The sequence below is a fragment of the Phaseolus vulgaris genome, chromosome 6, assembly GCF_000499845.2.
Source record: "Phaseolus vulgaris cultivar G19833 chromosome 6, P. vulgaris v2.0, whole genome shotgun sequence".
Classification (NCBI taxonomy): Eukaryota; Viridiplantae; Streptophyta; class Magnoliopsida; order Fabales; family Fabaceae; genus Phaseolus; species Phaseolus vulgaris.
The window spans coordinates 18,582,384-18,713,536 of NC_023754.2; the positions used below are offsets into that span (position 1 = coordinate 18,582,384).

A 131,153-nucleotide genomic window follows, 5' to 3' on the forward strand; every position below is an offset into this window, starting at 1 on the left:
CGAAATGGAGCGAAACTGAGAAGAGATCAAGAGATAGGAGAACGCAACAGATAGAACCAGAGGACCAAGAAATTGTTCCCTAGGTTCGTTTTTGCATAAATCATGACCTAGAAACAAACAAATTCAGTTCATTTCGCTGAAACGCCTTTAAACTCGCAATTTTACACGAGCCAAATTGAACGATTCTACACTGAACTTGGTTTGCGATTTTGATAACCATGACCAGCCTTGGTTTTGTTTTAAATTACTGAGAATTGTACTGAATAAAGCTCTTTAATCATCAATCGATGCACTGGTTGTTGTTTACTTAACAGTTCATATAAACTTGGTGTAGTATCTCTTTTTGGGAATCAGGTTCATGTAGCTGAAACCTCTTTGAATTTTCCAAGTAAGCATTTGTGTCACTGTGTCAATGAGAGGCAGCATTGGAATAAGGATCTCAAATCATACTATTTCAAATGCCTCCAGAAGAACGGTAGTTGCATTCTCTACATCTTCTGGCTTTGGAGATGGCGGACGTGGCCGTGGTCGTGGAGGCTCCCTCCCTGGTTCAGGGCCGTTCAATTTCAATGAAAGAGCTCCTGGTAAGCTTAATTCCAGTGAGCCTAAATCCGACACGGCAGAATCACCCATTCCTCCTGGTTCTGCTCATGGCCATGGCCGTGGCAAGCCAATGCCTCCGTCGGGTGTTCCTTTTCCATCATTTTTGTCTTCCATAAATCAGCCACCTGCTGGTCGTGGCCGAGCTACTACGGTACCTCAACCTCAAAATGATTTTCATTCACCTGCTGGTCGTGGCCGAGCTACTGTACCTGAACCTCTAAATGCTTTTGAGCCAAATGATTTGGGGCCACCAGGACCCAAAAAGCCCATTTTCTTCAGAAGAAAGGACAGTGTTTCTCCAACAGTGACAGATGGTTTTCCTATTGATGTTGAGCATGTTAACAAACTTCCAGGCACCATCCCAGGGGTGTTGTCTGGACTTGGACGGGGGAAGCCCATGAAACAGCCAGAGCCGGAAACGCGAGTTACAGAAGAGAATAGGCATCTTCGCCCTCCTCGAGCTCCTGGTGCAGCTGCATCTGACACTTTGCCTGAGAGACAACCAATGCCAAGACGGGATGATGCCGTGAGGAATGCACGAAATTTTTTGTCGCAAGGTGAGGATGATGGAAGTGGCACTGGAAGAGGAAGAGGGTTTAGAGGGAGAGGTGGGCTTGGCCGAGGCAGGGGCAGAGGCAGAGGCCGAGGCATAGGAAGAGGAGGGTTCAGAGGGAGGGATATAAATGAAAGACTTGGTCGATTCATGGATGCAGATGATTCAGATGTTGCAGGGCTATATGTAGGAGATGATGCAGATGGTGAGAGATTGGCCAAAAAGTTTGGGCCAGAGATAATGAATCAGTTAACCGAAGGATTTGAGGAGGTGGCTGGTAGAGTTTTGCCATCGCCATTAGAGGATGAGTATTTGGACGCATTAGACATCAATTATGCGGTAGGTGGTTTCTACTGACATTTTTATTTATTTGATGAGAAATAATTAAAGGTAGGGAAAATATAATTTTGTAGTTTAGCTACATTAAGGGAAATCTCCAGTTTTAATTGAATTGCTATGAGGAAACTCATTATAATCATCCGATTCTCTAGATCGATCTAAAGACAACATTTCCCTCGGGGAAGTTTTTTAATTGTTTAGTACCCATATTTCCATGTTTAATTGTTTGTATTTTTATCGGCTTCTTTATTAAGTATTGCAGATTGAATTTGAGCCAGAATATTTGGTGGAGTTTGATAATCCAGATATTGATGAGAAGGAACCAATTCCACTTCGGGATGCACTTGAGAAAATGAAACCATTTTTGATGGCATATGAGGGGATCCAAAGTCAGGAAGAGTGGGAGGTATATTTTGTTGTTAATCTAATCCACTATCCATGACATAAGATTGTTACCCGAACATTAATTGCAAATGTTTCAGGTCACAAGTTTTAATACTGATTTTTTTTTTTAATTTTTAATTCATCATTATCTTCTTCGCCAATAATTTTATGGCTTGGTTGCGAATATTTTTGTCATGTCAAACCTGTGTAACAAGTACTGTATCAGTTACTATGTTATGCATAGTTGTCTATTTTATAGCTGCTTAAAGGGTTTATTGTTCTGTACTATATCCATGTGCTGGGATATTTTTTTTCTAACTTTGTATCCTACTAGGAAATCATGGAAGAGACAATGGCCCGAGTTCCATTGTTGAAAAAGATTGTTGATCACTACAGCGGACCAGATAGGGTAACTGCAAAGAAGCAACAGGAAGAATTAGAGAGAGTTGCTAAAACTCTTCCTGAAAGTGCACCATCTTCCGTGAAACAATTTACTAACCGTGCTGTTGTCTCTCTTCAGGTTTGGAACTCTAAATTTTGATATTGGGTTGGGCATAAATGTGTTTTACTTGGCTAGTTGTTTTCCTCTGATGTTGATGATCTTATTATAAGTATCTCTGCCAATGATGTTCTACCTGCTCATGTAATTCAGTGGTAAACGAACCCCTTTCTTCAGTATAGTTATCTTGTAATTTGATATCAGCAGAGAAACTATTTCTCAACAGTTGCATAATCAATTGAAATTCCAACAAATATTTGCCATTTTGTCTTGGAATCCCGAATCTAAATTTTAGCTGATAAAATAAACCCAAAATGTATAGAGAGAATAGAATATGTATTTGATTTTGTACCAAGGCTGAACAGTTGCTATTGACAAGGCATAGATAGGAAAATCAATTCTCTGCCTAAAACTTAATATTTGTTTAAATCTATTAAGAGATGTTGTCAAGGAATGCATGAAGATTGTTAGGTATTGGAGTTGGCTTTGGTTGAATGTGAGAGTTATTACTGTATGATTAGAAATCTAGGAGGTTCCCAAACTTTAGTTCCCCTTATTAATGTGAATTTGTGGCTTTGTACATTAAACAATTGATTCAGAACCTTGCTATTTCATGATTATACGAAGTTTGCAGCTTTTTTGGCAATCAATTGATTCTGGCTGCTGGAGTTGCACTAATCTTAATCGTGAAAGGAGAGTATATTTAATGTCCAAATCTTGATGTGTTGAGGATTTTGTTTTCCTGAGCCTGACATTAATTTACTTGTCTTGAGATTGATTTATAATCCCTTCTTTTCTCTTTTATCCTTTCATGAATTCATATATATATATATATATATATATATATATATATATATATATATATATATATATATATAAATGCCTTGGCCACTTCTGATTGCAGATTCTCTATATAAAAAATTACAAGCATATAAATGTGTGCTAACGATTTCCTTCACATAAGAGATTGATTATGACTGAAAAGTTAGTTAGGACTTTGGAGTTTGCTATGAATTATTTTGAGAATTCCCTGGGCTAATTCTTTTCAGTGCTCTAAAAGTTCATCTAGTTTTATTTTTATTTTTGCTTTCAGTGGACATGTTTGTAACTTTTTTATTGTGTTATTTGTGTGGCTGAGTTTTCTTTGGTGTCGCTACTGCAGTCATCTCTTTGGGAAGGAATAAACTACTTACTAACTTAATGTCAATTAAGTAAAAATGTACAGCAAAGGAAAGTATTAACTAAAATGATTGAATTTAATGGTTGGTTACGGTTACAGCTTAGCTGGTTATATCTTCAATTTAAAAGTTGTTTTCTTATATTGAAACGAGAACTACAATGGAATGCGGAAGGTTAAAGAACCTGTTTATTTTTTGGTGCTTTATTTGCAGAGTATACGATATAATTCTTTCTTACACTTAATGCTCAAAAATTATAAATTATATGCATGTGGTTATCGTATTGCATAAACAGTCCAGTAGCACACAAACACACACACACACTTATATATAGCATCTTCTATTAAATTCTTTTGCGTTTGTATTGCCTTTTATTTCAATGAAATATGAGAAATGCTGGTTACAAAACTACTTGAAGGAATATTCTGCACATTATTTATGCTTGGTCTGAAATATGATGCAGAGCAACCCAGGCTGGGGATTTGACAAGAAATGCCATTTCATGGATAAGCTGGTTGGGGAGGTGTCTCAGCATTACAAGTAACTTTGCCTTTCAAGCTTAAACATGGTGGGTTTTGTGGTATACTATATTCATTTTAATGTGGACATTTCAAATTTTGTTAACTCAACTTTGATTAAGAAACTGCCATAACTCTTTTAATAATATGAATTATAGTTAGTGATGTTGCTAGCAATTGTTACATTTCTCTTATACTTTGTAATACATGAATTATCATTTTAATTAGTAAAACAGAAGAAGCACAATGCTTTCTTGGCCCAATCCAACCCTCAACCTTCAACATATTCTTCAACACATTCTTATCTTTTGTTATATTTTCTGTAAATATTAGTAGATTCTAGATAGTATTAGCTGTATATTGTAGCAATATTTCTTTATATATTCTTTTATTTGTTTTGTCCTTACTGTTGCTTATTCAATAGGATCTCATCTTGTATATATATTGCCCACATTGGGATAATCAATACAAGGAATATTTCATCATTCAATCATGTTTTTACACACTTGTCCCTTTCTCTTTTAATTAGACTCTCAAATAGTGATAAAATGTGGCATCATAATATTGTTGATTGGGAAATTAGTGATTATAATTTAATAATTTCACAATTAGTTCTATGTATTTATGACATTTTCAGAATTTTAATTGTTTTATGAATTAATGATTTATAAGTGTGTTTTGCACATCTATAATATATATATTACACACATGGAGAATTGTTTTTTCATTTTATGTAAATATGGATTAGTTAACAAATAAAAAAATAGTTATATGATTATTACTTAGAAATATTTATATTTATGTTTTAATTTCATCATTCAAATAAGATTTAATGATTTATGTATATTTTTTATTTTTTTCGAAGTATTTAGGGACGTTTGAATTATTTCCTAGATAGAAATCCAGTAAGAAATAAAAGTATTTAAAAAAAGGATTGTACAAGTTAAAAAAAAATATTGTTTTTTTAGTATACTAGAATTTATTTTCTTTTATGGAGTTATTTTCAAACAATTTGTCTAATCTTATACGTATAAATATATGCTTAAAAATTTATATTATTCAAGTCATTATTGATTTAAATTTGAATTAGATTAAAATTGATAAATATTAACTTCAAACATTGAATAACATAAATAAACTTATCTGTTGTTTATAATTTATTATTTTGTGGTTATAAGCTTCATAATTCAATCATGATATTTTATTATAGACCATTGCAATTAGAATTTTGATTTGATTAAAACACTATTTAACTATAAATTTTATATTTATATACAGAAATTAAAGCTATTACTAATGAAACGAGAAATATAATTATAAACAACTTTGACTGAAAAAATAAATTTTATATTGATGCGTGACATGATTTATATATAAATTCGAAGTTATGTTAATAATAACAATAAAAGTAAAATTGTTTAAACATGATTTATAGGGAATTTATTTATAAAAAAAAGTTGCCAAATTTGAATGGTAAAATAGTAATGATGGTCGATTACTAATTGATATACTGACTTAGTTAATTTACTATTTGCACCACTCACTGCTAATTATTTGCAGTTGTATTGTTCCTGACAATCTGCATTGTTATTTAGACCTATATATGTTTATAATATATTTTTTTATAAATTTGTTTTTTTTTATTGTTACAATATATTTCAAAGGTATTTCTACTTTTAATATTTGATTAACTTTAAAATCTTCTAATATGTTTTTTTATAGATAAACGATTTTAATTATACTTTTTCAAATTCAATTTATATATTTTACATTATCTAATTTAATCTTATACTAAATCTTACTATATTTATATTCAAATTTAAAATAATATAAAAATAGTTAAAATTCACTATGTAATATGAAACATATTTAAAAACAATCAAAAAAAACAATATATTATATAAAAATACTAATACATTGAAGTATAATTAGAATAGCCAAATAAATATTAACGATAATATAATAGTTAAGATAAAATTATATATAAAAGTGTTAAAACTGATGAAGAAATGTCGTGTCAGGTATCATTTTTTAAATTTATAAGTATATAAATTATTTTTTACGACTAAAAAATAAATTGGTATATCTATCAATTTTATAGCTATTAATTTTATTTATAAAGTGTGAATCAATCCTAACTCGTTCTTATAATAAGTCTTATTTTATTAATTCATTAAGTAAGTGGGTTATAAAAACTTAATTCTAAAAATTTATGTTACAAGTTAAAATTACGAACAAAGTGAATTCACTTCATTATAGGACAAAAAAATCTAATTAACTTTATTTAGTTTTAAAGTTTTTTTAAAATATTTTTAATTACAAATTGATTCTTAATTAATTTGTATTATTTATAACTTAATTGTAAGGTTGTAGAAACACTTAATCTATTTATGTCCAACTCAATTTAACCTAACTTGAATTTTACTCAACTAGTCGTGATCTTGCATGATTTAGGTCTAATTCAATTAAATTTTTTCTTAACTTAGACCTAACCTGATTTGGGTTTGACACGACACGATTTTAATACCAATCAGGGTCAACTCTTTCTAGCCTTGTTCTGACTTAAACTCCATTTGATCTGACTCATCCTAATCCAGACTAGACTAGACTTAGCTTAATATTGGCTCGCTCGGGTTCAAGTTGGGCTCGACCTGCTTAGTCTCATCTTAACCTATGCCAAACCTAACCCCACTATAACTTAACTTGAGTTCAACTTTACATGGTCTTATCCTGACTAGTTTGACATGATTTTGACTCAACCTAACTTAACTTTAACTATATCCAACCTTGGACATACTAACCTAGACCTAACTCAAATTGTCAATGGCCCATCTTAACTTAACCTAAGTTGAGTTTGGTTTGTCTGAGCGTAACCTAACTTAGCTAAACCTAAGTCTGACCCGACTTAACACAATATTAACTCAACTCAATCTGACTTGGACTCAACTTAACTCGACTTGACTTTGATTTAGCTCGACTTGACTTGACTGCTGAATTTAAAATGTTTATAGTTTGACCTAACATGACTTAAGTCTAATCTAACATTGATTATGTTGACTATAATTTTAATATGAACTGAATACATATTTTCATATACATAATTTTTTTTTTAAATAAATACTTTTTTCATGTTTTTTAAAATAATTTTGTTTACTTTAAGAAATGACTTATGGTTAACCTTATCCATAAAAAATTTGTGAATACTTTGACATTGTAAATGTTTTCTTATCTGAGTTTTTTAATTTTATGAACATTTTTTTTATTCTAACCCATGTGAGTCAGGACCAAACTATGTAGACTAAACAAAATTAATATGTCTACAACAAATTAGACGTTGAAATTCACAAAATAATTATTATATCAGTATTCATTAAAACAAACAAATGATAGCTTTTTTTCTTAAACTATGACCTATCAAAATAATAATCCATACTAATAAATAAAGAGAATACCAATTCTTATAACTTCGGTATACATATTTTGTTTTATAAACTTGACAACAAATTAAACATTAATCTATTTATATGTTAAAATAGGGAGGTGTAACTTTCACATTCCAAAAAAACCATCCATTTAACCATTAATGTTTTAATTATATTTTTTAAGGTATATATGTTATTATTATTAAAGTAAATTGTAAAGTGGTTGTTTACTTTTTAAAGGTGTTAAACTATAACTTAAAAATAAATCATATATATTAGTAAATAAAGAGGTTAAAAATTCTATTAACCATTACACATTGTAATTTTTTATTATTTTAATAACTATTTTTATATATACTAATATAATCAATAATTATTTTTGACATGGCACAACTTTATTTTAATTATTTTGATAACTATTTATATTATCTTACATATAGATTAGATATATGTTACAAAGTGGACTTTAAGTCTAACTCAACCTCATAAAACCAGCTCATGGGGTTGAGATTTGCACCTATTTAGATTATGATAGAATCGAAATGACTCTGATGGACTTTAAGCCTAATTTAACCCCATAAAGTTTTTTTATTTTTTTATTTACATATAATTATATTAAATTTAAATAAACGATATTATTATTTATAGACTTATATTAATAATATAAATTTATACCTATTTTTACTTAGTCAAGTAATTGAAACAGTAATTACATCCTTCCCTAACCTTCTGAGTTTTTTCAGAAGCTTTTTTTTATTAGACCGATAAATGGTACTTGTTTGCGAAAAAAAATATGGTTAACAATTATTTATTTTTAAGTAGCTTTTATATTTGGTCATGTTAAAATTATTATTTTTTCTATTGCATCTGATTTTACGAGTTGTCTCTAGAAGAAAAAAAAAACAGAAAACTACTTGCTTTCAAACATGTTAAAATGCCATAATAAATTATTAGTTTATTAAAAACATTTTATTAAGTTTAAACAATACGATCATTTTCAGTTTATTCGAAATTAATTTGATTCTTATTTTAATTTCAGACTGAAGTGAAACGAAACATGTAATTTTTGGAGATAATATTATGATATGACGAAGAAGGTGAAGATGGTAGTGAAGAAGTAGTTGAAGAATTTGAACAGCGATACCAACGTTCCTCTTTGAAATTTCCGCCTTCAAAAACTATATGAAAGCTCTGATTCACCATTCTCATTCTCATTCTCATTCCCTCTTCCTTCGCCACACTTCTTCTTCTTCTTCGCTCTCTGCAATGTCTTCCTCTCTCTTTCTTCCATCCGCTCCCTTCCTCACCCCTTCCTCTAATGGAAGACCCACCCTACCTCTCCCTCGATCTAGGGTTTCCATGAGCGTCTCCACCGGATCTCAGCCTTCCGTTCACCAAACGCTGTTCGCCGATTACAAACCCTCCAATTCATTCCTCTTCCCCGGTCAGGTACACTTTCTCAAAACTCAGTCGTTTCCAATTCCCAATTATGCTAAAAAGTACACATACACAACCGTTGGATGTAATGTTTCTGCGGTTTCAGGGTGCTCAAGCTGTTGGAATGGGGAAGGAAGCCCAGAACGTGCCTGCTGCTGCGCTTTTGTTCAGCAAGGCGAATGACATATTGGGGTACTTACAAGTTTAACTCATAAATTATACTCGTTTTTATTTTGCTTTTGGGATTCATTTGGTGTGCTTTCTGCATTCAGGTTTGATCTTCTTGATATATGCATCAATGGGCCAAAAGAAAAGCTAGATTCAACTGTTATTAGCCAGGTATGGACTTCAATCTCTTTGTTAAACTGTTATGTTTGCAGAGTGTAAACTGGCTATCTAGGCTGTGTTTGGATTGACGGAACAGAGGGAAGTAGAGTTGAATGATTTTAGTTTCCATTGTTTAGATTGCTTATTAGTATATATATGGAATCGTTTTGATTGGAACCTGGTGAAATGGAATGTATTTTTCATATCATTCATTCCAATCCCTCAATTTGGGAGACAGAGGATGAAACGATTATTAATTTCCGTATGTATTGACTTCGTTGTTACTTCACGAACAATTAAATTTTCCTCTGTTCTAGTATAGAGTATCCAGATTCCAGACAATGGTATAGTAATTGTCTTCCATTCCCCTGCCCCCTCTCATGGTCAATAACGGATATTAAAAATAGTTCAATAATGTTGTAGTGAATTTTCATTTAACTCAATAAAATTTAATTTATATTGTGTACTAATTATTTATTAGTTAAGATACTCTGCCTTCAGTTAGGAGAGAATCTTTGGACTGCTATTTCTTAAAAATAAAATAAAAACATATGTTTTATGTGTGTAAATGACATATTAAAACAGTGTGCTGGAAATTTCATCCTGTTTGTGAATTGTTCAATGATTAATCTAATAAGTATATATATTTTAAAATCTGAAGATGATTCCAACATATTAGGACTTTGGTGAGTACACTTATATGCTAAATAACTGGTCTAGGTAATTTCAGTTGAATGTTGGAAATTGAAGGGAAAATATTTCCGGTGGATCACTTCAGAATCATGTTCAAAATTTTCAGTAAATTTGTCCCGTAGCTATATGTTTCAGAGTGGCACTAAGTCAGTCTTGAAGTCCTTGATTGCGGGAGTCAAATCCCACCTGGGCCACTTTACTTGTTCTTGGGCATCCAGTTCCCTCCTCACCTTGGTTTTATGATCTCCTTCTCTGTAATCAAGATTATTTTTCAAGTAAACAACTGTATTGGCTATAAGTTTCTTTTCTGTTTACGATACCAATCCAGCATATCAATTCATAATTCTGTTCCTGATAAAATTTCTATTTTTAGTAAAGATTGCCATAGATGCCATGTTTACCATCTGATTCTATGTTTCAGCCTGCAATTTATGTCACAAGTCTTGCTGCTGTGGAGCTACTTCGTGCACGTGAAGGTGGTCAGCAGATTATTGACTCGGTGGATGTAACATGTGGTTTAAGCCTGGGAGAATACACTGCTCTGGCATTTGCTGGGTCTTTCAGGTGAGTTACGGAAAGTAATTACTATTTATCAAGAAATCTTCACAAAATAAAAGCATTACGAGTAGTTGTAGCATGTGTGTCTGTTCACTTTTGGGCATGAAACTTGTGTGTTTTGAAGAAAACTTTACTTTGAGGCTGGCAGTGGAAATAAAGAAACCAATTGGATGGTGAGTGTTAGTGGCCCAACCATGTGTTTTCTGAATGTGAATAATTGACTCGAGGTTTTCTGTTTGCTTCAAATGTCATCAGTATTTTGCAATGAAATTATTGTCTGTAGCCAATGGGAAAAGTATCCACCTATAAGCTTCTTCGTCAGTTTGCAGCCTATGAGGAAATGAATATTATTAACCCCTGTAGTTTTGAACATGAGTCGTGTGACTAAAATGTCCTTTGAGTGGTTTTATTTAAGGTTCAACTTTGTCAAAATTGACATGCTATTGACCCCATATATTTAATTTAATGTTTAAGCTTTGAAGATGGACTTAAATTGGTCAAACTGAGGGGTGAGGCCATGCAGGTAAGCAATATCTGGTAGCTGGTCTAGCTTCTTATTTCTCTTCGACTTGTCTGCATTATAATTTGTATATCTTGGGCAAAACTTCTGTTCTTTTTCCAGGATGCCGCTGATGCTGCTAAAGGTGCTATGGTTAGTGTGATAGGACTGGACTCGGAGAAGGTCCAGCAATTGTGTGATGCAGCCAATCAGGAAGTTTCTGAAGCTGAGAAGGTTCAGATTGCCAATTACCTGTGTCCAGTAAGGTTCTTGAGAGTCTACCTATTTACAGCTTAGGCAAAAGTCCATTTCTAGATTTGTTAACCATTAGTTGTTTTGGTAGGGAAACTATGCTGTCTCTGGAGGACTAAAAGGAATAGAAGTGGTGGAATCCAAAGCAAAGTCTTTCAAGGCTCGGATGATAGTATGACTTTGCGCCTAATCTTTTTCTTTCCAGTGCCGCCTTTCCTCAAAGAAATAATGCCTTGGTACCTTTCTGGCAGGTTCGCCTAGCTGTTGCTGGTGCTTTTCACACTAGTTTTATGGAACCAGCTTTGTCAAGATTGGAAGCAGCATTGGCAACAACAGAAATCAGAACCCCAAGAATACCAGTCATCTCCAATGTGAATGCGCAGCCGCATACAGATCCTGTCACAATAAAGAAGACATTGGCACGTCAGGTACCAGTGATACTTTTTTCTGTCCAACATGAAGCCATGAATGGGAAATAATTGCATCTGTAATGCAATTGGCAGGTTACGTCACCTGTTCAGTGGGAAACAACAGTGAAGACCCTTCTAGCCAAGGGTCTGAAGAAAAGCTATGAACTGGGACCCGGAAAGGTACTATGATACTAGTACGCTAACAACAATGTGAATCTGCTTGTTGGCATTGGAAGTTCTATAGATCTGAGTATTGTTAATTGTTTTACGGAACTCATTTCAGGTTATTACTGGAATTGTCAAAAGATTGGACAAAGGCGCGGACATTGAAAATATTGGTGCTTAAGAAGGCAATAGGACCTTGCTCCTTCTGCTTCCAATGAACAAAAGTAATATAACATTTTTTACAATAGAAAATGTGCGTGAGCTGAATCAAGAGATTGATTGCATGGATCATGGAACTCTTAGCAGGAGCAGCTACAGTCACATTTGAAGTTTTGAAGTTAAATTATAATTCACGAATTGACATTATTATGAACGAGTCAGAAAAAAGTGATTGTACTCGGCTTTAGAAACATTCATTTCTTGTAATATCATAAAACGTATCTCGGAGTTAATTAAGCTTTATGTTTCTGTGTGCCAGATATAGCTTTAAGCCTATTAGAAGAAACTATAGTTATATTATATTACAATTGTTATTGCTGGTATATTGTGTAAGACTTATGGAGAACAATATAACGAAACCTATGCTTCATGCATACACCATAATTTGGAAGATGTTTGGAAAAGTTTAAGAGTTAATCCTAACTACAGAATACTATTGAACATAAAATTTGTTAAGATCAAAATTTCGAACATAATTTATTATTTCGAATGCAATTATGCTAAATCTTCATTCAAAACACATTTAGGATGTGTTAACAAGAACAATGAGGAACAAAAACAAAATGAAGACAAATTCTCAACAATGAAATGAAAATGGCGCGAATCTGAGTATCTAATTTTATTTTAAGTGTTCGGCGATCGTCTCAATCTGCGAAGCTGATCAATCCAGCGATCATCGGGATCTCGAGCTGCCCAATCCGGAACCACTCCGGCGAAGGACACTCCGCGCATCGCCTCCATCACTCTCGTCGCGTTCTCCTCCGTGAGCGGTGCGTTGCGGCGGTTCTCGTCTTCCATCACTGCACTATCGACCTCCTCTGTTCTCCTCTCCTCCTCTTCCTCCTCTTCGTCGCTGCTGCTCTTCTCTACGACGTCGTTCAGATCCAGAGACGAGATCCCATTCTCCGTCACGCCGTGCACGAAGAATCCGTTCGGCAACTGCCTAAATTCACCGCCGTCGGAGCTCTCGTCCTCGTCCATGGCAGAGATCGGCTGGTAGTATTCCGGCGCGTCATCGGAATTAACGTCCGAGTCGCTTTCGTTTCCATTTTCTACGAATTCATGAAAGCGGTTGAATTATTTTCCTGAGAAAATAAAAAGAAAACAATGGCGGAGATCGATTATTTACCTTCGACAAAATCAATGGCGCCACCGTTCATTTATGCGGCTCGAAAGTAAAGAGGGTGAAGATAGAGAACGAAGCAGTGAAAAGAACGTGAAGAAAGAAAGAAGTAATGAAATTTAGAAAATTCCAAAAATAATATTTTTTATTTTGGAAAATAGATAAAAAAACTTAAAACCTTTGCACCAGCCGGGAATCGAACCCGGGTCTGTACCGTGGCAGGGTACTATTCTACCACTAGACCACTGGTGCTTATTGATATGTTCATTTTTAATAAGAAATATATAGGTATATCATTCTTCTTGGCAAAATGAAAATGACGATAAACTTCGATTTTCATAGTAGTGTGTGAAGGAGAGAGAGTGTTGAGGAAGCGGGAAACAATGGCAATTCCCATGTTGAGGGCTGCAATGATTTCTCATTCTCAATCTCAACCACTCATTCATTCCCTATCTGCTATTGATGAAACTGCTAAGAGGAGAAAAAGAGTGGTGCTCTCCTCCTCTTCTTCTTCTCCTTCAGAACTTAACCCTTTAATTCGGTGAGCTACTCTTCATTTTTTGATTCTTGATTCTTTTTTTAACCTTTATTAATCATATTGTTTTTCTGGATTTCTTTTGTTGAGATTGTAGGTCAGAAGTATCATTTTGTGTCGGGACTTGCCTCATTCCACATCCAAAAAAGGTTGTAGCAAAAAGCTATCCAACTGAACTAAAACCCTTGCATATCAAGCCATTTTCATGCTTTGTTACTTATGAATAATGATAACATCATTGTAGACACACACAACACATGTTTTCTTTGTTAACCAAGTACTGGTCTTTGTTGCTAAAGGTTAGCACAGGTGGGGAAGATGCTTTCTTTGTTAGCAACTATAATGGGGGAGTTATTGCTGTTGCTGATGGGGTCTCTGGGTATGCTACTTTCTTACTATCTGATTCTAGCACAGTGGAACACTCGAAAACCAAAAAGAAAGAATCACCAGAATATAAAAGCTTTAATTTTGATAATTAGTTGTTAGTATAAATGGTGTTGTGTTTCTTCTCCTTTTTGTGAAATGGAAAAACCTGTCTTAAATGGTACTTTTATGTTATGTGTCGCAGTTGGGCTGAAGAGGACGTTGATCCTTCTTTGTTCCCTCGTGAATTGCTTGCTAATGCTTCCAATTTTGTTGAAGACGAGGAGGTAGCATAGCGTTAACACACTTTCTGATGAGGAATCTGCTAAATTAGAATTATTTTGGTTCTAAGTACATTCAATTGTGAATTTAATGCTTTTGTTACCATTTTCAGTAGCATATAAATAACAATATGCTTCTGTGCATGTAATGCTGTTTTCTAACAACGCAACACATGTTGAATATTTATGGATTTAGCAGGTGAACTATGATCCTCAAATTCTTATAAGGAAAGCACATGCTGTTACTTCCTCCACAGGCTCGGCAACCGTGTAAGTTTATCCTATTTTATTTGGATTGCCAATTTGGAGAAAAATAATCAAACATTGTTTTTAATGTTAGATGTTTCTTCCATTAATTGCCTCATCTGTACTTTTGTCTAAGAAGCATCGTTGCTATGCTGGAGAAGAATGGGACTCTGAGGATTGCTAATGTTGGGGATTGTGGATTAAGACTCATCCGTAATGGTAATATCACGTGCTATATTTCATCTGATCATAATATTTTCTAAAAGATGTAATGCAATTTGCTCAATCAATTCTGGACCTGTCTTTCTCCAGGGCACTTAATTCCTTCTATAATGTTGAGAACCTGATTTTCCTTATGTGCTTTTTTCAGGCCACGTAGTTTTTTCCACTTCTCCCCAAGAGCACTACTTTGACTGTCCATTCCAACTAAGCTCTGAGAGGGTTGGCCAAACATACCTTGATGCAGCGGTACCATTTAACAATAATTGCTAGTACTATTGTTTAACCTTCTTTTCCCCTTCCACTCTATTTGTTTTGACTCTTCAAACTATGCAAGATTTTAACATTTTTTCGTATGACAAATTGCTCAGTCCATGACATACCTTTGCTTCTTTCTGATCCTGAACTTTCCCCTGTGAAGGGAGAGAGGTGTAAATCATCATCTAAACTGTCTTAACTAACTCCCCTTGTAGAAAAAAACTAACTCCCCCTTTCCCACATAGTCTAACAGGGAGTAGGGTAGAAGAAGCAAGACTATTAACTGAGTCCCTTTTTGTTTTGGCATCGAAAAATCAATTCTTGTTCTTTCTGATAAAAAAAATTGTCATTTAAATTTATGGCTGAGACTAATTTAGACACGCATTGCAATTATGTTAAACAATTCAAAACAAGTTCTATCAAAATCAGTTCTAGTCAACTACAAAATAAACAAGTCTTAAATAGTTAATACAAGTACAAGTACCTCCTAGAATAATCCTGTACTAAAGAACTATATTTCTATTGTTATGATTGTGTATTGAGCTCACATGTCAGTCAAACTGTTGGTTTTGGGGGCAGAGAGACTACAGTCCACACGTGAGTATTCTGTCCAAGATTTTTGCTTTAAGTATTTTAAAAATCATTGTTTGGCCTGGGTGAAGGGCAATATATGTATCACCATTACTGAGTCAACTTAATACATCACTTTCCAAAGGGGATAGTTTCATTTTCCAGTTGAGATAAACTTGGTTCTTCTGTTATATTTTTCTTTTACTAACCTCTGCAGGAAAACAGGTATGCAATGTAAAGTTGATGGAAGGAGACATAATTGTCATGGGATCCGATGGTCTTTTTGACAATGTTTTTGATCATGAAATTGTTCAAACAATTGTTAGATACAAAGATGTTGCAGAGACTGGTATAAATTCTTAATTAGCCAGCTTGAGGAATTTTGATGATCATGTGAGTTTCAATAATTTGAAATTTATTTTGTTGCTAGCAAAGTCATTAGCTAACTTGGCAAGCAGTCATGCATTGGATTCAAATTTTGATTCTCCCTATTCGTTGGAAGCCAGGTCTAGGGTAAGAAAAGATTATAATTAGATTTTCCTTTGCTTAACAATAAATAGTTTTTTTTTTTATAGAAAATGATGCGTTCCTTATAATTTTCTATCATTTGATTCATTTTGGAAATGATTTCTTGTTAAGGAAATCAGTTTCTCATTCTTGAAAAGAGTTGCAACCACTAACCAGGATAATAGTAGACAATATTTGCAGTAACTATCTATTTTTCTTGTGTTTTGTTAACAATTTTCCAGGGTTTTAAGCCCCCCTTATGGAAGAAGATTCTTGGAAAGAAGCTTACTGGTATGTCATAAAATATTCTAAAACATCCTTTTTTTTCCCTTACAGGTAGCTGACTTACCCCACTTTTTTTTTCCTAACAGGTGGAAAGCTTGACGATATTACTGTAATAGTTGGACAGGTTGTGAGTTCATGAGATTTGCTAGTTATGGATATCAAAGAAGACAAGTTTCATTGAATAATTTTTTTCATAAACACTTAAAAAAGAAAGAATAAGAAAATAAGGTAAAAGAAGTTTATCTCTTGAGATCATTAAATTCTGGTGATGCTCTTTATGATTAATACATGGAAGTTAGATGTTCTACTTTGCCATGAAGGACTCTGTGCCTCATGCATGGAGAAAGGCTGTGTGAGATATTCATTGAAAAATAGCTTTTATGAAGTGTTATGTCCAACAATGGTCTTTGATACAGTGGAGAAGCATGATTGTGTTGTGAATGATAGAAAATCAATCAGTAACAGAAAGCAGAAACCACTAAGCTTAAGATAATGCGTTATAAGAAAAACCTGAGGAGCTTATACCCCTCCTACCATAATTTGGGATGAATGATGCCATGTTTTTCTGTCAAAAGAATAATCATATGATTTCTCATATATAAACTCAGACACACATGAATATATCAAATTACATACTAAATATTATGCCATTCGATATTATAATCTTTTAAAATACATAGTTAGATTACAAGTTCATATCAGAGAATATGTAACTCAGATTTTTTATTGATTTAAAATTTGATGTAGTTTTTATATAGATAAAAAGTAAAGTAATAGATACTTTTATATAATATACTAAAATAAAAGTTATTTTATTATTACTGTTCAATTCTAATATTTTAATCTCAACCTATGCCATTCGATATTATAATCTTTTAAAATACATAGTTAGATTACAAGTTCATATCAGAGAATATGTAACTCACAGATTTTTTATTAATTTAAAATTTGATGTAGTTTTTATATAGATAAAAAGTAAAGTAATAGATACTTTTATATAATATACTAAAATAAAAGTTATTTTATTATTACTGTTCAATTCTAATATTTTAATCTCAACCTACACATAAAGACCCTTGTGAGTTTTCTTTTTCACTTACAAACATAACGTATGTATGCTTAACATATAGGTCAGTAAGGATGACAAATGGATTGACATGTTTAATGGATTATTCAATGAAAACTTGCATATTAATATGAGCAAATTCTTCTTATACCTCCTTATCTATTTTATATATTTTTTAATTTCAACGATACCCTTTTGAATATTGTGAAAAGTGTGGTGTCTTTTATATTTTCAAATGGTGGTGATCATTATAATGGTTGGTGGTAAACATTGTTGGTTGATATAAGTTTTGTTATGTTTTTAGTAGTGGTGATTGTATTTTTTAATTTTTTATTTTTTTTGGAAGCCACATAACCTAAAAAAAAAATCTGTAATATACAAAAATGAAATACAAAACTAAGAAAAATTAACGTTGAATATAACAAAATCACCACATGGAATTGTTTTCTCAAACGTTAAAGTTGGAAGAGAGGTATAAGGGTGTGAACTGAGATTATTTTAAAAAAAATGGTGTTATGTCTTACTTGGGTTATTTATTTATTTTTTAAAAAGTTAAAACTAATTTTTTCAGAGCATGATAAAAATATGGAGGTGGAAGGAAAATTTCTCTTTACTGGTTTTGTTCAGTCCATGAAACTTTGCATTTGGGATCTAGCAAGTTAGTTGCATAAACTTTAAAAAAATAACAAAATATTTTTAAATATTTTATAAAAATAAGGATTTACTATAATATAACAGTTTAAACAAATTAAAAAACTAATAGTTTTTTTTTTTTATAAAAGTTTTCATGTTAGGCATCACAATGCAACTTGACATCTGCCATCACATGAAAAAAGTATTATTAAAAAAAAGAAAAAGAAAGAAAATACAAAAATATGGGGGGACTAGACCAAAACCCACATGTTAACAAAAACGATACATAGGTAAACTATACCTATTCATAAAGAATTCTAAGAACAGACTGGATGGAAGTCTATTATACCAATGAAATGATTCTCTATGAATGAACCCTAAATTAGCCAACTTATCAGCACATGCATTCCCCTCCCGAAAAATATGAGTAACCCTAAACCTGATTGTCCCACAGTAATTAAGACAAGAATTCCATCGATTACGAAGCATCCACGGAACATTAGTCCTAGCAGTAAACGCAGCACAAACCAAGACCGAATCACATTCAAGCCAAACATTAGTAAGTCCCATCTTTTGAGCTTCCTCCATAGCATGTATAACTTCATAAAACTCAGCAACCAAAGCAGTCTGAACTTCAAGAAACCCTGAAAAAGCACCAATAAGATATAAATTTTAACATACACTTATATGTTAAAAAAACTAAAGCATTAATTTATAGTCTTTCCATGATTTTGTAATAATAATATGACGACTTGATTTTTTCGAATCTATTTAAGTTTTCTTGTAATTTATAAGAAGGTAATTTTCTATCGATGAATTTATTTAAATTACAAGAAAAACTCAATAGTTTTACATTCCGTAGGTAGACAAAATAATTTATTGTTAAGCATTCTTCTCAATTATTTGTAGAGTGCAGAGCGCATTACCAACATCGTCTTGAGTTTAAAAATAACTATATAAAGAAATTGTCTTGATTAAATATACATTTTGAATGATAATGTAGGATGAAAATGATATGGAATTGAATTCATACATTTGGAATAATGTATTGAATGATGTTTGTTGTGTATTAAGTATTGATGCATATGTGGTAACAGAAATCTCTAAGCTTCACTGATGATCTAAGTCACATACACCAAGATATCAGGTGGTGAGAAGTCGACGAGGGAGTTCATGCACACCGTGACATATGTGATGCACGACTTGAGTTGTATTGAACTTATCTTGATCATTTTTCTTGGATTCGCTGGTAATCTTTGGATCATATGTTAATCTCTGATAGAATTTACTTAATACAGGTCTTTTGAAGGGCGTCAACTGTTATTATGTTTATTGAATATCTCGAATGTGTAGATCCATGTGTTTGTTTTATGTTGAGAGTTGAAGAAGATTGAATATTATTGTGTATATTATAAAATTTTATTTTCACTAGCTTACCCTTGTTTTTCTTGTTGTGTTGTGAACTGCGATGATTGTACTGTGTACACGAACAGATGATCATACAAGTATTGGAGGTTCTGGAAGACTTTAAGGTGTTATTTTGAACCTTATATGATAAATATTTGTATTTCTATAAGTCCTAATAATATATTATGAATGTTTTGAAAAACTCTAAACTTATATAGAAATATGTAGAAACTGTATTGTAATAATTAGATAAATGTATTTTTGGGATATTACTTTTAAGGTTGAAAAAATATATTAAATGTAAATTTAAAATAAGTACACAAACTAAACATTAAAATTGTTACATATTTGAATGAGCTGCCTAAAAGTCAAAGGGAATAACTAGAGGAAATTAAATGTACACTTTAATTAAGTACACAATCTTCAAAATTATTACCTATATATACTATTTTTGGTGGATTTTTATTTATGTACTAGTGAGGACATATTTATTTTTATCTCTATATTTAAGCATCTATCAGTGTATTGATTGATTTAACTATTTAGAATCAAGGTCAAATAATAAATAACGCTAATAAACTATTTAAATTATTTTAAGATATTTAGAATATCAAAATATTATAAGTAGGTATCATAACTTGGGTAAATTCCCCATCTAGCACCATTTAGATTTTTATTTCTCTAACTAGCATCCTTTTGTTTTTATTTCCCTATCTAGCATCCTTTTGTTTTTATTTCCCTATCTAACACCTTTTTATTCTTTATTTCCCTATCTAGCACCATTTCAAAAATAAATAAATAAATAATAATTTATTTATTTTTTGATAATTTTAATTTTGAATGTATTAAAATGTTTAAAATAGTTAGAAATATAATTAATAAATAAAGAAATGAGTTTTTATAAAATAAAATAAAAAAAATTAAAATGTTTAGTTTAAAATTATTTTTTTAAGAATGAAGAAAATAAAAAAATTAAACCTACAACAACATAAGAGTTGAATCTATAAATATAAATTACTATTTATTTTTATTATTATTGATGATGTAATCATGTTAATTTCAACTAAAAAATACATGACATAATTACAAAAAAAAACAAAGTCAATTAGTATTAATTAATAGTGGATACACAAGTAATATTGAAGTATCTATCCTAAATGCAAAATCCTAAAAAAAAAACTAATGCAAATGTTACACTTAGGGCATGTTTGCATCTGAGTGAATAGGATTGAAAAGCAAATAAAATATGTGTTTGTATCTGGTGAGGAAAGAAAAGCAATTGGTTGCGGGAGAGCAGACAAAAAATCTTCGATGTGCAGCGAAGAAAAACAATAAAACCAACAAAAAGTTTAAATAACATTACTAAAAAGTCAAAATTACCCTTAACTTTATATATATAAAATAACATTATATATATATATATATATTACAACAATAATAATAAATATAAAAATAAATTACAAGTTTAATACTAATTAAAATAAATCTATTAAATAATAATAAAAAATTAATTTTAATTTTGATTTGTGAAAATATTTTTTTAAGAAAAGGGTAAATTTGTAAACTTACATTTTATACAATTTAAAAAAAATAAAAATCTCCTTACAACCATCTTATCACACACAAACTTCAATAAACTTTCCTCACAAATCCACGCTAATATACCCTAATCCAAACAACCTCACTTTCTTTACACTTTCCTCTCAAATCACTCTAAATCCACTCCCTCAAATCCTCTCCCCAATCCAAACACACCCTTAATGCTTAAAAATGAGAAGCAAAAAATGAAAAAAAAGTCTAGAAAATAAAAACAGCAACAATAAAAAAAAAGAATGGTAGAAAAAAAAAATAATAACTAAAAACATAAAACATATAAAATAAAGGCAAAACAAATTAAGATAAAGATAAAAGATATAAAAGTAAATCCAAATAAGATAAATATAAGAAATATAAGGCGATACTAAATAAGTATATGTTGATCATAAAAATGAAAATAAATGAAAGATGATAATTCATTTAATATTTTCTTCAATGGTACATTAAAAATAGTTTGTGCGAAATAAAACATAATTAATGACGAGAAGTGCACAATCCAGTAATTTTGAGACTTATTCTTTATGTGTGTCTTGGTATTTGACAATATGAACATTTTTTTTTTCGATCATGTTGTTCTTTTATGTCCATATCAGTCCTTATTTAACTTTATTTTTTTATAATTATGTCCTGTATTTTTTACTTGAAATTAACATAATTACATCATCAATAATAATAAAAATAAATACCAATTTATGTTTATATATTCAACTTTTATGTTGTTGTAGAGTTTAATTTTTTATTTTATTCATTCTTAAAAAATAATTTTTAAACTAAACATTTTAAATTTATTACTTTTTTATTTTTATTTTGTAAAAACACATTTCTTTATTCATTAATTATATTTCTAACTATTTTAAACATTAAAAATATTTATTTTTTAATGCATTCAAAATTAAAATTATCAAAAAAAAATTATTTTATTATTTTATAATTTATTTTTGAAATGATGCTAGATAGGGAAATAAAAAATAAAAGGGTGCTAGATAGGGAAATAAAAACAAAAGAGTGCTAGATAGGGAAATAAAAACAAATGGGTGCTAGTTAGGAAAATAAAAATGTAAATGGTGCTAGATAGGAAATTTACCCATGATAACTTATTTCACTTTTAAGTATTTTTTTTTTTATAGCCTCGTCCTTCTTCTAACTTATACTTAACACAATTTCCCTGTGTTCTATTTTTTTAATTAATTTTTCTTTTATTCTACAACTTTTAATGGACAACTTTAAAATTTTCTATCTTAAATTTCAATTTATTAAAAAAATTGAAATAAATTTTGATTGAGTAGAATTTAGTTTTATTCATTCCACAGATTTTATTAATTATTTATTTTATCCCAATTGAAATAAATACTAGGAAACGATAAGCCTGTCACATCTTGCTTATATACCATACAAGTGGTTTCAAATGGTAGGGTACAACCTGCGTCCCCACTTTTTTTTTTCTCTTACCAAATATTTTTTAAAACAATGCTGATATTTTAAAATTCCAAAAATTAAATATATTCATTTAATAACTTAATAAATGAATACTTTAATTATATTTATTTTAGTTTTAATTAAAAAAATTATTATATTATTATAAAGTGTTGTTAAACGAATGTTTATACTGTTAAGAGTGTGCAACAATTTTTTCATTTTTGTATGTTAAAATACCATAAAACACCAGCACAAACTTTTATGTCGTTAAATATTTTAATTTTAATTTTCATTCCATAAGAAAATTTCCCTTTAAATATTAAAGTCAATTTCCATTTCATGACAAAAAAAATCTCATGATTTAAAATTATATGACGGACTAATTTTCACGAAAACATACTATTTTTTTAATAAATAAATAGTTTAATTATGTTTTAAATTTTAATATCGGTCTCTCTTTAACTTATTTGTGATTTCTGTCTCCCGAAACTATTATCACAATTTCGGTCAAATTATCAATTATATATGTTTCCCTCTTTTTTTAGAAAGAAAAAACATGTATTTTTTATTTAATTAAATTTTTGTTACGAGAGTTTAATTAAAAATAAATAAAAAGATAAAGTTTATGAAAGATATATAATCGGACCAAAATTACAATTTTTTTAAAAATCCGAATAGCCCCGAAATCGTGAAAAAGAAAATAAATGATTACAGATAAAAAGTTTGAAAAATGTATACCTTTCTCGGCCTTTTGGCTAAGATCAAGTGAAGTTTGAAAAATATAATTTATGTCACCCAAAGAAAAACTACAATTGAAGTCTCTGACTTTATAATATTTTAAAAATGATAATAAAGATTAAGAGTATAATAGGAAATTTTATTTGTTTGATAGATATGTGTATTGATGTGAGATATTTTTGGAGAGTTAATGTGGTGACCAATTGTGAGGTTCAGCTCCTCATATCAAACAAATTGCTTTGCGCACCTACCAATATAGTGCTCTCAATAATGCATTTCATCAACCTTTTTCTATTTAAACTATTTTAAATATTATTCATTAATATTAAATAATAACTAAAATCTTATTTAATTATCATTAATTAATAATAATAATAATACATCGGATACAAAACATTATTTTCTCATTCTCTCCATTCTTGATATTTTAGTTTCTTATTTTTTTCATAGTTCATATTTCCTTAATTTTAACAATTTTTTTTTATGTACTCCCATACCTAATCATATTTTATTGTGCTTAGGTTGTGTATATTACAATTTTTTAATTTTTGGCATACATGAATGTTAAACGGGTTTAGCATGTCCAGGATGTAGATTTTTTGCACTCACAACTTAATTTATATAAAATTAAAATATTTATTATAATTTAAATCTCTTATGTTTTTACTATTTATTTCTGTTGGATTTATTGTAACTTAAGTAAATAACTATTCCTTAAATAGAGTTGTGAATACTATTCTAATATAATTTATATTAACGAAAAATATTTAATGGGTATGAGTATAAATACTTATCCTATTTTGAATTAGATATGAGGATGATGGATATGTTTATCTGGTCTATATTCTTGTTGTTACATTTTTATAAAAAAATATTTAATAAATATTTAAACGAATATATATATATATATATATATATATATATATTAAAAAATAAAATATTTTTTTTGTATATGTCGATATTAAAAATGAGAATAATATAGTTTTTTACTTTGCAAACATGTATAACCAAAATTATCTTTATCATCGTCCATTGTTATGCATATTTACAAAATGTGATGCAATATTATTAATGAAAAAAAAAACAACACACTTTTGTATTTAGATTTTTTTTTTCATTTTCTATTTAAATGCTAGTTAGATTTAAATTTGACTGGTTTGTAAAAATGTGAGTTTATTTAAAATGCAAACTTAGTTGATATAAAATAAGGGTATTTTAAACTAAATATATCATTTTTCACTAATATTAATTGTTTCTTAAACACAATAACTTTAAATATTAAGAGTTTAAAAATAGTGGAAGAATAAAATTCGAATTGAGAGTGATAATGTTGTTTTCATGTGCGTTGGATGAATTACTAATGAATTTCTATGTAAAATGTTGTCAAACTAGTTTATACGATCTTAATCTATAAAGTGTTCATTAAAGTTATTCACGAAGCATAATATATGGTTTCTTTCTACAAAAGTTTCATAAATAAACTCGTGTTAATACGTTTAGATACCTCTCATTACATATTAACAATTGTTTATTTACGAATCAAAGTTCAAAAATAATTTATATATAAAATTACATATTAACAATTGTTTATTTACGAATCAAGTTCAAAAATAATTTATATATAAAATTGTACCTGTGTGGATATCGGGTCTGAGTAACTTTGATTCACTTGATACACAATTCGCTGTCGTGATGGGAATCTCCTAGTTCTTCAAATTTCTTTTCCTCTCGCGCGCGTTTCGCTGGTTGGTGGGGGTACCTGCGATCGCACCCCGACGCTCAAGTTAGTGCTAGTGATTAGTTTATTCTTTCAGGATATTAAAAACGTACATTTTTCCCCTTTAGAAGTCTTATTTATAGGTTGACTTGGGTCTCTCCCTACGTGGACTAGATACTTGGTTCACTAAGACGTGTATAGTGGTTACTAGGCAGTGGTTACTAGGTCGTGTGTAGTGGCTTTCCGATGCCACATGAGTGTCTTTCGTAAACTGTCCTTGACCTATTCAACATCAGTTGTAACTGCTTTCTTGCAACGTATTTATTATCTTATATTATTAATTCATGTCTTCGGTCATCCGGGGTCCTACTGGTACAAAAACAATTTATATTTTTTTTTCTCTGAATCTACTAAATTATTTTATAGAGATAAAATTATAATAGAAATTAATCTTAAGGATGTATTCTCAACGGATTTGAGATGAAATAACAATTAAATATGCCATAATTTCTCTATATTTATTTAATATATTTTCAAAAGGTTATTTCCATGAAACTAGCTATAGCTAAGTACCTAAGCATGCTGGGCAGCAAAAATGATATGGTGTTTTTTAATTATAAGAGAAGAAGATGAGGAAGAAAGATTCGAACATATAATTCAAGATTCAGATGAAGAAAAAAAGGTAGATTGATTCTGACTAAAGGAAAAGTAATAGTGCAATGAACTTACATAGCAAAAGAAACAACCTATGAAACCGCAAAGGAGGTCTTGAGGAGACAAATAACATACTTTTGTTTGGACAAACATTACTACAAACACATACACTCTTTTCTTATTTTCTGGACATCATTTTTTCCCCCTTTAAGATTGTGTCTAGTTGTTTCAGGAATATAAAAGTGAAAAGATAAAAATGTATAGAGAAAATATGATGTTTTCTTCACTTTTGATCGATAATAAGCAGATCATTAATTATGTCACCCAAATATTATTTTTAATAATAACCAACTTACATAACTTTTATGCTACAAAATTTAAATGTATATTCACATGATATCGTTTAATTAAGTTTGATAGTAAGAAATTTTTAATAGTGTTTATTACCAAAAATAACTTTTTATTTGTATACTATATAGTAAAAAAAAATAGTAGATGTCTAGTTTTAGAAAATTAACTTAGCTCATTTGCAATGCAAAGGTAATATAATGTGGTTTTATCTTACTTGCTTAAAGGCTCCATCGTGTTGTATTGTTTTATAACTTTTGAGTTGACGAAATTGAAGTTACATTCCCCAAATTATATGTTTAATATATAACATCATATGATCGATGCTAGTAATGTCCACTATTAAAAGTCAAAGTAAATGTTTTACCGTTTATTAATGAAAAGTCCATTTCTTATCCAATATATTAACCAATATAAAATATATGCACGAGTTAATGTTAAATATTTATCATTGATCTCTTCTAAACGCTAAGACTAAATTTTCTTATAATAACTTGAATTAAAATAGTATATCAAATGAGTTGTGAAGAAATTATATCAATTAGTTGGAACAATTAGAAAGTAAACAATTATAGAAGAATAGAAGGAGAATTGCTTTGGCTAAAACAAATAAGAATTAATGTTTGATTGTAATTTGCTTTCTTTTTTAATGTTAATTGGAGGTGTTGTTCTGGCTTTTTAAGTCTTAGCACCCATACATATCATTTTGTCATACTATAATGGTGTTTTTAACCTATTTGACGAGGGTTCAAATCCAAATCTATAAATCAAGTGGGTCAACATTTAATATTTTAAAAGTATGTTTTCCTATTTGATAAAAAAAACTTTAAACTAAAGTATTTTTATTTTATTTTGATTATGATATCACCAACTCAATTTCAGTGACAAATAAATATATTGAATTCAAAATTACTAAAAATATCGCCAATTCAGTTTTAGTCAAAATATTTTTATTATGAATTACAATTAATTATCCCATATAAGAGATACAGAATACATGTGAGTAAAGATATAAAGTTACATTTTATTTTTCAGTAGAACAATTACTAAAAGAAAAGAATGATTGTGACTTGCATTAATTATTACACCTCTACAAATTAGAGAGGATTGGAGAGTGACTTCTCAAATCAAATCCTTCTCTTTCGTTTCAATGTAATCAACTTATTCACATAGGTTGATTTGTGCAATAATTGTTTTATTTTATTAAATATGAAAAAAAATCATGAAGACAAATGATAATTCAATATGATTAATGAAATCAAAAGTAAAAATTTGTATTCAACAAATATTATTTAGTCATTCACACCATGTTTTTTAAATAATCTATAATGTAAATACTACTTTTCTTACTAATGTCTGACTGGAATGTGACTCTGTTTTGGTTTGTGTTGCGTTTACTACTAAGACAAATGTTCATTGGATGTTTCGTAATCGATGAAATACTTATCTTAATTACTATGGAAAAATCATGTTTAGGGTTACTCATATTTTTCGTGAAGGGAATGCGTGTGCTGATAAATTGGCTAATTTATTATTTATTCATAGAGAATACTTTCGTTGGTATAATAGGCTTTTCATCTAGTCTGTTCTTATAATTCTTTATTAATAGGTATAGTTTACCTATGTATCGTTTTTGTTAACATATGAATTTTGCTCAAGTCCTCCCATATTTTTGTATTTTTTTTAATAATATTATTTTTTATGTGATGACAAACGATTGTTGTTACTTAAGGTGTCAGCCTAACTGAAATGTCAAGTAACATAATAATGCCTAACCTGAAAGCTTTTTATAAAAAAAATAAAAATACTGCTTTTCTTGTTGATTCATCAAACTATCTCAATAAAAAGTCACAATTAATTCACAGTATGCGAGAGAGTGGATTATTTTTAATAGTTCACTATTTTTAATGGCTCTCTAATCTAATTTAATAATAACTATATTTTGTATTATTGATTCGTTTACTAATTCTGTTAAGATAATAGTTAACAGCATCTTGTCATTAATTATTTAAAAATGGAAAGCATGAGTAAGTTGTCATTACATTAGTGGTGAGAGGATTAAATCTCATTATTCCTGTGGGGTTTACATTAAGACTCTAATGCTTAAAAAGTAATGAGCATGACTTAATAATCTTGATTAATAATATCTTAGCACAATCATATATTATTTCAGTCGTAACTTGCATGATGAATGGAGACATATATATAGATTTCTTTAAGATTCTGCTTCCAATCCCCTCAAACCTTAGTGGTACAACAAAATACGTTTATAACAAGTTTGTTTGTTTGTTTTATAACTGATAAAGATAATCACAATTCATTATACAAGTGATTACAAATTTTATTTTATGTAAATTTTATTTTATATTAATTTTATACAATTAACTTTGGTTTAAATTTTATTTTTAATAATAAAATATAATAATTAACAATTTAAAAAATACCTAAAAATTATTAATAAAATTAAAAGATAAATATTCATATTCTTCATTAGCTATTAATAGGAAAAGAGAAATATATTTATATAACCTAAGACACAACAACAACTCGATGTGATATATCGTATAAGTCTCGTCCTCTCACTTTAAGAAATTAAAATATAAACAAAATAATATATAATTATTTTTTTTATCATGCTAAGGCCCTTTATAAATTCTTCAGTCAAATTTTTTTTTTTTCGTTTAGGTCATCAACAAAAAGTTCATAAATTATTTTTATGACACTAAAAAAGTAATTATGATTTACTTATAAAAAAAACCACCTTTATCTGTATATTGTTTTCTTATGTATTAATTCTATCTAAAAAGTTAATTATTTTAATGATCTTTTTCAGCAAACTTGTTTAACAAAATCTATCCTAACTATAATTGATTATCACAATCATTAATTACATATAATTTTTCGAAATAATCTAATTTTTTGGATAATCATGCATGTTCTAAGCTATGCATTTTCCATTCTTTATTTTCATACGGTGACTGATGGATGTGCAAAGAAAGTTATCATGGAGACAGAAACTTCATCACAAGAAGAATCTAACAGAAAAATTCTTACTTGATAGACAGATATTCTTCTTTAAGCATCATTGTGTTTTGAAGAACCAAATAGACCTGTAATCTCTTCTTTACTTCTAGCTCTTCTTAGAAGAACCTAACCACATATTATACATTTTTTTTTCATGTTTAATCAGATCAAAAAGTTAATTGATTATATGTAGAACCTTACAATTTTTTTCCACAGTTTTACTAATGATTTGTGTTAACTAGTTATCTTTTATATGTTTAGGATACAACACATGTACTATGCTTCTAGATGTCGAGACCTAGATTTCGGTATTTTGGCTTCTTGAAGATATTTAAAAAAAAATCTAAATCTAAATAAAATCTAAATAAATAAATTTATATTTATATAAATTTTTTACTTTAATAATAAAATATTTAAATAATATTTTAATTATATCACTTTTATTCTAAAATTATTTTTAAGTCTTAAAACAAAAGTTATAACAAATATAATTTAGAACAATTAAAATCAACTTTTATCATGAAAAAAATAGTTATATAACCATCTAAAGACCAATATCATATTCCTTTCACCCTTCTCTTATGTCCAATATTAGAAGAAGTCCCACATTGGATTATTTATTTTTGTAAAACTTTTTTTATATAAAGAAGAAAGCATTGATTATTAAGTAAAAGTGAGAAGTATTATTAATAATAATAATATTGTTATTATTATTTTAAAAAATAATGCAATTATGAAAATCTCAAAAACAATTGTCATTGAATTACTCATAATTAAAATACTATTGTTCCTAGCTGATAAAAAAAATACTATTCTTCCTCCAGGTAAATTTTAAACAGGAAAAATTAATTTTGGTCATATTTAAGTTTGAATATAGGATTTTTTTTGTCAGTCAAATTTTCTTATTTCTAATTATAATTTAATTGTATATTTTCTTTTTAATTTTTTAAAAATAACACAATTTTAATATATTTTATTAAATTATTAATAAACTGTTTTATTAAATATTACAGATGATAAAAATGACTACACATAGTTCAAATACAAACAATACAACATCTCTCAACAGATCACAGACAAAAGTATTTTATTTTACTAGTTACTAGTTTTTAAGCAAATTATATTAAATTTCTTTTAACAATACAATGATATATACTACACTAAATTTATGATAAATAAAAACTTCTCCAAACTTATTATAGGCATAATTAGAACAAGATTATTTTTTTTAAAGTAGATTTTTGAGAAGAAAAAAAAAATATATTCAAATTTTGAAAGTTCATTGCATGCGTTACAGCATCTCGTGAACCCTTTGCCAATAGTTTTGTTAGCATGCATGCCTAAAAATACCCCAATGAACCGAAACCAGAAATCACGAGCAGCCAATGAGTGACACTAACCTAACTTTTATCATGGATCAGTAATTTCATCTTTCTGCAACTATGTGAGAGAGAATCTTCAACAAGTTGAACATTTTCACCCAAAAAGAACAAAATATATAATATATATTACCGTTGGAGGTGTAAAAATCCATTATTCTTCTATAAAAATTATATTTTATTTGTGTGGTTACAAATGAGACCACTTATTCGTAATTCTTTGGTGGATGATCAGAAAGATATGTCGATGATTCCTATGAACTTGTTTGATATATAAAAAAATGATTTTTATTTTACTTATTATATTTTGATTGTATTAATTAAAAATACCTCGATTTTGTTAAAAACAATTAATATGCAGGTGTTCGAATTTATGGTCATATTACTGTGGTGATATACTGTAGATGGTTATGCTAGAATTTAACAGTTGGAGTATTCTTTTAAGTGCTTTTTTTTTTAATTTTATTTATTCTTTGTTAAAAAAATTTACAAGTATCCGAATTTGCAACAAATTAAAAAAAAACTACTCTAAAATTAAAAGATGCAACATTCTCTTATTAATTTTATCACTTCTTTTCTTCCATAGTAATGACGCAAGTTAATGAAAAGTTTTGATATATTTATTTTAAGCACACTACTTATTATGGGTTAAAGATTATTAGAACTACTGTAATTATACAAGTCTTACAATTTATTTAATATATATATATATATTAATTATACTTACATCTTAATAACTTTTGATGAATTATAAAAACATTTTAAAATAAATATATGTTACAAATTTATTATCACCATTCCTAAAAAAATATTTAAAAGATGTAAAGTATTGTCAGTAGGGAAGGAAGGAGGTGATACGGTGGACCATGGCTTACCCTAATGGTTTTAAGTATATTTTAAATCATTATAAAAATTATTTCCCCCATAAATACATATACAAAATACTTTATTTATGTGAGTTATTTATTTTCTTATACACTATTTTTTTATTCAGTATAATTATGTGATTTTATATATAAAGGTATAACTTTAAACTTATAAAAACATCAATAATTTTTAAAAAAATGTTTAAATCCAGAATTTTGTGCTAGTTATCTAAACACTTATAAATCAGCTAACTTTAATTAACATAGACAAGGGTTCAATAAAACATTTTTAATAATAAATATTAGTTCTTAATTTTTCTAAATAAGAATTGCCACTTATAACCTATCGCTTTCTCTTATCCTTTTATGAAAAAACAAAAACAAAAACATCAATAAATATAATGATGATGTAGCTTTTTCAAAACATTCTCCTTCAAAAAACAAAAGTCAAATGCGACATAAAAGACTTTCTAATATTCCTTTTATACCTTGATAATTTTATATTCCACTCCACTTCACCACTTCTCATTTCTTTCTCTGTAGTTCCATGTTTTTTTATTAGAAAAATACGTAGTCGGCAACGTACAAGGTTAGGAATACGTAGCACTGATTAAAAAATAGTTTATGTGATAACCTTTTTCAACAAAAGATGTTAAAAAAAGAAAAGTTGTTTGGGCACTGGTTCAGCTACAAAACCCTGTGGCACCATTAACCATGGCATGCTCAATTCACCAGTCTAATTTTGCTGCTACTTTCGCATAGTTGGTGCAAAAGTAAGAACCCTTTCACCTTTTTCCAAAATCTTCACATTTCAATTGCCACGTTCCTTCCCTCTCTCCTATAAATTGCCCTCTCCACCCTCCATTCTACCTCCTCAAACATCAACACCTTCCATCTCACCCTTTCTCAAAAAAATTCTCACTCTTTGATCTGAGAAAATTTGTGTAGCTGAGAGAGAGTACAGAAGAATCTGTAAAGCTCAGGAGGGATAGCGCCATGATTCTCACATCATAGTGTTCTTTGGCGCTATCTATCCTGAGTTTCACGGCTTCTTCTTACTGTATAAAAAATCATCAAAGATGCATGTTGCAAGAGTCACTGAAAACTATACTCTAAATGCTTCTTTCTTTCTTCCTCACTCTCTTTCTGAATGTTACTTGACTTGTAGGCTGTGATCACAGCGGTTCAGAAGTCAAGATCTTGAAAGATATGATGACGATTGGGAGTGTACGAATTTACATTCACTACCTGGTTTTTTCTTATGTGTTTTCACTCAACTTTTCTTTTTTTCTTTTATATCTCAGCTCTATAGCTTCATGCATGCTATTTTTTTTTTACTTTCCCTACTTAATTTCCTTTCTTTGTTTTTGATCTATTTATGTCAAAACAAATGGTTTGTACTTTTTAGTTCTTTCTTTCAACTTATTGCGTTTGTTGTTTGTTGGAGTTTTGGCTTTGTATTTTTCATCGCCTGAACTTTACCACTTCAAAAGCTTGCCTCGTTTTCTCTTGCTGTGAAAGAACTCAGTTGCAGAAACGAATTTGCTAATTATCTGCACTAAATTCTAATAATTTGTATGCATCTTAGAGCCAGGTGGAAGTTCTTCAAGGAGAGTTTATTGCATGGTTTTAAATTGCCATCAGGAGTAGAAGTTGCAATTTTTGAGATTTTAACAATTTTGTTTTTTTTTCTGATGCAGTTCTTGCCATATCAATGTTACCGATTCACTTCAATGCTTATAATTTGTTGTCAGATGTGCTTTTTTTCCAGGAAGATGAAGGGTTTCTGCTATATGAACATCAGAATTTGCATATTGGCCTGGAGATCTAACAACTGATACAATTTTTTTTTTTTTTGAGAAATTGTATGCTACCCTTGAAAATTTAAGGGATTTTGAATTGATATTGAGAATTTTTTATTTTTTTTATCTCTCCCTCTCTCCTTTGCTGCTGTGCCAGAACTTATTTAATTCTTCATTTGTATCAAAATCCTTCAAATCCTTCCATTTCTTTGAGTATTACGTTTTAAATTGTTATTTTACTCACAATTTTGTAACTTCTCTTGATACTGTATAAAAAAAACTTGCAGACAAAATACCATCACAACATTCAAAATACTTGGGTGTTGTAGGCAAAATTACAATTGCAGATAATACTCTAAAATCTTGAATATTATTATAGCAACCATTTTTATTTATTTTTCCTCATTCTATATTTCATTTCACAGTACTACTACATAGTAGTAGTAGTAATTAATAAAATATATATATTTATATTGGATGGCATTAATGGTTTCAGGCCTGGTTCACTGATCTAGAATTTGTAGGCTTTTCTTCAGAAGGACCTATTCTGCTACAAAGTTCGTAACGCATATTTTGAAGGCAGTTACTGTCTGAACCTTGACCTGTTGACTGATAAGTATTATACACAAAAAGATACGAGTTGTTCTGAACAGCAGAGAAGAAGGGCCTGAATTATTGCTTTTGAATTATATTTTATATATTTTTTCTGTGAAAAGGGTTATTGAAGAGTAATGAGTTAGTTCGATTTTTAATGGCGAGTTCTGAGGGTAGCAGTCTTTCTCTTTCTGGCCTAAAGCAAAACCCTAGTGTTTTTTTTTTTACCTTGGAACTAGAAAGCTATGTGTCTAGGGTTTCCATGAAATTCAACTGCAACTTCTGCACAAACTTTTGCATCAATTATAAATTACACTGTTGATGTTGACTTGTTTTGCAACTTGGTTCAGGTCCCCGGTCTCATCACTCTCTTTTCTACTACCATAATTAACATTTTCATAATCTTCATCATTAAATTTCCATTAAAAGTAAACTTCCAAGAACAACAACCAGTCACCCTTCAATTTTCTACGTGGTTCCATGTAATTGGTGGCAACAAACTTGGCAGAAAAGTGCTGTCACTCTAACTTCAGATAATTTTTTATTAGTGGGTTACTTAAGGAAAAATATATATTTCTCATTTGTAGGAGAAAAAAAGGAAAAAAATATTTTTATTTTCTGAAAGTTAACCTATTTTTGTAAGTGTTCAAAACTCTTTAAAAACAGTTGAATAATGGAATTCAACCGGAATGGAATTGCTCAGAACTTACAAATAATTTTAAATATCTCAATAAAACATTCTACTAATTACTTGTTTAAAGCAAATAAGACTATTCCTCGTGAAAGTTACACATAAGAAACAACAAAGAGGAAACAAAAATTGTTCATGTATCATATATGATGCAAGAAGAAAAGAATTAAAGAGAAAAAAAAAATACAAACATCAATAGAGTATTTTACTGTGCAAGTATCTAAACATGAGAATTGTAATATGTAAGAATATATTTTTTATTTTAAGATTTATAAAAAAAATTGATAATTGAGTTTTTTTTTTCCATATAATATATATATTCCCTGTTACTGCATGCAATGGAAATGATCTGGTTGGCCATTATGCGATTGGATGTAATAAAATATTGAAGTGTTGTTTGGAATTTGAGAGGTTTGATTGAACTTTAGGGTACAGGAAGTGTCTTGTTATATGGGGACAAAACAACAAAACTTTCATATAATAGATCTCCAAACTTTGATTGTTTCAATTGCGTGTGCCTTTTCCAATATTACATTTCTCTCTTCAAACTTCTTTATATATCACATCTTTTCTCTTAAACCATAACTTTTTCATGTAAAAAAATGGATTAGATTTAAGTTTACTTTGATACAATAAGATAGACTTTTCAATCTTGCGGTTACCCTAATTCTTTGTTTAAATTAGAGAATGGAAAATGGAAGAATGAAAAAGTAAAAATATAAAAAATGAAAAAGTGTTTGAATTACAATATACGAAATAACATATGATTCATTATATTAAAAACATAATTAACATAAATATTAATATAATATTTATTATGTAACCGATTATATATATATATATTGTATTTTTAATAATTATTTGTATACTTTTTAAATTATTTTTATCTATTTTTAAGTTTAACTTTTCATTGTAAAAAAACAAACATATTGTAAAAATGGAATAAACAGAAAAATTATTAAATACAAACCAATTTTATATACTAAAAATAATTAGTTTTATAGTGACTAATTTAGAGACCATTTTATGGACTAAATAAATTTTTAATTTCTAAATTAGTTTCTATTATTATTAAATGGTTTTTAAATTGGTATCTAATTAACAATTAAGGTTTTTGTTACCAAATTTAGAATCTAAATAATTGATAGTTAAAATATTGATAGCTAATTAGATTCTAATTTAAAAACTATTTTTTTTAATTTTTAAAATAATTTTTAATTTAGTTACTATTACAACTAATTATTTTGATATCTAATAATTAGTGAAATACTACAGACAAAATTCTATCCCGATAATGAAAGTATTCTCCCTATGTTATATTATACTAGCAGAGATACTAACATTAATAATAAGATATTTACAATTGGTTGAAACCTATATAATTATTTTAAAAAACTAAAATGTAACCAATATTTATCTCAAAGACTGACGACTGCAATCTAAGGTATTCAAAATTATGTTAAACGAATTCAGAAAATTCAGTTTATGTATATTAAATATATCTTCAATTTTTAGCCACTATAATTTTACTCTAAAAAATAAATAAAAACAATTATTTAGAGTTATATTTAATACAACTTAAAGAGAATGTCAAATGTTTTTCACCATAAGACTTCTCACCTAATATTTATTGTTATGGCTTGTATTGTCTCATAATATTATTTTCATGAAACATGTGTAATAATATGTTATTAAAAATTTTAAAATGTAAAATATAAGGCTATAGGAAGAAAATAGGGGTGTAGAAAAAAAAATTATACATTCTAAAGTTATGCGAGTTATGCGGGCCAACCCGCCCCGGCCCGCACGGGCTACGGGTTATGCGGGGTGGGCCAGCGGAAGCAACCCGCCCCGTGTTTTTTTAGCGGACTGCGGACCGGCCCGCACAACCCGTCCTGCTTTGCCACCCCTAATATTATATTATTTATTCATCCATGAGCTGACAATCTTAACATGAAAAAGTGTGTTGAAGATCTCACGTATAATAAATATAAAAAATTTAATAATATATAAATAAATATAGACGTATTTCTATTAATTTAGTACAAATATAAATAATTTAATTAAAAAATAACCCAGAGTGAACAATTTGTTGACATTTGAAGTCGAGGTTGTTTTTCAGAACTTTGAAAGTGATTTCGCAAAAAATTGATGAATTGATTGTGAGGTGTGTGTGATTTGGTAGTGTGCATCTAAGAAGATAGGTGAGAGTGTTGGAGATGAATTGGTTTGGAAAAAGATAGCATATAGGTGTGTCATTGAATTGAAGATGAAAGTGTCTTTTTGTAAGAACAACTAACTTATTAATTTGCATTGAAGAATGAGAGTGGGAGGGAGTGGCAGACCAAAATCATTGTGCTTCCTCAAAATTACTTATTTTCCACCATCAATGCCTCAAACTTTTAACCCTAATTAATAATATCATTCACCTTCTATTTTATTTCATTCCAACAATTCAAATTTCACTTCTATTTAACCTATCAAAACACACCATTTTAACTTTAATTACTTTCGACATCCACAAAGACCCATAGTTTAAGATTCTTTTTCAACCTTTTACTTCAATCAAAAATAAGACTTATACTTTAATTAATATTTTATATTTTCAAGAGAAAACTACATATATTGTTTTATCTTATAATTCAATATTTTAAATTTTATATTATTATCTTAACCGAACTCTTGTAATATACAAATCTTAACTTTACGACATACCATACGTTAAATCATATAAATTATAATAAAAAATTCAATATTTATTAATGGGTCTCAAAATTCAAGAAAAGTAAATAGTAATAGGAATAATATAATTTATTTACAGTTTGGAAAAACTAATAAATATAAGCTTACATATATAAAGAAAAAACATATACAATTTACTTATTTCTTTTAGTAAAAAATTGTATTCAAAATGTTAAACAGTACTTATTATGCCATTTTTTAGATAAATATTTATTTTAGAATATTTATATGTAAATCTAAAATCTTATAAAATTAAATCAATTTACGCACTTAATTAATTTTTACAGACTTTTTCTTATTTAAGTTTTCCAAAAAGGGAGTACACAATAAATTGATTTAACTTATATTTTACGCAACATATATGTATATCTGAGATTAAAAGAAAATATTTATTTTGAAAACCAACAATAAAAATTGTTTTGTTTAATTTTTTTTATAAAAATAGATATCTACTTTCGAAAAATAAAAATAAATTTCTACTTTCGAAAAGTTAAATAACTTTTTGAGACATATTTAAGAAACATGTTTTTTTTCTTTTTAAAAAAAAGTATTTGAAATAAACACATGTGTCCTGTTCTATGAAATTATTATTGTGATAATAAGCTGGAAAAAGAAATCCACAGTTTTAACTTAATTTTATAAAATTAATTTATAAAATAAAATTTATATTAACGGTTAACTTGTGTATTAGATTATATATTTATGGGTGATTTGATGGTAACTGATAGCGGACGACTGATAAATTCAATGAAACTCGTTATGATGTATTTTGAAAGATTTTGATCCCATATTAAAAAATAAACTTTAAACATAACTTAATCTTATAAAATTAGTTTATAAAATAAGGTTTGTATCTATTTATATACTGTAAAATGTGTTAATCAACACAAGATTTTTTTTATTATTATAAATTTTGTTTAACAAAACTAAATTCTATAGTATTTGTATGCAACACTTAAAAACCTATTTAACATATATGAAAATGCAACAGAAATATTTAATAAATAATTTATTTTACATAGAAAAGACTTGTTAATGCACACTTATTTGATATTCTTGGTTATTCTTGATAAGAATGTATAGTCACATGTCAAAATCATTTTCCATATATTATGATTACAGATGGAATATTGTGCACAAAAAAGTGAAATAAGGATAACATTTTTCATACGTGTGTTATAAATTTATTATGATTAGGAAAATGGGCTCCACCGAGCTGGGTTTTAATTAATTCTGTACCCTCACACTTGGCGGCTAAAGTTGAGCTGCACCATATTCAATTCCTCTAATGCTTTCCTGAAAATTCATTCTTCTTGGGCCTACTCTTCATTGCAATTAATGGGCCCTACAACTGTCCTCCAATTTATATTTTGGGCCCTCATGTTTCTACCCTCTATTCTTCCTCTTACATTTTATTCCCACAATATTTTCTTTTAATAAAATGCCAAGCATTATGAAATCAAGTTATCTTATATGAAATCAAGTTCTCATTTCTGGTTTTATCCATCATTTTTGGCATTTTTAAATATCATAAAAAATATAAATAATTCAAAATATGGGATAAGGCTAAGATTCATATAAGAGAAATGCAAACATTTAAAAAAAAAATCTAACTATCTCCACCAAAGGTTTGATAAGAAAAATAATGAAATTTGATTTTTATTATGAAAATATTTAACCAATGTACATTTCAAAATATCATTCAAGGTTTTTCCACCATGCACGGGTTCAACAATCAAAATAGGCTTGTTTGACTTTTAACAAATATTATTCTTTTTTTATTTAGGCATAATTTATTGATATTTAATCATAATTTAGAAGTTTTCAAATTGATCAAAAACCAAAAAATCAACAAACTGAAAGATGGATAGATCTACATGAGGTACAATCTTCCATTGAGTGTAGCCTTGCATACTCAGTGTAAGGACTTCAGTTTTAAAAGTATAAAGGATTTAGGATAAGCGAAGAATGGATATTTTATTATTTTATGTATTAAAATAAAATATTTCATTCTTCATTCCTATAAGACATCATATTTTTAAAACTATTTTCTTTGAATTTTTTCTAAAATTTTGAGGAAGTGTTTCATATATTATGAAAAAAAATTAGGTTAGAGACTATGGATCAACTAAAAGTGTTGGAAATGAGAATATATTATTATAATTATTATTATCATTTATACACTTATTTTTTTATTTATAAAGGTATGCAAACAAAAAGATATTGGAATTATGTATAGGGTTGATACAAACCTCTAATGGTAATTAATATGGTTGTATTATTCTTTGTTGTAATTGACACTAGTACAAAATATGAAAACAACGACCCTTTATTTAGTGCGGCTTTGCGCTTAAACGCATTTGTAAAAAACGCGGTGACATTTTTGAAATTAAATTGATTTACAAATGCGGTCTTACCCTAGAACCGCATTTGTAAATCAATTTTACCCTAAAAATTGAAGCGCGTCACTAGTTTTCACTTTCACTTTCGTCTTCTCCGCTCTTCGTTTCAACGTTCTCAGTTTCAGTTCTCTCTACATTGTAAGTTTCAGTTCTCTCCGCTCTTCGTTTCACTCATTTGTTTTCGTTTTCGTTTTTGCATCATCATTATTCACTTCCTTGGCATTGTCATTTTCGTTTCCTAACTCGTTTGTGGCATATAGGTTACTGTTCTATTGGTGTTCGCTGGTTTTTCTACTCCGCCACCGCCACAGCTTCCGCCACCGCCTTCGCCTTTGTCTTGTGCCTCTGCCATTCCGATCACCATCAACCTAAAGGTTGGTGTTGTATTTAATATTTTGAATTTTTATTTTTTTGTATTATAATATATATTTAATTAATAACTAATACAACTTGGAATTTATAATTAATAACTAATAATTTATATATTTGTGTGTATTTTGAATTTTTGTATTATATAATTTCTATTTTCTTAAATTTATATTATATATTTAGTTAGTTGTTAATTACATTTTAATAAAAGTTTTATGTTATGTTAGTTATTGTTACTTTAAGAATAGAAATATTGTGTTTGGATTGAGTTCGGGGGTGTTCGACCCTCGACAAATGTGTGAGATTGAATAGAATACTAATTATTAGAAAATCCTAACTATATTCCAGAATATATAATGGATCGAAGTTGGATTAATGCTGTTCGTATAAGTGATGAGTACGAAAGGGGAGTAGAGGAATTTATACAATTTGCGCAGCGTAACGCGATTATTAGTGGTCATGATGGAGCAAAGATCAGGTGTCCGTGCGTTAACTGTTTGAATGGAAGGATACTGGATGTGAATATCATGAGGGAACACCTGCTATGTGATGGGTTTCTTCGATCTTATACAACTTGGACATGGCATGGCGAATTATTAAATTTACCACGTGTTTCCGTAACTGAAGAATATGTGGGTTCTACCATGGATGAAGCAGTACACGATGATGGAGATGATGATCGATTGGAGGACATGATTCGTGATGTGGGAGCTGGGTGTTTTGCAAAAGCGCATGAATATGAAAGTATGTCAAAAGATGCAGAGACTCCTTTGTATCCTGGATCAACTAACTTCACACGGTTGACGACGGTGTTAAGATTGATGAATTTGAAGGCAATAAACGGATGGACTGATAAAAGCTTCACGGAATTGCTCCAGCTGTTGAAGGATATGCTTCCAGAGGGAAATAGTCTACCTAATCGTAATTACGAGGCCAAAAAGATTCTTTGTCCAATGGGTATGGAGTATAAAAAGATACATGCATGTCCTAATGATTGTATATTATACCGGAAAGATTTTGAATTGTTGAAAAGTTGTCCGAGGTGTGGGTTATCACATTATAAGTTGAAACAAAAAGATGATGATTCTATTGATGACATGGAAAAGCATGGACCCCCAATGAAGGTTATGTGGTATCTTCCCATCATTCCAAGGATGAAGCGTTTGTTTGCAAACCCAGACGATGCTAAGAATCTTAGATGGCATGCAGATGAGAGGAAATGCGATGGCATGTACCGACATCCAGCTGATTCTATTCAATGGAAGAAATTTGATGATGACTTTCCATAATTTGGTAAAGAATCAAGAAATATCCGACTTGGTTTAGCCACAGACGGAATGAATCCGTTTGGTAATATGAGTACAAATCACAGTTCATGGCCTGTATTACTAGTTATTTACAACTTACCTCCTGGATTGTGCATGAAGCGAAAATACATGATGTTGTCTATGATGATATCCGGTCCGAAACAACCAGGGAATGATATTGATGTTTATCTAAGTCCCTTAATTGAAGATTTGAAGTTAATGTGGGACCAAGGTGTCGAAGTATTTGACGGATTTGCTAATGAAACTTTCAAGCTTCATGCCATGTTATTTTGCACCATCAATGACTTTCTGACATATGGTAACTTATCAGGTTATAGTGTTAAGGGTCACAAAGCGTGTCCAATATGCGAAGAAGACACTGCTTCTCAACAATTGAAACATGGAAGGAAAACAGTATATCTTCGGCATCAGAGGTTTCTTAGAAGTCATCATCCTTACCGGAGGTTGAAAAAAGCCTTTAATGGACACCAAGAGGGTAGTGGTCCACCAACTCCATTAACCGGTGTTGAGGTTTACGAAAAGGTAAATAACATAGACCACACCTTCGGTAAGTCCAAAAAAAAGTCATCTGTGACAAATATTTGGAAGAAGAAATCAATCTTCTTTGATCTTCCGTACTGGTCGAGGTTAGAAGTCAGACATTGTATAGATGTAATGCATGTTGAGAAGAATGTGTGTGATAGCTTAATTGGTACACTTCTTAACATTAACGGGAAGACGAAGGATGGTCTAAATGCTCGTTTAGATTTGATTGAGATGAACATACGCGACGAGTTGGCACCCATAGAAATGGGTAAGCGTACATATTTGCCCCCAGCTTGTTACACAATGTCAAAAGATGAAAAAAATTAGTTTTTGTCAATGTCTAAAGGGTGTGAAAGTGCCACAAGGACATTCCTCAAATGTGAAGAGCCTAGTGTCAATGCAAGATTTGAAGTTAATTGGGTTGAAGTCTCATAATTGTCACATCTTGATGCAACAGTTGTTGCCGGTAGCTATCCGTGGGATCTTACCAAAAAATGTTAGACATACCATAACCCGTTTGTGCTCATTCTTCTCTTCCATCTGTTGTAAAGTCATTGATCCCTCAAAACTAGATGAACTTCAAAATGAAATTGTTGCTATCTTGTGTGAATTGGAGATGTTTTTTCCTCCGTCTTTTTTTGACATCATGGTTCATCTAGTGGTGCATATGGTAAGAGAGGTTAGATTGTGTGGACCAGTGTACTTAAGATGGATGTATCCTGTTGAGCGGTATATGAAAATTTTGAAAGGTTATGTGAAAAATCATTATCGTCCAGAGGCTTCAATGATTGAAAGGTACATAGCCGAAGAAAGTATTGAATTTTGTTCAAAGTACATGACAAAAGCAAATCCAATAGGTGTTCCAGCTAATTCATGACACCACAGGCGTTCTACAACTAAATGTTTACGTGGTGTGAATATTGTAAGCAAATCTTGATCAGAAGTCTTGCAAGCACATTTGTACATATTGAATAACACAGATGAAGTTGTACCTTACATAGAAGCTCATAAAGCCATTGTGAAGGCAAACAACCCAAGACAAGCAGAGAAATGGGTCTTGATGGAACATAATAGAACTTTCATGCCTTGGTTTAAAGATGAGGTGTTCAAGGATTCAACGGCATTAGAGACCTTGACTTGGTTGGCTGCTGGATTGAAGTTTGATGTCATCCCATGTACAACGTACGAAGTGAATAATTGTATATTTTACACGAAGTCCATGGATGAAAAGAGTACAATTCAAAATTCTGGTGTTACTCTTGAAGCCGAGTCAATGCAGTTTTCGACTTCGAAAGATACAAATCCAGTACTTGGATCAATGGCATACTATGAGTTTATAGAAGAGATATGGGAGATTGACTACACTAAGTTTTCCGTTCCAGTTTTCAAGTGTAAATGGGTTGACAATAAAAGTGGGGTTAAAATTGATGAATCAGGATTCACACTAGTGGACTTTCGAAAGATAGGGTATCGAGATGAGCCATTTATAATGGTTCAACAAGCATCTCACGATATCTTGGTTGAAGCAATTGGACGACCTGAACACTCTGGTCGTGTTCGTGCCGCTGGACAAGGGGTCGGAATTAAACTTTATTTTGGAGTTTCAGAACGACAGCCATCCTCCTCCTCCAAGAAGGAAACTCAAATGAAGAGTAAGTTACGTGAAGAAATAATGGAGGAGATGAGAAAGGAGACTGATTTGATGTGGCTGGAGATGAAAAAGGAGAATGATCGAATGCGACAAGAGTTTCTATCGCAACAAGTTTGTGCTGAGCCGATTGAACCCCTTGTTAGTCCCACTCCCAAGAGCATAAAGGGGAGTTGTGCGGCTCCTCCAACATCAGGGGATGATATCAATGGGCAGACAGAGGATTGTGAGCTACTGGTAGTGGGCGGCAAACTTCCTCGGGTGGTGGCACTTGGAAAAGAGTATAAAAACGCCACCACCTTACATAACGTTCCTCTCTCCCCTGATGTGGCGAAGGTAACAGTTGAAAAAGTACGATTTCCCGATGCTCGTGTTCCACTACCTTCAGATGAGGTAACCACTGTGGCCGATGCATTTCAGACATTCGTTGCCTGGCCCAGAGAGCTCATTCGATCTATGCCCGAACCTCATGTAATAATTTCGTTTCATTATATTATTTTTTATTTATATTTATATATTACATATAATTTAATACAAATGTTGTTTATCTTGTAGAAACCTTTTCAGCCACCAAGTCCGGAAAAGAAGCGTGAGGTTCCAGTTGACGATCCTATAGCTTCCCTACGTCTTATTGCTAGTCAGATTGCCAATGATCCTTTTCCAGTTCCGTGGGATAATACATTTTTTCAAATAAACACTGAACTGCCACTGATGATTTACAACACAGATTTATCAGAATTTATATATGGGAAATAGGAGCTCAATATAAGTATAATTCAATTTTTTATGATGTAAGTATCTTTACCTATTATTCAATTTACTTTATGTTAAATTATTATTGATTATGCTTTAACTAAAAACTTGTAGGTTTTTGCATAGAGTCTGTATCGCTGTGGGGAAGGAAAATATATATGGATTCTTAGATCCTGCATATACTAATCCCGTTGGACCAAACTCAACTGAGACTCAAGCATACATCACTAACATCCTAGAAAAAGAGGGAAAACAAATTTATTTATGCCCTTATATTAATGAGTAAGTTTAATTATATGTCATCAATTATTATTATTTCATGTTTTAAATATTTACTAACTCTTTTCATTGATCATATAGGCATCATTGGCAGTTACTTGTCATATCAATGGTTGATAAGACTGCTGTGTGGTTCTGTTCCCTACACAAGAAGATGCCCACAAAATTTAAGGATATCATTGATACGTAAGTATAGTATAAACTTAACTTTGTATGTTATTAATTAACCATCTGCTAACGAGGTTTTTTGTATTAACCAGTTCATGGCGTGGATATAACATCCTAAAAGGTCGATCTAGTTCAAATAATTTGAACTACATAAGAGTAAATGTTTGTAATTTTTTTCTTTCTCTATTATCATTGTTTATCAATATACTAACATATTACTTTTTATTGAATTATAGTGTAATAAACAACCAGGAAGCTATGAGTGTGGCTATTACATTATGCAATGGATGATTACCATTATAAGACTAGGTGTTAAAACTGGTTGGAAAGAGGTACTATATATGTTAAATCATTTTTATAATTCTTGAACATATATATATCTAAAAACTAATTTATGTCAACTTTGCAATGCAGTTATTCACAGAAGAAACACCAATGAATGAGGAAGGCATTTCATATGTTAGAGATTCTTGGTCCACATATTTCATTAATTTTTATAACTCTAGCATAGGTAAACAATAGTGGTTTTATTATACGTAATTTGATCACTTGTAAATGTACATTTTGATGATTTCAATTGATTACTATATTTCTGTATTTGTCTGGCTGGGTTTGATCATTATGCAGGTTATTAAAATATATGATTTCTGCACAAAACAAAGTGAACTTTTAAAAAAAAATCACTATTTACAAATGCGGTCATTTACCAAGACCGCATTTGTAAATAGTGATTTATGAATGCGGTTTTTACCAAGACCGCATTCATAAATCCTAAACCCCAAACCCACTCCCTAATTCAGAACAATATACAAATGCGGTTATTTTAGGTAACCGCATTTGTAAATGTTATTTATGAATGCGGTCTTATGACCGCATTTGTAAATGCCAGATTTACGAATGCGTGCTGATCAAATGCGGTTCTATGACCGCATTTGTAAATTTAAAATAGCCGCATTTGTTTTACATATCTGCACTAGTGTGAATTATGCATGTGAATGTTTTTAATCACTAAAAATGACAGATATGTTATAAATAAACCTTTTGAGTTGTGTGGTTGAAAATAATAGTGTATATATATGTAAACCTTTGAGTTGTGTGGTTTGAAAAGTCTTATTTCAATTATTGTATTTGGTTGTTTGATAAGGAGAAAGACAAATGCAATTTAAATTGCATGAAATTTCTCTTTCATTTGAGAGTTTGGTCACTCAAAATGTAACAAATGCTCAAACAACAATGTTTCTTTACTTAAAATGCAATGTGATGTTTTAAGAGAGAAAAGAGACTATTTCTTTTTCTCTTAAACAATATTTCCTTATATGTGAAATCATGTTTTGTGTTTGATCGGTCACCTTGTTTGTTGATGATACTTTATTATTCTAAAAAAAAAAAGTATGGCATCAATGTTAGTCTAATTTATTATTGGTAAAAAAGTTGATTATAAAAAAAATAAATAGAGAATACTAAAAAAACAGACATTTCCAATATAAATAAACAAACTCAACCGTTGAAATTCCAGTTTTGCACAAATCGCTTCTCGTCAAAAGGATATGGTTAAAAGATAACGAGAACTTTCAAACCAATTTTAATTTTGATGAAGTTAGTTTGTGGAAGATTAATCAAATGATACATGAGTAAAACTAAGAATTTTAAGGATGCATTGTATTATTAATAAATTTATTTGAAGTTTTATTTATATAAATTAAAATTGATCTAATATATAACTACTAGAAAATCATAAAATAGAAATCAATTTGAGAGATAAAAAATAATTAATTGTTATATTGACTAAATTAGATACTATTTTAGAAACTAAAAAAATTATTGGTATCTAAATTAGTTTAGATTATTGATAAATAGTTCCTGGTATCTAAATTAGTTATCAATGTTTTAACTACCAATTATTTAGATTATAAAGTTGATAGCTAAAACTTTTATAGTTAATTAGATACCAACTAAAAAAATTATTTATCAATAACAAAAACTAATTTAGATACCAAAATTTTTTTTTAGTTTCTAAAATAGTATCTAATTTAGTCCATATAAATTTTCATTTAATGATTTTCTTATAGTATATATATATATATATTAAAATATAATAAAATATGAACAATTTGATGATTTTTTTATGTTTTTAAATATTAATAAAATTTATTTGTTAGGATGATATGAAATTATAATATAATTAATTGTTGAAGAAAACATATAATACACTATAGTAATAAAGTGATTGATAATAATTATACAAAATAATTGAATAGAAACTAATAGAAACTAATTTTAGTGACCAAAATAATTAATTACTATTTAATTAAATTAGAGACTATTTTATAAACTAAAAAAACTATTGATATCTAAAGTAGTTTTTATTATTAATAAAAATTTATAAAATGATTTTTAAATTGATATCTAACTAATTAGTTATCAAAGTTTTAATTACTCGTTACTTTATATTCTAAATTAGTCTCTATTAGTCTTTTAAAGACTAATTTAAAATCTAAAATATTAGTTGCTAAAACTTAAGTAGCTAATTTAGATACAAATTTAAAAATCATTTTATCAATTCTTATTAATAATAAAAATCACTTTAGATAAGAATGATATTTTAATCTCTAAATTAGTTAATATAACTAATTATTTTTAGTCTCTAAATTTGATTACTATTTAATGATTTTTTTGTAGTAAATATAATAGTTAATATTGATAATATTCTGGATCCACTTAAAATGATAAAACAATAGCATATACAAAGTCACATGCAATAATATTAAAAATGAGTATGACATATAAATAACAATTCTTATAAGCAAAGAATCTTAATAACTAAATAAAAAAAATGAATTCGAGTACATGTGTAATTGTTATGTACAAAATAAATTTTAAAAAGTGAGGAAATTTAAATATATGAACCATTAAAAAGTGACATATTTATAAGAACCATTAAAAAGATAAGCAATCATCTTCGTCGTCAATTTTAAAATAACTATATTTAATATATATCTTAAAAAATCGATACTTATATTTAAGTACATATATTTAAAAAGTATTAGAATAATATAATTTAAAAAAAATTGAGTTGTACAAGTTTAAAATCTAATATAATTTATAATTAGTGCAATTTATAGTGATGTAATTAATGTATGAATATGAATGTGAAATTTTGCACGTGCAATGTTTGCCTCACAAAATGAAGAATAAGAAGGAAGAGTTTTGCAATAGAATGAAAAGGAAACACTAGATCTCCTACTTTAATGTATATCCACTATCGTTTGAGGGATCCTTCTTTAAACTGTTTCTCTTCAGTTTTCCATCTTGATTTTTCATGGTTTTCACAGAAAGGTTCAGGCATGACAAGGCTATACCCATCACACAGTTTGGTACAAGCATCGAATGGATGGCATCAACACTTCAATCATTCTAGGATCATGCAAGAACAATTTATTAATGTTACCACAAAGGGAAACTCCACAATTTCTTTCCCCATTGTCTGTCATAACTTAAATTCTCAGTCTTCGGGCATCTTTTATGGTGACAATCCTTTATCTCACTCCTTCTCAGTCGTAATTTTCAATCTCGCATTCATCAACCTCATCACTCATTTTATCGGAGTTCTTCTTAAGCCCCTTAGACAACCTTTTATCATATCTCAAATGCTAGTAAGCTTCCTTTTGTTACATTTATCAGATTCTTATCATTCTATAAACAACATCTCCAACCTACTCAAAATATAAGTGATTATTAATATTATATATCAGGTTGTATTGTATGTGGCATTGTGATGATTATCTAATCGAAAGTTGTTAATTTTTTCATGTATATTTGTAAGGGTGGTATCATTCTTGGACCTTCCTTTCTGGGGCACAGTATATGGTACCAACGTCACATGACAACCGACACAGCCCAATTCATAATGAACAATCTTGGTATGATGGGATTCATGTTCTTTATATTCATATATGGTGTGAAGGCAGATCTAGATATTCTGAAAAGAATAGGGAAATTGCACATATCTGCTGCAGTGGTTGGCCTTATAATTCCCGCAGGGGTAGTGTTTGCTGTGGCACTAAGGATGAGAAAGAACATGGACGAAGATTTGGCAAAGGTAAGTTCACTTGCAGCAGTAGCGGGGTACTTTGGGTTCTCAACATTCCCTGTTCTCTACCACATCCTCCAAGAGTTTAACCTTCTAAATACACAAGTGGGGCGAATATCATTGTCCATAGCAATGATTGGTGACATGATTGGTTGTGTTTTTATCTTATTGTTTGAGGCAGCATCTCAAGAAGTAAAGATAATAAAAAGCGTTTGGTATTTTACTTCTCTTGTGCTGATCATAGCGTTCCTTTCACTTTGTGTTAGACCTGCTATGATATGGATCAACAAGAATACTCCTGAAGGGCAGCTACAAGAATCCATTATAGTTGCCATTCTTCTAGGGACTTATGTTATGGGATTCTTAACTGACTTCTTTGGCATAGCCATTGTTAATGGAACATTGTTTTTAGGCTTGGCAATTCCAGATGGGCCTCAGGTGGGAGCAGCACTTGAAAAGAAGACCGCAACAATTATCTCTGATATTCTTCTACCATTCTCATTCATTTTGGTGGGATCAAATACTGATATTTATGCCATGACTGCTTCTGGTTGGTCCACTTTTTCACCATTGTTTATAATGATTATTATTGGATACTTCCTTAAATTCTTCACCACATGGGTTACTTTACATCTCTTCCGAGTGCCATTCAGGGATGGACTAATCCTTAGCCTCATTCTGAGCTTAAGAGGCCAGGTTGAACTTATATTGTTTGTGCATTGGACACACAAAAGTGTAAGCTCAACCTTTAATATTCACATTTTCTTATTTAAGTCTAATTTAGAATTTCGTTCAGGATACCATCAACACATTTCTTGTAACTTAATATGTTTAAAATTAGAAAATTTAAGTGAAAGTTTCTTATATATAAGAAATAAGATTTATAAGGAATAAGTTTGGTTTATAATAAATTTCAAAAGAGAATATATAGTATGTTTAAAAACATGTAGAGAAATATTAATAAGACACTCATTATAACATAAAATATTCGTTGGTAATGATTATTGACAGATTTATTATGTCTGTTGCCTTATACTTATTGACGGATTCTACTATTTATAGATAAGAGAACTAAGCTTTTGTATTGGTTCGAATTCCAGCAAATTATTAGCATATGCTTCTATTTTACTAACAAAATATTGGTGTCTACTCCTCTAGTTTACCGACAGGATTTTCCGACAAACTTATAACTGATGAATAAGTTTTGGGTTTTCCTTATCTGTCGATAATTTCTGTTGATAATGTCTGCTTATCGATGAATAAATTTCCATAAAAAATATCTGTGTGTAATTATGATATTTGTTCTATTAAGTTTTATTTTTAATACATTCTATATATATTGAAATTTACTGAAAATTAGAAATTTTAATAGTATTAATTCTTCATTAGTGATTTTTTTTTCTTATTTTATAGTTTAAAAGAATCTTTAACCAATAGTAAAATGTGTGCTTAGATAATGTGTTGGCAGGTGGAATGTTTTGTTTTTATTTGAATGACATAAATACACATCCAGTGTAAATAATTGATGCAATTGTTGTGGTTACAGATCATAAAGGTGCCAAGCTTCTCAATTTTGGTTCTTATGACATTATTATTGACATCAGCTTTCTGTCCTTTGATCTCTATATTATATGATCCAACAAAGCCATACATGGTGAACCAAAGGAGGAACATTCAAAACCACCCTCCAGACACAGAGCTTAGAATAATGTTATGCATTTTTGATACTGACGTCATACATGGTCTCATACATCTACTTGATATCTCCAATCCAACACAAGACTTCCCATTTTCAGTGTCAGTTCATAAACTCACTGAGCTTCTAGGTCGAGCCAACCCTATTTTCATAGACCATAAAAAGCAAAAAGTGCCTCCCAGTTATCAATGGGATAACACCATACACGTGCTTGAACGTCATCAAGAACTTAAAGGAGCCTTCATGAAGCTTCATTTCTTCACAACTGTGACCCCAAAGAACGCGATGTTCGGAGATATATGCGAGCTTGCCATAGAACAAGAAGCTTCTTTAATCATCTTACCTTTCAACCTTGATGTCGTCCATAACCATGCAGTTAAAACAGTGAATTCACAATTGTTGAAGAATTCACCTTGCTCAGTTGCAATTTTCGTTGACAAGGGTTTTCTTAACACCCACAACACCCTAGGAAGTTTTCGTCAAACTAAACATCGATTTGCCGTATTTTTCCTAGGGGGTGGAGATTCCAGAGAGGCTCTTGTTTATGCAGATAGGATGCTTGCTCACCATGAGGTGTCTCTCACTGTTATAAGGTTTCTCTCTCACAACTTTATAGGGTACAATGAAAGCGAGAAGAAGCTGGATGATGGAATTGTGACCTGGTTCTGGGTTAAGAATGAGATTAATCAGAGAATGGTGTATCGAGAAGTGATGGTTAAAAATGGAGAAGAAACAATCGGAGCAATTCAAGCTATGAATGATGGTGCTTTTGATCTTTTCATAGTGGGAAGGAAACAAGGGATAAACCCTATTCTTCTCACTGGATTATCAGAATGGACTGAAAGTGAAGAGTTGGGACTCATAGGAGACTATGTTTCATCCCCAGATTTTTTTGGCTCAGCTTCTGTTTTAGTTGTTCAACAACAAATCTTAAGAGGCTAAAATTAGGATTCACCACTAATAGATAGTCAAATTAATCAAATTATGCGTGAATAGCATTTAGATGAAGACAAAATCCTAGTTTTCTTTAGAAAAAAGAAGAAGATAATTTTTTATTTTTTTTTATCGGCAAAGAAGATGATAATAATGTAGCAAGTTTTGTATAGCTAACTTTCCATCTCTTGCTTCATCATCATATCACACAGGTAAGTAAAAAAACTCATTCTTTTTATCTAGTTAGGGGTTAATGTTTTCTCTCTTCGATTTCACATTCAAAATTGAAAAAACACTTAAACATAGAAGGGAAATTACTAGAATGTCAAACTGGGTCAGATTAGTTGGAGCTGCTAATCAGTCTGAGACTCATTTAATAAGGTGACTTAATATTTTCATAAGGAAAAAAACCCCTTTCATATCATAATTTTATTAGTCAAACCATCATTATAGTGAAAGTGTAAAATGCTCGAAACCAGGAAAATTAAAACGTAATCCCTAGACTTAATGTAACTTTAGTCCTCGAACATAATTTAATATGATTTCTTAAGACGATTTTTTTAAATTGTTGTGAAGGGATTAATACTTTTAAGGAATATTACCAAAACGTCATATACTTTTTGGGATAATGATATTTATATCTTGACGGTCAAAATAATTTCAGTAAAGAAGCAAATTCACTCTTTCTCGATCGTCACACCGTGTCAAACTTAATTAATTAGCATCACTCAAATTCAAAACAATCTTATCAGCAAAATAAACGTTTAGTGACGTATTCAATATCTCACTAATTTCAACATTTACTCGTGAAATGTTTATCTTCTACTTATTGAATTAATCGAATTAACTATAAGGACTCCAATTTAAGAAGATAACCGAATTCTCTTCGAAAACAATTCTTTTGACAAAACCTAAATTTTAAAAAGACCAACAATAAAACATAATCTGTTACATAGAATTTAGAATTTAAGAACGAAACTTTATTAATAGAAATCTCTAAATTCATTACGAAATCACAGGGGAATTAACCACAAGGAGTACATAAGCAAAACGAAAGGATTACAATGAAAAGAATAAAAAAAAACCTTGACGCTTTATTTTCGAACGCTGTCAAGCTCTAACACTTCATTATTTCTCCATCTTTTTAGGTTTTTCTGCTTCAAAGATCTTGAGAATATATTTTGGTTCACATTAGATTTTGTTTGTTTTTAAGAAGATTTGCTTCCAATTTTGTTTATGAGATAATTGTAGAATTTATTATCTTATTCTTATTACATAGTATAGTGCTTCTAGAAGCAAAAACTGTATTATGTTGACTAATGAATATATTATGATCAAATTTCACATTGTATTGACCATTTTTTCTATGCTTTTATAGTGATCAAATCACATTGTCATTTGAAAAATCTAGGAATAATTTGAATCACAACTTCAGGAAGAAACAACTCATTCAATTTAATGATGTCCAATTCAGATTATTCAACTCACATAGTCTGTTGAGATCCACCAATGACTATAATGGTTAATAGATAACGAGAACTTTCACACCAATTTTAATTTTGATGAAGTCAGTTTGTGTAAGATTAATCAAATGATACATGAGTGAAATTAAGAATTTTACCCATATATAATGAAATAAAAGTAAAACAAGCAATATCTAATTACAAATAACATATACTACTTTCTCATATGTGTATCTCAAAAGAAATATCCCTCTTCATAGGGATTTAATATATACATCAAAAGTTTTAACAACAAAACTGTTGAAGATGGTTGCTGCCCCTTTCAAGACATATGTTTGATGAAGACTTTTATGTACAATTTATGTATATTTCCTTTTGCTTTAAGAATGTCTTAGGTAGAGTTTAGAGGTTGTTTAAGAGTAGGCTTTTTGCTGAGTAACTCACCTCCTAACCACTAACCATGTGATAAGAGCAAGCACAAATTTCTTAAACTGTTTTTCACATGTTTTACAAAAAAACACGTTTACTGCATAAAAATAAATCTGTTCTTTTCTAAATAAACAAATTCTTTTTTTAAACTGATACCTTGGCTAAGTCTTGTGAAAATTAGATTTTGTGCATCAAGCATTTTGACTAAGTCTTCTACCTTTCAAAACGACTGTGTTTTAAATAGTTAATCTTTTTCTGTTTTCGTTTTGAAAAATAAATCTGTTCATCTGTAAATGAATAGATTCTTTTTGACTCTGGTGCCATGTCTAGCTTAAACGGTTTTCAGTTTTGTCCCTGCACCAGAATGACTGACTAAGTCTCCTCACATAACAAATTCTCTAACTGCTTTTTGAAAATAAATCTGTTCATTTTATTTTCAATATGTTCATTTTATAGCAGCTTTAACTATTTTTCAAAAATATGTTATAAGTTGGTTTTCTATAAAATGAAAACTTGTTTATGAGTTTAAACATCGATCATACAATTGTGAAAACAAGTTTTGCATCAGAGAATTGAGGATTTACAAAGAATTAACATCTGTTCTTAAAATATTTCAAAAATCACAAAGTGCTTGTTCTTGTTTGGTTCCAAAAGCTTGGTGAGAGGTGCTGCTACTGTTCTAGCAATCTGTTCTACTGGTTTAAGGCAGATTTCTGCATCCTCAATCAGGTGTAGTCGTTTCACATTTCTTTTCTTGTAAAAGTTTGGTTGTACACTCTTCTTGATAGGGTTTCTTGAAGTGTGTGTGTGCTGAAATAGGGTTTTTTCAGCAAGTGTACCTAAGTTCTTGTAGGGTTCAAGAACAGTGAGATTTGTGTTTGTTTGAATTGTGATTTAGTGAATTTCACCTTGGTTTAGGTGAAGACTGGATGTAGCTTAGTTGAGTGAACCAGTATAATTGCCTTGTGTTCATTCTCCCTTAATCTCTACACTTAAATTTCTGCATAACTGTTAAACTATCAAAAAATAAATTTGTTCAATCAATAATAAATCTGTTCTTTCTGGGCTCGGTTCATACTGTTCTTAATTTCTGGAAAACTGTTTGATTTTAAGAAGAACATAAATAACCGGTTAAAAAGCCACTGAAACAGATTGATTGTGATAGGTTACTCAAGTAACTGTCAAGCTATCAATTGAATCTTAATCACTTGCTTAAAATTGAAGCTTGTTGTTCTGTGATTTACTGTTTTTCTTCCTAATATCAGTGTGTATCTGGAAAATCAATATGCATAATCTTGTGATTAACTTGGCCGTATAAACGTTTTTCAAACACAAACAGTGCCAAAATAAATCTGTTCAATTTCAAATAAATCGATTTATTTTCTGTACTCTGTGAAAAATACTGGTTCTGCGAGAAACTTTTAAAAGATCAATTCACCCCCTCTTGAACTTTGACACTATTAAACCCAATAAAAACAAAGCATTCAAATAAAACTATCTCATTCTCCAGCTGCTCACTAAGGAGCTCCTCATTCTCCAGCTGCTCACTAAGGAGCTCTATTACCTGCAATCTCATATGCTCCCGTGTAAAACACGATCATCACAGATAAAGAAACAAACACAAACAAATAATAGGGTAAGCTATCTATATAAAAAGTTTTGATATAATTTAAATTTCAAATTAATAAGCATAATTCATCAATTCTCATATGATTTCTCAAAGTGTCTATTACATTCATAAAATTCATCTTTCAAATGTCAAACTTTTACTGACTCACAACACATAGACACTTAACTCTACTTCCGGAAGACTCGTGTATTGAAATTAGCATCCAGAGACCTGCACCTGTCATACTACTGTTGTGAAACCCACACAGCCATGCACATAATTATCTCAATATCTCGTCATCTCATCATCTTCATATGACAGGGTAAATCCATTTGATATGCTCTGATCAGTTCTTTCAAACCTCAGACTCAGCCAAATGGACCTCCTTCGACTCTCACCAACTGAATAACTTCATCTATGTGATTCCATTATATCAGTAGAGTCAGGATCGTCTCATTCACAGGACACTCACAAATCAATACACCCTAATAACAATCTCAACATGATATTTCCTTTCCTGAAAATACTACATCTTGATCACACTTTAACCTCATTACATACATCATTTAACATATCAATGCACCACTCAATCACTTCATATTTAAACTTTCTAAACAATCCAAATATATCTCAAACTTTACTTAAACACATAATTATTTCCAAATATATGCTCTTTAAATCAATCATCATCTGAAATCACACAACCACTTCTCATCAAACATCTCACTTAAGTAATTCAACAAAATATTCAAAAAGAACAGTTCAACTCATTTATATTATCATTCAAACACATTCAATTCTCAATCACAAACACTTTCAACAAATTATTCACCTTAAAATCAATATAAAAGATTCAAAATCTCATCAAACATCTCACTTAAGTAATTCAACAAAATATTCAAAAAGAACAGTTCAACTCATTTATATTATCATTCAAACACATTCAATTCTCAATCACAAACACTTTCAACAAATTATTCACCTTAAAATCAATATAAAAGATTCAAAATCAACCATTCCAGTCAATATTTACTTTACTCTTTAAAAGAGACAATCCTGCAAGCAAAAACAATTGGAATTGGTGACCACGTCACCTCCACATCCAGAATCTTCTAACCTAGGGTTTTATTGGAAATAATAAGACTAGCTTCCCTTACCTGAACTTTAGTTGATGCTCACTAAGAGCTCCAGACACAGAGCTTAGAATAATGTTATGCATTTTTGATACTGACGTCATACATGGTCTCATACATCTACTTGATATCTCCAATCCAACACAAGACTTCCCATTTTCAGTGTCAGTTCATAAACTCACTGAGCTTCTAGGTCGAGCCAACCCTATTTTCATAGACCATAAAAAGCAAAAAGTGCCTCCCAGTTATCAATGGGATAACACCATACACGTGCTTGAACGTCATCAAGAACTTAAAGGAGCCTTCATGAAGCTTCATTTCTTCACAACTGTGACCCCAAAGAACGCGATGTTCGGAGATATATGCGAGCTTGCCATAGAACAAGAAGCTTCTTTAATCATCTTACCTTTCAACCTTGATGTCGTCCATAACCATGCAGTTAAAACAGTGAATTCACTAGTGTTGAGGAATTCACCTTGCTCAGTTGCAATTTTCGTTGACAGGGGTTTTCTTAACATCAACACCACCATAGGAAGTTTTCCTCAAACTAAACATCGATTTGCCGTATTTTTTCTAGGGGGTGGAGATTCCAGAGAGGCTCTTGTTTATGCAGATAGGATGCTTGCTCACCATGAGGTGTCTCTCACTGTTATAAGGTTTCTCTCTCACAACTTTATAGGGTACAATGAAATCGAGAAGAAGCTTGATGATGGAATTGTGACCTGGTTCTGGGTTAAGAATGAGATTAATCAGAGAATGGTGTATAGAGAAGTGATGGTAAAAAATGGAGAAGAAACAATCGCAGCAATTCAAGCTATGAATGATGGTGCTTTTGATCTTTTGATAGTGGGAAGGAAACAAGGGATAAACCCTATTCTTCTCACTGGATTATCAGAATGGACTGAAAGTGAAGAGTTGGGACTCATAGGAGATTATGTTTCATCTGCAGATTTTTTTGGCTCAGCTTCTGTTTTAGTTATTCAACAACAAATCTTAAGAGGCTAAAATTAGGATTCACCACTAATAGATAGTCAAATTAACCAAATTATGTGTGAATATCAAGAAGGAATAGCATTTAGATGAAGACAAAATCCTAGTTTTCTTTAGAAAAAAAGAAGAAGAAGATAATAATGTAGCAGGTTTTGTAGAGCTAACTTTCCATCTCTTACTTCATTATCATATCACATAGGTAAGTAAAAAAACTCATTCTTTTTATCTAGTTATGGGTTAATGTTCTCTCTCTCCGATTTCATATTCAAAATTGAAAAAACACTTAAACATAGAAGGGAAATTACTAGAATGTCAAACTGGGTCAGATTAGTTGGAGCTGCTAATCAGTCTTAGACTAATTTAGTAAGGTAACTTAATATTTTCATAACGAAAAAAACCCCTTTCATATCATAATTTTATTAGGGAAAACATTAAAGTGTAAAATGCTCGAAACGAGGAAGATTAAATCACTGCACCAAAAAAAACAAAATTAATAGTGATGCTAGTGCCTTTATTATTAAAAAAATAATTAAATAAAACGTGAGTTATATAAACATAAATTATAAAAATTGCGTGGATCAAATTTTCACAACTGAAACTATAAATAATAAATAATAATAAAAATTTAAAATTTTGTAGTTTAAGCTCACACAAACATAATATATATATATATATTTAAATTAAATTTAAATATGTAATAAAATTATGAAGGTTAAATTCATGTTTGTTTAAAAATTGTGTGGCTAATCCGTTGACTAAGCCCACACTTCTTTGAATAAACAATATAAAATATAATTTTGTGTGGCCAACATGTAGGTTAAGTCCACGTTTGCTTAAAAATTATGTGGCCAATATGTAGGCTAAACTCATGCATCTTTAAATAAACAATATAAAATATAATTTTGTGTGAAGAACATGTAGGATAGGCCTAAGCAAAAAACACACCACTTGTGTCCCATGCACCCGCCACTATTTTTATGTCGAGCGTATTAACTTACAAATTTTAATGATAACTACACTTTTGCATCCATTTATTATAGCTAGCGTCCCTTTTTGACCCATCCTAATAAGCATGTTTTTCGTAGTGAAACGTAAGTCCCTATACTTAATGTAACTTTAGTCCTTCAAATTTAATATGATTTCTTAACACTTTGATTTCTTAATTTTGAGTTTGTTGTGAAGGGATTAATACTTTCAAGGACTATTACCAAAACGTCATATACCTTTTGGGATAATGATATTTATAGCTTAACAATCAAATTAAAATAATTTTAGTGAAAACTGTCTAAAATAGTATTAGACCATCTAACACCAAAAGATATGATAATATAGATTGTGTTAAGACAATCTCAAGTTTATAAAACATTAAAAGAAGCAAATTGACTCTTAATATTTTCATTCTTTCAATCCTCACATGGTGTTAAACTTAATTAATTAGCATCCCTCAAATTCGAAACAATCTTATCAGCAAAATAAACATTTGATGACGTATTCAGTATCTCACTACTCGCACAATGCCACTCCTGCTTCGTAGCGAACAGCTTAGGGTTTCTGTTGGCACAAGGTTTCGGCTTCGACTTAGAGTCTTCGTTCGTGATGGCACAAGGTTCACTCACTCAATGCCAGCTCAATGACGACCACTCAATGCCAACTCAATAACAAGGTAAGTTCGTGACGAAGCTAAATCTTAATTATCACAATTTAAAAACTTAATTATCACAATTTAAAAACTTAATTAATCACAATTTAAAAACTTAATTATCACAATTTAAAAACTTAATTAATCACAATTTAATCATCACAATTTAAAAACTTAATTATCATAATTTAAAAACTAAGCCTATATGTTATTTAATCACTTTAAAAATGTTATCTAAAATATTAGTTAAACACCACATTTTAAAAAATGTTGCCTAAAATAGTATTTAACATGTCTACAATTTTAAAAGCATTCTTTGAAGTACTCACAATCTGGTCCACATTTTATAAAATGTTGCTTAAAATAAATAGGCAACACTTTTTCTAAATACTTTGAGATAAAGGTAAATAAATCTTACTAAGTGGGCAACAATAAAAAAGTGTTGCTTATACTCACTTTAGGCAACACTTTTCTACCCGTTGATATGTCAGCGTTGCCTAAAGTAAAAAATGGTGTAGTGTCGTAAAATGTTTATATTCTACTTCTTGAATTAATCGAATTAACTAAAAACTCCAATTAAAGAAAATAACTGAATTCTCTTAAAAGAACAATTCTTATGCAAAACCCAAATTTAAAAAAGACCAACAATAAAACATAATCTGTTACATAGAGACAATGCGTAATGATATTTGGGTTCACCCCGGGCGTATCAGTAATTATCCAAGCAAATAAGTCAGCTTTATCAATCAAAGTTTGACTTACCAAAATGTTGTCGTCCAATTTCAAACACGTTCTAATATGCATCTTATGTTCATCATCTCGAAGGGGTACGGGACAAAGATCTTTGTCGAGCACCATGCGGGCTTCATCAAGGCGAGGGCTTCATCAAGGCTTATAAGAGGTATTTATGTTAACCAATAAATACCTGATTTTTATAGTTTTACTGAGACACCCTTCTTCTCTGAACGTAGTGTATAGGTCAATGAAACCTCTCTCGTATCTACTCTTTCTCCCGAGAATCCAACAACTTATTCATCATAAGGTTGAATTTCTGTTTTTGGAATTCTCATTTTCCTGAAGGTCTTCCAATAAAGTATGTTCATCGAGTTGCCCTCGTCCACTAGAACCTTAGTAATTGCAAATTTATCTATTTCCATGGTAATCACCATGTGATCGTCTTGTGCTAAATCTATTACAGTGAAGTCGTTGTCGATAAAAGTGATTGGGGGCAATTTCGGTCAGTTTCGGGTGGAGGTGGAATGGGCTGATTGGATAGCCCGAAGATGCTTCTTTGTAGCTGAGCTAGAACATCCCCCTCCCGCAAAATCTTCAACTATTGTATTGACTTTTCGTCTGGAAATGCCGAATGATATCGACTTGATTATAGTATTGATAACCTCTTAGACCTTACGTTTGATCCGATTATTCCTCTCAAAACTTTCACTTCATGGCCGAGTCCTTCTTACTGGGCTTTCGCTTCGTCTCTATCTCATTGAACACTGGTTGTTATCACGTCGACGTGAATCCCCTCGTCCTGGTCGATCGTAGTGTTCTCTCTGTCCTCTAGGTGGGTATCGATCCCTTTGTGGAGATTGGTATGAGCTAGTGTCAGTCTTGATGAACTTATAGAAGTGACCAACTTGAATAAGTTCTTTAATTTTGTCTTTCAATGATTGACAGTCTTCGGTCGTGTGACCATAATTGCGATGATATTGGCAGTGTTTAGATGTATCTGCGTTCCTTAGAGTTTGTGATTGCTTCAAGGTCGGGATTAACCCGGCTTGCAATACCTCGTCCAAAAACTCTTCCCTTCGGGATAGTTAGCGGTGTGTAACTAAAAAATCGGGGACCCCGATTTTCTCTGAAACGGTCAGACCGACCTAACACAAGTCAATTGCCCTTGTCTTTTTCTTTTTCTTTTCCCTTATCGGTATTTTCATATTGACGACTCCTATGATAGTCAATGTGTTCTTCTATCTACATAAACTTGGTTGCACAGTTTCTTAATTCATCCATGTTTTTAGACAGTCTCTTGATTAAGCTTTCAGTGAATCAGTCCAGTCGGATTGTCGAGACAAGATGATGCATGGCTATCTCTGGCATCAAATTTATGATACCCATGCAAACTTTGTTGAATCTGTCCATAAATGCTCGCAAGGATTCTTTTTTTTTTGTTTTTTCACATTAAGGAGAGACATGAATGAGGTCAGATGTGGTCGGCTTGTTGCATATTGTGTGACGAACTTTGTTGTCAGAACTTTAAAGTTGCCCACGAAATTAGGAGGGAGTTCGGTGAACCAACTGAGCGGTTCCTTCTGGAGGGAGGTAGGGAAGACCTTACACCATACTGCTTTGTTGGTTGGGTAAAGAGTCATCTGCATCTTGAAGACATTTAGGTGCTCATCCAGATTGGTGGAACCATCGTATAATTTGATAGTTAATCCTTTCCACTTGGGAGAGAGTAGTGTGTCTATTATCCCATCTGTGAATGGATGTCTTCTCGGGTCCTTCCTCGTCGTTAGGGAGATGAGTATTTCTCGAACTTTGGTGAGTCTGATGGGTCTTAGGGGTTGGTGGTGGTGCTCAGGATTGTTCTTCTCGTTCACGCTCATCAAGCCGTTGTTGTAAATTTTTATTTTGCTCCTTCAAAAGGGACATTTCCTCCTCATGTCGATGTCGATCCTCTTAATTCCACAACTGGTCCGCGGTGCCTTTTTGTCGTAACTTCTCCATTTGCGCCTGGAGGGCTTGGATCATAGCTATCTGCTCATCCGCCATGCGGTCGTTGTTAGCATTATTCCTTGTTCACACCATTGTTGCTGGTTGTGACTTGTTGCTGAAAAATGAATACTACCTCGGCCCCACGGTGGGCGCCAATTGTACTTATATAGGCTGAGAGACTCAAATAGTACTTGTGACTGGATGTACAATTACTGACGTATTGGTGATCTCCTGATTTCTTCAAATCTTCTTCTACAAATGTTTATGCTCGGTCGGTCAAGAGTTACCTACAAAAGGTACTCCGACGCTCAAATAACTGCTCTGATTTAAGATTGCATTCTAGTAAAATGGTAAAAACGTACCTTACTCTTTCACAAAGGGCTCTATTTATAGCATTGACTTAACCCCGATGGGCCGAACATCAGTTATTAACTGATATGTATGGTGGTTCCTTGATACCAAGAACATGCATCTTTCTGTTATTCAGTTATTTATGCATATTTCATGATGCACATTATAATAACTCATTCAACACTACTTGTAACTGTTGCTATTTACTGTATTTCCTATGTTCTTTGACTTGGGTGATCAATCAAAGAGTCTGAGAATGACTCGTCTGGTATCGACCAATACAAATATGTCATCCCAAAATATGTATTTTTTTAAACCATTTTTTATCACTCAGAATAATACATATTACACCAATTGGACCTCCCAACCGATGTAATATGTCATCCTGAAATATGTATTTTTTTCAAATAATTTTTTTGGCTCAAAATCAATATATATTACACTAGTTGGAATTAATAACCAATCTAATATGTATCAAATATTTACAAAAATATCATCATATTTTTATTTACATCGATTCTCAATTAACCGACCTAATATGTCATTGTAGAATACGTTATTTACACTCGTGTAACACGAAATTTTGTGATAATTCCAAATTTTATTCTAAGATTTAATATTTTATAGAACAACAAGTTTAGGAAAATGTGGAATCTTTTAAGAAAAGACGATTCCTCACATAACTCTTTACCCAAAACAAATATACATTACAGTAATAAAGTGATTGATAACAATATAATTAATATTGGTAATATTCTCTTACTGAATTCACTTAAAATGATAAAAAAATAGCATATACAAAATGAAATAATATTACAAATAAGAATTACATATAAATAAGAAATCTTATAAATACAAATCTTAATAATTAAATAAAAAAAATGAATCCATACATATATAATTGTTACGTACAAAGTAGATTTTAAAAACTGAGGAAATTTATATCTATGAACAAAGAAGTAGATTTTTTAAGAAAATGTTTTTTATTAAAAATATAAGTAATCATCTTCGTCATCAATTTTAATATAACTATATTTAACAAGTTTAAAATATAACATAATTTATAATTAGTGCAATTTATATGCAATTAATCTATGAGAAAAATGCGTGATTTTAGAATATGTAGTGCAGAGATACAATACAATTGATTTTGACAAATCAAATTTTATTTTACATTTGTTTGTTTGATAAAAATAAAATAGAGGATGTTGGTATGAGAATCATTTGACACCAAATAGAAATTTTGCGTGTGCAATGTTTGCCTCACAAAATGAAGAAAAAGGATTAAGGGTTTTGCAATAAATGAAAACGGAACACTAGTTCTCCTACTTTAACGTTTATCCGCTATCTATCATTGATCCATTTTCATCTGTTTCTCTTCAGTTTTCCTTCGTGATTTTTCATGGCTTTCAGAAAGGTTCATGCGTGAGAAGGCTATACCCCAGACACCATTTGGTACAATCATCAAATGGATGGCACCAACACTTCAATCCTTATAGGATCATGGAACAAAACTATGTTAATCTTGCTACAGAGGGAAATTCTACAATTCCTTTCCCCATTGCGTGTCATTCATTATACCATTCTCACACTATGGGCATCTTTTATGGTGACAATCCTTTATATCACTCCTTCTCACTCGTAATTTTCAATCTCGCAATCATCAACATCATCACTCATTTTATCGGAGTTCTTCTTAAGCCCCTCAGACAACCCTTTATCGTATCTCAAATACTAGTAAGCTTCCTTTTGTTACATTTATCACATTCTTATCATTCAATAAAGAACATCTCAAACCTACTCAAAATATAAGTTATTGTTAATATTAATATATCAGATTGTATTGTATGTGGCATTGTGATGATTATCTAATCCAAAGTTGTTAAATTTTTCATGTATATTTGTAAGGGTGGTATCATCGTTGGACCTTCCCTTCTGGGGCGCAGTATATGGTACCGACGTCACATGACAAGCGACACAGCCCAATTCCTAATGAACAATCTTGGAGTAATGGGATTCATGTTCTTTCTATTCATATATGGTGTGAAGGCAGATCCTGGTATTCTGAGAAAGATAGGGAAATTGCACATATCTACTGCATTGGTTGGCATTCTAATGCCCATGGGGAGTGTGTGTGTTGTGGCAATAAGCATGAGAAAGAACATGGACCAAGATTTGGCAAAGGTTTCTTCACTTGGAATAGTATCGGCGTACTTGGGGATCACAGCATTCCCTGTTCTCTACCAAATCCTTAAAGAGTTTAACCTTCTAAATTCAGATCTGGGGCGAGTAGCACTCTCCATAGCAATGATTGGTGACATGGTTGGTTTGGCTTTAATCTTATTGTTTGAGGCAGCATCTCAAGGAGAAGTACATATAATATATGCCGTTTGGTATATGATTTGTCTTGTGTTGATGATAGCGTTCCTTAAATTTTGTGTTAGACCTGCAATGATATGGATCAACAACAATACTCCTGAAGGGCAGCCAGTACAAGAATCCTTTGTAGTTGCCATTCTTCTAGGGACTTTTTTTATGGGATTCTTAACTGACTTCTTTGGCATAGCCATTGCCAATGGATCATTGTTTTTAGGCTTGGCAATTCCAGATGGGCCTCAGGTGGGAGCAACACTTGAAAAGAAGACATCAACAATTCTGACTGATATTCTTCTACCATTCTCATTCATTTTGGTGGGATCATATACTGATATTTATGCCATGACTGCTTCTGGTTGGTCCTCCTTATCACCATTGATTTCCATGGTTCTTATTGGCCACTTCTTTAAATTCTTCTGCACTTGGATTACTTTACATCTCTCGCGAATGTCATTCAGGGATGGACTAACCCTTAGCCTCATTATGAGCTTAAGAGGCCAAGTTGAACTTATATTGTTTGTTCATTGGATTGACAAAAGTGTAAGCTCCACCTTTAGTTTCATATTTTTTATTTTCTTACTTTAAAGTTATAAAAAATCTTTAATAAATAGTAAAATGTCTGATAAAAGAATTCCTTAGATAATGTGTTGGCAGAGTGCATTACAGTAGAATCTTATCTTTTTATTTGAATTAGATAAAACTATAGACATCTAGTGTAAATAATTGATCCAATTGTTGTGGTTACAGGTGATAAAGGTGCCAGGGTTCTCAATGTTGGTTATTATGACAATGGTATTGACAGCAGCTTCTTCTCCTTTGATCTCTATATTATATGATCCAACAAAGCCATACATGGTGAACCAAAGGAGGAACATTCAAAACCACCCTCCAGACAGTGATCTTAAAATAGTGTTATGCACTTTTGATACTGACGTCACACCTGGTCTCATACATCTACTTGATATCTCCAATCCAACCCAAAACTTTCCTTTTACAGTCTCAGTTCTTAAACTCACTGAGCTTCTAGGTCGAGCCAACCCTTTGTTCATAGACCATGAAAAGCAACATGTGCCTCCCAGTTATCAATGGTATAACACCATACACATGCTTGAATGTCATCAACAACTTAAAGGAGCCTTCATGAAGCTTCGTTTCTTCACAGCTGTCACCCCAAAGAAGACCATGTTCCGAGATATATGTGAGCTTGCCATAGAAGAGGAAGCTTCTTTAATCATGTTACCTTTCAACCTTGAAAATGTCTATAACCATGCAGTTAGAACAGTGAATTCACAAGTGCTGAGGAATTCACCTTGCTCAGTTGCAATTTTCGTTGACAAGGGTCTTAACACCAACAACGCCTTAGGTAGTTTTCGTCGAACTAAACATCGATTTGCCGTATTGTTTCTAGGGGGTGGAGATTCCAGAGAGGCTCTTGTTTATGCAGATAGGATGCTTGCTCATCATGACGTGTCTCTCACAGTTATAAGGTTTCTCTCTCACAACTTTATAGGGTACAATGAAATCGAGAAGAAGCTTGATGATGGAATTGTGACCTGGTTCTGGGTTAAGAATGAGATTAATCAGAGAGTGATATATAGAGAAGTGGTGTCTAGAAATGGAGAAGAAACAATCGGAGCAATTCAAGCTATGAATGATGGTGCTTTTGATCTTTTGATAGTGGGAAGGAAACAAGGGATAAACCCTATTCTTCTCACTGGATTATCAGAATGGACTGAAAGTGAAGAGTTGGGACTCATAGGAGACTATGTTTCATCCCCAGATTTTTTTGGCTCAGCTTCTGTTTTAGTTGTTCAACAACAAATCTTAAGAGGCTAAAATTAGGATTCACCACTAATAGATAGCCAAATTAACCTAATTATGTGTGAATATCAAGAAGGAATAGCATTTAGATGAAGACAAAATCCTAGTTTTCTTTAGAAAAAGATAGATAATGTAGCAGGTTTTGTATAGAGCTAACTTTGCATCTCTTACTTCATCATCACAGGTAAGTAATATGCCAAATAGAAAAAGAAAAAAAAAAACTCATTTTTTTATTTAGTTATGGGTTAATGTTCTCTCTCTCCCATTTTACATTCAAAACTGGAAAAACACTTAAACATGGAAGTGAAATTCCTAGAAAAAATCCTAAATCCTAAATCAGTCCGAGACTAATTTATTAAAGTGAATTAATATTTTCAGACTCCTACAGATTCTTTATCTTTTTAATTTAAAAGTAAATAAAAGAATTAAAAGAATAATTTATGGTATTATTTGAAAATCATTAATTTATTAAAAACTTTTTTTAATATATATAATAAAATAAAAATAAATAAATAAACTGATAGACCAAGTTGTCATTCCATTCTTTCAGAAAAGATCAAAACTGAGTCAAAACTTTTAGTGTGGTTAATATTAGATAGGCTACAAAGACTATTTAAAAAATTACTTCCACTTTACAATTTAATATATTATTATTAAAATTATTTATTGAAACTGATAGATGATTAGAGAAAATATTTTTATCTATTTTTTATATTTGATATCTAAAAGATACTAATACATATAATAATAATAATAATTAAATTACATTTTTTTCTTAAAAATTTAAAAAATTTGGATCCAATATAATAATTAAGATATCTATCAATAAAGGACAAATTGTAGATAAATTAATATTTAAAATTAAATCAAATATTATTATTAACATATTTATATTAAAAGTATAAATTTATAATTTATTTTAATAAACACAAATATATTATATCTTTTATATATAAAAATGATTCAATTTTATAATTAATTTTAATAATGATATTATAGTTTTGTTTTAAAAACTGTTTTGTTTTATCTAAGTATCTTGTAAAACAAAATTATATAAATAAATATATATAAATTATTTAGCTTTTTTTTTCTTTCTACTGACAATATGTGGCTCACCAAACAACTTCTTTCTTTCTTTCATTTTTTTTCTTCTTCCACATTCACATTCATTATGTCTTTCTGTTACTCTTTATTTATTTATTTCACGTTGTAACTCGATTTTTATTTTTTTTTATGAAAATTAAATAAAATATAATATTTAGTAATTCATTTTAGTCTTGATAAGAATATACAAGTAAGAAAATAATAAATAAAATATAATTTTTTTAAATTAAAATAATTATATATATGATATGTTCTATACAATTTTATTATTGTTATAGTTTAATTAATAAAAATATTTGTTAATAATAATTTTATTTCTTTTGGATCATAGAGAGAAAAATATTTTGAATATTAGTCTTGGTCGTATTTTTGAAGAATAATTTAATATTTTAAAAAAAATTATATATATATATATGTATTTAAAAAAATTAGTATACAAAAATTGAGAATCTCATTATATTTTTATAGATGATAGCTTATATACACCATATTTCATTTTCTTATTAGATAATAATACTAAAAGTTAACTGATAAATAAAATCGCTTGCAAGAACTTCCAAAAAGGGTGGTGTGTGGTGACGTAGCGCTCCAAATCGCTCACTCGCACTCGTCTCAAATCACCTTAAGGTTAAGGCCCTGTTTCGGTGACGCCTTTCAGTCGTTGATTCCACGGAGTTGGAAATGGAGGACGACGGTGCCAGCTCGGTCCGCCGCATGTCAAGCCGAACGCGAAAAGTTGCGTCCAAAATGGTCGCCGCACTTGCCAGCGCCGATAACCGCACTCAGGCAACTATCTCCGCTCAATTCTCGTTCTGTTTTTTAACTTTTTCAAAAAAACATGTATGAACTGAAAATTGAATGATGAATCTGATAGAAGTGCGCTTCTGTTACAATTCAATTCAGGCGGCACTTGCGCGATTGGATGCTTTGGAGAATGACAATGCAGGTTTTGAAACCGCAGATGCCACTAACGATGATGATGAAGCTTCTCTTGATGAGGAAGATCAATGTTAGGGTTTCTTCTCTATTTTTGTTTTTTTCTTTTGTTTCATAATTTTATTAGGCAGAACATCATTATAGTTAAAGTGTAAAATGCTTGAAACCAGGAAAATTAAAACGTAAGTCCCTAGACTTGAACATAACTTCGTATGATTCCTTAAGACAACTTTTTGAGTTTTGTAGTGAAGTGATTATTAGATTACATTTTCAGCAGCTTCCTTTGAATTTTCTTACTTTCAAGGACTGTTATCAAAAAGTCATATATTTTAGGGACACGAAATCTATTTTACTCTATTTTATTTTATTTTTTCTGTTAGTGTTAATTTTAGAGTAAAGGCCCATTTAGTTTTTAAAATTGTGATTTGTTTAACTTTACTCCTCTGGTCTGACTTAACAACATTCAAGAGATGCCTCTGAAATTGGAATTCTTACATTTGAGTCCCTAATTTAACCCCTCTTACTGTCATTTTGGTCCTTGAAGGCTTGAAAGTATGTTAATAATTATTACTTATGTTTGCATGTAACTTTTTGGAATGAAGTAAGTGAAGGATTACAATTTGGGAGGCTTTTTTATTTAATTTCATTAATTGTAGGGACTAGTGTGACTATGAATAATGATTTAAGGAACTAAATTTTCTTTTACTTATTAATTTTAACTTGTAACTTGGGGTGTCATTTTTTGACACATGTGCATCAAATTGTAGTTTATAACCTCTCTTTTTGTCACATATCTACTACCTTAATAAACTAGGACGTGTGATTGAGATAAATGATAATTGAAGAGTCCACAAATCTAACTAATTAAGGCTTAGGGTATATGTATCTTATAAATGGACCCAGGATTCCTTCTAACAGACTTTTACATGCATTCATGCAATCGGCAACATGTAACTGTTGGGTCTAGATCACCTAAAGCAGACTAAAAAAATTCATTCAAGATCTGAGCCATGCAGTCTTCATCTACCGACTGCTTGAATGAGTGTAAATTCCAACAGTTAAGTTTCCTGAATCAAAAGGGTTTTTTATTGGGTATTGACTGCAATTTGATTGAAATTCAGGGAGTGTAATTTTTTAAAGATCCTTTTATGAAATTTTCATTTTTTTAAAAACTATTATAAAAATTATGTGAAGATTTAAAAAGATATTTGATTATTATCAAAATTTAAAATTCACTTAGTTCCTTGTTTTTTACAGTTTACATACAGAAAAAGCAGTCTAAAGGCACAAAAAGAAAGACCAGACAGGCAAAAGCGCTTGAAGCTAGGAGGGCCCCGAGAACATTCCTTGAGCTCTTACATGAGGTCAGTGATTACATCCACTGCAGGTCATACACACAAGTGATTCTCCTGTTTTACTTTGGTCGTGGTTTCTGTTTTTGTTAACCTACCTCCTGCAATTGCAGGCTAACTTAGAATCATTGCCTCCTCACGTGCCCTCCTATTGGAAAGCTGCAGTTGGACCACCAAGCTCAACCTCCCGTCGCCACTTCTGTACCGTTTGTGGTTTTTCTGCCAATTACACCTGTGTGAGATGTGGTATGCGCTTTTGTTCCTATAGATGTCAAAATGTGCACAATGATACTCGTTGCTTGAAATTTGTAGCCTAATTCATCAGTGTTTACCAGCACTATGTGAAAGCAAGCACTTTGCTCAATTTTACTCTTTTGTTACCCTTTTAAACTAGTGGTTCAGTTATTAAGTCACAAGTGCTAGCTGAAACTGTAAATTCTGACCCCTATTGGATCCTATTTATCTATATAACCTTGCTAAAGATGTCCTTCGAAGTTATTAAATTTTATGATTCATAATTCAAATCCAACAATTTGATGTGATTTGGTTACCTATCAACTTGGATCATAAGATGTATCATTGATACAAGTCACACGATTCAACAAATTGCCATCTTTTGTTTTACTTCTTTCACCAACTCTCAAGAAAAAAGTTGAATGAGCGCTTCTAAACTTAACTTATTTGATTATTCTACCACTTCATTTGTCATTCGTTGTTAATAATTTTGATTTATAAGACTAATGACAAATAAGATGTTTTTTTTTAATTTCTACTTTTAAATGATTACATTGAACAATTTATAAGATGTATTTGAAGTAATTTTTCCTTGTTTCTGAATCTTGTGATTCAAACTTTAGCTTGGTGATTCACAAATTGAATATTGATTTGGTAACCTTGATGTCCACAGTTGCAATAACTGAAGCTATCAGTTTGATCATCTTTAATATGTCACGGGGATTATTCTGTTTTATTTTGCATATGGAGCATCTTTGTTTGTGAGCCTGTATGCATGTCTTTGACTAGACTATCTCCAAGGAAGCTTACTTCCCAGAGCTTGTTGTTAAGTTCTTTAGTTTCTTATTATTATGCAAGAACCCCTATAAAACATGACAGTTGATGCATGCTGTGGATTTTGACAATCCCAGAGATCCAATGATTTCCTTGCATATTAGGTATCCAGGAACAGTCAGGATGAGCTTCACATTTTTGTTCATGGTGACCTGCTAAAAATTAAATGTACCTTGTTTTATGTTGCTCAGGCTCCTTTGTTCAAAATAGTACATCTGCACATTGCAATAAGTGGACAATTCTTCCACTGTAGGATATGAAATTGTTTTCTGGTACTGAAATATTTTTTCTATCAAGTGGTCCGAATGATATAGTTTTCTCACTGAAATATTAAATTGGTAATAGTAATGATAAGAAATCATTTAAATTTTATTTTTCTTTATATAGAGTTACAATGCCATCTAATCAACATACCGTAAACATACAGCTCAATTAAACTTAATTTAATTCTGGTATGGGAACTGCGGGAAGCCATACTGTCTGTTTGGCAAATTCTTGGACTTGTAATACACAACAATAAATTTATTAACTACTGACACTTTCTTAACCTTAACATTGGGGTAGATCTGGCGGTGGAGGTATTACTGACTGTGAAAGGCCAACTCCATTTTCTACCAGAAGTGCCATGCCCAAACCCCAATTCTGATGTGAGTCTATGTGGCAATGGATGAACCAAATTCCTGTATTTGTAGTAGTGAAAGAAAACCATGGAATAGGTTAATATGTGATTCTGATACAAACTGCAGAAGCAAATTTTTACAGTAGTATAATACTTTACCTGGATTGTCAGCCACAAAACGAATAGCCACCCATCCTCCAGGAGGTGTTCCAATGGTGTTTCTCACTGGTGGGTCTACAAGGTTGAACTTGAGTGGATCAGTTGCTGGGTTGAAGTTGCCGAAACCTGAACCGACTACAAAGAAGTGGAATCCATGAACATGCATAGGGTGTTCTTCAGTGGTCACTATGCTCGTGTCTTGCAGAACAATTTGCACCCTTGAGCCATACTTCACCTTGTAGAGCTTAGTTCCCCGAGATGGCGTCCATAGCCCCCTTGGTACATTCCCAGTATAATCAAATTGTAAAGGGGGAATAGGGGGAAAGTCTGTGGTGAAGACACCAGGTATTCCTTCGTAGTATGCTTGCATTAAGGAGGTGGTTTTTGGGAGTACAAATGATATATTGTTCATGCTGGCTGTGAAGCGGGTTCCATTTGGTCCTTGACACCGGGGACTATTAGGATCCGTGCAATTGATTAACCCCAACCCCACTATGAAATAGAGATTCACATCAACTTTCGTAAAGACTTTAACCCCGGCGAGGCCCCTGATCCTAGCAGTAAATGCAGTTGAAGTGGCAGTGTCATTGAAGGCAGGCAAAGTTGGCAAGACTGGTCTTGGTCTGTTTTGGTTACGGCGTCTAGTTGATCTGTATTCTAGGATTGCTGTGGTGGTGGTATTGTCAAATGGAGCATTCACAGCAGATTCATAGGCACGTGCTGCCATGTAGTAGTGACCTTGGGGTTGATCAGCAGTGACGAGGACATTGAATGTCTGACCAGGTCCTATCATTAGGACTGTGGTTCTGAAGGGCTTGGTATATGTTGCATCTGTACCAACAACAGTCATGCTGTGGTTGGCAATGGAGAAGAAAAGTTCTTGATTGAGTGTACTGCTGATGATTCTCAACATAATTGACTCCCCAGCTTCTACTGGAACACGCACCGTTCCTGCATTGTATGTACGTTACATCAATGACTCAGGAACTTCTCTCAAAATAGATCTGCTTTTAAGGTAGTTAAAAATTTAGCGCTTCACCTTATTCACTATGCTTTCCTTTTTAAGACTTTATTATAATGAAAATATACTTTAAAGGTTCAGAAAATCTGCCATTTGAAAATAAGTTATCAATCATTTTAATATCCTTTTCAACCATTAAGCAATGCAGGCACACACTGAGTAATAATTTCATACCTTGGCTTGAGCATCTGTAAAGATCACCAGGTTGCCCATTAATGGTATATGCAACAGATGGGTGTGGAGGTAATCCTGCAAAGTCTGCCTGCCTTTGGAGAAGCACAATATCCGAATCAAACCATTCCCCTGTGGCATCATCACAGTAAAACTGTCATGACACTAAATGAGAAGCTCATTGGCATTTTAAATGTTCTGCTGTGAGGTAAAGTTTGTTCACAATGGAAGGAGATTCATTATTCAAGGGAATTGGGCAGAATAAAGAATTGAAAGATAGTTTTAGAGATGTACCGAGAAGGAGAGGAAATTCTTGCTTTGGCATAGAGAAGGGATAGGGAGAACCCAATCTGGGATAGATGATGAAAGCTCCATAAACCGTGGCTCTCAGGAAGCTAGTGTGAGCATGCCACCATAGTGTCCCTTCCTGATCTCTGATTCTAAATCGGTATGTGTAACTTCCCCCTGGTTGGATGGGACACTGAGTGACATAACTCGGACCATCTGCCCATGGATTTCGCAGCATCCTTAACCCATGCCTGATGCACATAACCCATGATCACTTTATGAGGAAGATAAATTTTATGCATCAGTAGCACAGTAAATTGGTACATGCACCAAGTATGTATCAATAGCATAGTATATTGACTGATGGACCAACTATGTATTATTAGGCAGAAAAAAAAATGTATTATAAGATTAGCGTGGGGAAAATTTCTGACTGAAGAGTATGATATTTAAGCATGAATTCCATGTGAAAGTGAAAGAAAGATGATGCTATTTACCAGTGGATGGAGATGTTGTACTGTGCTGCATTTACTACTTTGATTATCATAAAATCCCCGTTTCTAGCCTCTACTGTTGGCCCTGGGAACTGCCCATTGACAGTGATTATGTTTTGGGTTTTGCACAGCCTCCTCACTGACCTAGCTTGAACCTATTTCACTCAAATTATTAATGGAATGATAATTACTAACGGCCTCTAACCATATTGAAGAAATGTAGTCTATGATACAATTGAAGCAGCACTTACAACAAATTCATGGAAATGTATCTCTGTAGCTGAAGCAAGGGAAGCAATGAGAGCAAGCAGGGCTAGTAAGAACCAAGAACAACATGACTTACCAGGGAGGTGGAAAGTCTTCATTGTTCTGGTTTTGTTTGATGGTGTTTCTTTGGCTGAGGGGGATTTGTTTTAAAATGTCGCAATTTCTAGACTTATAAATAGGGAAAGGCCTGAAAAGAGAAATACTTCAGTTGAGTCATTTTATTTTAGTCAACAAGGTACTTAATATTCCATAATTAGTCTAACAAAGTAGAGGACATACATGGTGCACAGAGCAATCAACTGTAGAATAAATGCTGGGTTGTGTTATTTAGATGTAAAGAGATCCACAAGAGTAGAAATACATCTTGAGTTAATAAATCTGTTTTCTGGAATTTCTTGTTAAGATACTAGCAATCTTCTGAGTATGGCCATAAAACTATGTTGAGGAAAATGATAATAAAAATAGAATAATTATACCCGATCGAACCAATATGAAGAGAGAAAGGACATTTTCAATATTTGGTTTGCACTGCTACAGAATTATCCTTTTTAATCTCAATAATTAAGTGTTTAGGAGCAAGCATAATAGAAAATTATAATTTTCTTGTAACTGTCTTCATTCATATTGCTTTTAAGCTAGAGAAGGTTAATGATTTTCAATTTCCATCCCCACCTATTTCCATTCCCTAATTACTGACCGAAGCATTATTCATTTGGGCGAAACCATGGAGTTACAAATAAGTAGAGTCAGTTATTTACTCTTTTTTTGTGGGTGTGGGGAGGCATTAATATTGATCTCCAAGGAAGCAGAAGTTGATTTTGTACTTTGTAGCATTGCAATTTTCAAAGAGTATGAAGGTATTTTGAAATAAAGGAAAAGTTGCAAGTTTACAACATGATGAATGGGTCTATTATACTGTAAAAGCAGTGTGGTAAAACATGATTTTTCTAGTAAAATGATAACTTGCTAGATCAAATTCATCGAAGAAAACCACTGCCTAAGACTTTTCTTCGTACACCTTCCTATCTATCTTTTTTGTATAAAGTCTAATTTATCATTTTCGATTTGGATTATTTGGATTCAAAAATCTTTCCAACTCTATAATTTGAAATATAATTTTGCATAATAGAGTTTGGAATGCAAATTTTGTATTACAGATTATAGGAACATATTATTATTCTCACGTAGCAATTGATTAAGATTAATTGAAAATTATAAAATCGCGCTAGGAGTTTATCGAATAAGATACAAAACTCACTACATTTTCTTAGTTTCAATAAAATTTAATTCATAAAAATTTGTAAAGAAAAAATAATGTGGTGACGATTGAGTTTTTCTACATATAAATAAACCTGAGAGTCTCCATTTTCTTTACTCTGACAGTGACACGTGGTAATAACTTAAGGTAGGGAAAAAAAAGCTAAGAAGAAAGACAAACAACAGTGCAATTAAGTTTAGGTTGAATTTTGATTTTGTTGGGTGGTTATGAAGAATACTGTTTCTTTTGTACGGTTTAAGTGTACACGGTACTTGTTTTAACATAAACAAAAGTAGCAGTGATGAGAAGTGGTCTTTGCCATTTGGTGTGGTTGATTCCAACATAGAAGTAGCAAGTGTCTCTATCATCTTATGCCACAATTTAAACAAGTGATATTTATGAGCTATGGAAACTCTTTTTAAATTGCGTGTTTATGTTGGACATATATATCGGATACGACACTCGTAAAATACTTATAAGACATTTATTGATTAAATGTCTAATTTAAAAAATATTTATTGAATTCATGATAATTTTAGTATGATTCTAACACAATTTTAAAAAAGAAAAATACATTAATTTTCTAAAATTTCAAAATTATTATATAAATTTTTAGTTTATTTATAAAAATAAGAAACATAAATATTTATTATCAATTTAAATAATTTATAATTATATAATATATAGATATATGTTCCGTGTCTTATATTCTAGAGATTATACGTCTCAAAGAATCTGTATATCTATATCGTATGAATGTGTTCTATAGATTCATACCACTTTTGGGTAATTTGAAACTGCCACTAACACCTTCACTCCTTCAAACACACTTCCGCCATTTTCTCCTCTCAACAACATTTTTTATTAGAACTACCAACTTTCTAGTTCTGAAATAGATTAACTCAAAACAGTTTTTATTATAATCTCTGCTAATAAAAAACACTGATAATATCACTAATTTTAATAACTTTTAAACGCTGTATTGATATGCATTTTCACTCTTTTCTTCAAGCAGAAAAGTTTTGTTCGACCATCAATCAATAGAGGCACTAATTAGTTTGCTAGCACGTGTATTTCACATATCATTTTTCAAAATGATGTAGGGATAAATATAATTTCCATGTTTCCAATGTAAATGGTGTATGTAATGTTATTAAAATAAGTAATAAACAAAATATATACCCACAACAATCTAAATGGGTTCAGACTCTCAATACTATCATACCATTTTTTTAATAGTAATTTTGAAAATTATATTAATAATAATTTTTAATTCATTAACTATGTAATTTTTGTTACACCGTCAATGTACACAAGTTAAATTCATTATTATATTATTTTTTTCTATTTTTTTTATTTAAATATGTTTATAATCCTTTAAATTTGAATTAGATTGGTTTTAAGTCTCTATAAATTAAAAAATATTTTATATTTTACACAGATATCTTAGTGAGAATGCATACAAAGAAAAATAAATTTACTAAAAAATTATTAAATAAAAATTAATTTTAAAAACAAAATAATTAGTGATTATATTGACTAAATTAGATACTATTTTTAATACTAAACAAATTATTGATATCTAAATAATTTCTATTATTAATAAATATATTTCTTTTAAATTAATATTAATTAGCTATTAATTTTAACTAATAGTTAAAATTTTATTAATTAATTAGAAATTATTTTAAAAATTATTTACCAATAATAAAATCTACTTTAAAGATCAATAATTTTTATTCTTTAAAATAATATTTAATTTAATCAATATAACAACTAATTATTTTTTTATCTTTAAAATTAATTTATATTTAATAATTTTTTTCGTGTTTTATGATAACAACGAAAAGATCAAATTAGATTAACATATAAACAACTTGTAATTATTAATTTTTTAATTAAAATCTTTAATGATATCTTGGACAGAAAAATAAAAATAGAAATTTTCTTTAAATCAAAAAATTAATTTTAAATTTGGAAAATAAAAAAAAATATCTATCCAAAATTTCGGAGACTAAAACATGTTACACAATTATTATTTTTATTGAATGCTAACATTGTTTCTAATTTCAAATGTATCAAACTGGTTTGGTTGGAGGAAGCATAATTGGATAGGTTGGAAGCATGGTACGTTGAAAGGTGCCCTGTGTCCATCAACAGTGCTTTTTTGTCAGTCTCTGACTTTCAAAATCATGGCAAATAAAGGATATATAGTTAAACGTTGAATATAAAATTAGATGACCAATAAAAAGCCTTCAAATCTATAAGCCATTTACTTCTAAGAGGTACAAACCAATAAAAACTTTGAAACTAAGCAGCATCCCAAATCAAACTTGCATCATAAAAGGCATTCAGTGACATTACCATTTTTAGTTTTGAACTATAATAGACTCTACACAAAAATATTATGCCTCTTACGAAAGCATCCTAAAACCATCGTGGACAACGCCAATTTTTCCACATAATTTATATTCTAAGCATTTGAAATTTATAAACAAAAAACAGAAGTTGTAACCATAGAGGAAGAATTTCTAGTATTTATTTCATTTGTGCGTGCGATGCACAGATCTTAATACCTATGTATTTGCCATATCGATTAACAAGTGTCTGCTTGAATTTAGGTTAAATGAACTCAACAAAACTTTGAAAAGGAAAACGTAATTTGTTATAGTTTTTAATTCAAATAGGTTTTATTTGTAACTTGATGTAAAAAGAAAGTGTGAAACATGTGGTTTAATTTTTTGAACTTATACACACCCTAAATATTACCTAAAATGATTGATTTAATGTAATTGCCAATGGAAAATGGTATATGCACAAAGTCCCATACAAGTCGTTGGTCACGTCCATTGCAACATTTTCTTAAGGCAACTACTTCCTGCACCAGATAAATGCACCAATTTCAGTATAAAAAGATGAAAATATCCTTAAATAAATAGGTTATACATGACGGATATTTTTTTCTGTGGAATTTTATGTATTATGGATTTTTTTATGTGAAATGAAATTTTGAATTTCTGGAATGAAGGACATTTTCGGAATAAAAAAATTCTGTTGGGTGCATGTTAAAAATGATTGGGTGTAGGAAGAAGTTAAATGGTTTCTTTCAATTGGATCTACCGAGAAACTAAGGATCTGTGAAGGTAAAATTTGTTTCGTCAGGTTTTTTAAGGAGTAAAAATGTTTTTATCTTTTAAAATTGAGATAATAAATGAAAGACAAAAGTTTAACTACAACAAGCCAACATGATATATTTACAGACATGTTTAGCTTTTCCTAAATATTTTATTTATCATACGAGTATTTTATACATCTAACAATATATTTATCTTTTCCTAAAATATCATTAGTTATAGAATTAACGAAAAAACTTAAATACAGGAAGAGATTTTTCAAGAGAACTAAAATAGGGTACTGATAAAGTCTGGTACAACTGACAGATAGCTGTTTACAAGCAAACTGAAATTTAATTATTGATCACATGCACAGAAAATATCCTATTAAAAAAAGTCAAGCCTGCTTTAATAATCTGTATACTTCCATAAAGAACCATTTCTCAACTCTTCAAAATGTGAATTCCATTTCATTGATATTATTAAATAAATAAATAAATTCTAAGATTAAGAAAATTTATAAATAAAGATTGTGTCAAGCTTTGCCCTGATATGCTTAAATAAAAATATTTAAATTCCACATTCACACTCTTGGCCAGTTATAGAATTAATGAAAATATCAAAATTAAATAAATTTAGAGTGGAATATAAATGAAATAAAAGGTAAAGTGAAATACAAATAAAAATGTAATATTTTTTACTCTTGAGAATGATGGAAATATCATCATCAGAATATTTTAAAATTTTACTTTCATTAAAAAAATTAAAACCAATGATACACTGCCAAAATTTCTGCTCAGACTACATTTCTGAAAAAATCCGGCGACAGCTCAAAAAGGGGGTGGGTGGTGTGATTTTAATGTACACTCCAGAAAATTTTACAGGAAAAGGAGCAACAAAAACTAGAGCGAACAAAAACTAACCACAAAACCATGACGACTGTTCCATAGAAGCTTCCTATAAGGCATATTCTGTAGATGAGCCACTGAAACTAACAGCAGGACAGAAGCACATTTTCTCAACCCCTGGCAATGAAGATGTGTGTTTTGAAATTGATAAGCCGTTTGTGAAGCTGAAATAAAGCTCAGGCCAGTAGATAATGGACGATTCTTCATAGTTGTGCGATCTGCTGTTTCATAGACTGTAAGAACTTCATTTTTGAGTCACAGATTGCTGAAAATTCCATCAGCGTATTAAGCTTCCCAGACATCATTTTCCTGGCAACATCAGCAGGACTCCAAGACTTGAGAGGTGGGGAGATGTGATCACCAAATTCGGCGTCGTTGACGGAGGAAATAAATGTTTCTAACGTGCGAAAGACCTTCCCCGGTCCATCATTATTAAGCCCGTCTTTGTTAAGAAGATGAAAAATGTTTTCCAAATTCTCATCTTCAGGTTTTGTCATCCATTCACAAATCCATTTCATAACGTCCTCTAACACATGTGATAAATGCACCACAGAGTCTGTTATTGCATGAACCAGATTCGAGCCAGACTGATAAACTGATCCACTTTTCTTTTTCTTTTTACCAGATGGAAAACATGATCTCAGACAAGATTGGATTACAAGTCCATGCCACGCCAAAGGTTCTGTAACTAACTGTATCAGAAGTTCAATGCCACTCCAAGGAGAGCAGAGCTGAGGCCCTATGGACCTAATCTTCTCTAAAGTATATTTTTCCAGCAAAGAATCTAAGATATTCCAAATTCGAGGCCTACATCCATTTCCATCTGGATTCACAAATTCATCAGAACTCAAGCTCCAAGCATTTAAAAATACCGTGAAATTCAACCAGTCAATCAAGTTGGAGTCAGAAACCTGCCAACGTTTTTTGAAGTGATGGATCAAATTCCAAGTACCACCCATATAAGATAAGATATTTCAAGCAGAATAAATAACTTGAACACGGCCTAAACAGTTGCACAACTCTTTAAGAAAATGCCTCACACAGCAAGCACCATAATAAACTGCACATTCATTTTAAGTACAGCTCATTTTTTCTGTACCACAACCTCTAGTTTACAGGCATCATTTTCTGTATTATTGATATAAAAAATGTCTTTCCATTCTGAAATATCTTTATATCATGGTACAGTTAGTCAATTCAGCTCCTGATAGGAAAAAAAATCATGTAGCTTTTGTATTAAAAAATACTTGAACAGTAGCAACAAACATACCACAGGAGATCTTTCTTCATTAGCGAAACCCATGACCACTTGTATTGCTTCAGAGAGAGATAAGTTCAAAAATTGTGCATAGCGCTCCAGCAACAATTTTAGCTCCGTTGTGATGTCTGGGGTAAAAGAACCATTGATCTCCGCATGCTCCTTGATTGCTACTGAAGCACTTTGTATTGAAAGATAGATCATCCGAGGAAGTAGGGATTTCTTTTCAATGACTCTCTTTAAACTTGCTTCCTTGTCTTTGAGCTACATCAATTGACAAACCATGCAATAAAGGGCGGGAGTGTGTGAGAAAAAAGACCCACATATAGATAGTTCAGTTTTTACTGAAACTCGAAACATGAAGAACAGGATTGACCTACCAATATTTCTTTCGGATAATAAGAAATCCCTTCAAATGGCCCTGAAACAGAAGACAACCATCCACTATGCATATTATAGCAATCAACTAACACATATACAATGGAGAACAATACAACATTATAATGTGATGTTCAAACCATGATATTTGGAACTGCATTTAGTCAGTTATACGCCACACAGAAAAAACATTTGGGCCCTACTAGCTATAGTGATTGCCATATCATGTAAGTTTCCAATTTATTTGGATATTTACAAGCCCACACATTCATCCATCCAAACAAGACCAAACCCATTCCATAAGTCTGCCCATCACTCTAAATTGACTATTTACTCAAGGAAACCAAGTTTAGAAACAACTTAATATCAAGTTAAATTTTATTTGTAATGAATACAACAACATACCCGGCAAGAAGTATTGCATAAGCTTTTCTTCAAGAAAAGACATCAAATTGATATTCGATAACTTTGCACATACTTTACAGATTCATATTTGCTATATATATTGGTACCAGAAGTTGCAAGAATACAACAACCTAAGCTAGAAATATGATTGAAAAACTAACCTAAAAGGTAATTTTTCTCTGAAGTTGGTGTCCACCAGGGCCGTGACTGCAAGTCCTCATTGAAGGTCAAAGACTTTGACCCTACCTCCTCAGACAGCTCAAGGAAGTAAATACCACATCCCAAGTCTTGAAGGACAGCCTGAGAAAATCTGAACTGGTTAACCCTACATCTCAAATTTATTAAGAGTGGTGATTAAATATACTACATCTCAAGCATGAATCACCTCTTCTTCTTCAATGTTATTGGCACTTTGCTTTAGTTGTAAAATGGATGCTTCAACTCGAGCCACTAAATACTGACTAGAGCGTTGCAACCTATCTTTAAACTGGACAAATTCAATAACCTGGAATATAACATTGCATCAATTTGATCAACTCCATGACATTGTTCTTTCAACATTACATCAGAACTGACATGAACAGAAAATTATCATGCAATGAGTACATCTTTATTTTACATTAACATGAGCAGAACCATGTTAGCAAAACCCTGTTGTGCTTCATATTAATTTTTACTTTGGGTGGGGGGCACTAGAGGGAGATCGATGATCTTCTCATATTTGAATACTTCAAGTAAGCATAGATAATCAAACCAGTTATGCGTGATGGGTTCTTAAAAAAGAAAATCAGCTTGCAATTGCAACTTTATGCATCCATGTGCTCCAAGTAATTCAACTCAAAAAGGAAAGTCTCTAGAAAATATAAGCATCCAGTATACATACTTTTGAGTAATTTCTATGTCGATATGCAAGAAACGTTAAATCTGCAGATTCTCTGAAGTGGTCATCCATAAACTTCAGGTAATCTTTTAGCAGATAGCTTAACTCGGTCCAAAGAGGAGATACCAGCATCTGAGGCAACATGTGGTGCAAAATACTTTCCATCAAGATATTTTTGACATCCAGGGACTTGTACCTGAAGAGACGAAAAATATGTTTTATTAGGATAATGGCAAGAAATTAGTCATAGGAGCAGAAATATATATACATAAACCAATCAGCATGACAGCCATTTTATGAAATAATGTAAAATTACAGAATTGAAATACCATACCATTCATGTGCCACTGATAGAGCACCACAGTGGCTATACAAATGCAACAGCAAGATCTTGTATTGTGACACATATCTGATTAAAGACAAGGAGGAGTAAGAAACTGAGAAAGTCAACAATGCACTGTATCATTACCAATGGCAACATTCATTGGTTCACAAGTCAAAAGCTAACATGTATCTATAGCTAACCTTGGAGTGATAAACTCAATCATTCTAATACAAGAAATAATATAAATGGGAAAGATCTAGTTCAGGAAAAAAAGTTCTAAAGCAAAAATCATAGTAATACTAACTTGAAAATTGAGACAAATCCTAGAAATCTTGATATTAAATTGTAAATGATAAGCTGAATTATAAATTTTTTTCACACATCATATAGTTACAATTTCACTTTCCCAAATGTGATACTTCACAATATTATTATTACTGTATTATTGAGCATGGATAAAAAACTAGTATAATAACATATAAAGGCACAAAAATGAACTGTTCAGATATAGCCCAAGAACACAACTCCATTGAAGTGTTTTCTCAAGTTAATACATTTTTCATGGGATTCCAAGATATAAGGCAAACAATCATCCCGACCTTCGTATTGCCAAACCGAATTCCAAAACCATAACTGCCTCAAACAAATAACCAACGTTCTTGGTACGCCAGAATAACTATACAAAAAAATAGCAGAAGAGGTGAATAATAGTCAGACAATTGTATAAATATTTGAAATGTTAAAAATCAGCTGATGTATATTTCTAAACCATGACAATGAGTAGCAATGTTACATTATAGCACACTAGAATCCTACAATTCAAAAGCAAACTGAAGAATTTAAATTGAGAAAATAAATAATTTAGTGCTTTAAATTCTGTTACCATACTTGGTTACATTATTTTTTAGAGAAAAAAAAATCTAGAGATGAATAGAAGACTCAGGTTTAGAATGAATACAACATGGGAAACTCCTAAAAAGTTAAAACCAAGTTCTATGTTAAATTGAGCATGTAAGCCCATATTAGTACTAAAGCCATAATTGGATTCTTTTAAAACAACAAATATCAGTAAAGAAAATTAGTAAGTTACAACTTACAAGAGCAGAGGATAAAATATCAAGTTACAACTTGATACCAAATTGGCAAATCATTTCTGATATAAGAACTTGATACATCAAATAAGAAATAGTTGGTCAATCTTTCTGCTTATTCTACATTGACAACAACAACCTTGACACCTAACATAAAAATCTCTTTGTATGTCTCCCTTCCCCTCCGGTACTCCCAGCCCCCACCCAAAAAAACTAGGAAAATATGAAGATTCATAAGTCAACAAAAAGAATTAAAACCATAATAAGAATAGAATACCTTCACTTTTCTTTCAGTGTGCATTACAAAAAATAAATTTAATAAAACATACCTGGACCAAAATGCTGCTTGTCATTGAAAGCAGCTCTTCACCATGTGTTCCCTCCTGTGGATCCAAATCTTTTGAAAGTGGAAGGTTTGTGCAATACATTTCAAACATTTGAACACAAGAGGCCTCAAGATCTGAGACAAGTTTAGAAGAGGTTGCATCCATTACATTACACACTTAAAATATGAAGGACAGACTATGAACTCAAATCTGGAGAACATTGTTTCCACTGACAGAACAAAAAAGAAAGAAAACAACATTGGAATAAAATAATTAGGAAGGAGTCATTATGATAGTGGGAGAAAATAATGCACAACATGGAGATCAATTTCAACAAATAGTACGCTTTTAATCAAAAGATATGTACAAGCTTGGAAGTGAATTAAACCAACTAGACAATGAGTCTGCTCTGCATGGGCAGGAGAAGCAAACATGAAAGAAGGCCTGCACTTTAAAAATGCAAAAGAAAAATAAAAAGGAGAGTGCAGCATATTCTGACACTTGAAACACAAAAGGAAGTTTGACAAAGTTTATAATACTACTGATAATAAATAAATTTTATATATCTTAAAGATATACTAAAACTGTTAGGTGTATCAAACAATAATTTCTCCAGTTCATTCAAATAATCCTTTGGGCTAGAGGATCAAATACATGCTCACTCATTAAAGCATGACAGACAAAAGGATTAAATTGCTAACATTTGATTATAATAGAGGATCTAACACTGAAAGACAACTTCCCTAAAAGCTTAATTTGTAAGGTGAGAATGCAGACATGGTTTATATCTCTAACAGGACAATGAGAAGATTTTAAAAAATTAACGCATTTAAGTTACTATACAACACCCACCCTTTGCACAAGATGTGGACATGTTCCCTAGCAATAATTGTTTAACTTTGAAAAAGCTTATAGACAGCCCAAGAGCCTTGATTGGTGGAGCTGACAAAGTGTCCCGAGCTTTCATCAACTTCTCCAAAAGTTCTGTCCTCAGATCAGCAGTGAGCACTTCAACAAACATTTCAACATCGGAAATAAAGCAGCCCAAGTGACCAAACCTACGAAAAATTAAGCAGAGTTCTTACACGGAAAAATTGTAAAAGTTTCACTTTTACAAGCATAACTTTAAATGTAAAAGGGACAACATTACTAAAAAATAATAATTAATGCAGAGCTAGTTAAACCTAAAACTGAAAATCACATGTTAAAACCTATTAGAAAGAAGGAAATGGCACAGAATTGAAACATATCTTTAAACAGAATAAAAGTAATGCAGACAAAAAGAAACCAAAAACAGAGTTTCCACACTTCACAATTATTAAACAAACTAAATTCCATTGATTTTTTCCCCAGTATAGACAATATCAAATGTCATTCCTGGAAAGCACTTTAGATGCATGATATTCAAGAAGAAAATTAAGAAATCATAGGAATGATAACTTATGCACCATTAGGTACCTGCAAAAGTATTGCACAATGCCATCCATTACATTTTCGTCATTTCTTCTCCCACGCATATGCTTTCTTCGCTCAATTTCTATAGTTGCCAGGTATGGACACCTTATCAAGTTATTAACAGTATCTGCCAGCAACTTCTGTACACATGCTGATGCAATTGATATTTGACTGTCAAACTGCATTCATATAGTAGTTTGTAATTATTCAAAAATCAAATTCCACAAAAATAATCAATGGCCCCTCTATGCATAAATTATTTTCATAAATAAAGACCACCACAGACTAAACATTCACCTCTTCCTCTGTCAAGTGTGAGACTTCGCAATTGACAAACTTTGGGGGGTGAACTGGATCATCAAAAGCCTCATCACACCAAATACTGTCATCTTCTAACAAACAGCCTAGGAAATGAAGGAAACCCTCCCAGTCATCAGGGCTGCCAAATGATGAAACAACATCAATGAAAGAAAAAAAATGGGGAACAAAAAGTAAAAGACATGCAGAAAGGAACCCATGAATGACTTTATTTCAGGAAACACAATTTAAAATCACTTCATAACTACATTGGCAAGTCAGCTAGATCTTAGAGTACAACATAACATATCATGCTTGATAAACATTAATAAGGAAACAAGAATAAAGAACAATTGAAAGCCAAACGAACAGTTTACAATTTCTGTGCTACAATTGGAAATTAATATCTTGGAAATAGAAAACAAAATAGTAATCAAGTGTGCTTCACTGCCAGTGACATAATACAGTTTACAATTTCTGTGCTAGAATTGGAAATTAATATCACGGAAATAGAAAAAAAAATAGTAATCAAGTGTGCTTCACTGCCAGTGACATAATAAGAGTTCATATCGTGGACAGCAGTCAAGCTTTGGGACTTCTGTAGCCTATATGCCATAGGCATTAAGCAATTCAGACCCCACCTTCCTACTACTAGTCCATAAGTTTACCACTAAAGACCTGACTGACAATAAACATTAAACTATATAAAAGTAGATGATAACCAAAAAGAAAAAGAAGCTAGAATAGATATAATAGTTAAAAGCTTATTCCAAATTCAATTTTTAGCATACTTTACATACATTGTGTCAATGACTTGATACAACCAATACCACTTTTATCCATTAACAACAACTACCACCAGTGAACAATGTGGTTTTTTATTTTTTGTATAAACAATAAGGGCAAAACCCAGGCATACCATAGCTCTAGAATTTTGTGAAAGATATCAGCCGCTGCAGTGTAGTCACATCCCTGAGCCAGAAGTCTCCCCTGTCAACTTAAAGTCAAAGTATAGAAGTTGATAAGAGAAATCAAGTAAGAAAAAAAAATAGTTCTGATTTCTGTTGATTTTTTTCTATTTTATAAATGATAATATTGGAATTGAAAGGGAAAAAAAAAAACGTAAAGCAGGATAAGATAAAACAATACTGAAAAGTAAAATTGAAGTCAGAAAACAGTTTTTCATTCCTCTGCAGGTCAAACAGGGAAAAATTGAAAGAAAAAAATGGAAATTAAATTCTATAAAATATATGTCTAATTAGAGAGAAACTTCTTTAAATTTACAGAAAAATGTATTTCACATAAAATTATATAACAATAAAAAACTAGACTAATTATAAGCACACGCCTATTTCAAAAAAAAAATCTTTGGAAGTGTACCAAATTGGAACACTTCATGGAAAAAGAAGGGATATTTTACAGCATTAAAAGCTTTTTCATTAGCGCAATCTATTTTTACGGGGAATTCTACAAGCTTTTTCTGTAACAAATACAAACTTTAGAATAATTTCATGTGACTGAGACCACATAAAGCCATCAAAACAAATACAAACCTAGCACAAAGCAAGTTAAATTTCCCTTTGGCTTGATTCAATTAATTTAACTTTCAATACAGTTAAAAGGGTACAAAAGACTGATTCTTATGGTGTGTTTTCCACTGCAGCATACTCCTATATTATTATGTCCATTGGAAGTTAATGCTTCTTCTAAGGCCAAACATTCCATGGGGACAAAACTACCTAATAGGATTAATTCTGACATTTATCAGTTTTGTAGATTTAGCAAAGCTCTGACTCCTCATATACGTCTGATGAGTTTCACAATTGAGACCCATATATATTTTTTCCTAGAATCCTTGAAAATGACGCACTCTCAATTTTAAAACCAAGTTTGAATCTAAAAATGAACTTCTGTACTGATTTTAATTTCTGAATAGACATTTGAAAAAGAGTTTGCCTTGAAGCGGGTCAGTTTCCAAATATTAAATCATGATAATACCAAACAGAATGGAACATTATTGAACATACTAATTTGCACTATTATTACTTTCCACTACATCAAACCAAAGAGGAGCAACATACATGTACCAATATCCCCTTAATTTAACTGGATGACCATTTATACTCAACAAATAATATATGAATTCAGAACATAAACCCTAAACAGAAATTCGAAAGCACAAAGAGAACTATTGAGATTACCTGCATCCGTAGCTTATCAACTTCAATCATCAACAGTGATCCCAAGTTCCCAGACAGAATTTCCATGGCATCTCCAAACTTACCTTGCCGTTCCAATATAGAAATGTAGATCATAAGAGCTGTAACCAATTTCAAAAATTTAAAACACGTACACATGATATACTTGATGACACAAGGAAGACTAATGGTTGATCATAATAGATAAGAAAGAATGAAGGTAGGGCATTCCTCTTCAAGAAAGGGTTTATAGTGACTTTTTCATCTTTCTTCATAACACTAATTAGTGTTCAATTCAAGATTCTACTATTTCTTGGAATTTTCACTTTTTACTACTTAAATGATAAGGAATCCTTTGAGTTGGAGTCCATTTTGAGTCTTGACTTTGTTATTATCTTGTCCAGATAAAAAGAAAGTGGTCTCTTGAGCCTTCTATGGTTTCATAGTGAAAATCATTCATCCAGAAAGTGGGAAGTCTAAAGCTCCCTCTTGATAAACCTATTTCAAAGTCTACAGCTCCTCTAAGGTCAAGCTTTATTTGAACAGTTCCCCATAATAGAATTATTAATACCATAAAGAATTCAGAGAAACTGAGAGAAAAAGGAAAATTAAGTCTTACTAAAATGTAAAATTGAATAAACTACACAAGAGAGCTAACAACACAGTTATATATACATAGGAATAGCTTGAGCTACATGCTAGATCTAAGACCAACTAACTCTAACTGCCTTAACAGAACAACAACTGGCAAACCCAACTGACTCCAACAGTCATAACAGAATCATAGTTGGCTAACAAACTCCGACAGAATAACTTGGGCTACAAGATAGACCTAACTCCAGCTGTAAACACAGAATGACAACATGGATAACCCAGCTAAGTCCAACTGTTATATGACAGTTGGCTAACTAACTCTGACTAATTGCTGACTCAGCAATCTAAAGTATACTCTGTTAATACACAAACCCCTGTGTTACAATGTTGTTTCATTGAATTGTCAGGAGTGTCACGGGCTGCTGATCTGTATGTTAAAAAAGCCAAACATTTCTTGCGAAGTGCAGTATTAGCTTATGCTACGAGTTAGAGCATTTGGTTGGAATGAGCAACTTTGGGTTAAGACAAGGTGTTTGGCTTCTACTTTATGTAAAGTTGGTGGTTTAGTTATAGAGGTTTCACTCAAAGATATGTGTACATGCTGGGTATCTTTGCTAAATTGATGATTTTATCTCTTTTGTTTGTATTTTCATTCCTTAAGAGGATATCTTATTCTCAATTTTGTGTTCTCTTCTCCTTTAATCTAGATGAATTAATTTTTATCAAAATAACTAATAGCATTAGAAGATAAGAAAAAAAATAAGATCACCTTCTGGGTCATGTAAGCTATGTGAAGCAACATGTTTCTTAAGTAAGCCTTCAGCTAAAAATAAAAGCTTGTTTTCTCCACCGCCACAAAGTACCTATGAATAGCCAAGTTCCCATAAAATAAGTAAATAAAATGTTTTCTAAGCGAATAAATATCAAGCCCAACAACATGAATAATTTAATATATCTGAAAGAAAAGTAGAAACAATGATACATTAATGAACTATTGTTTTTGAAAATTTCATAAGGAACCTAGATGCATAAGGCACAACATGTTTTAAAGCCAAGTTACAAACAAGTAGCACAATGGCAATTAGAATTTTTCCTTAATGTTATCCAACAAATATTGATATCATCAACTACAAGTTCCCTACTCAAAACCATCTTATTGCAACATAGTAAATCTAATGTATGAAATTGATGGTTATTGTTTCAAATATCTTTAGTCGGATATTATTTGCAATCCAGGAAATGTAATATGACAAAGTTCATAACTGAATCACAATTACAACTCTGTATGACAGATATGCTTATACAGTCTCATCATGAATGAGACCAGAACTTGAACCTGAAACCACAGATCAACTGTTGAGCTACTGCAATCAGCAGCAATATTGATCTGCAGTCTGGTGACAGACATCCCTTCATATCAACACAAGCTTTGTGTAAAACATCTTAAAACTAGATTGCAAAGGAGTTATGTAAAAATGTCTGATGCAAATTAGAAATTTTATGCACTACATAACTTTTTTTCCCTGGACTTTGCATGTTACTTGAAGAATTACGTACTAGCAAATGAGCAGCAAAGAAACAAAAGAATACTGTCTTTTTAAGCACATACTTAATCACAACTACTATGAAAAAGAAAAAGAAAAAAGGAAAAAAATCAACAGTTAATTAAACCTAGGTCCATTCTTAAAAGAACAACAGAAATGAAAAAAAAAACTAGAATATAGGCCAGCACAAACTGTAAAGAAACCAACTAATTACTAATGTACTGGCAGTGATCATGACATTCTAAATATACTTTCCTTTCTTATTTATCCGTCATATACATTTCACTTTCTGGTCATGTTTATTCCATCTAAACTGATAGTGCATTGAAATAAACTCTTTTAAAGATACTGCAAAAGATAATTTGTTTAAAAGTGAACTGGGGAGAACCTGTAATTGGATGCTACAAACTGCCCAAAGAAGAAATCTTTCTTCTCCAACAAGCTTGTACATTTTGATAGCTGTCTGCCAATTAGACAATAGCAAATCGTAAGTTGTAAAAACAAATAAAATATAAAACATAAATAGACATTCACACATACAAATACAAACCTGTTGTTGCTTCACAAACGAATACTCTCGAACATAGCAGTTAAACAGCCCCATCATTAGTTCCAAGTTACCCGGAAATTTACTACAGGCATGTTCATAACACTCAGTGGCCAAGTCCACTGCTCAAACACAAACTCGAGTCAACCAACACACACATAACCAATGTATCAAAAACCATGTTTATTTGTTAGGTTTAAATATGTTCTAGGTCCATGTAATTTATCCACTTTTTCATTTCCATTTTTTTCAATAATCCCTGTAGTGTCTTTTTTGCATTATTCATCGTTGTTACTTAGTTGTTGTCAAAAATTACTTTAGAGACCACAATTTCTATTTTATTCCCGCTAATAAAGCTAGTACTTATTACTTAAGTCCCTGACTTTTTAGGCATCTGATTTAACACAGCTAAGCAACGGCATGGAAAAAGCCACAAATTCGAACATTACAGGGATTATTAAAACACAATTTTAAAAGGAATAAAATCAAAATGTAGGCAGATTGCAAGCATTAAGAGAAAATTTAAGTCTATTTGTTACGAAGAATCAAAATTAGTAAGTTCAACGAACAAAACAATATCTCGAAGCTCTGGCCAGTTCAATCTCTACTTTCAATTTTAAAACATTGTACGCAACATAAACATTAATTATAGCACAAATAAGCAAGAGAAACAAATAAAAGACACTAACAGTGATCCAATCGCTGAAACACAATCTGAAGCGTGCTGAGAGTGAGATCGTCCATCAGCATAGAATCGTTCGCGTAGAGAAGCTCCTTGGCGTTGACCGCAACGGAGAAGGCCTCGTCAAGCTTCCCCATCCGTTCCACCACGAGCGCTTTGAGAGACTGATTGGAAAAGCAGGAGCACGAAGACAACGTGAGTTGGAAAACAACGAAGAATGAATGCCGTGAAGGTGATGATGATTAGGGTTCTTACGAGAGTGTAGGGGGAATTAGGGTACTTAGCGAGGAGCGCGGTGACGTGCTTGAGAGCGTTCTTAAACTGGCGAGAATCAATTGCGTCCCATATTGGACGAACCTTGCGCTCTGGAATGCCGCCGGCTATGCTGAACTTGGATGCCATTGGAATGAATTGAAGGTTCCAGAGGTGAGTGTGAGTGATGGTTTCCGCTTCGTCGAATCGTCACGAACAACGCAGAGAGAAAGGGAAGATTAGTTGTGCACCGAAGAGCAAAACCTAACCAAGACACGAAAAACTGAAACTGAAACTACAAGCAAACTGAAACTACTAGCTTATGGGCTTGGATTAGGATAGCCAAGGTTCTTAAGAGAACTGGAAGTGGACTTCACTACTATACTAAAGATAACAACATATTACTATAACATTTTTATATAAATAGTTTTTTAATATCATCGCTTAATATTTTATTTCTTTTTCTACGTTTCATTCTCTCTTCTTCTTCTTTTTTATCTCCTCTTCTAAATAATTATCAAATCTTATTCTAAATAATTATCAAATCTTATACTAAATAATTAATTGTTATAGGGTTATTTAAGAGCGAGAGTGGATAACTTTTGTTTTTAATTTTATTAAAAAAAATAAGTTGGACAACTTTTTCCCATTTGGTGCAATGCAGCAAAATTGGATAATTTGTTTATATTTGTTGTAATGAGGAAAAAAAAAATTTATCAAAAAAGTAATTAGACACTTAATAAAGAAATGCACGTGTATTAGTGTAATTATAATTTTTTTTACATGGTTTTATTTTTTAAAAATATATGTTAATCTTACTATATTTTGCGTTATTTGACTCATTATATTCTAATTTGAAATCGGCCGATGGAGCCCAATTTGACTCGTTACTACTAAACACCCCCCTCCCCCCAAATCACAAAATACTCCAAACTATGTCATTGCCTCTCTTTTTTTTGGACTAACTTTGCTAGAAATTCAAGTGTGTGGTTAGAAAAAGAAAATTATTTGAGCTAATTTTAGGATTTATTTTTAAAAAAGTAATGGGTATAGTTAGAAAAAATGGAGTTGTTTTTAGAAACTTTCGTCAATTTGTAATTATGGATTGGAAAATAGATTGAGTTGTTTTTTTGGGTGTTTCTCCCTGCACCCCATCATTCTCGGAAAAGATCATTTGCTCCTTTTAAAAATATTTCTGGATTACTCTTTCTAGAATATTTCTCGCACGTACTTTTCATAACATATTTTATGAATTTGGATTTATCATTTTGAAAATTAAAAAAAATTGTGTTCTGGAAAGAATATTCTAAAGTGATTTTTTTTCTTCCAAATTTTATATTCTGAAAACACACTTTGCTTATGAAACTCCTATCATGAAAACACTTTTTCTTACAGAACTCTTATTCTGAAATCACCCAAAACTATCAAGGATAATTATGGTATTTCAAAAAATGTACGAGTGCAGGAAGAAAAATGTAGGGGTACAGAAAGAAATACCCTTGTTTTCTTGTTCTTTTAAAACTGCATTGAAAAACTTAAATTATGATTTGAAATAGTTTGAAACACCAAATATAAAATAAATTACTCATAAGTTGACTTAAAAAGTAATTTAAATATGCTATAATCATTATAACATTATTTTCTTAAAATCATTTTAGGATAACTATGTTTTTAAAAGATATCAGTTGAACAAATATAAAATAAAACAATAAATTAATGTAAAATTTAAAATAATACGTTAAATAACTAAAAATGTTACCTACGGATAAAATTTTTATTTAAAAAATAACTAAAAATATTATTAATATTTATAATATTAATATTAATAATATTAATATTAATAATATTATTATTATTAATATTTATAATACTTATAATATTAATAATATTAAAAAATTGTTACATACGGAAAAAATATGTAACTTATCTCAAATTTAATTAAAAATAACTATAAATATTTGGAAAATAATTGTGATTAATAATAATAAAAATAGGCATAAATAATAATTGTAAATAATAATGGGAAATAATAATGTGTTGCAAGGGAGTTGGTTGTCGAAGCAACGCCTCGTGAAGGCTCGAGTAGCATGATTCCTTAATTGAGCAAGTTACATGGGGGTCAGCCAAAGTTCGATGAGAAGTTAGAGTACATTCGTGCTCAACAGTAGAGTCATGGAACACCAACAATTCATGAGGTTGTTCGAGTGAGAACGAAATCCCTCACTGGATTTTATATGTGAGTTATATGTTGAAGTTAATCCCCCACTTCTAGTTGCACTTGGACGACAAATAAAGGGAGGATTAACCATCCATGGTGTCCCTTTACAGTTGACTAGTGGTTGATGAAGCTCAAGATGTTGGTGCTCGAGTGCCTTTACCAAATACAAAGGTTTAATTGGTGGAAGAGGTTGTAGGTACATTTTTAGCTTGACCTACACATTTGGTCACAGTAGTATCAACACGATCACATGTATTATTTTCTATTTAGTTATTAATTGTTATAATTTCTATCAATGTTAAATTAGCACTTTTTCTTTGTTTACGATTATGCCCATCGTGGTAAGTAAGTTATGGGAACACCTGTTACGAAGTCGATATTATTGTTGTTCTTTTGTACATTTTTTTACCAAACACATTGGAGGATGTTGGGGGAACCTCCATGTTAAATATTTTAAAGATACAACTATGGGCATGTAAGTCATTTTATGTCTATGCCTTTTATATTATAATACTTGTATTTAACTTATAATTCATTGTGTAGGTCCATGCACAAATTGAGTGTGGAGCAAGACAAATCAAAATTATATGAATTTCTTAAGTCTTAATACACAAAGGTCTAGATCTAAAACATGGATGAGTGACTCCTAAATGCATATTTACTTTAGTCCATATATTGAAGGTTTAGTTTTTTAACTTGTATTTTTTTAAATTATGATAATATAACTAATTCTTTGTCATTCACCATAGGTCCAATTAATTGATTGTAATTATTCTTAAAGATTACTTAGTAGTGTGGTTTTGTTCACTCCAAAAAAACCTAGTCAGAAAATTCAAAGCTTATTACAAGGGTAAATTTTACATTTTTCATTATAATGCAAGTATAAGTGTATTTGGTCTAACATATATCTTTGATTTAATTAGAGTGGTAGTTGACACAAGATTTTAAGTGGAAGGAGTAGAAAAGGTAAAAATGGTCATTACAATTTATGTACCTTAAGGTTGTGCATCTTTTAATACGTACAATAATTATTTTATGTTCAAGTTGTATGAGATTATTTGTTGTCACTCTTTTTTTCATTTTAGTGTAAAAAGTAAGTAGATTCGTTTGAATGTGGCTACTATACAAAATATACGAATGAGAGTCAATTTTGGGTATGCATCACTGACTCCTGAATAAAAGTAACATATTTAAACATAACTGATTTGTATTTTATCTTTATAATGACTGCGTAATCACATGTACAAAATGTTTCAGGTCTTCAATAATCAATATTCGATGTTCCAATATGACATATCTAAAAGTTGAGAAAACAATGAACTACTGTCATGCTCTGGCATAAATAATATAGTTTTATTTGTTTGTTTTGAAATTTTTTAGATTAGATTAAATGATTTTGTATAAAAAATTTAGTCCAAACGTCTATCTATTAATCAATTTTTTTAAAAAAAATCAAAATTTATATAAATAAACATATGAACCAACATAAATTTTGGATATTCTTAGCTTCTTCTATTACAAAATTATGTTTTTTTATTACATCGAAACTCGACTAGAAATTAAGTTAAGCATAATTTTACTTAATCATATACTTCCACCTTAAACTATTAAAAAATACTCTAAATAACATAGGTAAAAGTGGTTATATGGATTAAAATAGTTGGAGATAATATATATTAATTATTAAGAATTTGGTATCTCCATTTTATTTGATTGGTGCATGCACCATCTAAAATATGCATATGCATGGATTGTTATACAACCTAATTTATCTATCTAGGAGCAAGAGCTAGTGTTTAATATTAGATTTGATTGGATACTAACCCACTCGTGGATACAAATCATAACCACAATTTATATATAACTTTTGCCAGTTAACATCAATGCTTAAAACTGATCTCGATCTCGATCTTCGTTCTCCAAGATCCCATTCAATGTTTCGAAACATGAAGCAATGCTTACAAAATTATATTTCGATTTGGTAGTTGCAATAACATCCCAAGGAACTTCAGGTAAACCTTTACTCAACATGCAAAACCATATCAAACATCTATATAATCTCACCCAAAATAAACCATCTCATGTCACAATACTTGGATATCAATTTCTACTCTTTTGTTCAACTGTTTCATCAAAGTATCAACATTTTTATTTAGTTTTAATTTTAGCAAAATATAATGTCATTTCACTCTTTTATTAATGAGTGTTATACCAAACTCTTCCTGCGTTTCTAATTATTATACTATTTGGTGTAATTTATAAAAAAAAATGTCAGTAAAATATGCTAGTGTGGAAGTAGAAAAAAATAGGAGGATTGTGTGCAATATTATCAAACTTTAGAGAATGTCAATTATACACACACACACATATATATATATATATATATATATATATATTAAAATCGGATTTGATGCATTAATTGTTTCAGGGAATCTCTGTGCTTTTCTATAATTGATTCTGTATCTGCTCTCTTTCTTTTTGCATTTTTTTGGTATTCTAACACATGAAATAAGATTTTAATGATATCGATGTAACTTATGTTTGATTTTAGGAATATTTTAATTTTATTATAAAAATTACATAATTTCAAAATAAAAAAATAAAGATCAGCCAAACTTATCATAATAATCATCTTAAAAAACTATCTAGAAACCATCTATTCCACACAAGTTAACTAATGAAGTTCTCTATAACAAGAATTGTAAATTGTAATTGAACATAATTATACTGCTCATTAACTCCTAATTTTTATGTCATAAAGAATTTGATCATACCTGCATGCACTCATATTCTTCATGTTCATGTATCTTCCTCTCTTTTCTCTTTTTAGTCAGGTTAAGTAAAACAGTAAAAAACACATAACAACAAAATTTGGTGCTTTATATATCTGTACAACTCATCAATGGCGTTTAATTCAGTTTCTGGGTATGATTTTTACAATTTTTACAAGGAAGTTATGTACTTTAAGAAAATAAAAATGAAAATTAATTTTGTGTTTTATCTATAGAACTCACGAGCCTCCTCTTTCATCTGCAATTGACTGTCTTATTCTCTGTTTTGTTTTTGTTCATAAAACATATAGGCTTAGGTTTGTAACGAAATGGAATGTAAGATTTTATTATGATACGTATTGACACGATTGAACGACTCATTAAGTCGGTCAGAAACTCAAACCATCTGACCACTCGACCTCAATAAGAAGGTCACGCGATGACACGTGGTCGACCGATCCATGACGACGAGTCATGAGTTGACCAAATCAGTAGAGTTAATCCATAGTTAAGAGTTGTTTAGCGCAATCCTAAATAAGAATCAACCTCCTAATTCGGTCCACCAACAAAGGCTCATTAAGATAATATAAAATAACACAAATTTCTAGAATCAGGTACGTCATTATCTACAGTATGCTGACAACTGAGTGTTGATACCCTAACTGATTTGATTGTCGGAATGACTTCTGCAAGTAATATCTCAGTCTGTGAGACCAGACGACCGAGAGGAGAAAGGCGAAACAGGAAGTTGAGAGTGTTAACGACAGACCAAAGGAATAAGTAAAACAATCGTTCTTTAAGTCCCAATATCCGTTCGAGAACAATTATCTAATAGTTTTAAATTGAAATAAAAAATAATTTAAATACACTTTTTTTTTCTCCTTTAATTACTGTAGAAACTTTTTAAGAACAGAAGATAGAGTTCTGAGTTTGGAAAGAAGCAATACCTGGAATGCATTCGAGGTTGGAACAACTTTAAAAGTTAGAATACAATCTTTACATTATAATGTAAAAAAAAGTCATGTGAATAAAAAATTGATGAGGATACTGAAGATCTTGGAAAATTGATTAATATGAATAATAATGTAATCCGAAGTCCAACACGTATCAGAATTACGGGAAATGGTACTATGGTACAAATCCAAAATTTGTCGTCTACCCAAACTCACTCGTTATCATTTCAACCTCTTCTTTTATGTCGATTTTGTCGTATGCATCTAAATAAAAAACGAATTAAAATCTGGTTACCACGTTCAACAGTTCTCTTCTATTTTGTTAATTACATGTCCCTAACTATTTTTTCACTTTAATTATATTTTAAATTTATGTTTGGACCCTTAGAAAAAATAGTGATTGAATGCATTCTCTTTGGTTGTTTTGTTTGAAACACTGCCAGCTAGAATTGTATAAATATGGGTGAAGATGAAGACCAATCATCTGAATCTCGAGATCAAAGCTTCTTGGGATGTTAACTACACAACCAAAACAACATGCACTTGACTCAGTTGACTCATATCAGAACGACCCTCGAGGTGATGATGCTGTGCATTGGCCAATCGTAAACACCAAATTAAGATTATGATATATTTTTTACACTTCTCATATTGTTCACTGTGCATTGAGATTTTCTGTTTTAAATCTTTTTTTTATAAAAGAGACTTAAAATTTAAACATCTAATCACAAGCTTATGAGTTTGTTTGATTGGGAAAAGGAGAGAAAAAAGATGAAATTAGTATGCATAATGAGATAGAAACTAAAGAGTGTATTGGAAACAAAAAAAAAATGAAAAAACAAGACATAGGATTCCTACTTGTTTTATTTTTCTGCTGTAACATATAAATAGAAACGAGGGTAAAAATTAACAATTTGTGATTGTTCATTTTTGTTAGAAATTGTTATACCAGTTTAAAAACATAATTGTTTATGCTTATTTTTATAATGGGTTATGTTTTTTTATTGTCTTGCTATCCATTTAAATTTTCTATATCTTGAATAATTTTTTTATTTATATATTTTTATGATGTGATAAGCATACACTATCTCCGATTCAATTACAAGCAAAACTTCACACTAATTAAGAACAATGGTTAAGTTTATTTAATATTCTTGTTTTTTTATAGAATAAAGAGATATTTTTTAAACATTACCGTCAAGTTGTATTTAATAAAATAATGCTTAAATGTAAAAATAATGACATTTTTATAAAAAGCAACATCAAATGAAGTTTTTAAAAAAATATTTAAATATTTTGTTCTTATAAATATATTTAAGTTTAGAAGGGACCATATCTCGGTAGCGTTAATTAAGGAGGATGTTATTAGAATAAGAAAAAAGTGATTATCACCCATCATTAGCACATGAATGCTAGTTACTTAAATCACACTTATTTAGACTATGAGAAAGATAAAAACAGTAGGTGTGGGTGATTAATTAATAGGGTTTCCACCTTGGCTTTAGTGTAGAGACAGACTAAGTTCACGTTGTTCAATAATTGATTATAATTAGCACAGCCTCAAATTAATTAAGCTTCTCTTTTTTCTGATAGATTTAATAGCAGTGCACTAGGAATCTTGTAAATGGCATGCCTCGTGCATTCCCTTAACCACCACAATAGTTTATGATCAGAAGAAACGTTTGATTGAGGTTTTCTGCTACTGTTGTGGTCGGTGCCTGAAACCTCAGTTCCACGAAGCTTCATCCTCTCTGTGCATCAGTTTATAGCCAGCACACCAACACCACTACCTTCCAAAATTTGCAGTTACACTTACCATCACACGATAAAGATTAAGGAAAAAAGACACAACAAAAGGGAAAATGTATCGGTTATAGTGTAAGTTCAAGGTGACGTGCATGCATTCAGCTATCGTAGTTTTTACTTTTCTTTTTCTTTATTTTATGATGTAAATAATCTTTTTAAAAAAACGTTTTCTTAACCCTCTTCACCATGACATACATTTGACGCCGCTGTCAACGTGGTAAAAAATATAACGTGGCAAGAGCAATTTTGTAACAATAATGATTTCAGAAGTACGTGGGAGACGGTTTCTCTGAACTCTTGTTCACCATTACCAAGGACTCCGGTGTCGCTCTTCTCCATATCTTGGCTCTGTCGCCTCCTCGACGAGTTCCTCTACTGCGAGGCCGAGTTGAAAGTTGTTGTTCTTATGGATTGCAACTCTCATATCGTCAAGCGAGATCGTCATTGTCGCGCTCGACGTGACAGCACACCGGGAACAACTTCGCCACTAACAACAAGGACCGCGTGCGGTCGCTGTCGTGGACGATGGCGCAGAACTAATCGGCGTCAAAACAGATTCACACGACTCTCAGAACACTGTCATTTGATAATTCGATTGTCGAAAGATTCTTTGTCGCGGGAATCATATATTACATCGGTTAAATGACTTAACCGGTGTAATATGTGTTATTATAAATAAAAAATATATATTACATCGATTATTACTAAGAATCGATGTAATATAGCTTGCGCTACTCATTCGCACACAATCTAACTCTGCTATGTCATTTGTCACATCTGCGACATTACTATCAAATGTGAATATATGATGAGTCATCTTTTTAAAGACTATTTATCAAAGAGAATTGAAAACAGGTAGTAGTTAGAATATATTATTATATTATGATGTAACTATACCTGGAATAGTATATGATGAATGAAAAAACACGTATTCTGATAAAGGGAAAACAGAGGGCGATCGAGGGTGAGATCTGATCACCGAAATATGTAGACTTGACGGGTGGTCTAATTTCGACACGCTTTCAGCCAAAATTTTGTGATCCATTAATTGCTTGATTTTTGGTTCAAATTATTCGTAATAGACAAAAACCATTGAAGCATATATGAATGGACCTTACTAGTTTGATCAATGATGAGTTGTAGCCATCATTACCAATTTTCTTTCATGAAAAAAGGACGTGCAAATATCTGTCATGAAAGCAAATTTATTTGAAGTGACACAAATATCACATCAAGTGTAGCCCCATGCCCTTCAATTATATATATCATACAGGAAAGGTGGCTACCATGGTAAGTAGGATCACCTAATTAATGCTAACTTGGTCCACATTTTAACTTTAAATAAAAATAAAAATAATAATAATAATCATCTATGAACATAGCTAGATCATGCATTAATTAATCATTAGGTTGAATCATAATTCATTGCCCAGCCTGGATCATAGAAATATGCCTTCGACCTACACCTTATTGCTTAGGTTAGTTACACACTATCAAAATTATCACTTAACTATGATTTAAGGCTAAAATAATTATAATAATTCTTCTGAAAAATAATTCTAAGCCAATATAAAATATAATTTTTATACAAATGTGAGAAGGTTGTGATGTTATAGATTCTGTTTTAAAAGCATAATGTAGCTGTTATTTGTCTTAAGAGGTATTTGAGATTTTTATTTTTTTTTATAGAAGTTGAAATGTCTTTTAAATATATTTATTTTATTATTTGTTGAAAAAAAAAGGCTAACATAATAAAAAGGTTGATTTTTTTTTATTAAAAATCGATTTTAGAGACAAAAAATAATTAGTTGCTATAATAATTAAATTAGAAATAATTTTAGAAATTAAAAAAAGTTGTTTCTAGATTAGTTTTTATTATTGTTAAATAGTTTCTAAATTGGTATGTAATTAGCAACCAATGTTTTAAATACTAATTATTTAGTTTCTAAATTTGATAGCAAAAACCTTGATTGCTAATTAGATATTAATTTATAAACCATTTAACAATAATAGAAATTAATTTAGAAACCAAAAATTTTTTAGTCTCTAAAATTATTTATAATTTAGTTACTATAGCAACTAATTATTTTTTGTCACTAAAATTTAATTTTTATTTCATGATTTTCTCTTAACTTTTTTTTTTTATGTATCCAAAATGATTTTGTAAAACTTTTGTATTTGGGTTAAAACTCCATGTATTCTATTTCTTTAATAATTTTTTTGATGATAAAAGATATATTGATGATTATTTTTGTTTGTGATGAATGCTGGAAATTGCATACAAATTTGAAGTAATGATATATTCTTTCTAGCTAGTATTTAGTGTAACGCAATCTTACTCACAAATTTAGATGAGAAAACAACATTGTTTTTTTTTTTATCAATAAAAAATTAAACAAAATAAAAGAACATTGGTATAGAAATGCAAATTTTGATAATTTATGTAGGCTTTTAGTTTTTGAGAAGACACCGCCGTACGTATATGAAGATACGTACTTTTCCAATGCAATACGTACAATAAGTGTTTATATTTTTTTAAAAATACTTTGAAGTCTGAACTTTATGACCCTGAGATTCTGTTGGTAAACATGGTTACCCTTGAACGCGGATTTCATATAGATTTAATAGGAAAGGATTAAGGACCTTAATTAGCCCTTTAATTTTGGTTTAATTCCATACTTTATTTTTTGTCTCTTCTGAACTAGTTTCTTGTCAGATGCCAATATTTATCTATTTCTTCATTACCTTTTGTGCAGTTGATCACACTACTTCCCATGGCACCTTATGGATCTAAATTAATAATATTGTTTTGATCAACCAATGTCTCAGTTTATGGGAAATGATATTTTGTTTTTTCTGTTTATTTAATACTTCTGTATAGTTACAAGAAATAATAATACCTTAGTACGTAGAAGTAAACTTTAATTATCTTCAAACATTTTACCATTACTAAATCCATGTACATTTAATGGCTTACCAAATATGTACATTTATTGTTCTAAACCATTATTTTATTTTCCTCTCACTAAATATTGATAGGAAGAAAAAGAGAAACAAAATAAAAAAGTACTATTGTTAATCTCAAATCTTCACTCTTTTTTTTTTATTAACAAGAATAAATAAATATGATGTAACACCTATTCATATATTACACTTATTTTATATTCTATTTCCTACCTGGAGAATAAACTACCTTTTTTATCAGAAAAAATAATAAAATTAAAAAAAATATTTTAGGATGTGCCAATCTTTTACAAGCATAACTAACAAGAAGTTACTTTTACAAAAAATAATCTACTTAATGATTAGGTTTTTCAGTCTTTCACTTTTCTTTTACAACTTATAACTAATTTTAATTTATTTACCATTTTAAATTCACTTTATTTCAACTTAGACCAATAAATTTTTCTGTAAAATTCTTATGAACATTTCAAAGAACTTTACAAAATTTTACAGAGAAATGTTTATTCTTTTGTAGGAATTTTTTCAAAAACAAAATCATATAAAGAAATATCTCGAAATATGGAAATATTTTAATAATATTAATTAATGGAAACCTTCATCGTCAGTTTTACTTTATATTTCATATAATAATAGAGACCAGAGAACCTTTTCTTTCTTATTCTGGCCTTCATTTTTTTTAATTATTCATGAATGTTATTTTCTTTTTATAAAATACTTCAATTAATGAACCTTTTCTTCTCCATGCAAAAATATATTTGACTGCATATAAGTATACCAACCCAGTCAAAATAAAGCAGCATGCACATTAATCACATGGGCTTAATTTTCCTTAAGAAACAAAGAAAAAAATGAAAAGGTGAAAGTAAGAAACTAAGAATTTAATCATTAATAAAGATCCTTAACAAAACTTGGCAAAGTTTACTACATATATAGTTCTTAAAGCAACACATGGCAGCAAGCCACAACTTACACACACAAGTTAAATTACATATAGAAGGAAGCCAACCCCACCATGTGAGAGATATTCAAACCCCAAAAATTTGAAGTCACAGAAAGGGTAGCTTGGTCAATTTGAATCCACCAAGTTCCATAATTATCAACTACAACATCATCATCACCCACCATCATTATCAAATTCTCCTTTTGCATTGCAAGTACAGTAGTTGCTATATATACACACCTCTTACTCCACCTCCTTCCCTTCTTCAAACAATTCTCCAACATTCAAAGCTACACATAGTTTTAGCCAAAGGCTTGAAAGGTATAGTACCTTTTTTTTTCTGATCAGGATTCAAACTTGAAACCCTACATCAGTTATTTATTATTCAGATATATAAAGTAGAGCAACAATGGGAAATAGCTTAAGGTGCTGTTTGGCTTGTGTTCTTCCATGTGGGGCACTGGACTTGATTCGGATAGTGCATTTGAACGGCTATGTGGAAGAGATTACACGTTCAATCACAGCTGGAGAGGTTCTCAAAGCAAACCCTAACCATGTTCTCAGCAAACCTAGCTCTGAAGGAGTTGTTCGCCGGATTTTGATCCTCTCGCCGGAGACCGAGCTCAAAAGGGGCAGCATCTACTTCTTGATCCCGGAAACCTCGCTGCCGGAGAAGAAAAGACACGCCGGAAAAGGGAGCATTGGTGGTGACGGTGATATGAAAAAGAAAGCATCAATAAAGAAGAACAACAAGGGTGATAGTGACGAGTTTTCATCACGATCACTCAAAGTCTCTCACAAAGTTTCTAAAGAGAAAAAATCATCGTGCCGTGATCGCCGAAAAGGTCGCATCGGAATATGGAAACCTCATCTGGAGAGTATATCAGAAGACTAGTGGGTTTTGTGTTATCCGCCGGTTGCCGGAATCCGACATGGCCGGAAAAAGAAGAGAAAAAAAAAAAGAAAAAAAAATGTTCAATTATTAAAATATATAGGAACAGAAACTTTTTCTCCTTGTTTTATAAATGTACGTGGGGATTTGATTTTGTGGATAAAATTTTTACCTTGCTTTAAAATTGTTTTGCGGAGTTGAGTTTGATCAAACCTTTTAAATTTGTTTGCTTTCCAACAATAAGGTAAAAAGGATGGAGAAAAGAAGTTACCAAGAGTGAAGATTTCAAGATTGTACCAAACAATTTCCAACCTCAAGTTCATGCAAATATCGTTCTTTATTTATTTATGTTTGTTGATTTATATATATATATATATATATATATATATATATATAATATGAGTGAAGGGAAAATGTGTGTTTAACTTTAATTTGTACCCCACAATTGGAAACCCGGCTAAGCTTATCTATTTGTCTTAAATGGATTGCGGAAATCAAACTTTTAATTTGTAAGAAAACTAATTGTGGCATCCAACTAATGATCTAAAATAGTTTTGAATTTCCCATTTTTCAACGATTAAACCAAGTCTTATTTTTGATAATTAAGAGGAGCATGCACGTTAGCCACTTATATGTCTACTAAAGGAATCTATCCACACACACATATATAAAAGAAACTAAAGAAGAGGGTCTTAAGTTGACATTATTGTCATTTTAATTATATATTACCAACATTGTTTTTTGGCTTATAGTGTTCGTATTAATATTCCAACTTAATTAAGGCTATGAGCTGTAACTATATATATTATTTGAACCATCTAAGTAGCAATAATTAGAAAATATGCTAGTGTTTTTTGCTCTTGTCTAGAAGTCAAGGTAACATGAACATAAGAAAAAACCAAAATTAGCTATCTTTTCAGGCAATGGGGAGGGAATTTGGGATAACAGCCTTATTAAATTCTTAGCAAAAGTCTTCCTCAACCTTACTTAAAAAATCATTTTTACTAGTTGATGATGATTTATTTTTCTTTTTTATAACACTTTATGGGTTAATCTTGCAATTTGAGGGGAGTGAGAGGATATATTCATTTATAAATGAAATTAAAAAGAAAGAAGAAGAAGAAGGAAACATTATGCATGAGGTGGGGGCATGGTGGGTGCTTGAGGAATTAATATGACCACATATATAACATATAATCCATGATTTGAAAACTAAAGTAAACGTGGGTAGCTTATTTTGTTGTCTTGCAAGACATATAGTTCTCAAATAGCGACATCTTCACGCTACATTCATAAAGAAACAAAAGCAAACAAGCTGGCATATACATCTTCCTTAACTTAATATTTTTCCTATTAATTACTCACTTCTTCACATGGATTCTCCTCTCCTCTCTCCCATGCTAACAATACTATATAGTAACTAGACAATTCTTTGCACATCCCTTTGTCAGTACAACTCATGCATATATATTTTACTAATATCTTTGGACCATATGCCTACTACGGTTTCACTCCACCTTTTATTCTATGGGTAGATCTATCCACATATGTTTTTGTGAATTGAAACCGAAATTAACTGATTGTTTCTTGCTAGTTTACTTTTTTCCAAATCAAATAGTTTAATTTAATTTCTAAACCACTAAAGTATATATGTGATTGATTTTTTAGTGGGATGTCGGAGGAAGTTTCTGTCATGTTTTGTCAGGTTATGTTAGGAGCTGCTTTGTTTTTAGATGGTTCAAAGGTGTTATGCAGTTAGGCTGTTCATACCTTTTTGTATAAGAGTTGAATCACCCATGAAGTGATTCTTGTATATATATATTCTTGATTGTTGATAAAAAAAATATATGTGATTGATTCAGTACAAGAAGACATTGAGTCAGATATAAAAGTTTAGTTTCGGTTATATCCAAGACATTACTAGAGTGAGTTAAAGTGTTTGCAACTCGACTCAAACATCACATGAAGCATAGTGTTTGTCATGGAGATGCAACACAAGCACAAAGGGAGTCAAACAACTCCATGTTGGTTAAACCAACACAAAAGAAAGCAAAATATAAAGAATTTTGTTAGGATTGGACCGACTCTACACTAGAGTTGGGTATAACTAGGGTTGGGTTGTCTCTAGCTGGGATTGAAGTATGTTAGGGCATGACTGACACTAAATTTATTAGGTGCATACTAGAGCTTGGCCGATTCTAGGTTAAAATGTTGCATGTGAGGGTCATAATGACACAATTGTGAGTGCATGTGTTAGAGTCAAGTTGATGCTAGTTATTAGGTGGGTGCTAGGACCTGGTCGACTTTGCTTAAGTGAATTTAGAGGCACCTATCCCCATTTCTCTGCGCCATTTATCTCGAGTTCTTTCTCTTTAAAATTCCTAGCTTTCTCCTTCTTCATTGTGCCCTCAAATCTTCTCAAATTCGTAGTTTTTTCTTCCTCTCTTTGGCTCATGGGTCGATAAACTTAATCCTTGTTGGATTTGTGGCTATATTTGTTGTTCACTTAGTTGATTGTTGCCTCCATTTATGGTTGTCCCATTTATTGCTGTATGCGAGAGCTCTTGAAATCTTTGAAGCTTGGTCGAGGGTGGAGGTAGTGAGGAATATTTTGTTGTCATTTTTTGCAATGTTGTGTGTGTTGTCTTTGATGGGTTTCTGGTTTATTGAGAAGAGAAGGTACAAATTTTATATAAGGTTTAATATTATATAGGAAGTTTCAAAATTTTATGAGCAAGAGAGGATAGCAATGCGTGAGACTTGATTTGTATGTATAAGCACTTGTGCAAAAAGGTCAAAAGAGGACGACTATATATTTTCACTTTAAAACGACGACTTTCTAGCCGCATTTGATGTACACGTAGTCTTATTTCAAACAGATAAGAAGGCAGCAATTTAGCCACATTCTTATATGCTTCATAATGATTTATAAAAGGGATGTGTAATGCATTTAAGAATGTGGCTATTTACCATAGCCGCCCTTATAAATCTTTGCGTTGCATATAAGAATGCGGCTATAGTAAATAACCGCCGTTGTATCCGTTGTATATGATTATTTTTTGTAGTACATTCTGTTTAATGTTAATTCCCATATAAGAAAACGAGAGGAATTTTTTCATAATAAAAAAGTTTATTTACAAATGATGGCATACTTGTCGATACTTATAGTTATTCCTATTGAGCCCTTAATTTATACAATAAGAGCTCTTTTTGGTTTGTTATGATTTGGGTCATCCATTTTGTTATAGATGCATCTAGTCTTCCAATTCAAACAATAAGAAAAACAACATAATTACACAAATAATAAACTTCATAAGTAATATATATTTAAGAAAACCTATTTGCTTCGTGTCATCAAATTATTTAACCAAAAATTCTATAAACCAATAACTTAAAATAAATTCTTGATTTTTTTAAAAAACTTAACCTAATTCTTTCCTTTTGAAAAAAAACATAAAAAAGACAATCAAAACTAAAGTTGTGCATAGTGACACAACTTCTGTGCAAAATAATCACTACTGCTTTGTTTGGATTAGGGAGTGGAAATGAATGAGTAGATTTTAGATGATTTGAAGGGAAAGTGTAAGTGTTTGGATTAAGGTAAATATACTGGAAAGTGTAGGGAAAGTTTATGAAAGTTTGTGAATGATGTGATGGGTGTGGTTAAAATTATATTATTTTTAATTGATAAAAATGTATGTTTACAAATTTATCCTTATATTTAAAAATTATTAAAAAAATAATTTGATTTATTTATTTATAAATTATAATTATTTTTAATTAAAATATTATTTAAATATTTATAATTATAAATATTTGATAAAAACTTATTTTTATATTAAATAACATTATTATTTTTATCTCTTACTCTTTTAATTAATATAATTATTATATAAATTATTTCTTATTATTAAAAATTATTTGTTTTTATTACTATTTATATTTATAATTTATTATATCTATAATATGATTAATTATGTTATTTATAATAATTACTTTTTTTATAATATTAATTATATTTAAATTTTAATTCTGTTTTAAATAAAAATAATAATAATTTGAGTTTAAAATAAATGGGTAAAAATGTAAATTAATTAAATATATATATACATATACACTTTCTTCACACTTCTGCAAAGAAAGTTTTCAGTGCCAAAAGCATCTCGATTTCGGTGTTTTTCTTAATTTTTTGCTTTGGTTTCCCAACTTTCCTTGGTGTATAGCGAGTATGTGCTTTTCCACTCCTAGATACAAACGGACCCTACAAGAAATAGTGATTGTAGAGTCTCCAAAAAAGCGACACAAAGAGAAAAATAGAGAAGTTACATGGGGATAATGTGGGTTTAGCGTCCCAATAGAAATGAAAGTTAATCTTTTGGTTGCTATGCATTAGAGACGACCTCCAATGGGACACAAATTTACAAGGTAGCATTGGCTATAAAAAAAATATATTATTTAACTATAACGTAGGTTTGAGGGACACTAAAATAGATATAAAATTAATAACTATTAAGAAGTGGATTTTAAGCTTAACTCAACCTCATAAAAATGTTTTATAAGGTGAGGTTTGCACCCACTTATATACTATGAAATTTCCTAATATCTAATATATTATGGGTGGTCCGATAACGACCTGATAGTTGGTGGCTTGATAAGCCCAACAAACAATCGTTAGGATATGTTCAAAATGTCTCTGATACCATATTAAGAAGTGGACTTTAAACCTAACTCAACCTCATAAAACCGACTTATAAAGTGATGTTTGCATCCACTTGTATACTATGAAATGTTTTTATCTCTAGTCGATGTGAGATCTCTAACAATAGTTAAACTTATTGTCCTCGTTGGGAACACTTTGTGAGAAAGAAAATGTGAGTAAATTGATGCTATTGGGGATATTACCTGAGAAATAAATAGTAAAATGCACTTAAGGAGAGCGAAATGAAGAAGACGTAGGGTTTTGAGAGGAATTTTGAGATTATGAGTTTGAAAGTGTGAGCCAGAAATGAAAAATTAAAAGTGTGAGAAAATGAAAATGTGAGACAAAAATGTTTTAATGTTTTATTTTTTTTCTCATTAAATAACCTAGTGTGGGCTAAGGTGACAATAAACGTTCATGTCCCTTTAGTGTTGTCTTGACCTACGCTAAATGTAATAAAATATTAACTTGCATCCACTTTGTGTCCTTGTTCTTGACGCAGTATCATTCTGCAACTTATTTTTTGATTGCATCTACTTTGTGTCCTCATTCCATACACTAACTTATTATTATTATTTTAATAATTTTTAACTTGCATCCATTTTGTATCCCCATCTAGACTCAATATTATTTTGTCACTTAATTTTTTTCATTGCATCTACTTTGTGTCTCTATTCTAGACATTAATTTATTATTATTTTAATAAGTTTTAGTGTAAGTTAAATGTTTCCATTGTGGACACAATATTTGACATTTATTTTTGTGTCCAACTTGAGTAGACTTCTCTCATCTTAGTGATTTTATTTTATAACACCCACTTTTTATTGATAGCTAAAATAAATTTTTCTTATAGTAAGTTGTGTCATCCGTACACAAGATCAGTTATAGTTATATGTTATATTATTGTGACACAACTTCAGTTAATTAATATAAACAAAATTGTGTAAAAGACAAACAATTTCAACACAAAATTCGTGTACCACACCTATGACTTCATCTTTGTCATCTGTTTGCAATGCCCCCACAACTTAATCCAAATTGGTATAATTTTTTTTTCCTAAATCGATAATAATGGTTTTAAATTGGAGGTATTCCATTTTTCATATCCTTAATTATTCTCAAAGTTCTAAGTTCTATTTTATATTTTTTTTCTTCTAGTTTAATCTCTATTTCAAGCTTGAAACAAACTCAAGGATATCACTTGTATTTTGAAAGCTAGAATACTTGGCTAAGTTATCCTATGGTGTGAAAGGAGTTTCTCAAGTTTTGGAACATATAAAGTACCTAAATGCATGCAAGTCATAATCGCAAAGACTTTACAAATTTCAGCATATATTTAATCTATATGACAAATAAGTTCTAAAGTTTATTAATTTTTTTAGAAACACCTTGGTTGTTCTTGTACCACCAAAACTGAACATGAAAAATCTGATGTGGCTAAGAGGTTTCCAAGTGGACCAAGCTCAGGAAGTTCACACCATTCTGTCAATCCTAGTGTACATGCAGAGTCTTTCACATGATGCTTACCAACTACGACCAAACTAAAGTTTGACTCTATCCTTCGAATAACTTGTGTTGTTTCAGCCCCATCTTCCACAGGCTCTTCCTTGAAGGTTACTTTGCCTTCATGGTAACTACTATAACGTAGATGCTCCATCAAGTCAATGTAAGGGTTCTTTGTTTTACTTTGTTTTCCTTGGATTTTAACCCTAACCCAGAACACTGTTAGTCTCACATTTGGATGTTGAGCCATACGTAAACTATAAGACAATGCCTCGAGGTCATCACCTCCACCTAAGTAGATCATGGCAATTTCACAAATATACTTCCCATATACCAGTAATAGTTTCTTACTGATTTGACTCCGGTCTACGAAGATGCCAACGGAGCAAGGAGCTTTGTTTTGAACATTTTGGTTTAGTGTCCTAATTGAAGTACTTGAGTACTCCATATTTCCTTTGCTGGACCATTGCTTATGAAATGGCATAATCACAACGTTAGACATGGACTCCATTGCAAGGCTGCATACATCATCAGGCATGCTTACAGATAGGGTATGTGCTGTGAAGAAATGCAGCCTGACACACCCGTTGTTGTGCTGGTAAAATTGATCAAAGACGTTGTGTATGTGTTGAGATGATTTGTTAGCAATCTCATTCTTTTTGAGAGTGGGAATTACACTACCTGAAAGCTGCACAAGGTGAAGAATAAAGACCGAGAGGGGTGTAGCCTCTGTGGGATTAGAGGCTTGGAAAAGGTTGATGATTGGATATACATTTTCTTCATTATGGATACATGCAAGTATTTTGAGTTCCGGTTCATGCTGAGCATTTCTAACTGACTTTTTAGTATATGATCTATACTTCCTTGAAGGATCATACATGTGATAAACATATAGACTTGCAGAACCAGTTACGACCACCATGGTAAATATAGCAAGGGTGAAAGGTTGCTCTCCTATTGCCTGTTCATACACATCAAATACAACAAAATTAACACAACTAGTATGAAAGCATAATTGTAATGAAGAACACCAAAAGACCAATGAACATCTAGGTATTGGAACAAAAAAAAGGTCACATATATACCTTAACACTCAATAATAAGTCGAGGAAGCAGAGATCCATGAGGCCTTTGCAGCACATGATTACAGCCAATGCAAAAGAATCCCAAAATTCAATTTGAAAGTGAAGTGAGGGTAAAATGGTGCCCAGAAACTTCCCTACATACATTGAAATTAAGATAATCTCAATGGTTATTGACTTGGTTTCTGCTACTGCATAAGGACTGGTTTTAAGGCCTATAATAGTACAATAAGATGGAACCATCAAAGTAGAACCAACAGTGTCAAGCCTTTCTGTCAGAACAGATCCTAAAGGGGGACCATCCGGTAAGATCAACCCAAAACAAAAGGCAACAACGAAAGGAGGTTGTCCTGCAATACTTGCAGTCAATCCAACCAGCAAAAGTATACAAATGATAGTCAAAAAATGACTTTCTGTCATAGGTTTTCCTCGTGGATTACGATTGGAGATCCATATAACCAATGGCCTTAGAAGGAAGTATAAAGAGGCGAAATAACTAATTGACACAATTATTTCTGTAAAAGGTTTATATGTTTCGTGTTTAATTGCTTTAGCACCATTGATTACCACAAAATACAATATCCACATGCATGAATCACTAACCATGGAAGTGGATACAGCTATGCGTCCAACCTCTGAGTTTATGATATTCATCTCCGTTAGAAAGTTACTAACAACAGGAAATGAAGTCACAGAAGATGATATCACCAAAACGTGAACACTAGGGTCTGTAGTTTCCTCAGGGTAGATTGATCCAACAATATTGAAAACTACACCACTAAGTACTAAAGAAGACATGTGACCAGTTAAACCAATTACTATTGCTTGCTTTTCAATCTTCAAGATTTGCCTGGGATCGATTTGCACCCCCATCTTAAAGAAATGGATAATCATGCCAAATTCAACAAATGTTGTCAGAGTCATTTGGCTTTCTATTGGAAATAGCATTTCATGAGTTGACTTGTGCCGACCTAGAACTATAGGACCCAATATGACTCCAGCCTGATCAGACCAATCAAAAAGGAACATTCAGTATTATGCCAATCAAAAACTATTGGTTACAGTAAAAATAACTTTTACACTAACATCACATGCCTATTCAGCTCTTTATCTCATCAATTCTGTGAGAAAACTTCTGAATAAGAAAAAGTTCTGAAAAAATTCAGAAACATGATTTTACTATAATTGTTTCAAATGCTTTGCATGCCTAGTAACTATGGTCTCCCTAGCTAGTCAAATTAACTAACAGACATGCTTACTAAAATCTTTATTTCATTAGCTTTATGAGATAACCTATCTAGAAAAAAGTACATGAAAAAGTTATTTCAAAACATGTTTTTATACTTTAAGTAACTAGTCTCTCTAAATACCAAACAGAAAATGAATTATTTTGTATCAGAACATTGAATTTGTTCTTAACTTCCATATTGATTATCAATTAATAATTATAACTCAAATTGATGAACCAACTGTAATAGTGATGAAAGCTTACCAGAATTTGTGAAATAATAAGGGTTTGATGACAAGGCCTCAATAAGAAATAAGTGATTCTACCAGCAGCCCACATAAGAACAATTTGAATTAGTATGATAGGCGTGCCATGATGAAAGGGATTATCTCCATACCAAACACCTTTAGTCGTGTGTTTTATAGCATATTGACATACTAATTTATCATTTCCAATCATTCCAGAAGAAATCAATTCATTTGAAATTTGACTCTCCATATCAACAAAATTAAGAAAAGGAATGCTCCACAGGCCAACCAAAACAATGCCAAAACCTATACCAAGGTTAGGAACAACGAAATAAACTTGAAAGAATGTGAAAGAGAAGATGGAAAAAGATACTGAAATGATAGTTTAGTAATGGATGGATGAGGAAGTTAAAAGCTTAATGGTTGAAAAGCATCAATGCCGTTATCCGATATGATTGGTTTGGCAAGAATAGTAATTTAAAAATAAGAATTCCTTAATTATTGGTACGAGACGAGGTACCATTTTAGATATGTTCCTATAGTTTGGGATTTTTGGTCCTATATAGTCAAAATGGAGAAGATAAATGATCCATCAATGTAACTTCATGTGTATAGCTTCATGCTCAAGATATTTATATTATGTATATATGCATTTGTAACAATAATCACATAATATAAGATGAATTGTGTATTCTAAAATTCTTAATGTTTTGAGAGGATATATATATTGTAAGATGTATGTAATGATAGGTTGCTGTGAAGTATGCCAAATAGTTTTTTTTTTATAAAGATCGGGATATTTCTTAAATTCCTTTTATTCATTCTTTGTTGATAAAATAATTTATATATTTTAAAAGTACATATAACATGTTATTGATTTTTTTAAATTTCACCTTTTTTTAATATTTCATATTATAGTTTATGATGAAATTTTAAAAGGTTACAAAATATTTTTAATATTAGTCTCTCCTTAAAATGCTAAACACATGAGATAATTGTTGAGATTATGGAAGTCTAAGTTCAGGAATTGTACTTAGAGAGATTTTCGCAAAAACACTCTTTTAAAAAAACCTGACAGAAAAAAAAATGATTTAATTATAGAAAAACATATTGATTTTCTTGTTCCGTGTAAATCAGAAATACTACAGATTAGTTAGAAGATTAACCGGTTGTATTTCTGACTTAAGAATTCTATTTAAAATAGTTATTGTCTTTATACACCAGAAATGTTAAGAACAAAATCAAGGATAAATGTTTGGATAAATGTTTTGAATAGAATGAAATATTAAAGATTTCTTTTAGTTTCAAAACCAAGATGTTGAAAAACAAATGAAGTGAGATGAAATGTAATATCACTTGGTCTCACACAAAGGTGTAGTGGTTATCTGGCTAGATTTGAATATATAATATCTCAACAAAGGTGTAGAAGTTGGTATAATATGTCCTAGTCAATAGCTAGGTAGGCTAGTACATACATATTAAGCAGTTCACGTTATTATTTAACATTTGCAGACAATGCAATGTTATGGTTATGGAGGGTGTAATAGGTTAACATTTGTCTTATTTGGTGAGGAGACATCAAATGTAGTTGCAAACGTGTTTAGGCAATAAGCAAACTATATGTTGTATAAATGGTCAAAAGGGATTGAGGTACGTACTAGAATTATGAGTCTATGTAGCACTAACTCATGAATTGTAACAAGCTCTAGTGACCCAATTTGGAGTAGTAGAAGGAATTTAAAGTGCTCTTTGATGATAACTAAGGAAGCTTTCACGGTGATTAGTTAAAACAATGCATGTTATGGTGTTTGTTTGTTTTTTCTGTTATGTGTTTTGGGTTTAGTTGTAGCCTTGGTAAGCTTGTGAAAGCATTGCTCAGTTTGCCTTTCAAGCAATGCCTAGGGTAGTCTTTATCAGTAAGATGAATACTATATAGATGCACTCTTAAAACAAAATCTTTGATCATCTTTCCGATATGGTTTCTGTATACAGATTGGTACACTTCAAGTATTTCATTTATATATTATACCTTCTTGTTTATGAAGAAAAGTGTGAAAGGTTTTACATTGTAAACTAATAAGAAACATAGTAGGTATAATTTTTAAGGTATTGTAGAAGTTAAGAAAACTTACTGTGTGGTATTGATTTATTCAAAATGAATGAACTTCTAAATGAAATAGTTTTATAATACAAATTAAGAAAAATACATATCAAACATTGATGACTATGACTTAGTCATTTAAGAATGAAGAAAAACACTAAAAAGGAAAAATACAAAAGGAAGAGTAAAATTGAATTTGGAAGTACAGCAGGGAGTAAATGATCTATATCAGAGGTACATAATTCTTTCTGTCAAATCCTAAATTTTGCTATATTTATACTTTTCTTAAATATGTGGAGTCCTCCTCTGGATCACGTGATCCCCAATATCTGGTTTGTTGTTGCACCACTAAAATAGATGTTTGGGCTCCAATATTTGAATAGACAAGAATCTCTCCAACAACTCCCAAGTCCCCATGCTTCAATTTGCTAAGTTCTGATATAATTTTTGAATCAGCATGCTTCCTCCCAACTATGACAAGGTCATAACGACTCTCCATGCATTCAATAACTGAAAGTACATCTCTTCCACTCATTACCATCTCATCTCTAAAAGAAACTCTCTCATTTCTGAAGGCCTTAAGCCTAAATTCACTTAAGATTTGTGTGTCAAGCAATTTGCTTCTTTCTGTTCCTCCAACAATGTTAGTTGTAGATGAAAAATGAAAGAGTGTAATGTGGACATAAGGTTGATTCAACATACGCCTTGTATATGAAAGTGATTCTCGATCATCTGCACCCCCAAAGAAAAGAATAGCCACTTGATATATTGATTCCTTTGTGTGGCCACACCAAAACATCCTTTGACTGCCACGATCAATAAGGACACCAACTGAGCAAGGAGCTTTGTCTAAAACATTCTTGTTTAGTTGCTGGAAAGGAAAAGATGACTCAGTTGTCCTTCCAAATATCCACTGCTTATGAAAGGGTAATATAATAAAAGTTGTTCTCTTTTCAAGTGCCATGTAGCACACATCATTGTGCATTGTAGCATAGGGAGAAATGCCTTTATAGCAATGTATTGTGACACTGCCCTTGTATGCATCTTCAAACTTGTTGAACGAGTTAAATATCTTCTCAGTTAGAGTAGGATTATCACCGAACTTTTTACACGGCAAATGTGCAACAAGAACAGAGGAAGATCGCCCCACAAGCTTAATAAGTTGGAGCACAACTAAATCAATAGTGCTTGTTTTAGTGGCATTGGAAGCTGAAAGGAGGTTTAAAACAGCCAAAACATTTTCTTGTTTATGAATGCAAGCTAGTATGCGCAATTGTTCTTCACTGTTGTGATGCATAATTGTCCTCCTTTTGTAAGCAATAAACCTCCTAGATGGATCATACAGAACTCTTACAATAGGGGACAAAATCCCAGTTACAAACACCAAATTTAGAATCATAATTGCAAAGCATTCATCATTCATCATCTGCAAAAAAAACATAGAAGAGTAACTTTTTGTTAAGCTCACAAAACCAAAAGGTTTATAAATTGTAACGTGCATTTGAATTAAAGAATTTACTTACGTCTCTCAGTTTCAAGTCAGTCAACAAGGCCATTTCAACTGTGCCTTTGATGTTCATTATACAACCAAGAGCAAAGGCATCTCGAATTGGCATCCTAAGGTAAAGGAGAGGCACCAAAGCCCCTAAAATTTTCCCACAAAAAGTAGTGCAGATAATTATTAGAATCCCAAGTATGTTGTTCATTGTCTGTATGGCATACACATTTGTCCTTAATCCAACTATGATAAAAAGCATAGGTAAGCACACTACAGAAACAAAGCAATCAAGCTTATCTACCAGTGCTGCTCCCAAGGGTGGACCATCAGGTATAGCTAGCCCTATAAAGAAAGATACTACAATTGCATTTATGCCAATGATTTCACCTATGAGTCCACACAACATTAGTGTTATAAGAACTCCAAAAATATAAATTTCTTGGACTGGTTTTCCTTCTGGTGATTGTTGAATTGCCCATACTGCAGCCGGGTGAACTACAAAGATGACGAAGAAAACAAGCAGAACGGCGGACAAGAAAGATCCAGTCGATACTACTATTGACTTTGTTAAAGTTAATTTTATAAAGAATGTTAATGTCATGTTTAAAATGAAGCAAGTCTCAGTGACTAATGAAGAAGCAGTGGCCAACCTCCCAATCTCTGAATTGAGGATCTGATGTTCAGAAAGAAAGCAAGTAATTACAGGAAATGCTACAATACATTGAACTTCTATCACAATAGCCATCATCGTAGAAACTTCTTTATCAAATGATGTGGAATGTGTGAGGATATAGAAAACCACTTTGGCAAGAATGTAAGGAACAAAGTAGCCTAAAATTCCTACAGCACAAGTCCTTCTACCTGATCTAAAAGTGATGGTTGGATCTATCTTTACCCCACTTAAGAAGATGAATAACATAAATCCAAAAAAAGTCAAGGTATCAAGCGCACTTCTCTCTTTTGCTGGAAAAACCTTCTCAATAAATTTTGTACTGTGTCCTAGAAAAGAAGGACCTAAAGTCACACCACCCTGCTTAACAAAAAAAAACATTCAAAAACTCAATTAGACATCACCATAAACAACTAAATACAGTTATATTCAATCCAACCCATAAGACAAATATATATATATATATATATATATATATAATCTCTTTACAATATAATCAATGGCACTCATAACAGCAACTTTGATTCATAATATAAAATATTTTCATGCAAAGAAACAATTTCTTAATTGAAGTACATCTCATTCTACACATTCACATATGGTCTTATTGAGTAGATATTGTGTATATATATATATACTCTCTTTACAATTAATGATAGGTTACAATTTTCTTCTATTAATTAATTACCCTATCAGTAGAATTATGTCCATAACTACACTACCCAACATTATTTAATGACCAAAAAATGACTTGGAAATAAAACTAATTGGGAAATATTACTTCGTCACAAATTTGATATCAACTATATCACAAACAACAGTGGACTTAGTTTTTTTTTCTAAGTGATAATAAACAATAATTTATAATATTTTAACGAAAATAAAATAGCACAATGTTTTAGAAAATATATATTATAAAAAATACAAAATACTTTAGTTTAAAATGTTTAAATTTTGACAACGACTATAATAAGAAAGTAAGATATAAATTTTAAATAGAACATGTTTTTTCATATATTAATAAATAAAATAAGAAATCTTGTGAGAAGATCTGTCCCCCACCATCCATATGCAAACACATCAATCAATCGGTTCCTTGGAGAACTACATAATATGAAAAGGAGTTATTGTATAATCAACTGGTTTAGAAAATGCATTTTTTTTACCCAATTTTCACCACCTATGACTTTATATCAATGAATCAAATGGATTTGGGAATGAATTTGACAGCATTGAACATAATATCTCTTTAAGAACTTGGGGTAATGAGTTTTCATTTTTCTTAAACAAATTTAAATGCAGCTATCTACATGAATCACAATATAGCAAAAGAATATGAACATTAGGAATTAAAGCTTACAAGAATTTGAGAAATAAAAGACGGTTGACCCAAGGGCTTGAGGATAAAGTAATAAACACGGGTGAAGATGAACATGAGAAAAAGTTGGAGCATGAAAATAGGGAGAGTATATGCAAGTGGGTCATCTCCAAACCAGATTCCCTTGGAGTGGATTTGATTAACTGTGCTATGGCATATGAAAGGCTTCCCATGCGTGGAATCTTCATTGGCTGCAACTTGTAAGGCACTGCGAATGAGGTTTTCCTGGGCTACCTCCATGGATGGAGCTTCATGAGAGTGGTTAAGAGACTTTGAAGGGAGGAAAGAGTGAAAAGCATAGGAATGTTATGAGAGAACACATTTGTGAGAGAATTGTGATCATGAATGGATGAGAGAAAGAGAGAGAATCAAAATAAAAGCTAATTAATGGTTTCCTTTCATAACTTACTTTGTGTCCACCAAACACAATCATAAAAATATCTTGTCATTTTTCCCATTAAGAATGTTTTTAAGACTACAATTACTAATTATAATGTATACAATTTATCAATCTATTTATAATATATCAAATTTAAAGTATAAATTGTAGAATTTTCACCATTGCATTTTTTTACCACCATATAATGTAAAAACAAATATTCTCCAACATGAAATTACACTATTTATTATCCCACTTTAATCTTTCATTTGTTAAAAATCTTCAATTCTAGCACTTGTTAGTTGGTGTATTTATTCATAAATGAGATAAATAGTTAATCTTATAATGCAATTTTAAAAACAATACATCCAAACAAATAAATGGCATAATATTTCTATATTTTTTATGTGATGACACGTTATACGAATTTAATTAAAAAAAAAAGTAATTGGCAATTATATACCGATGGGTTTTCCTTCTATTCTTTTAGAAGTGAATTTTGAACTATTTAATTAAGAGATACAAATTGTTATAATTTGTATCACCAAGCTGATTGACAGTATTTTAATTTATTTGAGGAAATTACAGTATAAACTCTGATTTTTTTTTCTCAATTATGTTTAAATTTCCTCTCTTTTTTAAAAATTTTATGCAAAATTCCATTTGTTTTTAAAAAATTACATTATCATCCTTTTTTATACATATATATACCCATAAGTTTTAAAAATAGTACATTAAGACCTTGATAAGGGAGATTTATGTAATAAAGATAAAAACCCTATACTGTAAATATAACTCGAAAAAATATAAGGAAATGTCATTTAAGTTTTACTCAATTTATTTTGGAAACACGATTAATTTTCTGAACTTGATAAAAAAAAAGGGAGTATAAATTTTATTAGGTTATATTTTTACAATGGCTGCATGCATGATAGGGGTCATTCAGGGAATGAATGCTACGGTGAGAAAGGTGGAGACAATGGTTTATTGGAAAGGACTTAATAAGATATTAAACATTTCACTCAGCATTGTTCTACTTGTTAGCAAAAAAAAAATGACATTGCTGCCAACCCTGGGTTGCTACAACCTCTGCCCATCCCTCAAACCATTTGGCAGCATATCACCATGGCCCTCATAGAAGACTTATCAAACTCAGGGTAAACAGGTAATCCATATACAGCAAGGAATGTAGCTCTATCTTTTCTTGATAATGCATTCAAGTTACATGGATTTCCTGAAACTATAACCAGAGACAGGGATTCAATTTTTGTGAGTCAGTTCTAACAGGAATTTATGGCTTTGTACAACGGGTGCAAGTTCAATTCTCTACAAGCACCCTCAAAGAGATGGGCAAACAAAGGTCGTGAATAGGTCGAACCTATCTGATATTGAATCACCTCATAAATGGGTGAAATGGCTTCCTCTAGCGGAATGGGGTATAACACCACATATCACACGGCTATCAAGACTACTCCTTATGAAATCATGTACTTACCTAGGGAATCTAATATTGAATTGGTGGATAGAAACCTCATTAAAAGAGAAGTGATGCTAAAGGTAATTAAGTTTCATTTGAAGAGAGCACAGGAGAGAATTGTTGATAGGCACAGATCGAATAGGAGAAAAAACCAATTTAATTGTGTGACTTCTTATCTACACTGTGAAACAATAAAAAAAATATCTATATCTCTATACACAATGTTAAAAAGGCACAAAAAATAGTATGTTACATGTGGGTTTATATTATCAGTTATTACCACCATTGATGTACTAGAACTCCATAACTTCTAAGTGAAGTAAACAGATTCAGGCATTGAGAAAAGGTCTTGTTATATTTTGCACTTCTCTGACCAGGGCAGCATCTCTGCCACCTATTGTAATGGCACTCAAGGAAGAGCTCGTCAATCAAGCAGATAGCCCCAGTCTGAATCAACCTTGGGATGAGATGAAACTCAGTCCCTTCCACATCCATCTTCACCACCACGAAATCTCTTTTTGTAACAGCACTCTTGAGCCACTCTGCAAAATCAAAACCCTGAATTTTATCCATGTCACCCATATGGCTAGAAGAGGTTTGCACAGGGTTGATCCTCCCCATGGCTCTCCCTTTCACCGTGACTTGCTTGCTAGGGTCTCTGGTGATCTCAAAGAACAATGTCTCATTCCTCACCCAAGCTGCATAGGGCAACAATGTTACTCCTCTCTTTTCCCTATACTCTTCATGAAATGATTTATCAGCCTCAATTGCATAAATCTCAAAGGTTCTATCCTGCTTTGGATATTGTTTCCTAAACCAACTTCCTATGCTAGAACCATAACTCCTAGCTCCTACATCAACATAAACATACCTATTCTTAAAGGTTATGTCAACAAAAGAAGTTAAGTACTTTAAGTTCTTCACATTTTTCTTTAATATAATCCAAGGTTTCAATGGCTCTACCTCAATCAATGCCTCTGCATTTTTAACTATTTCACGTTTATACCCAGGAACAGAGCACTTATTCACGAAATTACCACTGTCCATTTCGAAATTAGAGTTTTCCTTTTTCTTCTTCAACAAGATTTCAAGAACCGGAGAGGAATCAACACCGTTGATTTTTCGAGTTCTGATCAATTCACAACATTTAAACAATTCAAGGAAAGAATCGAAGCTGTAAGCGTCTCTCACTTCCGCGTGCACCGCCACGAAGCCGCCGGGACGGAGCGTGCGGCAGATCTCCGCGGCAAACTCTGCCGGGCGCGGGGAACGTTCCAATCCGCCGTTGCCGGAGAACTCAAAGTCAAATGAGTCAGCTGAGAACGGATGCTGGCGGCCGTCACCGTGGAGGATCAGCGGCGGCGTCGGTTTCTTGAAGATTCCTACAGAGTCGACGACGCCGACCTCTTTCAGCGCGAGGACTTCCTCGCCGGCAGGCGTGTCGATGCAGAGGGCGCGGGAGTTCGGGGAGAGGGAGCCGTCGGCAATGAGGTCCTGGAAAATGGCGGCGTAATGCTCGACCGAACGGCGCCAGTTCCTGCCGGTAAACGGATCTCCAGCGTGGGAGGAGTGGGAGGGGGAGGAGAAACTGAGGTTTTCGGAGAAGAAGCAGAAATCGGCGGATTCGCAGGACCCGCCACGAACGGTGACGCTGATGGCGAATCGTGCGGCGAAGATGAGGACGGCGAAGGAGAATAGACGAACCAGAACATTCCACAAGGAGCCGTGTTTCGCTGCGGGTGGCTCCATGGATCCGTTCGGTGTAACCTCAGGGAAGAAGAAGGAAAGAGTACTGTGAAAGAAAGGGTGTAGGGTTTGAAAATTGAGTCTGGTTTGAAGGGTAAAACGGGAAACACTCTTGTTTCATTTGGCGCGCGCGGGTGTATGGAAACGTCGAAATAACCGTTGAGACCGAAGGTTATGGTTGTTTTTACTTTTAATCATTCCTAATAATATATGTGATATTATTAAATAATAAATTAAAAATTTATCTCATGTTTTAGATCTCAAATTTAATCGTTTTTATACCGTCAACTACTTCTCTTCATATCCTCCCTCCCCACCACTCCTTTGTTTTTAACTCTTTCAATTAAATATTAAAACTTATTTATAAACTAACGCGTCTCTCTTTTACTCTCTAAACCTTCTCTTTCTTCTAAACTAACTCATCTCACTTCCATTGACGCACTTTTATCTAGTACGTTTTTTCCTTTCAATTTTTTATTCAATAAATAAAATTCTACTTTTTTTCTTTAATAGTTTTGTTATAAGTTTGATTAAATTGTTGTCAACACAATAATAACAATATTATCATCTTACAAAGTTATAAAGACATACATAAATAAATAAAAAGTAAATAAAAATATTGTATTTTCATCTTCTACTTTATAATTGAAGATGTTTGATAGGATAAAAGTGAAGATGAACCGGAGAAAAAGATACAATTGTGCAATGCTCTTCAGCAAGTCTCACTTTGTAATGTTTAGTTTTAAATTTAAAAAAATTTGAATTTAAAAATAATGTCATCTATAAAATTAAAGCTATATTTTTAAAATAATAAATAAAATATAAATATAAGAATAAAATTATAATAAAATAAAATGGGAGGATAATTCGTTTACATATAAGTATAGATAACAAAACTGCCACTATTTAATTTAATTATAAATTACACTTCTACGTTTATTTTATAATTTAATTTAGTTCTTTTACTTTACAAAAATAATTTAATATTTATCTTTAAATTTGATTTTATTAATTTAAAATTAACGTTATTAATATGTTTAACATAATAAAATATCAAAATATAATACTTACGTTACGAGTTTGGAAGTACTATTACGCGTGTAATAAATAAGTGTATTCAATAGAGTGGTCATTTGATTACTGTGATAATATTGGAAAATTATAAATTATTTTTGATAGATCATTGATTTGTTAGCATTTCCTTAAATAAGTATATTCAACTCTGAAAACTTAATTTTTTTTAAGATTAATACAACATTTTTAATTATTTATTTATAAAAAAAATAATTATTAGAACTCAAATAAAAAAAAATGAGCTTTGTAATGTGATTAAAAAAATTGTTCAGACAAGATCTCAATAAGAAAATTAATTAATTTAATTAATAAGAATCAAAACTAAACTGAATATGTAATGTGATTTGTATCATTTTCACCAAAATGTTCTTTTATAAATCATATTACTTTTATGATATTTAAGCCCTACATTTATTTTGATGTCAAACTTTTTAGATTTTAAAATAAAAGTAGAATAATTTTCTCATAACTTTCAAAATGATCAATAATAAATATTCTTCAATAATCCACAACAATATCTGTATAATAGTTTAAAGTTGCATAATCATATTTTCAAATTAACTATAAATAATATTATAAACGTATTACCCTATAATTTGAATAAAAATATATATACATAAAAAAAGAACAACAAGAATTTGAGGTGAATTGGGCCTTCGACAGTTATGGGCCTTAGGCATTGGTTTTTTTCTGCAACTACCAAATTACTAGAAAATTACAAAATTGCAGTTTACGACACATAACCCACCATGCCGATCTTCATCACATAAATCATCCCCAAAGTCATTTCACCAAAAATTAGGGCACAAACCTTTTTATGTTACATCTATCCAAGACTCATAAATGGGTTATTATAAATTGTTATTATCTACTAATAATTACGTATGGATTTATATCGGTGGATAAATTAGGATTTACAAACGGATTCTATCTATAGATTATTAATCGTAAGTAAAATCAAATTATTTATGAATTTTTTTCATATGTAACAATGAAGTATTTGATGACAAAAATTTGTAAGTAAGATCCATATGTAATTTAGGTGGTTAGGATGAGAAATTATTACCTACATATTCTACCTGAAACATTACCTATGAATATTAATATTATTATTATTTTAATTCCTATTCTTCATATTTATAATATTAATATCAATGTTATTTATATAGATATTATTATTATAAATATTATTATTAATATGATTATTAATATTAATATTATTAATATTGTTATTAATATTATTAAAATTGTTATTAATTTTTCTATCAATAATGTTATTATTGTTATTAATATTATACATGTACATTACCTATTAATTTTGCATATTCATAAGTAATTACCTGAATTTTCAATAAATAACTCCTATAAATATTAATATTATTATTATTTTCATTCATCATCTTTTTAACATCATTAATAATAATATTATTAATTATTAGAATTGTTATTAGTATTACCATATTAATATTATTATTGTTATTAATATTATTATTAATATTATTATTAGTATTATTAAAACTATTATTCAAATAATTAATAGTATTGGTAATATTATTAATGGTATTATTATTAATATTAATATTGTTATTATTATTAGTATTGTTATTATTATTAATATTATTAATAGTGTTAGAAATATTAATATTAATATATTAATTTTAATTATTAATAATGATATTAATATTACTATTAATAATATTAATATTATTATTATTATTAATAATATTATTAATAATATTAATATTATATTATTATTATTATTATTAGTTTTATTAATAGTATTATTGGTATTATTATTAGCCAACTGTGAAACTTACCCTAAATTTAGTTAAAATACTCAAACATATAATAGTCCCTCTTCTATCTTTATCATAGCAAAAAAAAAAAAAAGATAAATGATCCTTAATATAAGTTTTTTACAATTTTAATAATAATAAAATTCTATATGTCCCCGTTAAAGACATGAATATCTGTGTTGCTATTAATAAGGAGAAGAGAATTTAAGAAATAATATTTAATAATTACTATTTTTCATTTATTTGACTCTTCATTTTCAATATCATTATCCAATGATGTTTGTTCAAATTTACAATAAAAGAGTGTTGGTAATGATGGTGCAATTAATTGATTTAATAATGATTAGTAAAAAAATGGAAGATTAATTAATATATCAATAACATCAGATGAATTAATTTTTTGATTTTGTCTAAAGTGTCTATATCATACAGAAAGGAGTAATAATATATATATATATAGACTGTAAAAAAACATGAAATTCTTATCTGATAAAAACATGAAAATATAAAAAGTCTCGATGATATTTTTTATTTATTTTTTACATCTCATTTATTTATATTATTGAAGAATTGATAACTTGCACGACATTAAAAAGCTGAGCCTCGTATGAACACTGTTCTTTCCCAACACTTTGCTCTCACCCCACTTGGGTACGATGACAGCTATTTGTTTTAAAATGAAAAAAAAAGGAAAAAACAATTAAGTTGATGTTCACTAGCTACCTTACCCACTAAGTAATTAATTCTCAGCTCCCTATCTTTGACTAACTATTGCCCTAATCAAATCACACATGCTTCTCCAATCAGCTAAACTATCATCATCAACACATTTACTTCTCATATATATATATATATATAACAAGTTATACACTGCTATTTTTTGTGTTCACATTTTTTATTATTTTAATATATAATAAATAATATTCAAGAGATGGATAAAAAAAATTGTTATAATGTAAACAATTTTTGTCAGTGAGATTGGTAGGGACCAAAAATGTCCTCCTCACTAAGATTATATGATAATTAACAAGAGATAGCAAACAAAATATAATACCTAGCTCCCACAAAAGTCACGAGACTCTTAAAATAATGATAAAGAAAACTTTTATAAACACCTATACAACAATATGAAATGAAAAATATAACACAGTAAAAAAATATTCAGTGTATATACCAATCCTGTGTAGGTAAATATACAACAAACAAAATAAAAAAATAGATAAAATTTACATGCAAAATTTCTCAAGTATTTTCGTGCTGTCTTTTAAGTTAGAATTAAAATTTCAGATGAAACTCTAAGTCTAACTTAAAAGCAGAAATAATAAGAGTGCATGTAAAAGTTTTAAATAAATGGAATGAAGATCTTAGTTATTGGTCAAGTAAAATCCTAAGCCAATCCCTTCCAAAAAAAATCCAAGTCTATTCGTTTAACATAGCAAAGAGTCAAGAAACGAGTCATCTGGCTCCTCCTTGGCTCTAGAGGTGAACACATTGTCAGATTGTTGGTTCATGTAAGACCCCATTAATGGATTTCCAAACCCTGAGAATCCAAAACTTCCTGAGCCCTGCTGCATATTGGAGTTGAAGTGTTGTGTCCTTTCTGGTGCTGCTGGTCTGAGATTCTGATGAGAATTGATGTATATAGAAGTGGCTGCACTAGTGGTGCTGTTTGTGGTAGTGTTTATAGGCACTGATCTTCCGATTGAGTTGCTGCCACTGCCACGTGCTGCAGGCACGTCATGGTTGTGCTTTCCCTCATAGGTTGTGATCACTGCTCTTAGGTCATGTGAGGCTCTCTCTACGTGCTTCCTCACTGGACATCCTGGGAATGTGCACTTGTAGTAACTCCTGCACCAGTCACAGATTAAGCACAAAGAAGTAAGAAACACACATTCTGGGAATATTGTTTAGACATCAAGTGGTACTGAAGATTTTATTCCCATGCACACGTGAGAGAAACGATGGTTGCCAAATTTGACTAAAGATAAGGGCAAAGCAAACTAGTGTGCACATACTTTAGCATATTCCAACAAAGAATCACTGGTGCTAACGTGCCTAATCCATCATATATGTAGCAGATATTTTGATACTCATGCATTTGTGATGTGTGTATGCCACCTTTGAATAGTCAAGGACTGTAAACTCTACTAGTATAAATATACTTACTGAATATTTCTTATATTATTTCCTTTATCAAACCATATTATTACTTTTCCATATCTTATTTAATATTTCTTATATCTTATATTCTTTTCTTTCTTATCAGATAATATCTCTTATTGTATTACTACGCTTTCTTCTTCTTTTTCTTCTCACGTGATAACTTTTGTTGTTTACACAAAATATTATTCTATTTCTAGTAGCACTAGTTGAGAACTCTATGATGATATTCTCCATATACTAACTATTCTTAATAAAGTTTAAAGTATAACAACTTTCGTGAAGTTGGACAATTATTTTTATCATATATAAGAAAGAGATGAAAAAGAGCTTTTTACCTTGGGTTTGGATTTCCCTTGACTACTTTTTGGCCATATTTCCTCCATCTGTATCCATCATCTAGAATATCGATGTCACTGGTTGTCTGAACCACGACTCTGGGTTCTCTCACTGTTCTACTTCCAACAGCTGATATACCCTCATTTTCACCTTCTATTCTCCTGGAGTTATTGATAAAAAAAAATACAGCTTATTGGAGGGACAAGAACACATTAATGAAGAGAATTATATTAAAAAAATAATCAAAAAAATCACCATCTTTTGGCATCAGGTTCGTTATTATCAAACTCATCTCCTCCTGATTTGCTCTGACCAAAGTCATCATCTTCCATTGATATTGATGAGTTTTCTGGAGTTGCAACCGAATCCATTTGATGAGGGGCTTGTGTTATTTCATTGTTGACACCATTTGAATGAGAAATTGCAAGTGATGAGGCAGACAATGAGTTCCTCTTGGTAGCCTGAGGCTTGGGATGATTATGACTACCTTTGTAAACAATCTCAGTAATTTGTCCATCTAAGGATCTCTCAACCTTTTTCTTTGTTGGACAATTGGGGTATGTGCACTTGTAGTAGCTTCTTGGATTTTCACTTCCTTTCACTTGCTTTTGCCCATATTTCCTCCAATTGTACCCATCATCTGATCTTCTGCTTAAGGTCTGAACTTGTGGCTGGTAATTGTTATAATCTGATTGGAAACCAGCACTGTTGCGGTTATTCTCAGAGTTAAAACCCTGCATCGCAGAAGAGGTTTCAGTTTTCACCATATTCATACTCATTCTCGAAGAAAAACCATCTTGTTTAACAGTTTCCGGGAAACTCCAACCCTGTTGATAAACAAAAAAACAATTCAATGAATTAATTCAACTTATTATAAAGGATAGAATTTTTTCATATAAAAGTTTGTGCATTGAAATTGGTTACACACGCTTTGAACTATGCCGGTTGAAGATTGAAATCCAGTTGAAGATGCAAGAGGAATCTGTGTTTGTGTTTGGAAGGAGAAACTTGAGAAGCTTTTGTCTTCTTCTTTTACATGGTGCTGGCTTTCCCCATAACTGCTCTTCCAATTGAAGCCGTGACCAGTAGCAAATGATTCAGTGGTTGGAGATGCCAAAACCTGAATTCACAACACAACAACACATGCACATACCCATTAACCCAACAACAAACGATGTTATCATGTTCGATATTCACAACAGACAAGCCACACGAGACGATAAAAAAAGGATTATTTTTTTTGTTGGTATAAAAAAAAAGGGTAAAGCACTGTGAAAAAAAAAAACAATACTAAAGATTTAAACAATAAACAATATAGCATGATTCCACATCTTTTCACGAACTATTGAAAAACTAATAGTCATAACATAACTTCCAACTTGTGAGTCCATATCAGGATGATATTTTACTTTCTTAACAGTTTCCAACCAGCCTAATGATAACTCTCATAAGAAAAAAAAGTTTCAGTATATATTATTTTCCATTAATTTGTACTACCCTTTGTTGAAGGACATATTGTGTAAGGAACCACAAAACAAAAGAATGAGAGGAAGGTTGACTTACGTTAGAAGAGTGAAGGAGAACTGGAGAGTCAAGAAGTTCAGCAAGGCTTAACCCATGAGGGATGTTAAAGTAAGAAGGAGAAATAGGAGAAATGGGTGGAAGAGGATGATTTTGAGGGTGAAAAAAAGGGAGAGATGGAGGTGGTGTGGACTTGAATTTCGGCACACCAGAAGAACCTGTTTGATCCGACACCTCTTGAGGTCTTTCGGAGCCTCGTAGGTTGTGGTCGGTGGGAGAAGAGAGAAGGTCAGAGAAAGAAGTGGTCATGAATATGGACCTGAGATAAAAAAAAAATCTGAGGCTAAGTCGGCTGAAGAAGAGGAAGAGGCTGTAAGAGATAAGAGAGATGAAAAATATAAGGGTTTTGGGTTAATAACATGAAAGGAATAGTGAGATAGGAAGAAAAGAGTTACGTGTTGGATGTCCAAAGATTAATTGAGAAGGGATTTCTGGGAAGGTATCCCAAGAAAGAAAGTGTGTGAATATTTTAATTTTAATTTTTATTAATACTATTTGAAGAAAAAAAAATAGTATAAAGTTTTTTATGTGGTCAAAGGTTGTGGGTTTGACCAGTTGGCGGCTGAAGAGAAGAGATAGTATTGTAATGTGTTGTGTTTGGTTTTGTGCAATCTTGCGTCTCTTGGTCATCAACATGCATTTTGAAATTTAATGAAGCTGTGTTGAGGATATTTTGTCTTTTGTGTAACATGGCATTTTTGGTGTTAATGGAAACAAGGTATCTTCCAAGACTTTTGGTGGTGATGTTGATGGACTACATCTTCCATGTTTATTACAATATATATTATGACAATTACTAGTTGTTTTTAGATTGAATTTAATAATAATATTATCAAGTCTAAAATAGTCTTTAAAATGTTATAAAATTAAACATAACAAATAGTTATTGTTATTATAGTTATATAGATATATAGTATTTAATATTGAAGAGAAAGTGTATAATCAAGTTGTTTAAATCTAAGATATATCAACTTAATTGCATAATGTGTAAAAATAAAATAAAAACTCAGAAATTAAATTGAATTAAGATTAGAGTAATCTTATAACTCGAATGATGTATAATAGAAAATGAACTGTCCGTTAATAAAAACAAAATAGCATTATAATAAATATTTAGTATACCATAAATATATTAAAAAATGTTTAAATATTATATATATATATATATTAATTAATAACATTTTATAAATATGTTATTTTATAATATAACGTTTAAAACTAATGTTACGATCGATGAATAAAAAGAAAGAAAGTTTATTACATCAATAATATAATATTTTAAAATATAAAATAAAATAAAGGTATAAAAGTGTACATGGCAATAAATAGTTATTATACTAATAAAAATATTATAAAATAAAAATACATTTAATTCTATAAATATTTTTAAGTTTGTAATTAATTAATTAATGTATCTAATTAGGTAAATTAAATTATTATTAACTTTTACATATTAATTTATTAAAACTAATAATTTGAATTTAACTTATAAGTTTTAATAATTTAAATTACAATATTATTTAATATTCACATTGTATAAATAATAGTATATAAAAAATTAAAATGTTTATTATTTTAATTTTAAAAAAAATAAGTTTATGGATCAATCCACCTTTAGTTTGACAAACTAGACACAAACAAAACATGTTAGAATAATCTCACGGATTGAAAACATCAATCTAAACAGTTAAATACTAGGTAGAATGTTTAGAAACTCAAACTGACACTAACACTAACACTCTTAACTCAATCACTTTTTAAAATTAGTTTGTTAATAATAAAGTATGGAGGAATCATAATGAAAAAATGTGAGGTGACAAACTCCCAGTCCTTAAATCTAGAATTATAATTTTACATGGGAAGTGTATGAAATAGTATGTTTTAATTAGGTTTACTAACCTATTTCATTTTTTACAAATATAAAAGTTATTAAAATAAAAATAAATTATTTTTTAAAAAAAAATTTCTTATTTTTTATGACTCTAATGTTAGAGAATAATCATGAAATATATATTTTGAAGATAACTAAGACAAATTAACATTTTTTTTGTCTTGTATGACTTTCAAATAAACAATTTATGTAATTACCATATTTTTTGTACTAATATATTTTCTATAGTTACCATCTTGTTTACCATTTGTGGACACTAAGATGAAAATTATATATTCCAGAATGATATTATTAAGAGGAAAAAATAAAAATAAAAATATTTCAAAACATGTCAAGGGAAAAAATTATAAAAAAAAAATCTAGTAATGAGAAAAATAGTACAATAATAAAAAAATGTAAAAAAAAAAACTCAATTGGTCCAGCCCTTCTCCAGATTATGCGTATTACCTACATATTTTTAAGCTATATTTTAATTAAAAAAAAACCTTTTATAGGAAAGTCAATTCAAATAGATCTTAAATATAATTTTTAAATTAATTATTAAAAAATACTTAATTTTCCTATACATGATAAAAATGTTCTAATTAAATTCATTATTAATTATTTTTTCTTACTAATTAAAAATATTTTCAATAGGACTTTAATTTCAAACCGTTATTATAAAAATTAATGATTAAAATGATTATTTTGGTAGAATTCAATTATAAGCTATAATTTACCATACTTATATATAGATAAACTTGACGTGAGACAACATTAATCTTATAAAATTAACATGTATTTATAACTCAACGAAAACTAATAATTAAACACACACAAAAAAAAGTAATACTAGTGAAAAAAACTTATTACGACATTAGATATATGTTGTTTTTAGTGTTAAATGCTCTCCATCAAAATATAGTGCCATTTTGGAAATTAAAACGAGTG

At 30.9% G+C, this 131,153-nt stretch overlaps 13 protein-coding genes, 1 long non-coding RNA gene and 1 other non-coding gene across 17 annotated transcripts; 7 read left to right on the forward strand and 8 right to left on the reverse strand.

Moving 5' to 3' along the window:
- Positions 1-8,504: 8,504 nt before the first annotated feature.
- Positions 8,505-12,314, forward strand: LOC137831523 (uncharacterized). Its single transcript, XM_068639237.1, has 10 exons — positions 8,505-8,945; positions 9,040-9,125; positions 9,206-9,272; positions 10,375-10,517; positions 10,986-11,034; positions 11,134-11,271; positions 11,354-11,434; positions 11,514-11,690; positions 11,766-11,852; positions 11,956-12,314. Exons 1-10 carry the CDS (start codon positions 8,679-8,681, stop codon positions 12,016-12,018), a joined length of 1,158 nt encoding a protein of 385 aa, XP_068495338.1. The 5' UTR covers positions 8,505-8,678; the 3' UTR covers positions 12,019-12,314.
- A 190-nt stretch (positions 12,315-12,504) lies between these two features.
- Positions 12,505-13,328, reverse strand: LOC137831524 (uncharacterized). Its single transcript, XM_068639239.1, has 2 exons — positions 13,186-13,328; positions 12,505-13,108 (listed from the first exon to the last, which is right to left on the reverse strand). Exons 1-2 carry the CDS (start codon positions 13,214-13,216, stop codon positions 12,681-12,683), a joined length of 459 nt encoding a protein of 152 aa, XP_068495340.1. The 5' UTR covers positions 13,217-13,328; the 3' UTR covers positions 12,505-12,680.
- Positions 13,329-13,360: 32 nt separating this feature from the next.
- TRNAG-GCC (transfer RNA glycine (anticodon GCC)) lies at positions 13,361-13,431 on the reverse strand. Its single transcript has one exon. It is a non-coding gene; the product is annotated as a tRNA-Gly (tRNA).
- A 60-nt stretch (positions 13,432-13,491) lies between these two features.
- On the forward strand, positions 13,492-16,858 carry LOC137831522 (probable protein phosphatase 2C 26). Of its 3 annotated transcripts, none has more exons than XM_068639235.1 (11): positions 13,492-13,720; positions 13,812-13,863; positions 14,014-14,093; positions 14,283-14,364; positions 14,558-14,628; positions 14,744-14,823; positions 14,975-15,072; positions 15,877-16,000; positions 16,082-16,164; positions 16,401-16,449; positions 16,530-16,858. In XM_068639235.1, the coding sequence occupies exons 1-11, from the start codon at positions 13,563-13,565 to the stop codon at positions 16,580-16,582; spliced, it is 930 nt and encodes a 309-aa protein (XP_068495336.1). In that variant the 5' UTR covers positions 13,492-13,562; the 3' UTR covers positions 16,583-16,858. The 3 variants fall into 3 exon arrangements, 2 of the variants coding, with proteins under 2 accessions (XP_068495336.1, XP_068495337.1); XR_011084446.1 differs by having other exon boundaries at positions 13,503-13,720; positions 16,087-16,164; XM_068639236.1 differs by having other exon boundaries at positions 13,523-13,720; positions 13,805-13,863.
- A 15,147-nt stretch (positions 16,859-32,005) lies between these two features.
- Positions 32,006-33,215, forward strand: LOC137831525 (uncharacterized). The gene is made up of 2 exons (XR_011084447.1): positions 32,006-32,514; positions 32,988-33,215. It is a non-coding gene; the product is annotated as an uncharacterized lncRNA (long non-coding RNA).
- A 14,690-nt stretch (positions 33,216-47,905) lies between these two features.
- Positions 47,906-56,983, forward strand: LOC137833490 (cation/H(+) antiporter 24-like). Its single transcript, XM_068641836.1, has 4 exons — positions 47,906-48,241; positions 48,412-49,413; positions 50,225-51,311; positions 56,000-56,983. The coding sequence occupies exons 1-4, from the start codon at positions 47,933-47,935 to the stop codon at positions 56,944-56,946; spliced, it is 3,345 nt and encodes a 1,114-aa protein (XP_068497937.1). The 5' UTR covers positions 47,906-47,932; the 3' UTR covers positions 56,947-56,983.
- A 6,046-nt stretch (positions 56,984-63,029) lies between these two features.
- LOC137833091 (cation/H(+) antiporter 24-like) lies at positions 63,030-66,075 on the forward strand. Its single transcript, XM_068641463.1, has 3 exons — positions 63,030-63,379; positions 63,551-64,558; positions 64,766-66,075. The coding sequence occupies exons 1-3, from the start codon at positions 63,146-63,148 to the stop codon at positions 65,852-65,854; spliced, it is 2,331 nt and encodes a 776-aa protein (XP_068497564.1). The 5' UTR covers positions 63,030-63,145; the 3' UTR covers positions 65,855-66,075.
- A 1,373-nt stretch (positions 66,076-67,448) lies between these two features.
- LOC137831528 (SWR1 complex subunit 6) lies at positions 67,449-69,710 on the forward strand. Its single transcript, XM_068639242.1, has 4 exons — positions 67,449-67,729; positions 67,847-67,952; positions 69,137-69,243; positions 69,345-69,710. The coding sequence occupies exons 1-4, from the start codon at positions 67,625-67,627 to the stop codon at positions 69,546-69,548; spliced, it is 522 nt and encodes a 173-aa protein (XP_068495343.1). The 5' UTR covers positions 67,449-67,624; the 3' UTR covers positions 69,549-69,710.
- Positions 69,711-70,647: 937 nt separating this feature from the next.
- On the reverse strand, positions 70,648-73,548 carry LOC137831527 (laccase-3). Its single transcript, XM_068639241.1, has 6 exons — positions 73,303-73,548; positions 73,055-73,206; positions 72,564-72,808; positions 72,273-72,401; positions 71,078-72,028; positions 70,648-70,979 (listed from the first exon to the last, which is right to left on the reverse strand). The coding sequence occupies exons 1-6, from the start codon at positions 73,414-73,416 to the stop codon at positions 70,849-70,851; spliced, it is 1,722 nt and encodes a 573-aa protein (XP_068495342.1). The 5' UTR covers positions 73,417-73,548; the 3' UTR covers positions 70,648-70,848.
- Positions 73,549-78,413: 4,865 nt separating this feature from the next.
- LOC137831526 (N-terminal acetyltransferase B complex auxiliary subunit NAA25) lies at positions 78,414-91,224 on the reverse strand. Its single transcript, XM_068639240.1, has 19 exons — positions 90,833-91,224; positions 90,585-90,741; positions 89,899-90,017; positions 89,737-89,811; positions 88,574-88,667; positions 87,214-87,332; positions 85,932-86,002; positions 85,013-85,154; positions 84,719-84,894; positions 84,113-84,318; positions 83,264-83,394; positions 82,443-82,519; positions 81,853-81,927; positions 81,522-81,714; positions 81,024-81,143; positions 80,800-80,938; positions 80,236-80,276; positions 79,868-80,119; positions 78,414-79,508 (listed from the first exon to the last, which is right to left on the reverse strand). The coding sequence occupies exons 1-19, from the start codon at positions 90,977-90,979 to the stop codon at positions 78,801-78,803; spliced, it is 3,042 nt and encodes a 1,013-aa protein (XP_068495341.1). The 5' UTR covers positions 90,980-91,224; the 3' UTR covers positions 78,414-78,800.
- An 11,419-nt stretch (positions 91,225-102,643) lies between these two features.
- LOC137831529 (uncharacterized) lies at positions 102,644-103,557 on the forward strand. The gene has a single exon (XM_068639243.1). The coding sequence runs from the start codon at positions 102,891-102,893 to the stop codon at positions 103,374-103,376; it is 486 nt and encodes a 161-aa protein (XP_068495344.1). The 5' UTR covers positions 102,644-102,890; the 3' UTR covers positions 103,377-103,557.
- A 5,798-nt stretch (positions 103,558-109,355) lies between these two features.
- Positions 109,356-112,466, reverse strand: LOC137833092 (cation/H(+) antiporter 14-like). The gene is made up of 3 exons (XM_068641464.1): positions 112,150-112,466; positions 110,661-111,659; positions 109,356-110,536 (listed from the first exon to the last, which is right to left on the reverse strand). The coding sequence occupies exons 1-3, from the start codon at positions 112,381-112,383 to the stop codon at positions 109,451-109,453; spliced, it is 2,319 nt and encodes a 772-aa protein (XP_068497565.1). The 5' UTR covers positions 112,384-112,466; the 3' UTR covers positions 109,356-109,450.
- A 1,815-nt stretch (positions 112,467-114,281) lies between these two features.
- Positions 114,282-118,213, reverse strand: LOC137831530 (cation/H(+) antiporter 15-like). The gene is made up of 3 exons (XM_068639244.1): positions 117,763-118,213; positions 115,758-116,762; positions 114,282-115,660 (listed from the first exon to the last, which is right to left on the reverse strand). Exons 1-3 carry the CDS (start codon positions 118,018-118,020, stop codon positions 114,509-114,511), a joined length of 2,415 nt encoding a protein of 804 aa, XP_068495345.1. The 5' UTR covers positions 118,021-118,213; the 3' UTR covers positions 114,282-114,508.
- Positions 118,214-119,828: 1,615 nt separating this feature from the next.
- LOC137833093 (uncharacterized) lies at positions 119,829-121,534 on the reverse strand. Its single transcript, XM_068641465.1, has one exon. The coding sequence runs from the start codon at positions 121,383-121,385 to the stop codon at positions 119,913-119,915; it is 1,473 nt and encodes a 490-aa protein (XP_068497566.1). The 5' UTR covers positions 121,386-121,534; the 3' UTR covers positions 119,829-119,912.
- A 3,805-nt stretch (positions 121,535-125,339) lies between these two features.
- On the reverse strand, positions 125,340-128,778 carry LOC137831532 (probable WRKY transcription factor 26). Its single transcript, XM_068639245.1, has 5 exons — positions 128,315-128,778; positions 127,680-127,871; positions 127,007-127,578; positions 126,751-126,912; positions 125,340-126,100 (listed from the first exon to the last, which is right to left on the reverse strand). The coding sequence occupies exons 1-5, from the start codon at positions 128,579-128,581 to the stop codon at positions 125,680-125,682; spliced, it is 1,614 nt and encodes a 537-aa protein (XP_068495346.1). The 5' UTR covers positions 128,582-128,778; the 3' UTR covers positions 125,340-125,679.
- Between the last annotated feature and the right edge of the window lie 2,375 nt (positions 128,779-131,153).

What these genes read in the sequence shown, in the direction of transcription:
- LOC137831523 (XM_068639237.1), top strand. Translation starts at nt 8,679, where the DNA reads ATGAAAGCTCTGATTCACCATTCTCATTCTCATTCTCATTCCCTCTTC. An exon ending in TGAGGGGTGAGGCCATGCAG is followed by an intron (nt 11,035 to 11,133) that starts GTAAGCAATATC and finishes TTCTTTTTCCAG; the next exon opens with GATGCCGCTGATGCTGCTAA. An exon ending in AGAAGACATTGGCACGTCAG is followed by an intron (nt 11,691 to 11,765) that starts GTACCAGTGATA and finishes TGCAATTGGCAG; the next exon opens with GTTACGTCACCTGTTCAGTG.
- LOC137831524 (XM_068639239.1), bottom strand. Translation starts at nt 13,216, where the DNA reads ATGAACGGTGGCGCCATTGATTTTGTCGAAG. An exon ending in CGCCATTGATTTTGTCGAAG is followed by an intron (nt 13,109 to 13,185) that starts GTAAATAATCGA and finishes ATGAATTCGTAG; the next exon opens with AAAATGGAAACGAAAGCGAC.
- LOC137831522 (XM_068639235.1), top strand. Translation starts at nt 13,563, where the DNA reads ATGGCAATTCCCATGTTGAGGGCTGCAATGATTTCTCATTCTCAATCT. An exon ending in TCCACAGGCTCGGCAACCGT is followed by an intron (nt 14,629 to 14,743) that starts GTAAGTTTATCC and finishes TTGTCTAAGAAG; the next exon opens with CATCGTTGCTATGCTGGAGA. An exon ending in TCTTGGAAAGAAGCTTACTG is followed by an intron (nt 16,450 to 16,529) that starts GTATGTCATAAA and finishes TTTTCCTAACAG; the next exon opens with GTGGAAAGCTTGACGATATT.
- LOC137833490 (XM_068641836.1), top strand. Translation starts at nt 47,933, where the DNA reads ATGACAAGGCTATACCCATCACACAGTTTGGTACAAGCATCGAATGGA. An exon ending in TTATCATATCTCAAATGCTA is followed by an intron (nt 48,242 to 48,411) that starts GTAAGCTTCCTT and finishes TATATTTGTAAG; the next exon opens with GGTGGTATCATTCTTGGACC. An exon ending in TGCATTGGACACACAAAAGT is followed by an intron (nt 49,414 to 50,224) that starts GTAAGCTCAACC and finishes TTGTGGTTACAG; the next exon opens with ATCATAAAGGTGCCAAGCTT.
- LOC137833091 (XM_068641463.1), top strand. Translation starts at nt 63,146, where the DNA reads ATGGAACAAAACTATGTTAATCTTGCTACAGAGGGAAATTCTACAATT. An exon ending in TTATCGTATCTCAAATACTA is followed by an intron (nt 63,380 to 63,550) that starts GTAAGCTTCCTT and finishes TATATTTGTAAG; the next exon opens with GGTGGTATCATCGTTGGACC. An exon ending in TTCATTGGATTGACAAAAGT is followed by an intron (nt 64,559 to 64,765) that starts GTAAGCTCCACC and finishes TTGTGGTTACAG; the next exon opens with GTGATAAAGGTGCCAGGGTT.
- LOC137831528 (XM_068639242.1), top strand. Translation starts at nt 67,625, where the DNA reads ATGGAGGACGACGGTGCCAGCTCGGTCCGCCGCATGTCAAGCCGAACG. An exon ending in GCGCCGATAACCGCACTCAG is followed by an intron (nt 67,730 to 67,846) that starts GCAACTATCTCC and finishes AATTCAATTCAG; the next exon opens with GCGGCACTTGCGCGATTGGA. An exon ending in TCCTTGAGCTCTTACATGAG is followed by an intron (nt 69,244 to 69,344) that starts GTCAGTGATTAC and finishes CTGCAATTGCAG; the next exon opens with GCTAACTTAGAATCATTGCC.
- LOC137831527 (XM_068639241.1), bottom strand. Translation starts at nt 73,416, where the DNA reads ATGAAGACTTTCCACCTCCCTGGTAAGTCATGTTGTTCTTGGTTCTTA. An exon ending in TACATTTCCATGAATTTGTT is followed by an intron (nt 73,207 to 73,302) that starts GTAAGTGCTGCT and finishes TGAGTGAAATAG; the next exon opens with GTTCAAGCTAGGTCAGTGAG. An exon ending in AGAATTTCCTCTCCTTCTCG is followed by an intron (nt 72,402 to 72,563) that starts GTACATCTCTAA and finishes ATGATGCCACAG; the next exon opens with GGGAATGGTTTGATTCGGAT.
- LOC137831526 (XM_068639240.1), bottom strand. Translation starts at nt 90,979, where the DNA reads ATGGCATCCAAGTTCAGCATAGCCGGCGGCATTCCAGAGCGCAAGGTT. An exon ending in TTTGTAGCATCCAATTACAG is followed by an intron (nt 88,668 to 89,736) that starts GTTCTCCCCAGT and finishes GGCTATTCATAG; the next exon opens with GTACTTTGTGGCGGTGGAGA. An exon ending in CAAGCAGCATTTTGGTCCAG is followed by an intron (nt 82,520 to 83,263) that starts GTATGTTTTATT and finishes TTTTTTGTATAG; the next exon opens with TTATTCTGGCGTACCAAGAA.
- LOC137831529 (XM_068639243.1), top strand. Translation starts at nt 102,891, where the DNA reads ATGGGAAATAGCTTAAGGTGCTGTTTGGCTTGTGTTCTTCCATGTGGG.
- LOC137833092 (XM_068641464.1), bottom strand. Translation starts at nt 112,383, where the DNA reads ATGGAGAGTCAAATTTCAAATGAATTGATTTCTTCTGGAATGATTGGA. An exon ending in TTATTATTTCACAAATTCTG is followed by an intron (nt 111,660 to 112,149) that starts GTAAGCTTTCAT and finishes TGGTCTGATCAG; the next exon opens with GCTGGAGTCATATTGGGTCC. An exon ending in ACTTATTATTGAGTGTTAAG is followed by an intron (nt 110,537 to 110,660) that starts GTATATATGTGA and finishes GTGTATGAACAG; the next exon opens with GCAATAGGAGAGCAACCTTT.
- LOC137831530 (XM_068639244.1), bottom strand. Translation starts at nt 118,020, where the DNA reads ATGGAGGTAGCCCAGGAAAACCTCATTCGCAGTGCCTTACAAGTTGCA. An exon ending in CTTTTATTTCTCAAATTCTT is followed by an intron (nt 116,763 to 117,762) that starts GTAAGCTTTAAT and finishes TTTGTTAAGCAG; the next exon opens with GGTGGTGTGACTTTAGGTCC. An exon ending in CTGACTTGAAACTGAGAGAC is followed by an intron (nt 115,661 to 115,757) that starts GTAAGTAAATTC and finishes TTTTTTTTGCAG; the next exon opens with ATGATGAATGATGAATGCTT.
- LOC137833093 (XM_068641465.1), bottom strand. Translation starts at nt 121,385, where the DNA reads ATGGAGCCACCCGCAGCGAAACACGGCTCCTTGTGGAATGTTCTGGTT.
- LOC137831532 (XM_068639245.1), bottom strand. Translation starts at nt 128,581, where the DNA reads ATGACCACTTCTTTCTCTGACCTTCTCTCTTCTCCCACCGACCACAAC. An exon ending in TTCTCCTTCACTCTTCTAAC is followed by an intron (nt 127,872 to 128,314) that starts GTAAGTCAACCT and finishes TTGTGAATTCAG; the next exon opens with GTTTTGGCATCTCCAACCAC. An exon ending in AAGGGAAATCCAAACCCAAG is followed by an intron (nt 126,101 to 126,750) that starts GTAAAAAGCTCT and finishes TGACTGGTGCAG; the next exon opens with GAGTTACTACAAGTGCACAT.